The 143,416-nt window shown below is 47.3% G+C and overlaps 1 protein-coding gene across 2 annotated transcripts; it reads right to left on the reverse strand.

Annotated features, from left to right (window-relative positions):
* Positions 1-16,262: 16,262 nt before the first annotated feature.
* Positions 16,263-103,851, reverse strand: htr7 (5-hydroxytryptamine receptor 7). Of its 2 annotated transcripts, XM_043712437.2 has the most exons (3): positions 101,952-103,851; positions 25,535-26,203; positions 16,263-17,522 (listed from the first exon to the last, which is right to left on the reverse strand). In XM_043712437.2, the coding sequence occupies exons 1-3, from the start codon at positions 102,467-102,469 to the stop codon at positions 17,513-17,515; spliced, it is 1,197 nt and encodes a 398-aa protein (XP_043568372.1). In that variant the 5' UTR covers positions 102,470-103,851; the 3' UTR covers positions 16,263-17,512. The 2 variants fall into 2 exon arrangements, with proteins under 2 accessions (XP_043568372.1, XP_043568371.1); XM_043712436.2 differs by lacking the exon at positions 16,263-17,522 and having other exon boundaries at positions 20,845-26,203.
* Positions 103,852-143,416: the final 39,565 nt, after the last annotated feature.

The following is a 143,416-nucleotide window of genomic DNA, read 5'->3' on the forward strand; positions in this document are numbered from 1 at the left end:
CGTGCTACATTCCCCTGAGAATTCATCACCCCCTGCATTTTTCAAAACAGCATACTTGTTTGAAATGGAGATAGCCACAGAAGACTCTTGCACTGTCTGCCTACCTTTCTTACCTTTCCTGGAGTTAACCCATCTATGTGACTGTATCTGCGACTTTTCTCCCTTCATATAACTACCATCTGTCGCACCCCCTTCCTCTTTTAAATTCCGCATTACTGTACCTCTAACTGTCACTCCAACCAATCCATTCCATTTCATAGTATTCGCAGCCAACGGCATTTATTGCAGTTATAATCCTCAGTAACCCGTAAACTCTCCCTAAACTCCCACATCTACTAAAGGCCATTTTTGCTTTTTCCAATGTGCAGACCCAGAAAGTAGCACCATCTTATTCCTCTATAAAACACTGCTTCAGGCTAACGTAATACTTATGGCTTACATTTTTAAGTTTTTTAATAAATATTTTTATTAGAAACCTTTTTAAATCTTTTACAAAACATCTATATACAAAACAAGAATAATACCAAAAATCAGGAAAATAGATGCAGTACAACAATGTCATATCGCGATATTATTAATAATGAACTACCTACTATTCTACCCGAACAAACGTATCTACTTAAATTAAACTACAAACAAATTAAATAAAAATTAAATTAAACTGAATTCAAATGAACTTAAATTAAATTATATACCACTAATTTATTCTATTTCACTCATCACACCTCCACTGAGGCTCCCATCCCTAGGATCACCCTTATTCTCTTCCCTCAGCCTCCCCCTCCCAGGGCCCCATGAGCATCCAGACTGATTCCCACGATTATACTACTGCCCTGACTAATATTGCTGATAAGTCTGCGCCAATATAGTTTAGAAATGGCCGCCACGTCTTGTAAAACTGCTCCATTTTGTGGTGTACCATATTTGTGAGGTAGTCTTGGGGGAGATGCTCCATCACCAGCCTACGCCACTCCATAAGACCTGGGGGTTTTCCAACGTCCAGTTCATTAAAATGTTCTTCCTCGGACAGTGGGTAAGAATGTTGCACAATCTCTTCCTTTGTTCCCCCAGAGAGGGCAAATTTGGCAACCCCAGAAGAAGAAATACCGGATCCACATTAATTTCAATCCCCAGGATGTCCTTTAGCTCCCTTACTGTAGCACTCCAGTATCTCTAGTTCTTACAACAGGACCAGTAGCAGTGTGTGAAAGTACTTATACTAATTTTACACTTGGAACATCGTGGAGATGCTCCTCTCTTGAACTTAGCTCACCTCTCTGGTGCCATATGAGCTCTGTGTAAGATCTTCAATTGCATGGCCTGCGCTCTGTTACATACTGAAATTTTCCTTACATTTTCCCATAGCTCCAATGACATATGGGCGGCACGGTGGCACAGTGGTTAGCACTGCTGCCTCGCAGCGCCAGAGACCCGGGTTCAATTCCAGCCTCAGGCGACTGACTGTGTGGAGTTTGCACGTTCTCCCCGTGTCTGCGTGGGTTTCCTCCGGGGGCTCCGGTTTCCTCCCACAGTCCAAAGATGTGCAAGTCAGGTGAATTGGCCATGCTAAATTGCCCGTAGTGTTAGGTAAAGGGGTAAATGTAGGGGTATGGGTGGGTTACGCTTCGGCGGGTCGGTGTGGACTTGTTGGGCCGAAGGGCCTGTTTCCACACTGTAAGTAATCTAATAGATCTAATCTAATAGATTAATAGATATCCTCTCCTAGCTCTCAAATCCATGTCCTCAGATCCCTCATGTCCCCTAAGGCATATCCTTTCTATAAGTGATATAAAGTACTAACTGAAAGAGTGCCCATACACCAGAGTACTCTTTTCTCCACGTCTGACTTGTAACATTGAGTCAGCAGTGTGGTCTTCCTCTGTATATAATCCCTTATCTGAAAGTAACAGAAAAGATCCCTATTAGACAATCCATATTTGTCCCTGACAAGAGATTCCATTATTCTCCCATAACTTAAAGCTGGAGTCCATTGCCCCAGGTTTAAATCCTTGGGGTCCCACCAATGGGATAAACGGAGACATCTTAGACTAATTGCCCTTGTCTTGCCTCATTATCCTCCAGGCCTTCACCGTATTTAAAATGATTAGATTCTTACACTGCTTGGTCACAGATTTCATCTTATCCATGAATGATAGATTAACTAGGGGATATCTCGACTGGGAGGCTTCAACGTCAAGCCAATCCCCGTGCCCAGTCACCGACATATGCTAATAGGGCACGTACTTGATGTCTCTTCAGGTCTGGAAAATCTACCCGTCCTTCCCCCTGCAGAAGCTGCATTTTGGTAAATTTAATTAGGGGGCGCCTGTGACACCAAATAAAGGACCCAAGCCAACCACTGAGCCTCCGTGACACTCGTCTGGGTAGTAACAACAGATGCATTCTCATGGGGTACAACAGGCGAGGAAGAACATTCATTTTAATCAGGGCTATTCAGCCCAACCATGATAACGGTAACCCCTCCCACCACTGCAAATCCTGTTTTATCCTCTCCAGTAGCTGTACATAGTTAGCTTTATACAGCTGGTGGAAAGCAGGGTTAATAATAATTCCCAAATATAAAAAAACCTTTTGATGACCATCTAAACGGGAACTGCATTCCATCCTTCAGATCAGGCACCTCCACTAATCCCCCCCCACCGACATGGCTTCCAATTTTATAAAGTTGATCCTGTAGCCTGAGGAACCGCCAAATAAATTAATTGTTTGAATCACTCGAGGAACGGATTCCTCCACATTGGCCAAGAACAAAATGACGTCAGCATATAGGGTGATGTCATGTTCCCCCATTCCCACCCTTGGTGCCATTATTTCAGGATCCCTCCTGATAGCCTCAGCTAACGGTTCAATTGCCAAGGTAAATAACAGCGGTGAAAAAGGACACCTCTGTCGACTACCTCTCCCAATACTAAAGTTATCTGACTTAGTGCTGCCTATGATGACTGCCTCCTTAGGATCATTATACAATACTGCCACCCATCTGGCAAAGGATCCCCCCACTCTAGACGGCCATTCTATCTGGTCAAACATCTTTTCTGTGTCAAGACAGACCACTAAACCTGGGGTCTATCTTTTCTGGCATTTCTTTACTGTTTTCAGTCCCCTCCTGATATTGGTGGAGGAGCTATGGCCCTTAACAAAACCCGTCTGATCTTCTTTTATAATATGGGGCAGGACTTTTTCCAAACTCAAGGCCAGCATCTTGGATAGAATTTTAAAATCTACATTCAATAGTGAAATTGGTTTGTATGAAGCACATTCTTTGGAGTCTTTCCCCTTCTTTAAAGTGAGGGAAATATTCCCTCCCTAAGAGAAAGTGGAAGACAATCCCATGTATATGAATAGTTGTACATCCCCAACACATTTATGAATTCCTTATAGAATTCACTTGGGAATCCATCTGGTCCTGGTGCTTTGCCACCCTCGAGATACTTTATTGCTTCCTGCACTTCCTGTCATAGGCTCATTCAATAGGGAAACCTGTTCTGTGTTTATACTGGGGAGGTCCAGATTCTCAAAAAATGACAGCATTCTCATTGCACTGTGTTCACCCACTCAGACTGATATAGCTCTGCAAAGTATTCCCTCAATCTAACATTGATGTTCAACTCATGGGTAACCATGCCAACCTTCACTCTAACAGACGTAATAGATTGGGAAGTTTTTTGCCTCCTTGCCAGATATGCCAGATTATCTACCTGGCTTATCTCCAAATTTAGACAGTCTTTGTTTAGCGAAGGAGATCTCTTTTTTTGCCACCTGTGCGTGCAATGAGTTGAGAGCCGCTCGGAGGGTCATGACCCACTGCAGCTTGACCAAAGAGGGCCTATTATAATATAGTTCCTCAGCTATCTGCAGCCGGGCCTCCAGCATCAATTGCTGCTCCTCCCTATGCCTCCTTCTAGTCGCTGAATACAAAATGATCAGGCCTCGTAAATATGCCTTAGTGGCCTCCCAAAGTATTACCGGATTACTGGCCATACTCGAGTTGATATCTCAGAAAGCCCCGAACTCTCTTGTGATGTACTCAACAAATTTTCTATCCCTTAACGGGAATGGGTCCATGCACCAGTGCCATGCATCCATTCACCACCCTCGATTTTAAAATCTAAATACATTGGCGCATGGTCTGAGACAGCTATATTCCCAATTTTGCACACCAATGTTCTGTCCAAACAATCCGATGGCATAAAAAACATGACACTTTGTGAATGACACTTGTGTGGGTTGGAGTAGAAAGTAAAGTCTCTTCTGTTAGGGTGGAGATGCCTCCACACATCCACTAGTCCCAACTCCTCGCACAAGTAACTGCTTAGACTGCGCGGGCGTATCTGCTGGACCCCTTGGCACCCTGTCAACTTTGGGAGGTGTGGCCGCAGGTTTTGCACTTGTTGCAATGGCAGGGGAACATGGCAGGAGTGGAGGATGGGTTGGTTGGGGGCGTGGACCTGACAAGGGAATTGCGGAGGGAATAGTCTCTCTGAAAAGCAGTTAGGGGTGGGGAGGGAAATATATCCCTGGTGGTGGGGTCTGTTTGTAGGTGGCAGAAATAGCAGAGGATGATGTGATGTATACAGAGGTTGGTGGGATGGAAGGTGAGGACCGGGATGGGGGGAGGTTCTGCCTTTGTTGTGTTAGGAGAGGGTGGGGTTCATGGGCGTAGGTGGGGGAAGTGGAGGAGATGTGCTGGAGGGCATCATCGACCACAGGGGAGGGGAAATTGCAGTCTTTGAAAAAGGACCTCATTTGGGATGTTCTATGGTTGAATTGGTCTTTTAAGGAGCAGGTACAGCAGAGGTGGAGGAATTGGGAATAAAGGATAGTGTTTTTACAGGAGGCAGGGTGAGAGGACATGTAGACAGTGGACAGGGTGGTTAGGAAGTGTTTGGCACACTTGCCTTCATTGCTCAATCTTTTGAGTATAAGAGTTGGGACATCATGTCGAGGTTGTACAGGACTTTGATGAAGTCATTTTTGGAGTATTGTACACAGTTTTGGTGACCTTGCTATAGGAAGGATATTCGAAAGTTGGAGAGAGTTCTGAAGAGATTTACCAGAATGTTGCCAGGATTGGAGGGCTTGAGTTATAAGGAGAGCCTCGATAGGCTGGGACCTTTTTTCACCAGAGCGTAGGGGGTTGAGGGGTGACCTTATTGAGGTTTATGAAATCATGAGGGTCATAGATAAGGTGAATAGCAAAGGTCTTTTGCCTAGGGTGGGAGAGTTCAAAACTGGGGACATATTTTTAAGGTAAGAGGTGAATGATTATTAATTAGCCATTTCTCATTGTATGAAGTAGCTAAATATCTAATAGCTAAAAATCTAAAACAACGTGTATCATAGATGGTTCCTTGACATATTGCTCAAGAAAACTACCTTGAATACTTTGGTGCAAAGTTGATGCTCATTAGATTTAGCTTGGTGGCTCTGTTGACAATGTAGGACTGTTACGGTTTGATTGGCTTGTAGCTGTCAGTGGGGTGTTTGGGGGGGGCACTGGGACCTTAATCTCATGGACGCCTGACACTGCCTAGTGAATTGCCCAATGGACACTTAATTGCATGGTCTTCTCCACAGAACTGATGTGGTGTCCCTGTCAGTTATCGAACCTGTGGTTGAGGCCTATGTTGCTAGAACAAAATGTAGCATCAAATAGTAGCACTTGGAGAAGTGAGGGTTCATTAGAGATGATGAGCATGGCTTTGATAAAGACCAATTGTGTCTGACAAACCTGAATGAGTTTTTTGTTGAACAGAGAAGAAATTAGTTCATGAAGATGAAGTTCAGTAGATGTACACATAACGTTAGTCTAAAGCAATTTGATTGACTTACATGGGAGTATAGAAGCACCAGGTATTAAAGGGGCAGTACTAACTTGGGTAATCAAGTAGTTAAGGGATAGAGTGGGGAGGAAGGATGGTGAACATTTTTTTTCTGATTTCCCCAGGTGTCAGTTTTTCTTGTTTTTGTGACAACATAGTAATTAACAATTAGGACAATTCAGGAGCATGTTGACAGAGTGGTGACATGAGTGGGAATGTGACAGATGAAATTTTTCAATTGTACAAATTCATTGCAAGAGGAAGACTGAATAAGGAAATAAGTAAGTCATGTTTAATGTTTACAAATGTTCCCAGATTTCAGCTGGAGTATTGTGTAAACTTCTGGATACCACATACCAGGAGGTCTTTCAAAATGCTGAAAGAGCACAAAGGAAGTTTAACACGATGATATCAAAACGAGGGAGTAAAGTTTTACATTGAGAATGTGATCTTTAAGTAGAGTGTAAGTGGTGACCTAATCATAGAATCCTTACTGTGTGAAAACAGGCCATTCGGCCCATCAAGTTCACACTAACCCTCCAAAGAGCATCCTACCCTTTATTTCCAATGGCTAACCCACACATTCCTGGATACTACAGGCAATTTAGAATGACCAATTCACCGAACCTACACATCTTTGTACTGTGAGAGGCAACTGAAGCAACCAGTGAAAACCCACACAGACATGGGAATAACATGCAAATTACACACAGGCAGTCACCTGAGGGCGGAATTGAACTTGGGTCCATAGCTCTGTGAGGCAGTAGTGCTAACCATTGAGCCACCATGCTACTATAACAGAGGCATTCAAAATTATAGTGGTGGATAGAACAAGAGAGAAGCTATCTTTCCTGGCAAGTAGATCAGTAAACAAAAATCATAGATTTAAAATAATTGGCAAAAGAGCTAGGTGAGATATTTCTTCATGGAGATATTTATTGAGATCTGGATGTACTAGTTGAAAGTGTGGTAGAATCACATGAAATAGGAGGTTTGAGTTGGCAGTTTGACATGTGCTTAAAAAGAGCTAATTTGCAGGGAAAGAGCTGAGAAACTGGAGTGTCGAATTTAATTGGATAGCTGGCACAGACAGATGGGTCAAGTGAACTCCTTCTACTATCTATGATTCTAGGACTCTATCAGTAAAGTGTTTTAACTGGAGTCTGGTTAAGACACAAATCCAATTTCTGGACAAGGGCACCCATGAAGAGAGGAATAATTGATTGGATATTACAATGTCCTGATGTAACACAGCCAACACAGCAGGATTCGCTGTTGTACATTTAGGATTTGGAATATGATATCAGATTTCAAACTTTCATGTTGCCCAAAATCAAATAATCCTAAATAAGATAAATTTAAAAAGATAATCTACCAATGAACATTGCTTGATAACCATTTAACTTTTAGGTAACCAGAAAGTAAAAATGCATAGCAACACCATACATCTTTACTTAACATTTCTTTAGTATTTTTATTCCCAGTGTGCAAATATAACATTCTGGAATGATTATCACTAAAAGCACAGTAATGTTATTAAGTGCACAGCTGTAATGAGTTTCAACTTAATATGCCCTCCTCTAGCTTATCTCTCCATGCTTCAGGCTCACTGCCTTTATTCCTGATGAAGGGCTTTTGCCCGAAACGTCGATTTCGAAGCTCCTTGGATGCTGCCTGAACTGCTGTGCTTTTCCAGCACCACTAATCCAGAATCTGGTTTCCACCATCTGCAGTCATTGTTTTTACCCCTTCAACTTAATATGGTTCAATCACTACTTTTACACTTTTAAATGTGGATTTCTTTAAGCCCAAAGTGATTTTGGGTGAATTAGGATAGCTACCTCTCTGGTCTAACTAGAAGAGTCTTTTTGAATAAATAATTGAAGCTTTTTGTATCATTGCAATTATTTATAGATTATATGAAAATGGCCTTTGTTACTACAGAAACTGTTAGGGGCACACTAGATCTGTGTCCTACAAACTCCTTCTTTACTCTGACCAAGTTCCTGTGACATCATCACAGTGGGTGGTGCTTACTGCATTCAATCAAGCATTAACCCTTTAACCTATAGACAACAATGTTATAATATCACAGCCTTATTATGTTCAGTTTAACATAGTCTTTACCAATTCAGCTCATACATTCTGGGACGATACAATGTTTATCACTCTTTCTTCAGTGTGCATTCCAGCATAACATAAGAGTATGTTTTCAATTAAACTCATGCATTACAACATCTTTGCTCCAAGTATAGGAATACAATGCATATTTGTGGCAGTAGTCAATCAGCCCCTCAGATCTGCTTCACCATTGGACGAGATCTATTTTTCTGTCAACCCCTTAATACCCTTTGACTCCTTTATTAGTCAAGAGTCTATCTAACTCAGCTTTAAGTATATTTAATTGGCCTGCCCTTAGAGGTCTCTGGGGCAGAAAATTCAACAGACCAATGACCCTCTGAGAGAAAAGTTATTCTCATCTCCTCACTGGATCGTGACTGGCTCAGTGATTAGCACTGTTACCTTACAGCATCAGGGACCCAGGTTTGATTCCAGCCTCGGGCAACTACTTGTGTAGAGTTTGCATGTTCTCCCTATGTCTGTGTGGATTTCCTCTAGGTGCTCAAGTTTCCTCCCACAGTCCAAAGATGTACAGGTTAGGTGGATTGGCCATGCTAAATTGCCCATAGTGTCCAGAGATGTGTGGTTCGGTAGCGGGATTGGGATGGGTCTGGGTGAAACCTCTACTGAGGGTCAGTGTGGACTTGTTGGGCCAAATGGCCTATTTCCACACTGTGGTGATTCTATGATCTCCATCGTAAATGGGAGACACCTTACTTAGAAACTGTGCCCCTCAGATCTGGACTTTGCCACAGGGGGAAGCATTCTTTCAGCATTCACCCTGTCAAGTCTCCTCAGGGTGTTAAATGTTTTTATATGATCATCTCTCATTCTTCCGAACCCTGTGGATAGAGGCGCAGACTATACAGTGTTTTATAAACGAATTGACCATCAGATTAAATTAGAAAATGTTTTTGTGGCTGTTCACTTCTAACTCTGCAGGCTAGGATCTCGAGATTATCTGTCAAGTTGTCTAGAATATACATTTCCTCCCTTTTTCTGATTAAATTAAATCCCTGTCAGCATTTAACTGAGCATGTTTTAATTCTTTCCCTCTAAAAGTTTCAATTCTTAAAATTCTGAAGTAGTCAGTTTGCTTTACTGGTTGCTTTTCAGTATTTCTGATCTCTTTCTGAGTCTACATAACACCTGTACATGAATATAAGTGGCCAAATATATTTTAAATCTTAACTTAGGAAAGGTCTTTTGGTGTTCAGTTATATTCTTGATATACACTGGCGCAACTGAAGACTAGAGAAATTGCTCTTGATGATGATTGAAATGTTCATTCTTAGAATCCCAAAGTGTGGAAGCAGGTCATTTTAGCCCATGGAGTCTACACTGACCCTCTGAACAGCATCCCATTCATATCATCTTCCACCATCTCCCTGGGACGCTGCCCTTCTCATGGCTAATTCACCTCGCCAGCTCATCCTTGGGCTTTATAGGCAATTTAGCATGGTCATTCCATGAACCTGCACATCCTTGGATTGCAGGAGGAAATCAGAGAGAACCCATACAGACACCAGGAGAATGTGTCAACTCCACACGGAGAGTCGTCCAAGGCTGGAATTGAACCTGGTCTATGACATTGCAAGGCAACAGTTCTGACCACTGAGCCACCATGCTGCCCTTTTTACAGATGTGGAGCTAACAGTATGGATGTTCCTATCTATAGTGTCTAACTTTTAGAAGACCATTTTGGAGAGAAGGGTTAGATAATGGGGCAGAGATCTCATTTTTGTGCCTGGCTAATGTTTTGACAAAATCTCTAGGCTACAGCAGAAGTACTTGGTCAGATCACCTCCAGAACTGCGAGCTACTTGAACCCATTATAAAGACACAACAAACTGTGTTGAAGTTTTGATTAAAAATGTATTTGTTGTTTGATTTTGATCTTTTACTTTTGCAGTTGCTTCCCCCATGTATCAGTGTGCCTTTTGCAATGGAGCTTTTTGCTGTTCTCCCAACTCCCATTCTACAATCAGTATTTCCATTAACCATTCCACTGTAATGTGCTGTTGTACATGAGAGGGGAAGACTAACAGAGAGATGACAGGTCAGCCAGTGGGTATACAGCACTCATCTCTTGGTACCCACATTCCAGGATATACTGACTAAGGTCTGTAGCATGCAGTGCTTGTAAAGGCTGCATGCTGCCCCTTCAGTGAGTTACACTTTGTGCTGCAACTGAATGTGCAGTCTGGTTATACCATGGACACTTACCCAACAGGAACTGTGAAGCTGCCCTGAATCATAGGTATTAACCTAACATTGGGGGCGGAATGGTGGCACAGTGGTTAGCACTGCTGCCTCACAGCGCCAGAGACATGGGTTCAATTCCCGCCTCAGGCGACTGTCTGCGTGGGTTTCCTCTGGGTACTCTGGTTTCCTCCCACAATCCAAAAATGTGCAGGTTAGATGAATTGGCCAGGCTAAATTGCCAATTTAGCATTACTAAATAATGTTCAGTGAAGGGGTAAATGTCAGGGAATGGGTCTGGGTGGGCTGCGTTTGGCGGGTCGGTGTGGACTTGTTGGGCCGAAGTAATCTAATCTAATCTAATCTGTAGGGCTAGTTAAATGAAAAAAAAGTAAGCCATTCAGCCTGTCGGATTTCTTTTGCAATTCAACAAGGTCATGGGGATTTCAGATGACACCAAAATTGGAGGTGTAGTGGACAGCGAAGAGGGTTACCTCAGGTTACAACAGGATCTGGACCAGATGGACCAGTGGGCTGAGAAGTGGCAGATGCCGTTTAATTTAGATAAATGCAAAATGCTGTATTTTGGGAAAGCAAATCTTAGCAGGGCTTATACACTTAATGGTAAGGTCCTAGGGAGTGTTGCTGAACAAAGAGACTTGGGGTGCAGGTTCATAGCTCCTTGAAAGTGGAGTCACAGGTAGATAGGATAGTGAAGAAGGCATTTGGTATGCTTTCCTTTATTGGTCAGAGTATTGAGTACAGGAGTTGGGAGGTCATGTTGCGGCTGTACAGGACATTAGTTAGGCCACTGTTGGAATATTGCGTGCAATTCTGGTCTCCTTCCAATCGGAAAGATGTTGTGAAACTTGAAAGTGTTCAGAAAAGATTTACAAGGATGTTGCCAGGGTTGGAGGATTTGAGCTATAGGGAGAGGCTGAACAGGCTGGGGCTATTTTCCCTGGAGTGTCGGAGGCTGAGGGGTGACCTTATAGAGGCTTACAAAATTATGACCTGATGAAGGAGCATCGCTCCGAAAGCTAGTGTGCTTCCAATTAAACCTGTTGGACTATAACCTGGTGTTGTGTGATTTTTAAAATTATGAGGGGTATGGATAGGGTAAGTAGTCAAAGGCCTGGAGTCGGGGAGTCCAGAACTAGAGGGCATAGGTTTAGGATGAGAGGGGAAAGATATAAAAGAGACCGAAGGGGCAACTTTCACACAGAGGGTGGTACGTGTATGGAATGAGCTGCCAGAGGAAATGGTGGAGGCTGGTACAATTGCAACATTTAAGAGGCATTTGGATGGGTATATGAATAGGAAGGGTTTGGAGGGATATGGGCCGGGTGCTGGCAGGTGGGCTAGATTGGGTTGGGATATCTGATCAGCATGGACGGGTTGGACCGAAGGGTCTGTTTCCGTGCTGTACATCTATGACTCTAAATAAGGAGGAATTATATGCCAAGACTGAGTATTGTAACTCAGCACGATTCGACTGATCTGTCATCATATCTCTAGAAAAGTGAAACTTTTGTTGCAATGTCTTACATTTCGCTGGCTGACATAAAAGTGAATGCAAGCAAAAATTTTATGTCAAAGTCCATTAAAAGCAAGGGATAAGCATTTTTTCCAAGGAGACACAAGCAAGTCCTAATGAGTTAATCGATCAAACTGACGTGGAAAACATGACACATTTGTGATGGTTGCCAATTGTCAATTATTTGCTGGAGACTGGACAGTGTCAAAACACAAGAGTATAAATAAAATTAAACCTCACAGCACCATTAGTCAGTTCAGGGTAGAGTCATGTGATCAATGGCCAGAAGTTGTGACAGAGCAAGTTGATCGCCTTCAGACAATTCCACATAAAAGGGTTCACTTGTGATTATAAGTATTGCATAGATAAGATTTCTAGCAGTACCTTTTTTGTTGAGTATTATGCTTTAAAACAGAATATTGGGAATATTCGGCTGTTAGAACTTTCTTGGGTTATTGATATCCAGAATAAACTTGACGTACAAGGGAAAGTGGGAATAAAAATCTATGGAAACTTCATCAAAGATGGTTGCTCCTTAGTGGTGCCACTAAGATATAAGAAACATTTGCCAATCAGATAAACACATTGCTTTCTGTAGCATGTTAGTTATTTCATTATCAGTCTGGATAATCAGTAGTGACATTACAGGAGACTGACACCTTACTGAGTGACAGGAATCATAACTTGCATCCGGTGACCAAATGTTATTGGTGGATCTAGCACTTTATCATCCATGAAATGCATATACTTTAATATCCACTTCGTTTGGGTCAGGAGCGGATCAACCAAATTAAAACAATTGCCTATGTTTTCTTTTGACCCAGAGAAATAGATTTTTTGAGCATCCTGCAAGGTTATCTGCATTTGTTGCCCTGGCTGATGACACCTGTACATTTTCAAAGAGAACCAGTTGACGTTGTGAAAATGAGGCCCATTCTGTCACCAGCTGGTGGAATTCCAATTTAGTTCATTAATCTGGGCTTGAAAGCTAGTCTCAGTAATAATGATCATGAAACCATCATTGATCATTTTAAAAATCCATTTACTTCACTGATGTTCCTTAGGAAAGGAAATCTGTCATGCTAAGCCAATTTGGACTATACGTGACTCCAGGCTCACTGCAATAGGATTGACTCCTAACTGCCTTCTGAAATAGACAAACAAATCATTCAGTTCAACAGCATTTCCAGATGAACAACAAATGTTGGTCCTGACACCTACATCCCATAAAACAAACGATGAGTCACCATCCAGCAAACAATTGGATCAGTCTGTGACTTTAGGGTGATTTGGTAGTGTGCTGCTTGCTGTATAAATTTGCCTTTTGACAAGGTCACCTCAGAAGTTCCACTAGAGAATGAAAGCTCCCAAGGACATGGATCAGCCAGAAGACCACGGCTTGAAGAAGGTGCGATGACATTCCTGGTAACTGCGAGAAGACAATGTGATATCTATGACCTACCTATTGCTTTGGATCACCACAAAACATGCGCTCACCACTGGACAAGTCTCTAACTGCATTTACTCATATGTCCTAGTTAAAGCCACTTCTAACCTTGTCAATATATGCGTATAGATCTTAATGCGCAGACAGCACTGATAATACTTCCCATAACGTTTCTTCATGGCACAACTACATAATGTATTGTCTGTTAACCTTGATCGACTGCTTTCCCTAGAAGTCGGCCAAATGGCAAAAGAGCATGAAGAAGGGCTAATGCCCGAAACGTCGATTCTCCTGTTCCCTAGATGCTGCCTGACCTGCTGCGCTTTTCCAGCAACACATTTCCATCTCTGATCTCCAGCATCTGCAGACCTCACTTTCTCCTCAAAGAGCATGATATGGCTGGCTGCAATAGTGCTTATTGATTTGCAAGCATCTCAGGAGGAGGCTGGAGATTGGCTTGTACTTGCTGCTATCCTTGGAGACCGCAACTTCATGCAGTGCACACCTGCCATGGCACTAGCTCTAACTCAGAATAGTGACTGATTGACTGGAAAGCAGGCCTCAGAACAATTTTTAAAATTCATTCACACATGGCATGTGGGTGTCGCTGGCTGGGTCAGCATTTACTGTTGGTTTCTGCTAGCCCTGAAGAAGGTAGGAGTGAGCTGCCTTCTTGAACCACATTTAATTTTGGATTTCTCCCATTGCTGTTAGTTCCAGGATTTTGACCCTGCCAAGTGAAGGAACGGTGATGCATTTCCAAGTCAGGATGCTGGGTGGCTTGGAGGGGAACTTACATGTGATGGCATTTCCATGTATCTGCTGCCCTTCCCCTTCTAGATGGTCATGGTGTGGGTTTGGATGAAATAGGAGTTTAATGGAATTTGTTCAAGGTAATTAAATAAAATTTACCTGGAAATTTCAAACATGGTTGGGGTTGGTGAGCAGTAGATGGTAGACAGCAGTGGGCAGATAGAAATCTCATCCTGCCACATATCATGTAGACATTCTGTTGAGGTGGTAATTCTAGTCTGAACAAGTCTATTTCTAGATTGGACCCTGCTTTTCTCAGTAAACCAAAACATTCCTTGGGTTCATCTTTAGATGTGAATAGCTACGTGTTGCAAAACTGGGATGATGAAGTGTATTGGCTGCTTCACACATTTCTGCCTTTGATTTAAACTTTGATCATCTGGTTTCTCAGATCTGCATTTTAAAAACCAAAAATACACTGTACCTTTTAAATGTCTCTAATTTCTAACTCAAGAAAGTTTATTTTCATTAAATTCCTCAGAATTGAGGAAGAAATTTGTGTTCAGTCTTCTCTCTGCTTCTGGTGGTTGATAACGCAGCTAGGGTATAATTTAATTTGTTTAACCCATCTTCCCAGCACAGAACATACACTGATATAAAACCCTATGTATAGTTTTTTTATTAATCCAAATGCAATATGTGTGACCTCAGGAGTAGGGCTTTATACCTGTATTCTACTTAACTAATGTGACCAGTTACCATGCCTCTACTCTCTGCTGTTTTTTAAAATTTGAATAAAGAGGGTAATAAATACAATAGGACAGCAATGATGTAACACTCAGACAAATTGAAGCATGTATAAATACAGTTTTAAAAACCTCCAAAAATATATATAACCATGCAAAAACAGAACATAACCACTATTTGCATATGTCGATGAAATGGGAGTCTCTGAAGTATCAAGAATAAAGTAATGAAACTTTAAAAATATATTATTATTATACAAATGAAAATATATACAAGCATAAAATCACATTTAAAATCCTTATCCTGATGGGATGGAACAGATTCTCATCTTTGTTGCTGTTTGCTTATTGTTTAAGTTTACTCTTATACAAGAATCCTTTTAGTATCTTTAATGATTTTTTACTGTGCCTCTTTCTGTGACATGTTTTAAATGGGTCCCCAAGGTAAAGACAGTGGGGAGTGCTCCAAAATGGGTGTATTTGGTCCAGTTGAATGGTAGAGTTTTAAAAATCTGAATCTCAAACCAAACCACTTCCAACTTGCCCACATCCAGGTTTTTGGAAATAGGACCAGCAATCAACCTACTGGAAAAGGATGGCCAATTAAGTGGTTATAGTTGATTGATTGATTGATTGATTGATTGTCAACATGTACCGAGGTACAGTGAAAAGCTTTGTTTGTGAGCAATACATGCAGACCATAGTAAGCAAGGATGTACAGATCAGAAAAACTTAGAGGCTTATAGGTTACATTGCACAGGGCATGCACTTGGCAAGCGTGTTATTAGCAAGATCAGCATTATTTGAGGCTACAGAGTCCATTCATCAGTCTAATAATGGCGGGGAAGAAGCTGTTCCTGAACCTGCTGGTGCATTTGTAATGTGCATAATGTGAGTGTGTGTACTATTCAGCAATTATTTTAACTGTAACTCAAATCAGTGGTGTTTTCTTCGACAGAATACAGGTGAAAGGAACTGACAGTTCCTGGATCCAGGAGATCAGTGCAATACCACATATCTGCTGATACATCAATTTCACCAAGGCCCTGTAGCTACCTTACCAACCTGCTCTAGATGGCCACTGATCCTGATTCACCTTCCTGAGCATTGTGATCTCTCATCTCCATTTTTACAAACCCCTCCATATGGTTTCCAATCTCTCACCTTGTTCCTTTTCCAATTTCTCCTGATCTTCTAGCTTCTGGTCTTCCCCTGGCTACCAGCATGTCCATTCCAATCCCTGTCTCCCCAGTGCTGCCTAGCTGTGAACCCTGATCATCGCCAGCTCTGTAATTTTACACAAAGCTGGACCATGATCTTCCCTGGAACCCCAACCACCTGGCATCACAGATCTCATCCTTCCTTGTCTTCACTCAAAAGGCTGTACCTGGCAGTATAAACTGTATCCTCTTGACACATCTCAATCTGGCTGGTCACACCCAGGAAACAATGACAAAAAGTATTTCTAACTTCAGCAGACCATTTGGGACCCTTGTTGTTCTGCAGTTTCTGACTTTGAACTAGTACCACTCATCCCTCTCATCTTTGATTTAATGTCCATCCCAACAGGAGCAATTAAAACAAGGTAAGCCATGCAAGTCAAAACACAAAACTTGTGGACATCGTCTTTAATGTTTCAGTTACATTCCTAATGCTTACAGACTCTTCATGAGTATGTCTTTTGACTACAATCAATATCACAAAACCATGTGTCGTTTGGGTTAAATCAGGCATTTTGTTTTCTAATCTCTTTTAAATCCAGGATTTTAAGTATTCCATATATTTACAAAAAATAAATATCACAAGGTCGGTATAACAGTGATTTTGTTACGATTCAGACCTGGGCATCATGTTCAATCTCCTGAATATCCCAAGATGTTCTGAAGGCAAACAATTAGCTAAGCCTCAGTGCAGAATGGTATCTGGATTAATCATTGGCAGTTTAATGAGAAGAAACTGTGCTTGCAATAGTTGATTTAATGGATTATTCTTGGGAAAAATACTTCACATAAACTGCAATTTCAAGCAACAATTATTCCTGTGTAAATACAATGAATAGCAAATACAGTCATGAACAACAGGTTTGCTGTAACAAAGCCTAATCAGAAGAAACTGTCAAAAAGTATGGAAAACCTGTTTCTTCATGATCTGCTGTCGCATGACAATGATCAATGATCAGCAATAGCCCCCCTAAATTTTCCTTGTTATGCACAGCCTGGTTATTTCAGTGTAGCTTTGTATTTGTTGTGCAGCTGCACACTCAGTACCTTAAGGGGGCCAGCTTGTGAGCAGCCTGTTGCCATGATTGTACCACAGTCATGCACTTGAGCAGCTTGGAGGGAGTGCGAGCATGGAGTCATACCTTTTACGTGCCTGCCTAATACCTTCATAAACCATATCCAAAAAATAAGGAATTTTTTTCTTGTGGGAGCATTCAGTTCCACCTCAAATACAATTTGTTGTTGGTGGCTACATAATCTTGAACATAGAATAATTTGTCCATCTGTAAATTGCATTGCAGTATGTGATATATATTAAACATTGATCAGCAAAGACAAAATCCAACATGAACATATATTCTGCAATTCACATTTTGATATTCACATTTCATACAACTTACATCACAAGAAGGGGAGCACAAAGCCAGATACAAAACAACTTAACTCATGGAAATGTATGGAATAATCTTCTATTTTGCTGAGATCAGCTATCTTGAAGGGTTTCCATTCTTCAAATGATAGGTATCCATCATATAATGCAGTAGCTTATAAAACCGTGATTGTTTCTGAAGAATTCTGGGGATACTTGAGAAAGCCTGTAAAACATCCTGTCACATTGCCATGGGATCGCATGATTATGGAATTTATTTCTCCCTGTAGGTGTAAAGTCCAAGCAACAGCACAATAGCACCAGTTTGTTTTGGCATAAAATTAAAATGCACTGACAATAATAATCCTAACCAATGCAATACAGGTATTGGAGGTGGTATGATCATAGTTTTTGAAGAATGGTTGTCAGTTGTTGAATGAAATAGATCCTGCAAGCAACATGCTCTATTTTCATTCCAGAATCCACTACACAGCAAAGGGGCCTAAATAGTGGCAAGGAATGGGGAGGTCAAATTCAAACATATCGTCAATCCAATTTACCAGTACCATCATCTGTGCATTACCAAGGTAACAGTGGTGTTTGACATGTGCATGAACAGTATTCTATGGACCTGCTTATCAATTATATCCTGATGAAGTAATGTCTAAGAATAGACAGTAAAATGGATGGAATGAATGATTTTTACTTGGACTCTTGGGTTCTTTCTCAGATAGATGGCAGCATTGAATGAATTACATGCAACACCAACCGCTCACTGTCCAACGAATCTATCAAAATCTTTACAGCTCACTCATTCTAACGGAAAGTCTTTTTTATGTTCACTGAAGGTTCAGACATTCAAGTCAAAAAGCTTTGTGAGCATCTGCACATCAAAACATCTCCATAATATTGGAATGATGAGGAACAATTCTTATGACTTAATTGAAATTGGAAAATAATAGAGCCATTTTCATAGAGTCATACAGCATGGAAACAGATCTGTCAGTCCAACTAATTCATGCCGACCACATCCCAAACTAAACTAATCCCAAGTGTGAGAGTTTGGCCTCCAAACCTTTCCTATTCATGAACTTACCCAAATGTTGGTTAAATATTGTAACTGTATCTGCATCCACCACTTCCTCTAGCAGTTCATTCCACACACCATCCACTCTATGTAAAAACGTTGCCCCTTACGTCTTTTTTTAAATCTTTTCACCCTCACCTTAAAAATATGTCTCCTAGTTTTGAACTCCTCCACCTGAAGGAAAAGACCTTTGGTATTCATCTTATCTATGTCCCTCATGATTTTATAAATCTCTATAAGGTCACCCCTCAACGTCCCAAACTCCAGTGAAAATGTCCCAATCTATCCAGCCTATTTTTATAACTTGAACCTTCCATTCTTGGCAACATTCTGGTAAATCTTTTCTGAACGCTCTCCAGTTTAATAATATCCTTCGTTTAACAGATTTACCAGAACTGCACACAGTACGCGAGAACAGGCCTCACCAACGTCCTGTCCAACCTCAGCATGACATTCCAACTCCTATACCCAAAGGTCTGAGCAATGAAGGCAAGTGTACTAAGCACCTTTTTAACCACCCGTCTGCCTGTGTCGCAAATTCAAAGAATTATCCACCTGAATCCCAAGGTCGTTCTGTTCTACAACTCTACCCAAGGCCCTACTATTAATTGTATAAGTCCTGCACATGTTTGCTTTACCAAAATGCAATATCTCGCACTTATCCAAACTAAACTCCATCTGCCACTCCTCAGCGCATTGATCCAATTGATTAAGATCTCTTTGTAATCTTAGATAACCTCCTTCATTATAGAACCAATTTTGGTGTCATCTGCAAATGTCCTAACTATGCTACCCATATTCTCAGCCAAAACAATTACATAAATTGAAATCAAAAGTGGACCCAGTACCGATCCCTGTGGAAGCCTGAAGGTCATGGGGTTCCAGTCTAAAAAACAACCCACCACTACCACTCCTCTCTATCTCCTACCGTACAGCCAATCTTGCATCCAATTAGCAAGCTCACCCAGAATCCCATGTGATCGAACTTTACTAATTCGTCTACCATGTGGAACCTGAACAAAGGCTTTACTAAAGCCAAGGGAAACATCAATCTTTTTGATTACTTCCCCAAGAAAATCAATTAAGTTTATGAGTCATGAGTTCCCATGCACAAAGCCATGCTGACTATCTCTAATCATTCCTTCCCTCTCCAAACGCATGTTAATGCTATGAGCTCCAACAACTAACCCATCACTGATGTCAGACTCACAGGTCTATACTTCCCTTACAGTCTTTCTTAAATAAAGGTACAACATGAGCCACCCTCCAGTCTGCCAGTATCTCACCCGTGGCTATAGATAATGCAAATACTTTTGTTAGGGGCCCTCCAATTACCTCACTAATTTCCCAAAATATCTTTGGACACATTTAAAGTCATAGAGATTACAGCATGGAAACAGACCCTTCAGTCCAACTCATCCATGCTGACCAGATGTCCTAAATTAAGCTAGTCCCATTTGTCAGTACCCGGCCCATATCCCTCTAAACTCTTCCTATTCATATACCCATCTAGATGCCTTTTAAATGTTGTAATTGTCCCAATCTCCACCACTTCCCACATTTGATAATGCCCTGTGATTTATCCAACTTTACATTTTCTAAGATCTCCAGCACCTCTTCTTCTGTAATGTGAACTGTTTTCAGATTATCAATACTTATTCCCCGGAGTTCTCCAGCCCCTATTTCTTTCTCCATGGAAAAAAAGAAACTGACATGAAATATTCATTTTACATCAATCATCTTCTGAGGTTGACCTTGTTGATCTTTAAGGGGCCTGATTCTCTCCCTAGTTGCCTTAATGTATTTATAGAACCTCTTTGGATTATCCTTAACCTTATCTGGCAAGGCTCTCTCTTATTCCTTCTTTACCTTCCTGACTTCCCTCTTAAGAATGCTCCTGCACTGTTTATACACTTTAAGAGATTCATTTGATCTCAATTGGTCTATAATCTAATATATGATTCTTCTTTATTCTTGACTAGAACCTCAATATTTTTATTCATTCATTGTTCCGTAATCTTACCAGCCTTACTCTTCACACTAACAGGAACATAATGCCCCTGAACTGTCTTTATCACATTTTTGAAAGCCTCCAACTTGTCAGTCATTCCTTTACTTGTAAATATTCTACTCCAATCTAACTTTGAAAGTTCTTGGCTCACTCCATTAAAAGTTGCCTTACTCCAATGAAGAACTTTAACTCTTGTGGAAGGCTTACCCTTTTCCATCACTATTTTAAAACTAATAGAATTATGATCATTAGTCCCAAAATGTTACCCTACCGTCACTTCAGTCACTTGCCCTGCCTTAATTCCCAAGAGAAGGTCAAGGTTTGCTCCTTCTCTAGTGAAAAATTTACATTCTGTTAACGAAACTTTTCTTGAACACATTTAACAAATTCCTCACTATCCAAACCTTTAACACTATGGCAGTCCCAGTCAGTGTTTGGAAGATTAAAATCCCCTACTATTATAACCCTATTATTCTTATGTATATCTGAGATTGCTCTACATATTTGCTCCTCAATTTCCCTCTGACTGTTCGGGTGGGGCCTATAATACAATCCTATCAAGGTGATCATGCCTTTCTTATTTCTAATTTCAATCCATATATTTTCACTGGACAATACTTCAGAAATTTCCTTTCTAATTGCAGTAGAAATGTTTTCCTTAATCAAAAACATCACTCCCTCTCCTCTCTTGCCTCCCTCCCTATCCTTCCTATAGCATCTGAAACCCAGAACATTGAGCTGTCCTTCCCTCAGCTAAGTTTGTGTAATAACTATGACAAACCAATCCCATGTTTCACACATGCCGTGAGTTCATCATCCTTACTGTAAGACCACTTGCATTAAAATAAAAGCAGTTTAATTCTTCAGAGCTACCTCATTCTCTGACTTGCTCATCTGTCTTTTCTAACTAACTTGCTTTTTTCTGATTCAGAATCATCCTAATCTGTCTTTCTATTTTCGCTACTACTTAGGAATCCCGAAACCCCCTCGCCAATAATTTAAAGGCTCCTTGATAGGATTGTATTATAGGCCCCACCCAAACAGTCAGAGGGAAATTGAGGAGCAAATATGTAGAGCAATCTCAGATATACATAAGAATAATAGGGTTATAATTAGAACTTGCAAATCTTTTCACCAGGATATTGGTCCCTTTCCAGTTCAGGTCACTTTTGAACTGCTCTTTTCTACCCAAAAGAGATCCCAATGATCCAAGAATCTGAGCAATCTTCTACTCAGTAACCAACTGGAAAAAAAACAATTTCTACCCCGGTATATTTTTCACTTCTAGTCATTAAGTTGAAAAGGAAGATTGAAACTCATCTTCCAGCTGAATGCCAACTCTCCATGTCAGTGGAATATCCAATACCTGTCAAACCAAGTACTATCCTTTCTGTTTTTGTCTCTCAAAATACCACCTGCAATTCTAAAATTAATAGATGGTTTCCAAAATTAGGCTAGATGTTACACAGAAAGCTTTAAACGGTTTCCATCGAAGTGGTTGTGTGAAGCACCACTGTGCAATTAGCTTAATTCACATCTCCCTATTCTTGGTTGTTCAATTTTTTTTCCCATTTCTCAAGAGTTGAAGTTCTGTTTAATTCAATGGAATTGCTTCGTATAAATTATACAAAGTTCTCTCTGTGGAGACATAATCAGAAATTCCTGAGAGTGACACCAAGGTTAGAATTAAAGGCAAAAATCAAACTGTAAGAACTGAGATTTTGGGGGACCAGGGATGAAAACGAAGGTAAATTTTGGTCTTTTCTTGAATGTATCTACCCTCACAATTAGAAGGAATTTATGCACCTCATCCCTATGTCTCTGTCTTGTCCTTTGCCTACAAAGAAAGTGTTTCAAATCTGTTGTATACGATTTACAATTTCCCCCAAGAGTCTATCAAATTTTCCAAGGTCATATGATAAATGAAAATAATAAATGCCAACTTAGCTGAAATTATTCTAGGGTCCGTGTAATGAAGAACTCAATTGTAAACACTGGTCTGGAAAAATGACAATCAAAAATTATTCCTAAAGTTCTGGTTACAACTTTCACCCAGTACTAACCTCTGGTGACCTGGAGTGCCAGATGTACGTATGTGTCAGGAGCAGGAGCAGTATTTTTGCTTCTTGATTCTGCTGCACCATTTAATAAGATCACGGGTCGATCCCAACTCCATATTCCCACCTAATCCTGATACCCTACCACCCGCTTGCTGTGACTATTGTTTCAATTTGCTCAGTGTGGAATTGCTCTTTCTCCCCACCATAGCCATTCTCTGATTGCAGTGGCAATGTGTTTTTTAATCAACCTGTTCAGAGATTGAAATAACTGCACAGAGACCGGTATCCTGTCACCAAGTCACCCTTTATTTGCTTGTGCACAGTATTCCAGCTGTGGCCAGCCAGCTCAGAGTTAGTCCACAGGACTGAGGAGATTCTAAATCCCCTGTTTTAATATATATATTTTTTTTTAATATCCCATTCTGCTCTCTTATCCAGTCCGATGCTATTATCCCATGTGGCCCTATTATCTAATCTGGCTCTAGTATCCCACCCTCCTCTGTTATCCAGTCCAACTCTATTTTCCCATCCGGTCCCATTTTCTGATCGGGCTCTATTATCTAGTCTGACCGTGTTAGCCAGTCTGGCATGTTATCCCATCCGGCCCCATTTTCCAATCTAGCCCTTTTTTTTGTTCTCTTAAACAAACACAGCAAAAAACAATTTAAAAAATCCCCTGTTTATTTTGGTCAGCCAGAGCTTCCTGATTGGCCCAGGTTAATGACCCCAATCAACGATCTCACATCTACAGGATCCACCTGGTTCCAATTACTAAAGAGATGTTACAACATGTCTCAGACTTAAGGCTTCTAACCCAAAGGTAGTGACAATACCACTGTGTCACTAGACCCCCTTCTGAAACACTACATCAACTAACCTGTTCCGGCATATCTTCACATAACTTTGGGGCAGTTGGGTTGTGAACCCAGGCCTTCTGGTCCAGAATTGGGGACATTATCAATGCACCACAAAATCCTACTATGCATTACCAGACTCTCTGGATTACTAAACTAGTAACAATACCACTATGAGCAATTCCATTGCTCAATTTGGTTAGCACTGCTGCCTCACAGCGCCAGAGACCCGGGTTCAATTTGCACCTCAGGCGACTGACTGTGTGGAGTTTGCACATTCTCCCCATGTCTGCGTGGGTTTCCTCCGGGTGTTCCGGTTTCCTCCCACAGTCCAAAATGTGCAGGTTAGGTGAATTGGCCATGCTAAATTGCCCGTAGTGTTAGGTAAATGTAGGGGAATAGGCCTGGGTGGGTTGCGCTTTGGCGGGTCGGTGTGGACTTGTTGGGCCGAAGGTCCTGTTTCCACACTGTAAGTAATCTAATCTAATGGCTAGATGTTTCATTGGCTTCTCCCCATTTTTTTCATAAGTTGGACTCAGTGCTGGAGAATACTTCCAAGTTAACACTGGTCCATGTTTTATCCAGAGTTTCCATTCAAGCTTCCAGAAAAAAAGAACCTAATGAAAATGTTTGAAACAGATAAAAGGGAATGAATGTCATACTTGTCAACTATAACTCAGTGATAGTACTTGCATCCCTGAGTCATGTGTTTAAGTTGTATTCTAGAGTCTCAAGTGCAGAAGCTTAAATATAGTTTATATTTCCATTGGAAGTAGTTCAGAGAAGGTTGACTAACAAGATTCCTGGGTCAAAGATATTGTCTTACAAGGAAAGGTTGAGCTCACATATTTTGAAGTTTAGAATAATGAGGGGTGATTCAATTGAAACATTTAAGATCTTGGGGGAGGGGGATGGTTTCTGATCTAGTAAGAAAACCAAGGATTATGGGGTGGGGGTACAGGCAGGAAAGTAATGTTACCTACAATTTGCCATATTGTATTGAATGAGAGAGCAGGCTAGATGAACGAATTGGCCTACTCATACTCCTGTTATAATAATCTCATGGTTTTTTTGAGGGTGTGCTGCACTGTTGGTGAATTCAGATTAAATGCAAAACTAGTGGCCCATCTGTCTTTCCAGGTCAACATAACAGAGCCATATCAGTATTGTGGAGAAGCTCAGTGGATTTCTCTCTTGTTTAATATTTATCCCTCAACCAGCACTTAAAACACATGCCCTAGTCATTATAATGATTGGAATTTGCTGTGTATAAATTAACTGCTGCAATTTCATCAATTTAACAACAGATACATTTTTAAACAGTACTTAATTTGCTATAAAGCACATTGGGAAGTCCTGAGGTTATGACAGGCACTACATAAATGCTGGTTCTTCCTTTAATCATTACCCCTTCTAATATACAATCAAAGTTGTTAAGAATGGTTCCAGAAGTTGGGTAGTTACAATGCTCGACACAGGCAATTCTCCAAAATTTTGGGGGGTAGGAATTGAGGGATCAGTGACACAAGATGACAGTCTGAAAAAGGTGGGGCAAGTTTTGATGGCTTACTTGTCTCATGATGACGTTGATTTTGAAGGGACAGGCTGGGAGAGGAATGGGAAAGATCAGAGTCAAAAACCATTTTGTTTTGGTGTTTTGAGAGGCTTGCTGATTGAGAAGAAAATAAAGCATGACAACTGGTCTGCAGACCATACCTGGTTGCAATCAGCTAAAAGGGATAGTTGAGCCGGGGAGGTGACAAACAGAACGGAGGAGTGCTGACTCATCAGGGAGAAGTGGGTGCATGCTGTCAGGGAGAGCACTATGCAGTACAGCACTGGTTTGGCCATTCTATGTTCAGTAGTAGCAGAACTGGCCGCATCCAGTGATACTTCAACATTGCATCTCGGGCCCAATGATCTCCTAAGATCTCAGGTTGATTGGGCAAATGAAGAGTCCAGTGGGAACCTGAGTACTTCATTACATGGTGCCCACTAAAAAGGCTGAACTACTATCATACTCCCACCTGATGTTATCTAGAGAACCAGCCCATCTCAGGGAGTCACTCTGCTGCATGAAAGGTACCTGATGAATGAAGCTATTTCTAAAAAGCCCAAGACCCAGCAACAACAGTTCACAGACTTAAAGAGAATTCTTCTCTCCCTGAGGTATTTCCATTTCAAAGAACCTTGTCCCTCTTACAGTACCAGTTCTGGCCTCTCTGCCAGCTTGAGAGCTTCGTGCATGCCCGCAGCAGAAAGTTTACGATTAATATTCCTGTACCTGCACCTCAGCAGATTGTGATAGGTTGTCCGCAGGTCTCTGTTGAATAGTGCATAAATGAATGGGTTCAGCAGAGAATTTGTGTAGCCAAACCACATGATCGTTCTCTCCAACCAAAGGGGTATACAGCTGCACTCAGTGCCACAGATGAAAGGTCTTGCAGTAGATAGTATGAAAAACGGCAGCCAGCACACAGTGAATGCCCCGACCACAATGCCTAGGGTCGTCGCAGCTTTCTGCTCCCTTTTGAAAATTGACATATTCTTCCTGTCATTTTTCAGAAGTCGGGCAAAGTGGGTGCATTCTTCTGATTCCTTGCGTGGTTTCACTCCTATTTTTGCGGCTTCACTCATGCGTTTGTCACCTGGCCGAGGGAAGCCCGCAAATGTATGTTTAGCAGCGCTCCTCTTAGCAGTCTTGAAAATCTGATGGTACATAAGCAGCATGACTGACATTGGGATATAGAATGCCACTGCTGTAGAGTAAATGGTGTAACCAAAGTCTTGGCTGATCAGGCAGACCTTGCCGTCATTGATGTTCTTGGCCCAGCCAAACAGAGGTGGCAGTGTGATGGATGCAGCCAGCAGCCACACACAAAGGATCATTTTAGCCATGCCTTTCCCATTCTGTCTGACCGGATACGTCAATGGTCTTGTTATTCCCAAATACCTGCAACAGAAAAGAAATGGTCATTGGCGATTGTTCAACACAATCACTTTCTATTCCTTTGAAAGTTAAGAAAAATGTTTATGTGTAGGACTGTCACCATAACAGAAAGGATCTTTGCTGGCTACACTTAATTCCATGTCCACAACTGAGTCTACAACAACTTGCATTGACATGGTGACTTTAGTATTGTAAAAGGCTCCAAGATGTTCACATCAACTGTGGGCACCCTTGTGGCACAGTTGTAGTGTCTCTACCTCGAGGTCAGGAGGCCTGGGTTCAGTCCCATCCACTCCAGTGGTGTGTAATAACATCTCTAAACAGGTTGATGAGAAAAGAGCTGATGAGGATCAGACCATTTCCTACGTATAGATACTTAGGGCATTGTTTACCATTTATTATACAATTGGTAACTCTCTTGATGCTTCTGCCAACCGCAAAGAAATACCAACTTCATGTGAATGCCAATAGGCTGGATGACCAACACTCACTGGCATAAATTCCATTTGGTGCAGACAGGATTAAAATTAAATGTAAATTTATCATTTCATGAAAGAAAAATAAATTAAACCTGCCACTGAGGGCTCTTGTGGTACAGTGGGAGTGCTCTTGCCTCTAAGCCAGGGGATCCAGGTTCAAGCCTCACCTGCTCAAGAGATGTGTATTAACATTGGTGAACAGATCAGTTCGAAACTATCACAGTTATAGTGTCCCTAGCTCGGAGCCATGAGACCAGCGTTCAAGTTCTACCTGCTCCAGATGTGTGGAATAACACCTCTGAACTGGCTGATTAGAAAATAGAGAGAAAACTCTGCCACTGAGCCACAAAAGGGTAAAGACGTAGGGTTGAAAGAATCTCTTAAAGGAAGAAGAGAGACTTGACTTGGTGAGACCTTTAAGGAGGATGTTGCGGAGCTTCAGCCCAGCATTAACCCTAACCCTATCACAGTTAAGGGCAGTGACAAACTGGTTAAGAGCTGAAAATTAGAGAAGTACAGAAATATCAGAGGGTTGTGGGATTGGAGGAGATCACAGAGAAAGGGAATGGGTGAAACCATGCAGTGATATCAAAATAAGGATGTGAATTTTTTTTTGGATTTGGGGGTGGCATGGTGGCTCAGAGGTTGGCAGTGCTTCTCACAGTGCCAGGGACCCAGGTTTGACTCCAATGTTGGGCGTCTGTCTGTGTGAAGTTTGCACATTCTCCATGTATCTGCATGGGTTTCCTCCAGGTGCTCCAGTTTCCTCCCACAGTCCAAAGATATGCAGGTTAGGTGGATTGGTCATGCCAAATTACCCATAGTGTCAGAGATGTGAGGCTTGGTGGATTAGCCATGGGAACTGCAGGGTTATGAGGATGGGGTAGCAGGGTAGGTCTGGGTGAGATGGTCTTCGGAGGGTAGGTGTGCAGTCAGTGATCTGAATGGCCTGCTTCCAAACTGCAGGGATTCTATGATTATTTAACCTTTTTTTTTCTAATCAACCTGTTCAAAGATGTTATTACATACCTCTGGAGCAGGTGGGAATTGAATCCAGGCCTCTTGGTCCAGGGGTAGGAACACTACCACTGTGACACAAGAGAGGCTCCGAAAACATTCGCCTAAGATTCACAATTCTAGTCTCGGGATATTACTGCAATATATATAAAATGAAAACTTTTCTGGAGCTGCAGCAAAGCCAGTCTGGGGGCAATGAACAATTCTTGGTTCAAGTCAGGACATGGGCAACGGACTAATGGATAAGCACAAACCTATGTCAGGCAGGAAATGGGAGGTCAACCCAGAGAGATTAGAATTGTCCAGTCTTAAGTTAACAAAGTTATTCAGCAGCAGATGAGCCAAGGAAAGAGTGGTGTTGAGCAATAATATGAAAGTGTAAGATGAATGTGTGTTTGGGAGCTCACCTTATAGTCAAATATCACCCTGAGATTGTGAATTGTTTGCTTTGACCTCAGAGAGCTGTCAGTGAGAGGGATAGAGTCGATACTTAGAGAAGAGAGCTTTTGGTGGAGATGGTAGCTCCGATATTTAGGGGGCTGGAGGAGGTGGTGGCAATGTACAATTGAGTATCATGAGCTAAAAAAGTTTTCAGGTGATGCTGCTATGAAGTTGTTGGTAGATGAAAAAGAGGAGGAAGCCAGGGATGGACTCCAGAGTTAATGTTGTGGGAGTGAAACAATTGCCGGAGCTCTTCTGGTAAAGACTGGAAAGGTATAGGTCTAGATATTGATATAGATGTGGGCAATAGGGAAGGATGGCATGGTCATGGAAGGCATATAGGTTTAGAAGGAAAAGAAGGAATAGTTTACTACTGCCCCAGTCACATAGGATGTCTTTTGCAACATTAAGCAGTTGTATTGTGACAGAGGCTGAAACCTGACTGGAGGCATTCAAATAAGGAATTGCAGAGAATTTATGCCTCAAATGAGAGGTGAGAGCACACTCAAGGACCTTGGAGAGGAAAGGGAGGTTGGATGGCAACTTGCAAGGACAAGGGGATCAAGCATGCAATGTAGAGGAAAGCAGATTCAAAGAGGCAGAACCTGAGGATAAAGCCATTAACTACTCTGATAAAAGATCAATGAACAGAAACACTAACTCGACAGCTGCTATCAGACCTGCTGAGTTCTTCCAGCATCTGCTCTTTTTATGACCATGAACAAGATGAGTGAATGTGGGAACTGGAAAGAGAGGGTGAGTGGACAGCGGTTTATTGCACTTGGAGTCATAGAGTCATAGAGATGTACAGCATGGAAAGAGACCCTTCGGTCCAACCTGTCCATGCTGACCAGATATCCCAACCCAATCTAGTCCCACCTGCCAGCACCCGGCCCATATCCCTCCAAACCCTTCCTATTCATATACCCATCTAAATGCCTCTTAAATGTTGCAATTGTACCAGCCTCCACCACATCCTCTGGCAGCTCATTCCATACACGTACCACCCACTGCGTGAAAACGTTGCCCCTTAGGTCTCTTTTATATCTTTCCCCTCTCACCCTAAACCTATGCCTTCTAGTTCTGGACTCCCCAACCCTAGGGAAAAGACTTTGCCTATTATCCTATCCATGCCCCTCATAATTTTGTAAACCTCTATAAGGTCACCCCTCAGCCTCCGACGCTCCAGGGAAAACAGACCCAGCCTGTTCAGCCTCTCCCTGTAGCTCAGATCCTCCAACCCTGGCAACATTCTTGTAAATCTTTTCTGAACCCTTTCAAGTTTCACAACATCTTTCCAATAGGAAGGAGACCAGAATTGCATGCAATATTCCAATAGTGGCCGAACCAATGTCCTGCACAGCCTCCCAACTCCTGTACTCAATACTCTGACCAATAAAGGAAAGCATACCAAACGTCTTCTTCACTATCCTATCTACCTTAAAGGAGCTATGAATCTGCACTCCAAGGTCTCTTTGTTCAGCAACACACCCAAGGACCTTATCATTAAGATTTGCTTTCCCAAAATGCAGCAGCTCGCATTTATCTGAATTAAACTCCATCTGCCACTTCTCAGCCCATTGGCCCATCTGGTCAAGATCCTGTTGTAATCTGAGGTAACCCTCTTCGCTGTCCACTACACCTCCAATTTCGGTGTCATCTGCAAACTTACTAACTGTACTTCTTATGCTCTCATCCAAATCATTTATGTAAATGACAAAAAGTAGAGGGCCCACCACCGATCCTTGTGGCACTCCACTGGTCACAGGCCTCCAGTCTGAAAAACAACCTTCCACCGTCCCCCTCTGTCTTCTACCTTTGAGCCAGTTCTGTATCCAAATGGCTAGTTCTCCTTGTATTCCATGAGATCTAACTTTGCTAATCAGTCTTCCATGGGGAACCTTGTCGAACGCCTTACTGAAGTCCATATAGATCACATCTACTGCTCTGCCCTCATCAATCTTCTTTGTTACTTCATCAAAAAACTCAATCAAGTTTGTGAGACATGATTGCCCACGCACAAAGCCATGTTGACTATCCCAAATCAGTCCTTGCCTTTCCAAATACATATACATCCTGTTCCTCAGGATTCCCTCCAACAACTTGCCCACCACTGAGGTCAGGCTCACTGGTCTATAGTTCCCTGGCTTGTCCTTACCACCTTTCTTAAACAGTGGCACCACGTTTGCCAACCTCCAGTCTTCCGGCACCTCACCTGTGACTATCGATGATTCAAATATCTCAGCAAGAGGCCCAGCAATCACTTCGCTAGTTTCCCACAGAGTTCTCGGGTACACCTGATCAGGTCCTGGGGATTTATCCACCTTTAACCGTTTCAAGACATCCAGCACTTCCTCCTCTGTAATCTGGATATTTTGCAAGATGTCATCATCTATTTCCCTACAGTCTATATCTTCCATATCCTTTTCCACAGTAAATACTGATGCAAAATATTCATTTAGTATCTTCCCCCATTTTCTGTGGCTCCACACAAAGGCCACCTTGTTGATCTTTGAGGGGCCCTATTCTCTCCCTAGTTACCTTTTTGTCCCTAATATATTTGTAAAACCCCTTTGGATTTTCATTAATTCTATTTGCCAAAGCTATCTCATGTCCCCGTTTTGCCCTCCTGATTTCCCTCTTAAGTATACTCCTACTTTCTTTATACTCTTCTAAGGATTCACTCGATCTTTCCTGTGTATCTGACATATGCTTCCTTCTTTTTCTTAACCAAACCCTCAATTTCTTTAGCCATCCAGCATTCCCTATAGTTACCAGCCTGCTCTTTCACCGTGACAGGAATATACTTTCTCTGGATTCTTGTTATCTCATTTTTAAAGGCTTCCCATTTTCCAGCCGTCCCTTTACCTGCGAACATCTGCCTCCAATCACCTTTTGAAAGTTCTTGCCTAATACCGTCAAAATTGGCCTTTCTCCAATTTAGAACTTCAACTTTTAGATCTGGTCTATCCTTTTCCATCACTATTTTAAAACGAATAGAATTATGGTCACTGGCCCCAAAGTGCTCCCCCACTGACACGTTAGTCACCTGCCCTGCCTTATTTCCCAAGAGTAGGTCAAGCTTTGCACCTTCTCTAGTAGGTACATCCACATACTGAATCAGAAAATTGTCTTGTACACACTTAAGAAATTCCTCTACATCTAAACCTTTAACACTATGGCAGTCCCAGTTGATGTTTGGAAAGTTAAAATCCCCTACCATAACCACCCTATTATTCTTACAGATAGCTGAGATCTCCTTACAAGTTTGTTTCTCAATTTCCCTCTGACTATTGGGGGGTCTATAATACAATCCCAATAAGGTGATAATCCCTTTCTTATTTCTCAGTTCCACCCAAACAACTTCCCTGGATGCATTTCCAGGAATATCCTCCCTTAGCACAGCTGTAATGCTATCCCTTATCAAAAATGCCACTCCCCATCCTCTCTTGCTTCCCTTTCTATCCTTCCTGTAGCATTTGTGTCCCGGAACATTCAGCTGCCAGTCCTGTCCATTCCAGAGCCATGTTTCTGTAACTGCTATGATATCCCAGTCCCATGTTCCTAACTATGCCCTGAGTTCATCTGCCTTCCCTGTTAGGCCCCTTGCATTGAAATAAATGCAGTTTAATTTATTAGTCCGACCTTGTCCCTGCCTGCCCTGACTGTTTGACTCACTTCTGTTCTCAGCTGAACCCGTCTCAGATTGATCTCTTTCCTCACTATCTCCCTGGGTCCCCCACCCCACCTTACTAGTTTAAATCCTCCCAAGCAGTTCTAGCAAATTTCCCTGCCAGAATATTAGTCCCCTTCCAATTTAGGTGCAATCTGTCCTTCTTGTACAGGTCACTTCTACCCCAAAAGAGATTCCAATGATCCAAAAGCGTGAATCCTTCTCCCATACACCAGCTCCTCATCCATTCATCTGCTCTATCCTCCTACTCCTGCCCTCACTAGCTCGTAGCACTGGGAGTAATCCAGATATTACTACCCTTGAAGACCTTTTTAAATTTCTACCTAACTCTCTGTAATCTCCCTTCAGAGTCTCAACCTTTTCCCTTCCAATGTCATTGGTTCCAAAGTGGACAATGACCCCCTGCTGGCCCCTCTCCCCCGTGAGAACATTCTGCACTCTCTCTGAGACATCCTTGATCCTGGCACCAGGGAAACAACACACCATTCTGCTTTTTCTCTGCTGGCCACAGAAACGTCTGTCTGTACCTCTGACTACAGAATCCCCTAACACAATTGATCTCTTGGAACCCGATGTACCCCTCGTTGCATTAGAGCCAGTTGTTGTGGTTCTGTTCGCCGAGCTGGAAGTTTTTGTTGCAAACGTTTCGTCCCCTGGCTAGGCGACATCATCAGTGCTTGGGAGCCTCCTGCGAAGCGCTTCTTTGATGTTTCCTCCGGTGTTTATAGTGGTCTGTCCCTGCCGCTTCCGGTTGTCAGTTTCAGCCGTCCGCTGTAGTGGTTGGTATATTGGGTCCAGGTCGATGTGTTTGTTGATGGAGTTTGTGGATGAATGCCATGCCTCTAGGAATTCCCTGGCTGTTCTCTGTCTGGCTTGCCCTATGATAGTAGGGTTGTCCCAGTCGAATTCATGTTGCTTGTTGTCTGTGTGTGTGGCTACTAAGGATAGCTGGTCGTGTCGTTTCGTGGCTAGTTGATGTTCATGTATGCGGATTGTTAGCTGTCTTCCTGTTTGTCCTATACAGTGTTTTGTGCAGTCCTTGCATGGTATTTTGTACACTACATTAGTTTTGTTTTCTCTCTCTCTCTCCCCCCTGCACTGTCCACACCATGTGCTTCCTTTGTCTGCTCTTCTCCCTTTTAAACTGCTGTTGTTTTGATTTTTTTTCCAAAGTTCCAAAACAATGCAACAGCATATTAAACAGTAATTGCTGCTCCTGAAATTCGAGGAAATCACCGCCAACATTTAAAATACCTCAAAAAAAGGAGCAGCTCTTACAGCCAGAAATTTTTCCCGACCTCCATCTTGGATTACCCTTGTACCCTATATCGAGGGTTCAAGATTGTTGTGATCCCTCAGCGGGAATTGTGAGATTGGAAGGGGGGGGGGGCTGTGAGAGTGGTAGGGGGGGGGGCTGTGAGAGTAGGGGGGGGCTGTGAGAGTGGGGGGGGGCTGTGAGAGTGGAAGGGGGGGGCTGTGAGAGTGGGGGGGGGGCTGTGAGAGTGGGAGGGGGGAGGCTGTGAGAGTGGGGGGGCTGTGAGAGTGGGAGGGGGGCTGTGAGAGTAGGGGGGGCTGTGAGAGTGGGGGGGCTGTGAGAGTGGGAGGGGGGGCTGTGAGAGTGGAAGGGGGGGCTGTGAGAGTGGGGGAGGGGGGCTGTGAGAGTGGAAGGGGGGCTGAGAGAGTGGGGGGGCTGTGAGAGTTGGGGGCTGTGAGAGTGGGAGGGGGGCTGTGAGTGTGGAAGGGGGGCTGTGAGAGTGGGGGAGGGGGGGCTGTGAGAGTGGAAGGGGGGGCTGTGAGAGTGGGGGGGGCTGTGAGAGTGGGAGGGGCTGTGAGAGTGGGAGGTGGGGGCTGTGAGAGTGGGGGGCTGTGAGAGTGGGAGAGGGGGGCTGTGAGAGTGGGGGGGGGCTGTGAGAATGGGAGAGGGGGGCTGTGAGAGGGGGAGCTGTGAAAGTGGGAGGGGACTGTGAGAGTGGGAGGGGGGACTGTGAGAGTGGGAAGGGGGGCTGTGAGAGTGGGAGAGGGGGCTGAGAGAGTGGGAGGGGTGGGGCTGTGAGAGTGGGGGGGGCTGTGAGAGTGGGAGAGGGGGGCTGTAAGAGTGGGAGAAGGGGGCTGTGAGAGTGGGAGGGGGGCTGTGAGAGTGGGGGGGGCTGTGAGAGTGGGAGGAGATGGGGCTGTGAGAGTGGGAGGGTAGGGGCTGTGAGAGTGGGAGAGGGCGGGCTGTGAGAGTGGGGGGGGGGCTGTGAGAGTGGGAGGGGGCTGTGAGAGTGGGGGGGGGCTGAGAGAGTGGGAGAGGGGGGCTTTGAGAGTGGGAGGAGGGGAGCTGTGGCTGTGGGAGGAGAGGGGCTGTGAGAGTGGGAGGGTAGGGGCTGTGAGAGTGGGAGGGTAGGGGCTGTGAGAATGGGAGGGTTGGGGCTGTGAGAGTGGGAGGGTTGGGGCTGTGAGAGTGGGAGAAGGGGGGCTGTGAGAGTGGGAGGAGGGGGGCTGCGAGAGTGGGAGGAGGGCGGCTGTGAGAGAGGGAGGGGGGGCTGTGAGAGAGGGAGGAGGGGGGCTGTGAGAGTGGGAGGAGGGGGGCTGTGAGAGTGGGAGGAGGGGGGCTGTGAGAGTGGGAGCGTAGGGGCTAAGTGGGAGGAGAGGGGCTGTGAGAGTGGGAGGTGGGGGGCTGTGAGTGTGGGAGGAGGGGTGGCTGTGAGCGTGGGCGGAGGGGGGCTGTGAGAGTGGGAGGAGGGGGGCTGTGATAGTGGGAGGGTAGGGGCTGAGAGTGGGAGGAGAGGGGCTGTGAGAGTGGGAGGTGGGGGGCTGTGAGTGGAAGGAGGAGGGCTGTGAGAGTGGGGGGAGGGGGGCTGTGAGAGTGGAAGGCGCTGTGAGAGTGGGAGTGTAGGGGCTGTGAGAGTGGGAGGAGGGGGGCTGTGAGAGTGGGAGGAGGGGAGCTGTGTCTGTGGGAGGAGAGGGGCTGTGAGAATGGGAGGAGAGGGGCTGTGAGAGTGGGAGGAGAGGGGCTGTGTGAGTGGGAGGGGATGGGCTGTGAGAGAGGGAGGGTAGGGGCTGTGTGTGGGAGGGTAGGGGCTGTGAGAGTGGGAGAGGGGGGCCGTGAGAGTGGGAGAGGGGGGCTGTGAGAGTGGGAGGGGGGGCTGTGAGAGTGGGGGGGGGCTATCAGAGTGGGAGAGGGGGGCTGTGAGAGTGGGAGAGGGGGGCTGTGAGAGTGGGAGGAGGGGAGCTGTGAGAGTGGGAGGAGATGGGGCTGTGAGAGTGGGAGGGTAGGGGCTGTGAGAGTGGGGGGGGGCTGTGAGAGTGGGAGGGTTGGGGCTGTGAGAGTGGGAGGAGGGGAGCTGTGTCTGTGGGAGGAGAGGGGCTGTGAGAGTGGGAGGAGAGGGGCTGTGAGAGTGGGAGGGTTGGGGCTGTGAGAGTGGGGGGGGGGGGGCTGTGAGAGTGGGGGGGGGCTGTGAGAGTGGGAGGAGGGGGTCTGTGTGAATGGGAGGTGGGGGGCTGTGAGAGTGGGAGGAGAGGGGCTGTGAGAGTGGGTGGAGGGGGGCTGTGAGAGTGGGAGGAGGGGGGCTGTGAGAGTGGGAGGAGAGGGGCTGTAAGAGTGGGAGGAGGGGGGCTGTTAGAGTGGGAGGGTAGGGGCTGTGAGAGTGGGAGGAGGGGGGCTGTGAGAGTGGGAGGAGGGGGGCTGTGAGAGTGGGAGGAGGGGGGCTGTGAGAGTGGGAGGGTTGGGGCTGTGAGAGTGGGTGGGGGGCTGTGAGAGTGGGGCGGGCTGTGAGAGTGGGATGGGGGTCAGTGAAAGTGGGGGGGGTGGTGAGAGTGGGGGGGCTGTGAAAATGGGGGGGCTGTGAGAGTGGGAGGGGGCGCTGTGAGAGTGGGAGGGGAGGCTGTGAGAGTGGGAGGGGCTATGAGAGTGGGGGGCTGTGAGTGGGAGGGGGGGGCTGTGAGTGGGGGGGGCTGTGAGAGTGGGAGGGGGGCTGTGAGTGGGAGGGGGGGCTGTGGGAGTAGGCGAGGCTGTGAGAGTGGGTAGGCTGTGAGAGTGGGGGGGCCGTGAGAGTGGGGGGGGTGGCCGTGAGAGTGGGGGGGGGCCGTGAGAGTGGGAGGAGGGGGCCGTGAGAGTGGGAGAGTTGGGGGCGTGTGAGTGGGAGGGTTGGGGCCGTGTGAGTGGGAGGGTTGGGGCCGTGAGAGTGGGAGGAGGAGGGCTGTGTCTGTGGGAGGAGAGGGGCTGTGTCTGTGGGAGGAGAGGGGCTGTGAGAATGGGAGGGTAGGGGCTGTGAGAGTGGGAGGGTTGGGGCTGTGAGAGTGGGAGGGTTGGGGCTGTGAGAGTTGGAGGGTTGGGGCTGTGAGAGTGGGAGGGTTGGGGGTGTGAGAGTGGGAGGGTTGGGGCTGTGAGAGTTGGAGGGTTGGGGCTGTGAGAGTGGGAGGAGGGGGGCTGTGAGAGTGGGAGGAGGGGGGCTGTGAGAGTGGGAGGGTTGGGGGGGTGAGAATGGGAGGTTTGGGGCGGTGAGAGTGGGAGGAGGGGGGCTGTGAGAGTGGGAGGGTTGGGGGCTGTGAGAGTGGGAGGGTTGGGGGCTGTGAGAGTGGGAGGGTTGGGGCTGTGAGAGTGGGAGGAGGGGGGCTGTGAGAGTGGGAGGAGGGGGGCTGTGGGAGTGGGAGCAGGGGGGCTGTAAGAGTGGGAGGGTTGGGGCTGTGAGAATGGGAGGAGGGAGAGTGGGAGGAGGGGGCCGTGAGAGTGGGAGGAGGGGGGCCATGAGTGGGAGGAGGGGGGCCGTGTGAGTGGGAAGGTGGGGGCTGTGTGAGTGGAAGGGTGGGGACCGTGGGAGTGGGAGGAGAGGGGCCGTGGGAGTGGGCCGTGGGAGTGGGAGGAGAGGGCTGTGAGAATGGGAGGAGAGGGGCTGTGTGAGTGGGAGGAGAGGGGCTGTGAGAGTGGGAGGGGCTGTGAGAATGGGAGGAGAGGGGTTGTGAGAGTGGGAGGAGAGGGGCTGTGTGAGTGGGAGGGTTGGGGCTGTGAGAGTGGGTGGGGGGGCTGTGAGAGTGGGGCGGGCTGTGAGAGTGGGAGGGGGGGCTGTGAAAGTGGGGGGGGCTGTGAGTGTGGGGGGGGGGCTGTGAGAGTGGGGTGGGGGCTGTGAGAGTGGGAGGGGGGGCTGTGAGAGTGGGAGGGGGGCTGTGAGAGTGGGAGGAGAGGGGTTGTGAGAGTGGGAGGAGAGGGGCTGTGTGAGTGGGAGGGTAGGGGCTGTGAGTGGGTGGTGGGCTGTGAGAGTGGTGCGGGCTGTGAGAGTGGGAGGGGGGCTGTGAAAGTGGGGGGGTCTGAGAGTGGGGGGGGCTGTGAGAGTGGGAGGGGGGCTGTGAGAGTGGGAGGGGGGCTTTGAGAGTGGGGGGGCTGTGAGAGTGGGGGGGCTGTGTGAGGGGGGCTGTGAGAGTGGGAGGGGGCCTGTGAGAGTGGGAGGGGGGGCTGTGAGAGTAGGCGAGGCTGTGAGAGTGGGGAGGCTGTGAGAGTGGGGGGGGGGGCCGTGAGAGTGGGAGGGTTGGGGGCGTATGAGTGGGAGGGTTGGGGCTGTGTGAGTGGGAGGGTTGGGCCCGTGTCTGTGGGAGGAGGAAGGCTGTGTCTGTGGGAGGAGAGAGGCTGTGTCTGTGGGAGGAAAGGGGCTGTGAGAATGGGAGGGTAGGGGCTGTGAGAGTGGGAGGGTTGGGGCTGTGAGAGTTGGAGGGTTGGGGCTGTGAGAGTGGGAGGAGGAGGGCTGTGAGAGTGGGAGGAGAGAGGCTGTGTCTGTGGGAGGAGAGGGGCTGTGAGAATGGGAGGGTAGGTGCTGTGAGAGTGGGAGGGTTGGGGCTGTGAGAGTTGGAGGGTTGGGGCTGTGAGAGTGGGAGGAGGAGGGCTGTGAGAGTGGGAGGAGGGGGGCTGTGAGAGTGGGAGGATTGGGGCGGTGAGAATGGGAGGTTTGGGGCTGTGAGAGTGGGAGGGTTGGGGCTGTGAGGAGGGGGGCTGTGAGAGTGGGAAGGTTGGGGGCTGTGAGAGTGGGAGGGTTGGGGGCTGTGAGAGTGGGAGGAGGGCGGCTGTGAGAGTGGGAGGAGGGGGGCTGTGAGAGTGGGAGCAGGGGGGCTGTAAGAGTGGGAGGGTTGGGGCTGTGAGAATGGGAGGAGGGAGAGTGGGAGGAGGGGGCCGTGAGAGTGGGAGGAGGTGGCCGTGAGAGTGGGAGGAGGGTGGCCATGAGAGTGGGAGGAGGGGGGCCGTGTGAGTGGGAGGGTGGTGGCCGTGTGAGTGGGAGGGTGGGGGCCGTGGGTGTGGGAGGAGAGGGGCCGTGGGAGTGGGAGGAGAGGGGCTGTGAGAATGGGAGGGTAGGGGCTGCGAGAGTGGGACGGTAGGGGCTGTGAAATGGGAGGGTAGGGGCTGTGAGAGTGGGAGGGTTGGGGCTGTGGGAGGAGGGGGGATATGAGAGTGGGAGGAGGGGACCTGTGAGAGTGGGAGGAGGGGGGCTGTGAGAGTGGGAGGAGGGGGGCTGTGTCTGTGGGAGGAGAGGGGCTGTGTCTGTGGGAGGAGGGGGGCTGTGAGAGAGGGATGAGGGGGGCTGTGAGAGAGGGATGAGGGGGCTGTGAGTGGGAGGAGGGGAGCTGTGAGAGTGGGAGGAGGGGGGCTGTGAGAGAGGGATGAGGGGGGCTGTGAGAGTGGGAGGAGGGGGGCTGTGAGAGTGGGAGGAGGGGGGCTGTGAGAGTGGGAGGAGAGGGGCTGTGAGAGTGGGAGGGCTGGAGCTGTGAGAGTGGGAGGGTTGGGGCTGTGTCTGTGTGAGGTAGGGGGCTGTGTCTGTTGGAGGAGAAGGATTGTGAGAGTGGGAGGAGGGGGGTTTGTGAGAGTGGGAGGGGGGGCTGTGAGAGTGGGAGGAGGGGGGCTGTGAGAGTGGGAGGAGGGGGACTGTGAGAGTGGAGGAGAGGGTCTGTGAGAGTGGGTGGAGGGGTGCTGTGAGAGTGGGAGGAGGGGGTCTGTGAGAATGGGTGGAGGGGGGCTGTGAGAGTGGGAGGAGGGGGGCTGTGATAGTGGGAGGAGGGGGGCTGTGAGAGTGGGAGGGAAGGCGCTGTGAGAGTGGGAGGAGAGGGGCTGTGAGAATGGGAGGAGAGGGGCTGTGAGAGTGGGAGGAGAGGGGCTGTGAGAATGGGAGGAGAAGGGCTGTGAGAATGGGAGGAGAAGGGCTGTGAGAGTGGGAGGAGAGGGGCTGTGAGAGTGGGAGGAGAGGGGCAGTGAGAATGGGAGGAGAGGGGCTGTGAGAGTGGGAGGGGCTGTGAGAATGGGAGGAGAGGGTCTGTGAGAATGGGAGGAGAGGGGCTGTGAGAGTGGGAGGGGCTGTGAGAATGGGAGGAGAGGGTTGTGAGAGTGGGAGGAGAGGGGCTGTGTGAGTGGGAGGGTAGGGTCTGTGAGAGTGGGAGGGTAGGGGCTGTGAGAGTGGGTGGGGGGCTGTGAGAGTGGGGCGGGCTGTGAGAGTGGGAGGGGGGTCTGTGAAAGTGGGGGGGGCTGTGAGAGTGGGGGGGGCTGTGAGAATGGGGGGGCTGTGAGAGTGGGAGGGGGCGCTGTGAGAGTGGGAGGGGAGGCTGCGAGAGTGGGAGGGGCTATGAGAGTGGGTGGCTGTGAGAGTGGGAGGGGGGGCTGTGAGAGTGGGGGGGGCTGTGAGAGTGGGAGGGGGGCTGTGAGAGTGGGAGGGGGGGCTGTGGGAGTAGGCGAGGCTGTGAGAGTGGGGAGGCTGTGAGAGTGGGGGGGCCGTGAGAGTGGCGGGGGTGGCCGTGAGAGTGGTGGGGGGCCGTGAGAGTGGGAGGAGGGGGCCGTGAGAGTGGGAGAGTTGGGGGCGTGTGAGTGGGAGGGTTGGGGGCGTGTGAGTGGGAGGGTTGGGGCCGTGTGAGTGGGAGGGTTGGGGCCGTGTCTGTGGGAGGAGGAGGGCTGTGTCTGTGGGAGGAGAGGGGCTGTGTCTGTGGGAGGAGAGGGGCTGTGAGAATGGGAGGGTAGGGGCTGTGAGAGTGGGAGGGTTGGGGCTGTGAGAGTGGGAGGGTTGGGGCTGTGAGAGTTGGAGGGTTGGGGCTGTGAGAGTGGGAGGAGGGGGGCTGTGAGAGTGGGAGGGTTGGGGGCTGTGAGAGTGGGAGGGTTGGGGCTGTGAGAGTGGGAGGAGGGGGGCTGTGAGAGTGGGAGGAGGGGGGCTGTGGGAGTGGGAGGAGGGGGGCTGTAAGAGTGGGAGGGTTGGGGCTGTGAGAATGGGAGGAGGGAGAGTGGGAGGAGGGGGCCGTGAGAGTGGGAGGAGGGGGGCCATGAGTGGGAGGAGGGGGGCCGTGTGAGTGGGAGGGTGGGGGCTGTGTGAGTGGAAGGGTGGGGACCGTGGGAGTGGGAGGTGAGGGGCCGTGGGAGTGGGCCGTGGGAGTGGGAGGAGAGGGCTGTGAGAATGGGAGGAGAAGGGCTGTGTGAGTGGGAGGGTAGGGGCTGTGAGAATCGGAGGAGAGGGGCTGTGAGAGTGGGAGGAGAGGGGCTGTGTGAGTGGGAGGGTAGGGGCTGTGAGAGTGGGTGGGGGGCTGTGAGAGTGGGGCGGGCTGTGAGAGTGGGAGGGGGGGCTGTGAAAGTGGGGGGGGCTGTGAGTGTGGGGGGGGGCTGTGAGAGTGGGGGGGGGCTGTGAGAGTGGGAGGGGGGCTGTGAGAGTGGGAGGGGGGCTGTGAGAGTGGGAGGAGAGGGGTTGTGAGAGTGGGAGGAGAGGGGCTGTGTGAGTGGGAGGGTAGGGGCTGTGAGTGGGTGGGGGGCTGTGAGAGTGGTGCGGGCTGTGAGAGTGGGAGGGGGGGCTGTGAAAGTGGGGGGGGCTGAGAGTGGGGGGGGCTGTGAGAGTGGGAGGGGGGCTGTGAGAGTGGGAGGGGGGCTTTGAGAGTGGGGGGGCTGTGAGAGTGGGGGGGGCTGTGTGAGGGGGGCTGTGAGAGTGGGAGGGGGCGCTGTGAGAGTGGGAGGGGCTCTGAGAGTGGGGGGGCTGTGAGAGTGGGAGGGGGCCTGTGAGAGTGGGAGTGGAGGCTGTGAGAGTAGGCGAGGCTGTGAGAGTGGGGAGGCTGTGAGAGTGGGGGGGGGGCCGTGAGAGTGGGAGGAGGGGGGCCGTGAGAGTGGGAGGGTTGGGGGCGTGTGAGTGGGAGGGTTGGGGCTGTGTGAGTGGGAGGGTTGGGGCTGTGTGAGTGGGAGGGTTGGGCCCGTGTCTGTGGGAGGAGGAGGGCTGTGTCTGTGGGAGGAGAGGGGCTGTGTCTGTGGGAGGAGGGGGGCTGTGAGAATGGGAGGGTAGGTGCTGTGAGAGTGGGAGGGTTGGGGCTGTGAGAGTTGGAGGGTTGGGGCTGTGAGAGTGGGAGGAGGGGGGCTGTGAGAGTGGGAGGGTTGGGGCGGTGAGAATGGGAGGTTTGGGGCTGTGAGAGTGGGAGGGTTGGGGCTGTGAGGAGGGGGGCTGTGAGAGTGGGAAGGTTGGGGGCTGTGAGAGTGGGAGGGTTGGGGGCTGTGAGAGTGGGAGGAGGGCGGCTGTGAGAGTGGGAGGAGGGGGGCTGTGAGAGTGGGAGCAGGGGGGCTGTAAGAGTGGGAGGGTTGGGGCTGTGAGAATGGGAGGAGGGAGAGTGGGAGGAGGGGGCCGTGTGAGTGGGAGGAGGGGGCCGTGAGAGTGGGAGGAGGGGGGCCATGAGAGTGGGAGGAGGGGGGCCGTGTGAGTGGGGGTGTTGGGGCTGTGTGAGTGGGAGGGTTGGGGCTGAGTGAGTGGGAGGGTTGGGGCTGAGTGAGTGGGAGGGTTGGGGCTGTGTGAGTGGGAGGTTGGGGCTGTGTGAATGGGAGGGTTGGGACTGTGTCTGTGGGAGGAAAAGGTTTGTGAAATGGGAGGAGGGGGCTGTGAGAATTGGAGGAGGGGGCTGTGAGAGTGGGAGGAGGGGGGCCATGAGAGTGGGAGGAGGGGGGCTGTGTGAGTGGGAGGGTGGTGGCCGTGTGAGTGGGAGGGTGGGGGCCGTGGGAGTGGGAGGAGAGGGGCCGTGGGAGTAGGAGGAGAGGGGCTGTGAGAATGGGAGGGTAGGGGCTGTGTGAGTGGGAGGAGGGGGGCTGTGAGAGAGGGATGAGGGGGGCTGTGAGAGAGGGATGAGGGGGCTGTGAGAGTGGGAGGAGGGGAGCTGTGAGAGTGGGAGGAGGGGGGCTGTGAGAGAGGGATGAGGGGGGCTGTGAGAGTGGGAGGAGGGGGGCTGTGAGAGTGGGAGGAGGGGGGCTGTGAGAGTGGGAGGAGAGGGGCTGTGAGAGTGGGAGGGTAGGGGCTGTGAGAGTGGGAAGGTAGGGGCTGTGAGATGGGAGGGTAGGGGCTGTGAGAGTGGGAGGGTTGGGGCTGTGGAAGGAGGGGGGCTGTGAGAGTGGGAGGAGGTGGCCTGTGAGAGTGGGAGGAGGGGGGCTGTGAGAGTGGGAGGAGGGGGGCTGTGAGAGAGGGATGAGGGGGGCTGTGAGAGAGGGATGAGGGGGTTGTGAGAGTGGGAGGAGGGGAGCTGTGAGAGTGGGAGGAGGGGGGCTGTGAGAGAGGGATGAGGGGGGCTGTGAGAGTGGGAGGAGAGGGGCTGTGAGAGTGGGAGGAGGGGGGCTGTGAGAGTGGGAGGAGAGGGGCTGTGAGAGTGGGAGGGTTGGAGCTGTGAGAGTGGGAGGGTTGGGGCTGTGTCTGTGTGAGGTGGGGGGCTGTGTCTGTTGGAGGAGAAGGATTGTGAGAGTGGGAGGAGGGGGGTTTGTGAGAGTGGGAGAGGGGGGCTGTGAGAGTGGGAGGAGGGGGGCTGTGAGAGTGGGAGGAGGGGGGCTGTGAGAGTGGAGGAGAGGGTCTGTGAGAGTGGGTGGAGGGGTGCTGTGAGAGTGGGAGGAGGGGGTCTGTGAGAATGGGTGGAGGGGGGCTGTGAGAGTGGGAGGAGGGGGGCTGTGATAGTGGGAGGAGGGGGGCTGTGAGAGTTGGAACGAGGGGGGGCTGTGTGAGTTGGAAGGAGGGGGTCTGTTTGAGTGGGAGGAGTGGGGCTGTGTGAGTGGGAGGGTTGGGGCTGTGTGAGTGGGAGGGTTGGGGCTGTGTGAGTGGGAGGGTTGGGGCTGTGTGAGTGGGAGTGGGGGGCTGTGTGTGTGGGAGGATCGGGGCTGTGTGAGTGGGAGGAGGGGTGCTGAGTGAGTGGGACGAGGGGGGCTGTGTGAGTGGGAGGAGTCCTGAGTGAGTGGGACGAGGGGGGCTGTGTGAGTGGGAGGGGGGGCTGTGTGAGTGGGAGGAGGGGGGCTGTGTGAGTGGGAGGAGGGGGGCTGTGTGTGTGGGAGGAGGGGGGCTGCGTGAGTGGGAGGAGAGGGGCTGTGTGAGTGGGAGGAGAGGGGCTGTGAGAGTGGGAGGACAGGGGCTGTGAGAATGGGAGGACAGGGGCTGTGAGAGTGGTAGGAAAGGGGCTATGTATGGGTGGAGGAGTGCTGTGAGAGTGGGGGTGTTGGGGCTGTGTGTGTGGGTGGAGGGGGGCTGTGAGAGTGGGGGTGTTGGGGCTGTGAGAGTGGGGGTGTTGGGGCTGTGTGAGTGGGAGGGTTGGGGCTGTGTGAGTGGGAGGGTTGGGGCTGAGTGAGTGGGAGGGTTGGGGCTGTGAGAATGGGAGGAGGGAGAGTGGGAGGAGGGGGCCGTGAGAGTGGGAGGAGGGGGCCGTGAGAGTGGGAGGAGGGGGGCCATGAGAGTGGGAGGAGGGGGGCCGTGTGAGTGGGGGTGTTGGGGCTGTGTGAGTGGGAGGGTTGGGGCTGTGTGAGTGGGAGGGTTGGGGCTGAGTGAGTGGGAGGGTTGGGGCTGTGTGAGTGGGAGGTTGGGGCTGTGTGAATGGGAGGGTTGGGACTGTGTCTGTGGGAGGAAAAGGTTTGTGAAATGGGAGGAGGGGGCTGTGAGAATTGGAGGAGGGGGCTGTGAGAGTGGGAGGAGGGGGGCCATGAGAGTGGGAGGAGGGGGGCTGTGTGAGTGGGAGGGTGGTGGCCGTGTGAGTGGGAGGGTGGGGGCCGTGGGAGTGGGAGGAGAGGGGCCGTGGGAGTAGGAGGAGAGGGGCTGTGAGAATGGGAGGGTAGGGGCTGTGTGAGTGGGAGGAGGGGGGCTGTGAGAGAGGGATGAGGGGGGCTGTGAGAGAGGGATGAGGGGGCTGTGAGAGTGGGAGGAGGGGAGCTGTGAGAGTGGGAGGAGGGGGGCTGTGAGAGAGGGATGAGGGGGGCTGTGAGAGTGGGAGGAGGGGGGGCTGTGAGAGTGGGAGGAGGGGGGCTGTGAGAGTGGGAGGAGAGGGGCTGTGAGAGTGGGAGGGTAGGGGCTGTGAGAGTGGGAAGGTAGGGGCTGTGAGATGGGAGGGTAGGGGCTGTGAGAGTGGGAGGGTTGGGGCTGTGGGAGGAGGGGGGTTGTGAGAGTGGGAGGAGGTGGCCTGTGAGAGTGGGAGGAGGGGGGCTGTGAGAGAGGGATGAGGGGGGCTGTGAGAGAGGGATGAGGGGGTTGTGAGAGTGGGAGGAGGGGAGCTGTGAGAGTGGGAGGAGGGGGGCTGTGAGAGAGGGATGAGGGGGGCTGTGAGAGTGGGAGGAGGGGGGCTGTGAGAGTGGGAGGAGGGGGGCTGTGAGAGTGGGAGGAGAGGGGCTGTGAGAGTGGGAGGGTTGGAGCTGTGAGAGTGGGAGGGTTGGGGCTGTGTCTGTGTGAGATGGGGGGCTGTGTCTGTTGGAGGAGAAGGATTGTGAGAGTGGGAGGAGGGGGGTTTGTGAGAGTGGGGGGGGGGCTGTGAGTGGGAGGAGGGGGGCTGTGAGAGTGGGAGGAGGGGGGCTGTGAGAGTGGAGGAGGGGGCCGTGAGAGTGGGAGGAGGGGGCCGTGAGAGTGGGAGGAGGGGGGCCATGAGAGTGGGAGGAGGGGGGCCGTGTGAGTGGGGGTGTTGGGGCTGTGTGAGTGGGAGGGTTGGGGCTGTGTGAGTGGGAGGGTTGGGGCTGAGTGAGTGGGAGGGTTGGGGCTGTGTGAGTGGGAGGTTGGGGCTGTGTGAATGGGAGGGTTGGGACTGTGTCTGTGGGAGGAAAAGGTTTGTGAAATGGGAGGAGGGGGCTGTGAGAATTGGAGGAGGGGGCTGTGAGAGTGGGAGGAGGGGGGCCATGAGAGTGGGAGGAGGGGGGCTGTGTGAGTGGGAGGAGGGGGGCTGTGTGAGTGGGAGGGTGGTGGCCGTGTGAGTGGGAGGGTGGGGGCCGTGGGAGTGGGAGGAGAGGGGCCGTGGGAGTAGGAGGAGAGGGGCTGTGAGAATGGGAGGGTAGGGGCTGTGTGAGTGGGAGGAGGGGGGCTGTGAGAGAGGGATGAGGGGGGCTGTGAGAGAGGGATGAGGGGGCTGTGAGAGTGGGAGGAGGGGAGCTGTGAGAGTGGGAGGAGGGGGGCTGTGAGAGAGGGATGAGGGGGGCTGTGAGAGTGGGAGGAGGGGGGCTGTGAGAGTGGGAGGAGGGGGGCTGTGAGAGTGGGAGGAGAGGGGCTGTGAGAGTGGGAGGGTAGGGGCTGTGAGAGTGGGAAGGTAGGGGCTGTGAGATGGGAGGGTAGGGGCTGTGAGAGTGGGGGGGTTGGGGCTGTGGGAGGAGGGGGGTTGTGAGAGTGGGAGGAGGTGGCCTGTGAGAGTGGGAGGAGGGGGGCTGTGAGAGTGGGAGGAGGGGGGCTGTGAGAGAGGGATGAGGGGGGCTGTGAGAGAGGGATGAGGGGGGCTGTGAGAGTGGGAGGAGGGGGGCTGTGAGAGTGGGAGGAGGGGGGCTGTGAGAGTGGGAGGAGGGGGGCTGTGAGAGAGGGATGAGGGGGGCTGTGAGAGTGGGATGAGGGGGTTGTGAGAGTGGGAGGAGGGGAGCTGTGAGAGTGGGAGGAGGGGGGCTGTGAGAGAGGGATGAGGGGGGCTGTGAGAGTGGGAGGAGGGGGGCTGTGAGAGTGGGAGGAGGGGGGCTGTGAGAGTGGGAGGAGAGGGGCTGTGAGAGTGGGAGGGTTGGAGCTGTGAGAGTGGGAGGGTTGGGGCTGTGTCTGTGTGAGATGGGGGGCTGTGTCTGTTGGAGGAGAAGGATTGTGAGAGTGGGAGGAGGGGGGTTTGTGAGAGTGGGAGGGGGGGCTGTGAGAGTGGGAGGAGGGGGGCTGTGAGAGTGGGAGGAGGGGGGCTGTGAGAGAGGGATGAGGGGGTTGTGAGAGTGGGAGGAGGGGAGCTGTGAGAGTGGGAGGAGGGGGGCTGTGAGAGAGGGATGAGGGGGGCTGTGAGAGTGGGAGGAGGGGGGCTGTGAGAGTGGGAGGAGGGGGGCTGTGAGAGTGGGAGGAGAGGGGCTGTGAGAGTGGGAGGGTTGGAGCTGTGAGAGTGGGAGGGTTGGGGCTGTGTCTGTGTGAGATGGGGGGCTGTGTCTGTTGGAGGAGAAGGATTGTGAGAGTGGGAGGAGGGGGGTTTGTGAGAGTGGGAGGGGGGGCTGTGAGAGTGGGAGGAGGGGGGCTGTGAGAGTGGGAGGAGGGGGGCTGTGAGAGTGGAGGAGAGGGTCTGTGAGAGTGGGTGGAGGGGTGCTGTGAGAGTGGGAGGAGGGGGTCTGTGAGAATGGGTGGAGGGGGGCTGTGAGAGTGGGAGGAGGGGGGCTGTGATAGTGGGAGGAGGGGGGCTGTGAGAGTTGGAACGAGGGGGGGCTGTGTGAGTTGGAAGGAGGGGGTCTGTTTGAGTGGGAGGAGTGGGGCTGTGTGAGTGGGAGGGTTGGGGCTGTGTGAGTGGGAGGGTTGGGGCTGTGTGAGTGGGAGTGAGGGGCTGTGTGTGTGGGAGGATCGGGGCTGTGTGAGTGGGAGGAGGGGTGCTGAGTGAGTGGGACGAGGGGGGCTGTGTGAGTGGGAGGAGTCCTGAGTGAGTGGGACGAGGGGGGCTGTGTGAGTGGGAGGGGGGGGCTGTGTGAGTGGGAGGAGGGAGGCTGTGTGAGTGGGAGGAGGGGGGCTGTGTGTGTGGGAGGAGGGGGGCTGTGTGAGTGGGAGGAGTCCTGAGTGAGTTGGACGAGGGCGGCTGTGTGAGTGGGAGGGGGGCTGTGTGAGTGGGAGGAGGGGGGCTGTGTGAGTGGGAGGAGGGGGGCTGTGTGAGCGGTTGGAGAGGGGCTGTGTGAGTGCGAGGAGAGGGGCTGTGTGAGTGGGAGGAGAGGGGCTGTGAGAGTGGGAGGACAGGGGCTGTGAGAATGGGAGGACAGGGGCTGTGAGAGTGGGAGGGGGGCTTTGAGAGTGGGAGGGTTGGGGCTGTGAGAGTGGGAGGGTTGGGGCTGTGAAAGTAGGAGGGTTGGGGCTGTAAGAATGGGAGGGTTGGGGCTGTGAGAGTGGGAGGATTGGGGCTGTGTCATTGGGAGGAGGGGGGCTGTGTGAGTGGGAGGAGAGGGGCGGTGTGAGTGGCAGAGTTGGGGCTGTGAGAGTGGGAGGAGGGGGGCTGAGTGAGGGGTAGGTTGGGGGCTGAGTGAGTGGGAGGGTGGGGGCTGTGAGAGTGGGAGGAGGGGGGCTGTGAGAGTGGGAGGAGGGGGGCTGTGAGAGTGGGAGGAAGGGGGGCTGTGAGATTGGGAGGAAGGGGGGCTGTGTGAGTGGGAGGGTTGGGGCTGTGTGAGTGGGAGGAGAGGGGCTGTGTGAGTGGGAGGGATAGGGCTGTGAGTGGGAGGAGAGGGGTGTGAGAGTGGGAGGGTTTGGGCTGTGAGAGTGGGCGGGTTGGGGGCTGTGAGAGTGGGAGGGTTGGGGGCTGTGTCTGTGGAAGGAGGGGAGCTGTGTCTGTGGGAGGAGAGGGGCTTTGTCTGTGGGAGGAGAGGGGCTGTGAGAGTGGGAGGGTAGGGGCTGTGAGAGTGGGGGAAGTAGGGGCTGTGAGAGTGGGAGGAGTGGGGGCTGTGTGAGTTGGAAGGAGGGGGGGCTGTGTGAGTTGGAAGGACGGGGGCTGCGAGAGTGGGAGGAGGGAGGCTGTGAGAGTGGGAGGGTTGGAGCTGTGAGAGTGGGAGGAGGGGAGCTGTGAGAGTGGGAGGAGGGGGGGCTGTGTGAGTTGGAAGGAGGGGGGGCTGTGTGAGTTGGAAGGAGGGGGGGTTGTGTGAATTGGAAGGAGGGAGGCTGTGTGAGTTGGAAGGAGGGGGTGCTGTGTGAGTTGGAAGGAAGGGGTCTGTGTGAGTTGGAAGGAGGGGGTCTGTGTGAGTGGGAGGGTTGGGGCTGTGTGAGTGGGAGAGTTGGGGCTGTGTGAGTGGGAGTAGGTGGGCTGTGTGAGTGGGAGTAGGAGGGCTGAGTGAGTGGGAGGAGGGGCGCTGTGTGAGTGGGAGGGTTGGGAGATGTGTCTGTGGGAGGAGGGGGGCTGTGAGAGTGGGAGGGTTGTGGCTGTGTGAGTGGGAGGAGGGGGGCTGTGAGAGTGGGAGGAGAGGGACTGTGAGAGTGGGAGGAGAGGGGCTGTGAGAGTGGGAGGAGAGGGGCTGTGTGAGTGCGAGGAGAGGGGCTGTGTGAGTGCGAGGAGAGGGGCTGTGTGTGGGTGGAGGGGGGCTGCGAGAGTGGGGGTGTTGGCGCTGTGAGAGTGGGGGTGTTGGGGCTGTGAGAGTGGGGGTGTTGGGGCTGTGAGAGTGGGGGTGTTGGGGCTGTGAGAGTGGGGGTGTTGGGGCTGTGAGAGTGGGGGTGTTGGCGCTGTGAGAGTGGGGGTGTTGGGGGTGTTAGGGCTGTGAGAGTGGGGGTGTTGGGGCTGTGAGAGTGGGAGGGTTGGGGGCTGTATGAGTGGGAGGGTTGGGGGCTGTGAGAGTGGGAGGGTTAGGGGCTGTGAGAGTGGGAGGGTTGGGGGCTGTGTGAGTGGGAGGGTTGGGGCTGTGAGTGGGAGGAGAGGGGTGTGAGAGTGGGAGGGTTGGGGGCTGTGAGAGTGGGAGGGTTGGGGGCTGTGAGAGTGGGAAGGTTGGGGGCTGTGAGAGTGGGAGGGTTGGGGGCTGTGTCTGTGGGAGGAGGGGAGCTGTGTCTGTGGGAGGAGAGGGGCTTTGTCTGTGGGAGGAGAGGGGCTGTGAGAGTGGGAGGGTAGGGGCTGTGAGAGTGGGGGAAGTAGGGGCTGTGAGAGTGGGAGGAGTGGGGGCTGTGTGAGTTGGAAGGAGGGGGGTCTGTGTAACTTGGAAGGAGGGGGGCGCTGTGTGAGTTGGAAGGAGGGGGGCTGAGAGAGTGGGAGGAGGGGTCTGTGAGAGTGGGACGGTTGGAGCTGTGAGAGTGGGAGGGTTGGAGCTGTGAGAGTGGGAGGAGGGGAGCTGTGAGAGTCGGGGGGGGGGATGTGTGAGTTGGAAGGAGGGGGAGCTGTGTGAGTTGGAAGGAGGGCGGGCTGTGTGAGTTGGAAGGAGGGGGGGCTGTGTGAGTTGGAAGGAAGGGGTCTGTGTGAGTAGGAAGGAGGGGGTCTGTGTGAGTGGGAGGGTTGGGGCTGTGTGAGTGGGAGGGTTGGGGCTGTGTGAGTGGGAGGAGGGGGGCTGTGTGAGTGGGAGGAGAGGGGCTGTGTGAGTGGGAGGAGGGGGGCTGTGTGAGTGGGAGGGTTGGGAGATGTGTCTGTGGGAGGAGGGGGGGTGTGAGAGTGGGAGGGTTGTGGCTGTGTGAGTGGGAGGAGGGGGGCTGTGAGAGTGGGAGGAGAGGGGCTGTGAGAGTGGGAGGAGAGGGGCTGTGAGAATGGGAGAGGGACTGAGTGTGGGACGGGTGGGTCTGTGAGAGTGGGCGGAGAGGGTCTGTGAGAGTGGGAGGAGGGGGACTGTGAGAGTGGGAGGAGGGGGTCTGTGAGAGTGGGAGGAGTGGGGGCTGTGTGAGTTGGAAGGAGGGAGCGCTGTGTGAGTCGGAAGGAGGGGGGGCTGTGTGAGTTGGAATGAAGGGGTCTGTGTGAGTTGGAAGGAGGGGGTCTGTGTGAGTGGGAGGGTTGGGGCTGTGTGAGTGGGAGGAGGGGGGCTGTGTGAGTGGGAGGAGGGGGGCTGTGTGAGTGGGAGGGTTGGGAGATTTGTCTGTGGGAGGAGGGGGGCTGTGAGAGTGGGAGTAGGGGGGCTGTGTGAGTGGGAGGAGGGGGGCTGAGTGAGTGGGAGGAGGGGGGCTGAGTGAGTGGGAGGACGGGGGCTGTGTGAGTGGGAGGAGGGGGGCTGTGTGAGTGGGAGGAGAGGGTCTGTGAGAATGGGAGAGGGACTGAGTGTGGGACGGGTGGGTCTGTGAGAGTGGGAGCAGGGGGTCTGTGAGTGTGGGAGGAGGGGGGCTGTGTGAGTGGGAGGGTTGGGGCTGTGAGAGTGGGAGGGTTGCGGCTGTGAGAGTGGGAGGGTTGGGAGCTGTACCTGTGGGAGGAGGGGGCTGTGAGAGTGGGAGGGTTGGGGCTGTGTGAGTGGGAGGAGGGGGGGCTGTGAGAGTAGGAGGGTAGGGGCTGTGTGAGTGGGAGGGTAGGGTCTGTGAGAGTGGGAGGGTTGGGGCTGTGTGAGTGGGACGGTTGGGAGATGTGTCTGTGGGAGGGTTGTGGCTGTGAGAGTGGGAGGAGGGGGGCTGTGAGAGTGGGAGGAGAGCGGCTGTGAGAGTGGGAGGAGAGGGTCTGTGAGAGTGTGAGGACAGGGGCTGTGTGTGGGTGGAGGGGGGCTGCGAGAGTGGGGGTGGTGGGGCTGTGAGAGTGGGGGTGTTGGGGGTGTTGGGGCTGTGAGAGTGGGAGGGTTGGGGGCTGTGAGAGTGGGAGGGTTGGGGGCTGTGAGAATGGGAGTGTTCGGGACTGTGAGAGTTGTAGGAGTGGGGGCTGTGTGAGTTGGCAGGAGGGGGGCTGTGTGAGTTGGAAGGAGGGGGGGCTGTGTGAGTTGGAAGGAGGGGGGCTGTGAGAGTGGGAGGGTTGGAGCTGTGAGAGTGGGTGGAGATGGGGCTGTGAGAGTGGGAGGAGGGGGGCTGTGAGAGTGGGAGGGTTGGAGCTGTGAGAGTGGGAGGAGGGGAGCTGTGAGAGTGGGAGGAGGGGGCTGTGTGAGTTGGAAGGAGGGGGGGCTGTGTGAGTTGGAAGGAAGGGGGGTTGTGTGAGTTGGATGGAGGGGGTGCTGTGTGAGTTGGAAGGAAGGGGTCTGTGTGAGATGGAAGGGTTGGGGGTCTGTGTGAGTGGGAGGGTTGGGGCTGTGTGAGTGGGAGTAGGGGGGCTGAGTGAGTGGGAGGAGGGGGGCTGTGTGAGTGGGAGTAGGGAGGCTGTGTGAGTGGGAGGAGGGGGGCTGAGTGAGTGGGAGGAGGGGGGCTGTGTGAGTGGGAGGAGGTGGGCTGTGAGAGTGGGAGGGCTGGGAGCTGTGCCTGTGGGAGGAGGGGGCTGTGAGAGTGGGAGGTTAGGGGCTGTGAGAGTGGGAGGAGGTGGGCTGTGAGAGTGGGAGGTTAGGGGCTGTGAGAGTGGGAGGAGGTGGGCTGTGAGAGTGGGAGGGCTGGGAGCTGTGCCTGGGAGTGTGGGACGGGTGGGTCTGTGAGAGTGGGCGGAGAGGGTCTGTGAGTGGGAGGAGGGGGGCTGTGAGAGTGGGAGGTTAGGGGCTGTGAGAGTGGGAGGAGGTGGGCTGTGAGAGTGGGAGGTTAGGGGCTGTGAGAGTGGGAGGAGGTGGGCTGTGAGAGTGGGAGGGCTGGGAGCTGTGCCTGTGGGAGGAGGGGGCTGTGAGAGTGGGAGGGTTGGGGCTGTGTGAGTGGGAGGAGGGGGGGCTGTGAGAGTAGGAGGGTAGGGGCTGTGTGAGTGGGAGGGTAGGGTCTGTGAGAGTGGGAGGGTTGGGGCTGTGTGAGTGGGACGGTTGGGGCTGTGTGAGTGGGAGGAGGGGGGCTGTGAGAGTGGGAGAGTTGGGTCTGTGAGAGTGGGAGAGTTGGGGCTGAGAGAGTGGCAGGGTTGGGGCTGTGTCTGTGAGGAGGGGGGCTGTGTCTGTGGGAGCAGGGTGGCTGTGTCTGTGGGAGGAGAGGGGCTGTGAGAGTGGGAGGACAGGGGCTGTGGGAGGAGGGGGGCTGTGAGTTGGAAGGAGGGGGGGTGCTGTGTGAGTTGGAAGGAGGGGGCCTGTGTGAGTGGGAGGGTTGGGGGCTGTGTGAGTGCGAGGGTTGGGGTGTGTGAGTGGGAGGGTTGGGGGCTGTGAGAGTGGGAGGGTTGGGGGCTGTGAGAGTGGGAGAGTTGGGGCTGAGAGAGTGGGAGGGTTGGGGCTGTGTCTGTGAGGAGGGGGGCTGTGTCTGTGGGAGCAGGGTGGCTGTGTCTGTGGGAGGAGAGGGGCTGTGGGAGGAGGGGGGCTGTGAGTTGGAAGGAGGGGGGGTGCTGTGTGAGTTGGAAGGAGGGGGCCTGTGTGAGTGGGAGGGTTGGGGGGCTGTGAGAGTGGGAGGGTTGGGGGCTGTGAGAGTGGGAGGGTTAGGGGCTGTGAGAGTGGGAGGACAGGGGCTGTAGGAGGAGGGGGGCTGTGAGTTGGAAGGAGGGGGGGTGCTGTGTGAGTTGGAAGGAGGGGGCCTGTGTGAGTGGGAGGGTTGGTGGCTGTGTGAGTGCGAGGGTTGGGGTGTGTGAGTGGGAGGGTTGGGGGCTGTGAGAGTGGGAGGGTTGGGGGCTGTGAGAGTGGGAGGGTTAGGGGCTGTGAGAGTGGGAGGAGTGGGGGCTGTGTGAGTTGGAAGGAGGGGGGGCTGTATGAGTTGGAAGGAGGGGGGGCTGTGTGAGTTGGAAGGAGGGGGGGCTGTGTGAGTTGGAAGGAAGAGGGCTGTGAGAGTGGGAGGAGGGGGGCTGTGAGAGTGGGAGGAGTGGGGCTGTGTGAGTGGGAGGGTTGGGGCTGTGAGAGTGGGAGGGTAGGGGCTGTGAGAGTGGGAGGGTTGGGGCTGTGAGAGTGGGAGGGTTGGGAGCTGTGCCTGTGGGAGGAGGGGTCTGTGTGAGTGGGAGGGTTGGGGCTGTGAGAGTGGGAGTAGGGGGGCTGTGTGAGTGGGAGGAGAGGGGCTGTGTGAGTGGGAGGAGGGGGGCTGTGTGAGTGGGAGGAGGGGGGGCTGTGTGAGTGGGAGGAGGGGGGCTGTGAGTGGGAGGAGAGGGGCTGTGTGAGTGGGAAGGTTGGGGCTGTATGAGTGGGTGGGTTGGGGCTGTGTCAGAGGGAGGGTTGGGGCTGTGTCTGTGGGAGAAGAAGGGTTGTGAGAATGGGAGGAGGGGCTGTGAGAGTGGGAGGGTTGGGGCTGTGAGAGTGGGAGGAGGGGGGCTGTGAGTGTGGGAGGGTTGGGGCTGTGAGAGTGGGAGGGTTGGGGCTGTGTGAGTGGGAGGGTAGGGGCTGTGAGAGTGGGAGGGTTGGGGCTGTGAGAGTGGGAGGGTAGGGGCTGTGAGAGTGGGAGGGTAGGGGCTGTGAGTGTGGGAGGGTAGGGGCTGTGAGAGTGTGAGGGTTGGGGGCTGTGAGAGTGGGAGGGTTGGGGGCTGTGAGAGTGGGAGGGTGGGGGCTGTGAGTGTGGGAGGGTTGGGGCTGTGAGAGTGGGAGGGTTGGGGCTGTGTGAGTGGGAGGGTAGGGGCTGTGAGAGTGGGAGGAGGGGGGCTGTGAGAGTGGGAGGGTGGGGGCTGAGTGAGTGGGAGGGTGGGGGCTGTGAGAGTGGGAGGAGGGGGGCTGTGAGAGTGGGAGGAGGGGGGCTGTGAGAGTGGGAGGAGGGGGCTGTGCGAGTGGGAGGAAGGGGGGCGGTGAGAGTGGGATGAATGGGGGCTGTGTGAGTGGGAGGGTTGGAGCTGTGTGAGTGAGAGGAGGAGGGGCTGTGTGAGTTGGAAGGAGGGGGGGCTGTGTGAGTTGGAAGGAGGGGGATCTGTGTGAGTTGGAAGGAAGGGGTCTGTGTGAGTTGGAAGGAGGGGTCTGTGTGAGTGGGTGGGTTGGGGCTGTGTGAGTGGGATGAGAGGGGCTGTGTCAGTGCGAGGAGAGGGGCTGTGTGAGTGGGAGGTGAGGGGCTGTGTGAGTGGGAGGGTGGGGGACTGTGTGAGTGGGAGGGTTGGGGCTGTGTGAGTGAGAGGGTTGGGGCTGTGAGAGTGGGTGGGTAGGGGCTGTGAGAGTGGGAGGGTGGGGGCTGTGAGTGTGGGAGGGTTGGGGCTGTGAGAGTGGGAGGGTTGGGCCTGTGTGAGTGGGAGGGTAGGGGCTGTGAGAGTGGGAGGGTTGGGGCTGTGAGAGTGGGAGGGTAGGGGCTGTGAGTGTGGGAGGGTTGGGGGCTGTGAGAGTGGGAGGAGAGGGGCTGTGAGAGTGGGAGGGTAGGGGCTGTGAGTGTGGGAGGGTTGGGGCTGTGAGAGTGGGAGGGTTGGGGCTGTGAGAGTGGGAGGGTAGGGGCTGTGAGAGTGGGAGGGTAGGGGCTGTGAGTGTGGGAGGGTAGGGGCTGTGAGAGTGTGAGGGTTGGGGGCTGTGAGAGTGGGAGGGTTGGGGGCTGTGAGAGTGGGAGGAGAGGGGCTGTGTGAGTGGGAGGGTTGGGGCTGTGTGAGTGGGAGGGTGGGGGACTGTGTGAGTGGGAGGGTTGGGGGCTGTGTGAGTGGGAGGGTTGGGGGCTGTGAGAGTGGGAGGGTTGGGGGCTGAGAGTGGGAGGGTTAGAAGCTGTGAGAGTGGGAGGAGTGGGGGCTGTGTGAGTTGGAAGGAGGGGGGCTGAGTTGGAAGGAGGGGGGGCTGTGTGAGTTGGAAGGAGGGGGGCTGTGAGAGTGGGTGGAGGGGGGCTGTGAGAGTGGGAGGAGGGGGGCTGTGAGAGTGGGAGGGTTGGAGCTGTGAGAGTGGGAGGAGGGGAGCTGTGAGAGTGGGAGGAGGGGGCTGTGTGAGTTGGAAGGAGGGGGGGCTGTGTGAGTTGGATGGAGGGGGTGCTGTGTGAGTTGGAAGGAAGGGGTCTGTGTGAGTTGGAAGGGTTGGGGGTCTGTGTGAGTGGGAGGGTTGGGGCTGTGTGAGTGGGAGTAGGGGGGCTGAGTGAGTGGGAGGAGGGGGGCTGTGTGAGTGGGAGTAGGGAGGCTGTGTGAGTGGGAGGAGGGGGGCTGAGTGAGTGGGAGGAGGGGGGCTGAGTGAGTGGGAGGAGGGGGGCTGTGTGAGTGGGAGGAGAGGGTCTGTGAGAATGGGAGAGGGACTGAGTGTGGGACGGGTGGGTCTGTGAGAGTGGGCGGAGAGGGTCTGTGAGTGGGAGGAGGGGGGCTGTGAGAGTGGGAGGAGGGTGGCTATGAGAGTGGGAGGAGGGGGGCTGTGTGAGTGGGAGGGTTGCGGCTGTGAGAGTGGGAGGGTTGCGGCTGTGAGAGTGGGAGGTTAGGGGCTGTGAGAGTGGGAGGAGGTGGGCTGTGAGAGTGGGAGGGCTGGGAGCTGTGCCTGTGGAGGAGGGGGCTGTGAGAGTGGGAGGGTTGGGGCTGTGTGAGTGGGAGGAGGGGGGGGGCTGTGAGAGTAGGAGGGTAGGGGCTGTGTGAGTGGGAGGGTAGGGTCTGTGAGAGTGGGAGGGTTGGGGCTGTGTGAGTGGGACGGTTGGGGCTGTGTGAGTGGGAGGAGAGGGGCTGTGAGAGTGGGAGAGTTGGGTCTGTGAGAGTGGGAGAGTTGGGGCTGAGAGAGTGGGAGGGTTGGGGCTGTGTCTGTGAGGAGGGGGGCTGTGTCTGTGGGAGCAGGGTGGCTGTGTCTGTGGGAGGAGAGGGGCTGTGGGAGGAGGGGGGCTGTGAGTTGGAAGGAGGGGGGGTGCTGTGTGAGTTGGAAGGAGGGGGCCTGTGTGAGTGGGAGGGTTGGGGGGCTGTGAGAGTGGGAGGGTTGGGGGCTGTGAGAGTGGGAGGGTTAGGGGCTGTGAGAGTGGGAGGACAGGGGCTGTAGGAGGAGGGGGGCTGTGAGTTGGAAGGAGGGGGGGTGCTGTGTGAGTTGGAAGGAGGGGGCCTGTGTGAGTGGGAGGGTTGGTGGCTGTGTGAGTGCGAGGGTTGGGGTGTGTGAGTGGGAGGGTTGGGGGCTGTGAGAGTGGGAGGGTTGGGGGCTGTGAGAGTGGGAGGGTTAGGGGCTGTGAGAGTGGGAGGAGTGGGGGCTGTGTGAGTTGGAAGGAGGGTGGGCTGTATGAGTTGGAAGGAGGGGGGGCTGTGTGAGTTGGAAGGAGGGGGGGCTGTGTGAGTTGGAAGGAAGAGGGCTGTGAGAGTGGGAGGAGGGGGGCTGTGAGAGTGGGAGGAGTGGGGCTGTGTGAGTGGGAGGGTTGGGGCTGTGAGAGTGGGAGGGTAGGGGCTGTGAGAGTGGGAGGGTTGGGGCTGTGAGAGTGGGAGGGTTGGGAGCTGTGCCTGTGGGAGGAGGGGTCTGTGTGAGTGGGAGGGTTGGGGCTGTGAGAGTGGGAGTAGGGGGGCTGTGTGAGTGGGAGGAGAGGGGCTGTGTGAGTGGGAGGAGGGGGGCTGTGTGAGTGGGAGGAGGGGGGGCTGTGTGAGTGGGAGGAGGGGGGCTGTGAGTGGGAGGAGAGGGGCTGTGTGAGTGGGAAGGTTGGGGCTGTATGAGTGGGTGGGTTGGGGCTGTGTCAGAGGGAGGGTTGGGGCTGTGTCTGTGGGAGAAGAAGGGTTGTGAGAATGGGAGGAGGGGCTGTGAGAGTGGGAGGGTTGGGGCTGTGAGAGTGGGAGGAGGGGGGCTGTGAGTGTGGGAGGGTTGGGGCTGTGAGAGTGGGAGGGTTGGGGCTGTGTGAGTGGGAGGGTAGGGGCTGTGAGAGTGGGAGGGTTGGGGCTGTGAGAGTGGGAGGGTAGGGGCTGTGAGAGTGGGAGGGTAGGGGCTGTGAGTGTGGGAGGGTAGGGGCTGTGAGAGTGTGAGGGTTGGGGGCTGTGAGAGTGGGAGGGTTGGGGGCTGTGAGAGTGGGAGGGTGGGGGCTGTGAGTGTGGGAGGGTTGGGGCTGTGAGAGTGGGAGGGTTGGGGCTGTGTGAGTGGGAGGGTAGGGGCTGTGAGAGTGGGAGGAGGGGGGCTGTGAGAGTGGGAGGGTGGGGGCTGAGTGAGTGGGAGGGTGGGGGCTGTGAGAGTGGGAGGAGGGGGGCTGTGAGAGTGGGAGGAGGGGGGCTGTGAGAGTGGGAGGAGGGGGCTGTGCGAGTGGGAGGAAGGGGGGCGGTGAGAGTGGGATGAATGGGGGCTGTGTGAGTGGGAGGGTTGGAGCTGTGTGAGTGAGAGGAGGAGGGGCTGTGTGAGTTGGAAGGAGGGGGGGCTGTGTGAGTTGGAAGGAGGGGGATCTGTGTGAGTTGGAAGGAAGGGGTCTGTGTGAGTTGGAAGGAGGGGTCTGTGTGAGTGGGTGGGTTGGGGCTGTGTGAGTGGGATGAGAGGGGCTGTGTCAGTGCGAGGAGAGGGGCTGTGTGAGTGGGAGGTGAGGGGCTGTGTGAGTGGGAGGGTGGGGGACTGTGTGAGTGGGAGGGTTGGGGCTGTGTGAGTGAGAGGGTTGGGGCTGTGAGAGTGGGTGGGTAGGGGCTGTGAGAGTGGGAGGGTGGGGGCTGTGAGTGTGGGAGGGTTGGGGCTGTGAGAGTGGGAGGGTTGGGCCTGTGTGAGTGGGAGGGTAGGGGCTGTGAGAGTGGGAGGGTTGGGGCTGTGAGAGTGGGAGGGTAGGGGCTGTGAGTGTGGGAGGGTTGGGGGCTGTGAGAGTGGGAGGAGAGGGGCTGTGAGAGTGGGAGGGTAGGGGCTGTGAGTGTGGGAGGGTTGGGGCTGTGAGAGTGGGAGGGTTGGGGCTGTGAGAGTGGGAGGGTAGGGGCTGTGAGAGTGGGAGGGTAGGGGCTGTGAGTGTGGGAGGGTAGGGGCTGTGAGAGTGTGAGGGTTGGGGGCTGTGAGAGTGGGAGGGTTGGGGGCTGTGAGAGTGGGAGGAGAGGGGCTGTGTGAGTGGGAGGGTTGGGGCTGTGTGAGTGGGAGGGTGGGGGACTGTGTGAGTGGGAGGGTTGGGGGCTGTGTGAGTGGGAGGGTTGGGGGCTGTGAGAGTGGGAGGGTTGGGGGCTGAGAGTGGGAGGGTTAGAAGCTGTGAGAGTGGGAGGAGTGGGGGCTGTGTGAGTTGGAAGGAGGGGGGCTGAGTTGGAAGGAGGGGGGGCTGTGTGAGTTGGAAGGAGGGGGGCTGTGAGAGTGGGTGGAGGGGGGCTGTGAGAGTGGGAGGAGGGGGGCTGTGAGAGTGGGAGGGTTGGAGCTGTGAGAGTGGGAGGAGGGGAGCTGTGAGAGTGGGAGGAGGGGGCTGTGTGAGTTGGAAGGAGGGGGGGCTGTGTGAGTTGGATGGAGGGGGTGCTGTGTGAGTTGGAAGGAAGGGGTCTGTGTGAGTTGGAAGGGTTGGGGGTCTGTGTGAGTGGGAGGGTTGGGGCTGTGTGAGTGGGAGTAGGGGGGCTGAGTGAGTGGGAGGAGGGGGGCTGTGTGAGTGGGAGTAGGGAGGCTGTGTGAGTGGGAGGAGGGGGGCTGAGTGAGTGGGAGGAGGGGGGCTGAGTGAGTGGGAGGAGGGGGGCTGTGTGAGTGGGAGGAGAGGGTCTGTGAGAATGGGAGAGGGACTGAGTGTGGGACGGGTGGGTCTGTGAGAGTGGGCGGAGAGGGTCTGTGAGTGGGAGGAGGGGGGCTGTGAGAGTGGGAGGAGGGTGGCTATGAGAGTGGGAGGAGGGGGGCTGTGTGAGTGGGAGGGTTGCGGCTGTGAGAGTGGGAGGGTTGCGGCTGTGAGAGTGGGAGGTTAGGGGCTGTGAGAGTGGGAGGAGGTGGGCTGTGAGAGTGGGAGGGCTGGGAGCTGTGCCTGTGGAGGAGGGGGCTGTGAGAGTGGGAGGGTTGGGGCTGTGTGAGTGGGAGGAGGGGGGGGGCTGTGAGAGTAGGAGGGTAGGGGCTGTGTGAGTGGGAGGGTAGGGTCTGTGAGAGTGGGAGGGTTGGGGCTGTGTGAGTGGGACGGTTGGGGCTGTGTGAGTGGGAGGAGAGGGGCTGTGAGAGTGGGAGAGTTGGGTCTGTGAGAGTGGGAGAGTTGGGGCTGAGAGAGTGGGAGGGTTGGGGCTGTGTCTGTGAGGAGGGGGGCTGTGTCTGTGGGAGCAGGGTGGCTGTGTCTGTGGGAGGAGAGGGGCTGTGGGAGGAGGGGGGCTGTGAGTTGGAAGGAGGGGGGGTGCTGTGTGAGTTGGAAGGAGGGGGCCTGTGTGAGTGGGAGGGTTGGGGGGCTGTGAGAGTGGGAGGGTTGGGGGCTGTGAGAGTGGGAGGGTTAGGGGCTGTGAGAGTGGGAGGACAGGGGCTGTAGGAGGAGGGGGGCTGTGAGTTGGAAGGAGGGGGGGTGCTGTGTGAGTTGGAAGGAGGGGGCCTGTGTGAGTGGGAGGGTTGGTGGCTGTGTGAGTGCGAGGGTTGGGGTGTGTGAGTGGGAGGGTTGGGGGCTGTGAGAGTGGGAGGGTTGGGGGCTGTGAGAGTGGGAGGGTTAGGGGCTGTGAGAGTGGGAGGAGTGGGGGCTGTGTGAGTTGGAAGGAGGGTGGGCTGTATGAGTTGGAAGGAGGGGGGGCTGTGTGAGTTGGAAGGAGGGGGGGCTGTGTGAGTTGGAAGGAAGAGGGCTGTGAGAGTGGGAGGAGGGGGGCTGTGAGAGTGGGAGGAGTGGGGCTGTGTGAGTGGGAGGGTTGGGGCTGTGAGAGTGGGAGGGTAGGGGCTGTGAGAGTGGGAGGGTTGGGGCTGTGAGAGTGGGAGGGTTGGGAGCTGTGCCTGTGGGAGGAGGGGTCTGTGTGAGTGGGAGGGTTGGGGCTGTGAGAGTGGGAGTAGGGGGGCTGTGTGAGTGGGAGGAGAGGGGCTGTGTGAGTGGGAGGAGGGGGGCTGTGTGAGTGGGAGGAGGGGGGGCTGTGTGAGTGGGAGGAGGGGGGCTGTGAGTGGGAGGAGAGGGGCTGTGTGAGTGGGAAGGTTGGGGCTGTATGAGTGGGTGGGTTGGGGCTGTGTCAGAGGGAGGGTTGGGGCTGTGTCTGTGGGAGAAGAAGGGTTGTGAGAATGGGAGGAGGGGCTGTGAGAGTGGGAGGGTTGGGGCTGTGAGAGTGGGAGGAGGGGGGCTGTGAGTGTGGGAGGGTTGGGGCTGTGAGAGTGGGAGGGTTGGGGCTGTGTGAGTGGGAGGGTAGGGGCTGTGAGAGTGGGAGGGTTGGGGCTGTGAGAGTGGGAGGGTAGGGGCTGTGAGAGTGGGAGGGTAGGGGCTGTGAGTGTGGGAGGGTAGGGGCTGTGAGAGTGTGAGGGTTGGGGGCTGTGAGAGTGGGAGGGTTGGGGGCTGTGAGAGTGGGAGGGTAGGGGCTGTGAGTGTGGGAGGGTAGGGGCTGTGAGAGTGTGAGGGTTGGGGGCTGTGAGAGTGGGAGGGTTGGGGTCTGTGAGAGTGGGAGGAGAGGGGCTGTGTGAGTGGGAGGGTTGGGGCTGTGTGAGTGGGAGGGTGGGGGACTGTGTGAGTGGGAGGGTTGGGGGCTGTGTGAGTGGGAGGGTTGGGGGCTGTGAGAGTGGGAGGGTTGGGGGCTGAGAGTGGGAGGGTTAGAAGCTGTGAGAGTGGGAGGAGTGGGGGCTGTGTGAGTTGGAAGGAGGGGGGCTGAGTTGGAAGGAGAGGTGGGCTGTGTGAGTTGGAAGGAGGGGGGCTGTGAGAGTGGGTGGAGGGGGGCTGTGAGAGTGGGAGGAGGGGGGCTGTGAGAGTGGGAGGGTTGGAGCTGTGAGAGTGGGAGGAGGGGAGCTGTGAGAGTGGGAGGAGGGGGCTGTGTGAGTTGGAAGGAGGGGGCGCTGTGTGAGTTGGATGGAGGGGGTGCTGTGTGAGTTGGAAGGAAGGGGTCTGTGTGAGTTGGAAGGGTTGGGGTTCTGTGTGAGTGGGAGGGTTGGGGCTGTGTGAGTGGGAGTAGGGGGGCTGAGTGAGTGGGAGGAGGGGGGCTGTGTGAGTGGGAGTAGGGAGGCTGTGTGAGTGGGAGGAGGGGGGCTGTGAGTGGGAGGAGGGGGGCTGAGTGAGTGGGAGGAGGGGGGCTGTGTGAGTGGGAGGAGAGGGTCTGTGAGAATGGGAGAGGGACTGAGTGTGGGACGGGTGGGACTGTGAGAGTGGGCGGAGAGGGTCTGTGAGTGGGAGGAGGGGGGCTGTGAGAGTGGGAGGAGGGTGGCTGTGAGAGTGGGAGGAGGGGGGCTGTGTGAGTGGGAGGGTTGGGAGCTGTGCCTGTGGAGGAGGGGGCTGTGAGAGTGGGAGGGTTGGGGCTGTGTGAGTGGGAGGAGGGGGGGCTGTGAGAGTAGGAGGGTAGGGGCTGTGTGAGTGGGAGGGTAGGGTCTGTGAGAGTGGGAGGGTTGGGGCTGTGTGAGTGGGACGGTTGGGGCTGTGTGAGTGGGAGGAGAGGGGCTGTGAGAGTGGGAGAGTTGGGTCTGTGAGAGTGGGAGAGTTGGGGCTGAGAGAGTGGGAGGGTTGGGGCTGTGTCTGTGAGGAGGGGGCTGTGTCTGTGGGAGCAGGGTGGCTGTGTCTGTGGGAGGAGAGGGGCTGTGGGAGGAGGGGGGCTGTGAGTTGGAAGGAGGGGGGTGCTGTGTGAGTTGGAAGGAGGGGGCCTGTGTGAGTGGGAGGGTTGGGGGCTCTGTGAGTGCGAGGGTTGGGGTGTGTGAGTGGGAGGGTTGGGGGCTGTGAGAGTGGGAGGGTTGGGGGCTGTGAGAGTGGGAGGGTTAGGGGCTGTGAGAGTGGGAGGACAGGGGCTGTAGGAGGAGGGGGGCTGTGAGTTGGAAGGAGGGGGGTGCTGTGTGAGTTGGAAGGAGGGGGCCTGTGTGAGTGGGAGGGTTGGTGGCTGTGTGAGTGCGAGGGTTGGGGTGTGTGAGTGGGAGGGTTGGGGGCTGTGAGAGTGGGAGGGTTGGGGGCTGTGAGAGTGGGAGGGTTAGGGGCTGTGAGAGTGGGAGGAGTGGGGGCTGTGTGAGTTGGAAGGAGGGGGGGCTGTATGAGTTGGAAGGAGGGGGGGCTGTGTGAGTTGGATGGAAGAGGGCTGTGAGAGTGGGAGAGTTGGGGCTGAGAGAGTGGGAGGGTTGGGGCTGTGTCTGTGAGGAGGGGGCTGTGTCTGTGGGAGCAGGGTGGCTGTGTCTGTGGGAGGAGAGGGGCTGTGGGAGGAGGGGGGCTGTGAGTTGGAAGGAGGGGGAGTGCTGTGTGAGTTGGAAGGAGGGGGCCTGTGTGAGTGGGAGGGTTGGGGGCTGTGTGAGTGCGAGGGTTGGGGTGTGTGAGTGGGAGGGTTGGGGGCTGTGAGAGTGGGAGGGTTGGTGGCTGTGAGAGTGGGAGGGTTAGGGGCTGTGAGAGTGGGAGGAGTGGGGGCTGTGTGAGTTGGAAGGAGGGGGGGCTGTATGAGTTGGAAGGAGGGGGGGTTGTGTGAGTTGGAAGGAGGGGGGGCTGTGTGAGTTGGAAGGAAGAGGGCTGTGAGAGTGGGAGGAGGGGGGCTGTGAGAGTGGGAGGAGTGGGGCTGTGTGAGTGGGAGGGTTGGGGCTGTGAGAGTGGGAGGGTAGGGGCTGTGAGAGTGGGAGGGTTGGGGCTGTGAGAGTGGGAGGGTTGGGAGCTGTGCCTGTGGGAGGAGGGGTCTGTGTGAGTGGGAGCTTTGGGGCTGTGAGAGTGGGAGTAGGGGGGCTGTGTGAGTGGGAGGAGAGGGGCTGTGTGAGTGGGAGGAGGGGGGCTGTGTGAGTAGGAGGAGGGAGGGCTGTGTGAGTGGGAGGAGGGGGGCTGTGTGAGTGGGAGGAGAGGGGCTGTGTGAGTGGGAAGGTTGGGGCTGTATGAGTGGGTGGGTTGGGGCTGTGTCAGTGGGAGGGTTGGGGCTGTGTCTGTGGGAGAAGAAGGGTTGTGAGAATGGGAGGAGGGGCTGTGAGAGTGGGAGGGTTGGGGCTGTGAGAGTGGGAGGAGGGGGGCTGTGAGAGTGGGAGGGTGGGGGCTGAGTGAGTGGGAGGGTGGGGGCTGAGTGAGTGGGAGGGTGGGGGCTGTGAGAGTGGGAGGAGGGGGGCTGTGAGAGTGGGAGGAGGGGGGCTGTGAGAGTGGGAGGAGGGGGCTGTGCGAGTGGGAGGAAGGGGGGCGGTGAGAGTGGGATGAAGGGGGTTCTGTGTGAGTGGGAGGGTTGGAGCTGTGAGAGTGAGAGAAGGAGGGGCTGTGTGAGTTGGAAGGAGGGGGGGCTGTGTGAGTTGGAAGGAGGGGGATCTGTGTGAGTTGGAAGGAAGGGGTCTGTGTGAGTTGGAAGGAGGGGTCTGTGTGAGTGGGAGGGTTGGGGCTGTGTGAGTGGGATGAGAGGGGCTGTGTCATTGCGAGGAGAGGGGCTGTGTGAGTGGGAGGGTTGGGGCTGTGTGAGTGGGAGGGGGGGGAACTGTGTGAGTGGGAAGGTTGGGGGCTGTGTGAGTGGGAGGGTTGGGGGCTGTGAGAGTGGGAGGGTTGGGGGCTGAGAGTGGGAGGGTTAGAAGCTGTGAGAGTGGGAGGAGTGGGGGCTGTGTGAGTTGGAAGGAGGGGGGCTGTGTGAGTTGGAAGGAGGGGGGGCTGTGAGTTGGAAGGAGGGGGGCTGTGAGAGTGGGTGGAGGGGGCCTGTGAGAGTGGGAGGAGGGGGGCTGTGAGAGTGGGAGGGTTGGAGCTGTGAGAGTGGGAGGAGGGGAGCTGTGAGAGTGGGAGGAGGGGGCTGTGTGAGTTGGAAGGGTTGGGGGTCTGTGTGAGTGGGAGGGTTGGGGCTGTGTGAGTGGGAGTAGGGGGGCTGAGTGAGTGGGAGGAGGGGGTCTGTGTGAGTGGGAGTAGGGGGGCTGTGTGAGTGGGAGGAGGGGGGCTGAGTGAGTGGGAGGAGGGGGGCTGTGAGAGTGGGAGGAGGGGGGCAGTGTGAGTGGGAGGAGAGGGTCTGTGAGAATGGGAGAGGGACTGAGTGTGGGACGGGTGGGTCTGTGAGAGTGGGCCGAGAGGGTCTGTGAGAGTGGGAGGAGGGGGGCTGTGAGAGTGGGAGGAGGGCGGCTGTGAGAGTGGGAGGAGGGGGGTTGTGTGAGTGGGAGGGTTGGGGCTGTGAGAGTGGGAGGGTAGGGGCTGTGAGAGTGGGAGGGTTGGGGCTGTGAGAGTGGGAGGGTTGGGAGCTGTGCCTGTGGGAGGAGGGGTCTGTGTGAGTGGGAGGGTTGGGGCTCTGAGAGTGGGAGTAGGGGGGCTATGTGAGTGGGAGGAGGGGGGCTGTGTGAGTGGGAGGAGGGGAGCTGTGTGAGTGGGAGGAGGGGAGCTGTGTGAGTGGGAGGAGAGGGGCTGTGTGAGTGGGAAGGTTGGGGCTGTATGAGTGGGAGGGTTGGGGCTGTGTCAGTGGGAGGGTTGGGGCTGTGTCTGTGGGAGAAGAAGGGTTGTGAGAATGGGAGGAGGGGCTGTGAGAGTGGGAGGGTTGGGGCTGTGAGAGTGGGAGGAGGGGGGCTGTGAGAGTGGGAGGGTGGGGGCTGAGTGAGTGGGAGGGTGGGGGCTGTGAGAGTGGGAGGAGGGGGGCTGTGAGAGTGGGAGGTGGTCTGTGAGAGTGGGAGGAGTGGGGCTGTGTGAGTGGGAGGGTTGGGGCTGTGAGAGTGGGAGGGTTGGGAGCTGTGCCTGTGGGAGGAGGGGTCTGTGTGAGTGGGAGGGTTGGGGCTGTGAGAGTGGGAGTAGGGGGGCTGTGTGAGTGTGAGGAGAGGGGCTGTGTGAGTGGGAGGAGGGGGGCTGTGTGAGTGGGAGGAGGTGGGCTGTGAGAGTGGGAGGGTTGGGGCTGTGAGAGTGGGAGTAGGGGGGCTGTGTGAGTGTGAGGAGAGGGGCTGTGTGAGTGGGAGGAGGGGGGCTGTGTGAGTGGGAGGAGGTGGGCTGTGAGAGTGGGAGGGTTGGGAGCTGTGCCTGTGGGAGGAGGGGGCTGTGAGAGTGGGAGGGTTGGGGCTGTGTGAGTGGGAGGAGGGGGGGGCTGTGAGAGTAGGAGGGTAGGGGCTGTGTGAGTGGGAGGGTAGGGTCTGTGAGAGTGGGAGGGTTGGGGCTGTGAGAGTGGGAGGGTTGGGGCTGTGAGAGTGGGAGGGTTGGGGCTGTGAGAGTGGGAGGAGGGGGCCTGTGAGAGTGAAAGGAGAGGGGATGTGTCAGTGGGAGGGTTGGGGCTGTGTCAGTGGGAGGGTTGGGGCTCTGTCAGTGGGAGGGTTGGGGCTGTGTGAGTGGGAGGAGGGCGGCTGTGTGAGTGGGAGGAGAGCGGCTGTGTGAGTGGGAGGGTTGGGGCTGTGTCTGTGGGAGGAGAGGGACTGTGAGAGTGTGAGGGTTGGGGCTGTGAGAGTGTGAGGGTTGGGGCTGTGAGAGTGGTGAGGGTTGGGGCTGTGAGAGTGGGAGGAGGGGGGCTGAGTGATTGGGAGCAGAGGGGTTGTGTGAGTGGGAGGGTTGGTGCTGTGTGAGTGGGAGGAGTGGAGCTGTGTCTGTGGGAGGGTTGGGGCTGTGTCTGTGGGAGGACAGGGGTTGCGAACTGTGGGAAGAGAGGGGCTGTGAGAGTGGGAGGAGGGGTGCTGTGTCAGTGGGAGGAGTGGGGCTGTGAGAGTGGGAGGAGGGGAGCTATGTCTGTGGGAGGAGGGGGCTGTGTGAGTGGGAGGTGGGGGACTGTGTCTGTGGGAGGAGGGGGGCTGTGTCTGTGGGAGGAGGGGGACTGTGAGAGTAGGAGGAGGGGGACTGTGAGAGTGGGAGGAGGGGGGCTGTGAGAGTGGGAGGAGGGGGGCTGTGAGAGTGGGAGGAGAGGGGCTGTGAGAGTGGGAGGAGTGGGGCTGTGAGAGTGGGAGGAGGTGGGCTGTGAGAGTGGGGGGAGAGGGACTGAGTGAGTGGGAGAAGAGGGGCTGTGTGAGTGGTAGGGTTGGTGCTGGGAGAGTGGGAGGGTTGGGGCTGAGAGTGGGAGGGTAGTGGCTGTGAGAGTGGGAGGGTTGGGGATTTGAGAGTGGGAGGGTTGGGGCTGTGAGAGTGGGAGGAAGGGGGCTGAGTGAGTGCGAGTGTTGGTGCTGAGTGAGTGGGAGTCTTGGGACTGTGTGAGTGGGAGGAGAGGGGCTGTGTCTGTGGGAGGAGAGGGGCTGCGAGAATGGGAGGAGGGGGGCTGTGAGAATGGGAGGAGGGGGGCTGAGTGAGTGGGAGGAGAGGGGCTGTGTGAGTGGGAGGGTTGGTGCTGTGTGAGTGGGAGGGTTGGTGGCTGTGTGAGTGGGAGGAGAGGGGTGTGAGAGTGGGAGGGTTGGGGCTATGAGAATGGGAGGAGGGGGGCTATGAGAATGGGAGGAGGGGGGCTGTGAGAATGGGAGGAGAGGGGCTGTGAGAATGGGAGTGTTGGGGCTGTGTCTGTGGTAGGAGAGGGGCTGTGTCTGTGGGAGGAGAGGGGCTGTGTCTGTGGGAGGAGAGGGGTTGCGACAGTGGGAGGAGAGGGGTTGCGAGAGTGGGAGTAGAGCGGCTGCGAGAGTGGGAGGAGGGGGGGTTATGTATGTGGGAGGAGAGGGGTTGTGTATGTGGGAGGAGAGGGGCTGTGTCTGTGGGAGGAGAGGGGCTGTGAGAGTGGGAGGAGGGGGGCTGTGAGAGTGGGAGGAGGGGGGCTGTGAGAGTGGGAGGAGGGGTGCTGTGTGAGTGGGAGGAGGGGTGCTGTGTGAGTGGGAGGAGAGGGGCTGTGTCAGTGGGAGGAGAGGGGCTGTGAGAGTGGGAGGAGAGGGGCTGTGAGAGTGGGAGGAGGGGGGCTGTGAGAGTGGGTGGAGGGGTGCTGTGTGAGTGGGAGGAGAGGGGCTGTGTCAGTGGGAGGAGAGAGGCTGTGAGAGTGGGAGGAGAGGGGCTGTGTGAGTGGGAGGAGAGAGGCTGTGAGAGTGGGAGGAGGGGAGCTGTGTCTGTGGGAGGAGAGGGGCTGTGTCTGTGGGAGGAGGGGGGCTGTGAGAGTGGGAAGAGAGGGGTGTGAGAGTGGGAGGAGTGGGGCTGTGTCTGTGGGAGGAGTGGGGCTGTGAGAGCTGTGATCTGTCAGATCAAGCGGCCAACTGTTATAACTCAGTCAGAGGTCCATGGTGGCCAGGGTGGGAACACAGTGACAAGAGTGCAGTAGAGATTTATAGGAATGGTTCCAGGAATGAGACAGTCCGTTAAACAAAACCTGCAGAAGCCAGAATTGCTTCCTTTGAAGAGAAGAAGGCTCAGAGGAGATTTGATTTAACTTATAAAAATTATCAAGGGTCTGGAGAGAGTGAAGAGGCAGGTTCAGAGGGATGGGGTGGCGTCAGTGGGGGACTGGTGTGTTCAGTGGGTGAGGGTGAATTCTGAGAATCATAAAGATGTTGAGTAACTTGGTGTTAATTAATGAAGGGGAACTGCCGGTGATGGACTGAGGTGGACAAAGTTAAAAATCATACAACACTAGGTTATAATCCAACAGATTTATTTAGAAGTACAAGCTTTCCGAGCGCTGCTCCTTCAAACAAATAGCTTTTTGTTGGAGGTGAGGATGGAAGAGATAGGGTGGTTGGGGGAGGCTTAACAAGACTACTCGTAATGGGTTATATGTTGACTTTGAAGAGAATCCTGAAATGGTGAGCAGTTTTGGCAGAGCATGGTTTCTGTGATCCAGCCAGATCTGACAATGATTAACTGAAATAATTGTCCGTTGTGTCCACCAAGTCGGTGTCTCTTCACCTTAAGGAATCCGGGTCAGTGGCTGTACCATGAGGTCAGCTTGGGTGCGAGAGAGAGATAGAAATGATTTGATAGGGACAGCAGCATTAAAAATAACCTGCAGGTGTAATTGAGCAGGTCTGAAGTTACAGAAATGTCATAACAAATGAAAAGTCAAAACTAGACAGCCTGGAGCATGTTTTATCTGGGGGGAAGGGGATGTGCAGGTAGAGGGATATAAGCAAGTGGTCAGAGATGCACTCACATGTGATTGATATGAGGGAGTCGCACAAGACATGGTCCGGCACAGGGGTTGAATGTGAATATTTCTAAGGAAACCTATATAAAGAGAAAGATGGAGGATAGGAAAACAGTTAACTCATAGGAAATAGCCCTTACTGAATTGAGATAGAGAGCAAGAGCCAGTTTACATTTCCAATAATAATAATAATAATATTAATAATAATAATACCTCAAATGAACCAAACTTAGACAGTGAATGCAGATAGATTGTCTTTGAAAGCAAAATTTAAAATTGCAGTGAAGGTTAAACATTGAATCATGAACCAGTTTAAAGCATAATAGAAAGGTAATGGATGAATGTAATCAGATGGGTTCAAAAGCAACCAGTTTGTCAAATATAGATATAATTATGATGATTGTGACTATCAAGTGACTTTTACAATGCTGATTCCATGAAGAAGGAATGACTGTGATTCAACACCAAGGCCACCTAATAGATTAAATAGAACCTATTAAATGGAATTTATCAGGAACTAATGCCACATTTTTCTAATTGGCTTTTAAACAAATAATGCATTTCTAGAAATCTTATTCCTTTTTTAGACATAAAACCTTGAAATTTCAAGTAAAGCAGGTTAGTAAATCTATCCAACAGCTCGTCATTACAATTGAACATTCTTCTCAGTTAAATATTGATCTGAATTGAGTTAAGACTTTTTCTTTTCCATATATACTTGGTCTCTGAGAAATCTAGGTTGTTGCCAGTGACTGAATAAGTTTAGAGCCAGAAAATACTCCATGATAAACAATTGTTTGAAAATCAAGTTGCATATTGCTTTCAAGATTACAAAAGTCATTATAATTGCTTCATTACCCTATTTGTAAAATGTAACAATGGACAGTTTCAGATTCCAATTGGCAACTCTTCCAACTGGAAATCTGCACTGCTGGATAGAATTGTGTTTTCAGAAGGAAAATGCATGCATAACAACACTTCCTTCATTGTAATAGTCAAGTGTATTATCTGAGCAGTAAATAAGATTATGTATATTGCTCATACATATTGAAGAGGATGTTATGCAAACCCACCTTTGAAACTACCTGAAGAACCTTTCTACGTGCAATAGGTGAGTAAGGACTGAACACAAGTTTGAACCAGATTGATATGAAGCTAGAGAATAAGTAACAGCTCTTACAAAAACCTTGTTCAAAGTTCCAGGGCAGGTTTTTGAAGTATCTAACTGCAGTATATTGGCACCTACAGCACTGGGCTGTGATTTCCAAGCTGAGTGGTGATGGGCTGGGGACTTATGGAGGGGAAAATACCAGGTGGAGATGCCAAGTCAAGATCCTGATGTCTTCCCACCACCACATTATATTGCCTACTATATGGCCTTAGCATCAAATTAAGGGTTTCGATCAGGGAGTCTATACTTCTGCAGTCCTGAGTATCAGTCACAGTCAGTTCATTGGCTCACAATAGTCAGCCCAGGAGAGAGGGCGGCACGGTGGCACAGTGGTTAGCACTGCTGCCTCACAGCGCCAGAGACCCGGGTTCAATTCCCGCCTCAGGCGACTGACTGTGTGGAGTTTGCATGTTCTCCCCGTGTCTGCGTGGGTTTCCTCCGGGTGCTCCGGTTTCCTCCCACCATCCAAAGATGTGCAGGGTCAGGTGAATTGGCCATGCTACATTGCCTGTAGTGTTAGGTAAGGGGTAAATGTAGGGGTAGGGGTGGGTTTCACTTCGGCGGGTCGGTGTGGACTTGTTGGGCCGAAGGGCCTGTTTCCACACTGTAATCTAATCTAATCTAATCTAAACAATGAGCAATGGACACTGTAGGTCATGGTTAGGGGGGGTATGATCAGATCCTCCTGTCCAGTCTTGTCTATTGAGTGCAAGGGCAATAGTTGGTCCATCACATCCGTCCACCAAAAATGAGGGGAAGGTTTGGAAGGGAGGGGAAGTGGCTAGGTGGGATGTGTTTGGGGGACATGTACTGCTGTTGCTGTAGGACTGAGCCTCATCAGGTAAGTCTTCAGGACTGGGGGCTGCAGACTCTGGGCAAGGGCAAAAATACCATTATGAAGGGGGAGGGCAGCTGGATAGACAGGTTGGGAAATACAGTAAAGTGAGGCTGGGCAGGGTACAATGGAAAAGAGAGTCATGTACAGTGAGGAATACCCTGGCCTCAAGAGGGGACAATGAATGACCAAATCTGGCATGGTCACCTCGTATTCCAGGGGTTGGTGGAGGGGCAGGTCAACAGGTTGAGTGGGAACTTGAGGCCAGTGTGAAGCTTTTGGGATGTAGATGTTTGGGGCCATTTTGGCACATTCAGGCTGAGGCTGGAAGCCACTGTCCAAGGGGCACACACTGTCACCTTTTATCGTGCTGGACTGGGACTGAAAAGTGTGCAATGGGGAAGAAGATGGCTGCAAGCTCACTCAGTATGTGTGGGACAGGGCTGCATCCACCAATGATCATTGAACTTTAAAAGGGAAGGATCATTGGCCTCAGGCCCATGCAGTGTACAATGCACAGGCAGCCTACTCCCTGGCCATCCTGTAGCATTGACCTGTCTATATGTTGTACCTCACTGACACGGTCATGGCTGGATAACTCTTTGCACACAGAGGGAGCCAAACATGAAGGATGTTGACCAAAGAGGAACAAATGACCCAAAGCCCATGTGTATGGATTATTCCCCCCTGCTCCCAAATGACGCATAATGGTCACAACTCATGATCATGAAGAGCTATCGGATGGTGTAAAAATATGTTTAACACCTCCACAGAGACACTTATTACCACATGCAAGTTAACATCAGGATCATTATGCGTAAACTAAGTGATGCATAAGTGTTTTTCAACCATGCCAACAATGTTCCCCCCATTACATTTTCTTCTCTCTCTCCCGCTACATCTCAGCGGTCTCCCTTGTTCCATGTAGATGCCTCCCCACAACCTCCCACACTATTACCCCCATATGCCGTCTGCACTTCCTACTCACTCCCTCTCAACACCTCACCCTGCCTTTCCCCCATATGCACTAAGAGTAACAACCACTCCACCTACTGTTACCTCACTCTTTGCCCCCTTTCCCCATTCCATGAGAAGACAGCACATAACCAGGCAGAGAGAGCCTGTATGGGTGAGGGAGGGCCCATCATCCATGTTCCCACCCCCTACAAGGGGAGATTCCTGGCCCTCGCAAAGAGACGGACTGTCCTGCAAGGATGCCAAATGAGTAAATGCCATCTTCATTCCATTGCAACTCCTGCAATAATCCCACAGTCACTCTCATTCATTAGTACATCATTTCCAACCCACTGGGCATGACACCTCTCTCTCTTTTGTCTACCAGGCTCCACTAGGCTGCCCCTGAAATCTTTTAAAGATGACACTGGAGCAAGGAATGCTCTTATCTTGGTGGATATCCACTGAGTGGTGATGTTTGGGAAAGCTGCCTGCTAAGATAGGACTGAGAATTGGATAGGAGAGACAGGTTATTAATGAGGTGAGTTTGGAAAGATAACGTGAAAACTTGTAAGATCTTGAGGCAAGAAATCTCCAGAACTCAGTGCAACTCAGACTTAGCCAAACGAAACATAACCTTAACCCCTAGCAATTATCTGGAATATAGAGGACCATAACAGGCCCTCAGGCCTACGTGGTCTCTGCCAATGGTATGATTCTACATGGTCCTCCTCCCACCCTGTTTCATCAATTTCTACCCCTCATATCCTCTTATGGCAGGGTGTCAGTTAGCTTGGATGGCTGGTGAGTGATGTTAACATGATAGGTTCAATTCTCACCACCCCCACCCACCCCTGGATGAGGTTACCATTTCTCAACCTCACTCATTGCCTGAAGCATGGTGATCCTCAGGTTAAACCACCACCAGACGTCTCTCTCTCTCTCTCTCTCTCTCTGTTCCAATGAGAGAGCAGCCCTATGGTCCAGTAGGACAATAGCAAATTTATCTTTGTCCTGCATTTTCCTATCTGAATGTAATCCACTTAATTGCATCTACCTTAATTCTGTCACTTGGAGACATACCTGTATTCTAAATATTCTAATCTTCAATCTGTAATCAAGCATTTTGGTTGTTAGGATATATTTGTGCTGCATCAGTCTTGCACCATAAGGTCCTGCAATAGCCAATACTGCCTAAGGAACTCTGTTCAAAATACTATTATTACTACTAAGAAGATGGTAGTACGGGAACAATTCAGTGCAGTTTGCTTTGATAGGATTTTACAGCACTTTAGGAGACATTTATCCTCATATATCTGAGCTGGCTCTCTGACAGAGTTTTCCCCTGAGAACTATTCATCACCTGTCCTTTCCATGAACCCTATAAAAACATTATTTTTCAAATATTTATCCACTTACCATTTAAAGTCTATTCTGGATGCCGCTACCATTCACTGTGAGGGTAATTTTTATCTTTATCATTTGTATTCCTTGCCACTTACAGAACTATCCATTCCATGGGAAAGAAAAGCAGATTCTTGATGGTTCTGTGATCAGTAAAGGCCATCCACCTTCATGCTGTGTTGTATCTCACTGTCAGTACATCAGAATACCTGTCAGAGAAATGCTCATGGTACTATTGCTGAGTCATGGCATGCCTCCTAATGGTATAAGCCTCTCGAATTTCCATCTTATCTTGGATCATTAGAAGCATGAACCCTATGGGAAGCATGCTCCTCTGTTGTAAAATAACTCCTGTTTCCACACTGTAATGTAATCTAATCTAATCCTTAATGTTAACCCAAATTTATGTCTCTGAGCAATGGAATATTTGAAACATAATAGTTAGGTGTAATAAGTGTCTGTTGTATTTTTCAATGCCAAAATATCCATAAATGATTTATTTTATTATGGGAGACAACATAAGCATTGCTGCATCTGGTAAAACCACTTTTTGAAGGCGACCTTGCCTTATTATAGCAGTGCGATGGCCATTTATAAAAAAAATCCAAGATCTTGGAGGTAGATACTTGTAAAACAAATCAAAGACTAATGGACAGCAACAAAGTCAGACAAAGGGAGATGTCCATACCCTTAAGCAGCATTAGTTTCCATGGGTACAGACAGTCATACAAATCTGTAAATACAGCACTGGACATCAAAAAAAGCAAAGTTACTTTTGAGTAGAATGTACTTTCTTTCAGGATGAAATAAATTAATAAGATTGTATTATTTAAAACAAAAAAATGTCTTGAATACTTGTTTGAGCTGGGATACAAGGCCAGTGCATTGGAAACCAGAACGTTGGAAGGCTAGAACACTCCAGGAGGTCCCCAGGTTACGAACGGTTTCCTGAGTTGATTTGAAATACAATGTGGTACAGTATAAAATATCACTCATAGGTGTAAGTGAACATTTAGATGTCATATTAAAATTAATAGTAAGATGGGATCTTGTTTGTAAGTACAAACATTCATAAATCTAGGACCCTTGTATTCCTGAAAGTTGGTACACAAGTAACAATGTCTTATTTCAACAGCTGGAAAATCTTCGCTGTTAAAGAAACAGCAAGTTTAACTTATCCTCGCACAAAGTCAAGGTCACGTGACTTGCTCTATTGAATCAGAGCAATATATTTACCACAGCTAGCAAAAACCTCATTATGGATTGGCCATCCAGTGGCACCCTTCCTGAATTACAATTGTTCAAATACCCTATGCAGTTTTATTTTACATATCAAGCAATAGATGATTCAAGAAACCAGCTCTAAAAATCTTGCTTGCCACTGCAAATGAGGGGTTCAAAGAATTAATATATCAGATATTTCCACAGATCACCAGAAAGGTCTAGAAAAGATCTAAAAGGTTCTCAAAGATTTGTTCAGTCAAAGGATTAACTTAAAGATTCTTGGGGTGGGAGGACTGACATATGAAAAGAGTTTGGATCAATTAGGACTGGATTCTCCGGAGTTTAGAAGAATAATGGGGGAATTTCATAGAAATCTACAAAATTCTAAAAGTAGTAGATAGGATAAACATGGGAAAGATGTTCCCAGTGACCAGGGAGTTTATACAGCCATTTCAGACTGAGAAAAAGAGGAACATTCCTCACCCAGACAGTGGTGAATCTGTGGAATTCTCTGCCACAGAGAGCGGTTGAGGCCAAAACATTCAACGTTTTCAAGAAGGAGTCAAATATAGTTTTTAAGGCTAAAGGGATCAAAGGGTATGGCAAGAAAGTGGGAACAAGACATTGAGTTGGATCATATTGAATGGCAAAGCAGGCTTGAAGGGCTGAATGGTCTACTCATGCTTCCATTTTCCATGTTTCTATTGATTGGTTTTTTTTTGGAAGGAGTGAGCATAACTTTATCATAGAGCAACTATCAGAGATACTCATTGAGTTAGTCCACCTTATGCTAATTCAAGCCTTTAGGGAGGATCTTTGAGCAACAAGAGGAGGCCATACTATTCACACATTACTTGGGGTTGGATGCAAGTATGAAGCCATATTGGCAGACCAACAACAATGACATGCTTTCGGTGCAGCCAACACTACTGCTACGGTTAGCAAAGCACACCAAATCCACAAAATCTGTAACAGATGTGGTTTGTTGATATCTGTAAACTATGTGGCACCAAATAACATTAGGTATACAAGTACACGACATCTGATTCCAAAAATCAAGCCAGATCCCAGAACAAAACACAGATAACCAACAAGACACTACAAGGCCATAATACTGGCATCAAGTATTAAGATGGTGCACAAGGACAAGTATATCAGTGAAGTTCAACTTCAACCAGGTGATAGAAGACAAATTTCAGAAGATGACCAAGTGTTCCATATTGTTCACACCATGTTAATGATAATAAGATGGTCAGAAGCTTTTACAATCATTTGTCCTGTAAAGGCTGCTCAGCACACCCACTAAAAGCAAAAATCAACCTGAGAATTAGTGCCAACTTAATACCACTCCTTGATAGACATACATCCTGGCAAATAGGATTCCATGGCACAGCTTAGAGAGACTGTCTCACTCTGTATGATGGATCACCAAGGACTCTTACAGTGCAGTGGTAGTTTCATGCCTCTTGGTCAGAAGGTCAGAGGTGTGTTTATCATGACTGAACAAGTTGACTAAAACTCCTTAGAATGGATTACCAATCCCATGCATTGGTAGAATCACACTGCAATGCCAAACACACAAATCTTACCTAGTAGATACCAACAGTGCAGCATATATCAATCTTGTATATATCAATCTTGGCTAATGATCTGGGTATAATCACGATTTAGGAAATTCGAACCATGCTCACTGCAACGGTGCAAATCATGCATAACACAATCAACACAGTCAATAATCATCAAGGATGTGACTATAAAGAGAGAAGGACTCTCTTTATGTGGTGCAATGGCATTGATCCTACCTTTGAGCCAGGGGACCTGGGTTCATGTCCTATATACTTCAATGCATAAAGACATATCTGAACAGGCTATGAAGTGAGAAAGAAGTCAAAGAACAGAATGATTTTGTCTCATCCACTGAGCAGACTATCCCACACACACAAAGCCCAAGTTTCTCCTCTTGATCTAAATATTGATGCTCTTGGATTTCAAGTTTAATCTCACAAAGTTTAATCTCACAAAGTTTAATCTCACAAAGTTTAATCTCACAAAGTTTGATCTGTTACACTTTGCCTGAACCAGTGTGAACAGTTGCAATTGGTAGCTGCTGAAGATGAGCAAATTTAGATTCAAACTGAGAAGATTAGTTCATTCTGTCCATGTAGAAGTTAACTTGGTATATTATGACATGTTATTTTTAAGAGCAAACAAGTCCTAATGCCAAATGTACTAAATCAAGATATCATGTCTATGTTACATGGAGGAAACATGAGCATTGATTGCATAAGATGGTTAACATGTGAATCTGAGTACTGGCCAGAGATGGATCAGGATATTCAACAACTTGTGAACACATGTGAGACATGTCAAACATATCAACCCCAGTAATGACGTTCCATTCATTCCTTGGGTGGAATTGGCAGCAGATCTATTCACTATGAACTGGGAAGATCACATTCTTGTGACGGATTACTTCTCAGAATTTCCCATTGTTAATAACGTAAGAAGACAAGAACATGACTGCTGCTGACAGGATCTGCACTAGTTTCAGTTTATCTGGTATACTGGATTAGGTATGGACAGCAGTACACTGGAAAATCACTTAAAGACATAGAATCATAGAATCATAGAGATGTACACCATAGAAACAGACCCTTCGGTCCAACCTGTCCATGCCAACCAGATATCCCAACCCAATCTAGTCCCATCTGCCAGCACCCGGCCCATATCCCTCCAAACCCTTCCTATTCATATTCCCATCCAAATGCCTCTTAAATGTTGCAATTGTACCAGCCTCCACCACTTCCTCTGGCAGCTCACTCCATACACGTACCACCTTCTGTGTACTTAGTCATGAATGGCCCAGATCACATGCTCAGTCCACTATCCATAGTCAAACAACTTAGCAGGACATATGGTATCAAATCAATGATCATCAAGTGTTGAGCAACAAAGCAAGATTATACCATTGCATTTCTGCTTTTTCAAGCAACATCAGTGTAAACAAATTATCACCCCCAGCACAACTTAAGCTTGGAAAGCAAGTATGGATGACCTTTCTCAGCAACCAATTATCAAACTGTTCTGAGGTCAAAGACAGAGAAGAATGAAAAAGATACACAATGAGCAAGCAAGTAGTGAATTACCAAAACTGTGCACAGGGCGGAGACTGGGAGTTGGAAATACAAATGCAAATATTTGGATACCAGCAAAGGTTTCTAAATTTGCAAATAGCCCAGATCATACAATGCAATTGCTAATCACAGCTCTACATTGCAAAGGAACAACAGCCAGTTCAAGCCAGTATACAGTGTGTCAATCAGACACAAAAAATATGAGGAAGAGCATTTTAATAATGCTGATTGTGTTGAGTCACAGAAACAGCAGCAAGATAACATAATTGTCAAACAAGTGCAACAGGGAGGAATGTGTACCTATCCTGCAAGGTACAGGATGTAAGTCTACAGTGGGCATTGGGGACACGGTAGCCGTGACTTAGAGAGGGTGGTTAGATGGGATATAGCTAAGGGCTGGTAAAGTGTGTGGCTCAATGGTTAAGTTATGACTAAGGTGATTTAATGTGGGTATAGGTGTCAGCAATGCTAACTGTGTGCCTGGAGCACCATTGCTTTGTGGTTGCTGTGCCATGACATTGCCAGTGAGGGCTATGCCAGATTGTCAACACTTGTTCAGGCGCACCATGACCTTTCAAAGATGGCGCAGATGAAGGTGAGTGATGGGTTCTTCCAGGAATGGTGGATGGTAACATGGGCCTAGAATCGCATGAGAAGGGCACGTTAGGGTTGAGGTAGGTAATATATGAGCAAATTTGGCAATAGGTGGGTAGTACATGAGCATAATTCTGTTTTCTGTGACTCAGAGTACAGGAGTTGGGAGGTCATGTTGCAGCTATACAGGACATTGGTTAGGCCACTGTTGGAATATTGCATGCAATTCTGGTCTCCTTCCTATCAGAAAGATTTTGTGAAACTTGAAAGGGTTCAGAAAAGATTTACAAGGATGTTGCCAGGGTTGGAGGATTTGAGCTATAGGGAGAGGCTGAACAGGCTGGGGCTGTTTTCCCTGGAGCGTCGGAGGCTGAGGGGTGACCTTAAAGAGGTTTATAAAATTATGAGGGCATGGATAGGATAAATAGACAATGTCTTTTCCCTGGGGTGGGGAAGTCGAGAACTAGAAGGCATAGGTTTCGGGTGTGAGGGGAAAGGTATAAGAAAGACCTAAGGGGCAACTTTTTCACACAGAGGGTGGTACGTGTATGGAATGAGCTGCCAGAGGAAGTGGTGGTGGCTCGTACAATTGCAACATTTAAAAGGCATTTGGATGGGTATTTGAATAGAAAGGGTTTGGAGGGATATAGGCCAGGTGTTAGCAGGTGGGACTAGATTGGGTCGGGATATCTGGCCGACATGGACGGGTTGGACTGAAGGGTCTGTTTCCATGCCATACATCTCTATGACTCTATAACACAATCATCATTATCAAAGTGCTCTTCCTCATTTTTTGTGCCTGATTGACACACTGTATACTGGCTTGAACTGGCTGTTGTTCCTTTGCAATGTAGAGCTGTGATTAGCAATTGCATTGTATGATCTGGGCTATTTGCAAATTTAGAAACCTTTGCTGGTATCCAAATATTTGCATTTGTATTTCCAACTCCCAGTCTCCGCCCTGTGCACAGTTTTGGTAATTCACTACTTGCTTGCTCATTGTGTATCTTTTTCATTCTTCTCTGTCTTTGACCTCAGAACAGTTTGATAATTGGTTGCTGAGAAAGGTCATCCATACTTGCTTTCCAAGCTTAAGTTGTGCTGGGGGTGATAATTTGTTTACACTGATGTTGCTTGAAAAAGCAGAAATGTAATGGTATAATCTTGCTTTGTTGCTTAACACTTGGTGACCATTGGTTTAATAGTACACGCCATATGTGCTGCTAAGTTGTTTGATGGTACTGGCATACTTGACATACTGGCAAGCAATTGGTCAACTCCAGCCAAAGATCAGTATTTATTTACAGCAACCAAAAGCGAACACAGTCAAAACTATTAGAGGCAGAAGTTCACCAAAACAACACAAACCAAATGCTGGTAAATGCTCAATGACTATTTTACAATCTACCATGTTCTGCTACACTCAGTTTCCCCACTACAGGAACCAGGGGTCAATCAGGTCCTGTCTGGCTTGGAATACCTGAACTCTGTCAATCAAAAGAAGAGTCTCCTCTTGCAGAAAGTCTTCATCCTCAGGAGACTTGTCCTGTTCTCTCCATCCTCCCCACCACCCAACTCCTCCTCCGCTCCCCCCCCCACCCCTGGTTTCCCAGCATCCAGCACTCTGCCATGTTACCCGCTCCAATTGTGTAAAGCACTGCACATGAGCAAAAGGGCAGGTCAGTACAGCAATATGACTCTATAATACAATCATCAGTATTGCACCAACTTGGAGAAGGGGCCACACCAGTTGAGTGACCAAAGCGAGTCTGGCTAGTGTTCTCCTCCATCCCCAACATCCCATCCCAGATCCACAGAACTCTGAAACCTCTCCCTACCTTCAGTACAGGGCATGGGTAAACTTACATGAGAAATGGTGAAGCGATTATCTCCACCTCCTTGCATGTTTCACAAGTTAGAGGGTGATTTTTGGCTGCATTCACTTTTCCTTAAGTCATTCCTGCTAACATTTGCTTCATTGAGATACCAATGTTCAATATGCAAGGACCTGCGACATGGTACAAATTACCTTTGACCAGCATTTAAACCCTAAGCTCACTTATTCTGCAAGCATCACAAATGGGGATGATGAAGTGATTGCACAGTAAATGTAGCTGCCATTTGCCTTTGACCAGCATTTAAACCCTAAGCTCACTTATTCTGCAAGCATCACAAATGGGGATGATGAAGTGATTGCACAGTAAATGTAGCTGCCATTTGCCAGAGTATCCAATGGTTGTGGATCCTTCACTTCTGCCCATCAAACTGACGGTGACTCCATCAGCCTGTTACAGCTGTTTCCCAGCTGGAGTTAGCATCTATTGAACAGCAAACAATGGTAGAACACAGCTCATGGTCAATACCATCAGCACTGCACTCCACATGGTCACTAAGTCCTCCCTTAGAACCCCATCACCCATTTAGCTAGCACTATCCTAACAGCCCATTTCCTCCCTTACATGTCCACTCAGATCTGTCTCCAATTCTCCTCTTTGTCTCCTCAGCTCTGACATTCCACCTTACTGATGTCCTCTGCGGTGGTCATTGCCAATAACCACCCTCTCCAGCCTACTGTGCTCCATGATGCTATCCACCATGCCAGCCTTATACTTGGTGCTTCCCCCATTGCTATCCTTGTTCCCATCTCAGCATATACCTCAGCTTCCCATAACCTCTACATCTGCCCCACTCCCTTTTTAGCATTGAGCCTCCCTTTGCATCTTCCTCACCTTTCAATGAGCAGCCCCTAGACATGACTGACCAAACCCCTAAGTGCTGCATTTGCAACTCCCTGACTGATCAACAGCTATTGCCCTGACTGCTGGTGCTGGCTCCACAGAACTGACTGCTGCCCACTCCCTGGACAGACTGATCCCTAGCCATATCCAGTCTGAATTGATGACTGATGATGTTCAAACCCCTGAACTATGTGCAGACTGGGCCCATGACCAGAAGTTCCAGGACTTCTTGACTGACAGTGACCTTTCCTTGCAGTGTGCTTGCTGTGCATAAGGATGGCACATGCTATAGGTGTGTCAGTATGCCATCCAGCAAGATGTATTCACCAGACAGATTCCTAATGACAAGCAGTCTGTCTGTCGAAGCAAAAGGGCAGGTCAGTACAGCAATACTGAGAGCCTTTGAACTCTGGCTGAAGTGCCAATGTGCTAACGAGCACGACATGACACGGCAAGGCAAGGCATAGATCCTGTAAGTATGTGCTAAGTGAGTGAGTGCTCAGACAGCAAGTGAATACTGTGGAGATGGAGCCTGGTCCAGTCTGAGAGCTGGATGCTTGTCCCTACACCAAAGAATTGTTTCTCATTGTGCCCTGAAACACAGGACTCAACTTCCTAAGCGTCATGCAAGTGGATCAGAGAGATGCCATGTGGATCCTGAGGGGTTGGTAATTGTAACATGTAAATGTCTTTGATGAAGGGTGTGCGCGGCTGGTACCCAGTAATCATGTCCTGAGATGCTGTCACATGATGAGCAGTGTGGAGTCAGTGATGATCTGAAGTTACCAGGTACCCACTGGGACTTCCATGGCGAGAATCCTCTCTACAGGCAGACCTGGCTTATAAAGGAGTTCCGTTCTCAAGCTGATTTGTACACAAGTTGGAGGACAATATGAAGCAGCTGTTTGTAAGTACAGGATATGTTCGTTTGTCGGATCTTTAAAATTACACCCCTGCTTTGGAACATGTTCATAAGGACTAGGGTTGGGAAGTCACATGTTCGTAAATCAGGAACCCTCTGTATTTAATTTGGTCGGGGCGGATGACAGGATGAGAAACTGCATATTAATGAGGTTAGATGTGCACATAATAGGGTCATTAACACGCAATTATACCTCCAAATAGCAACACACTGCTGCAACATGAAGATCTTGCCGTGACACTCAGAACTTAGTTAAAATATGCAACAAGTTGCTCCCAACATACAGGTAGACCTGGCTATATCATTCAGGCTGCTTATAAGACACTGCCCATGCTCATTGTATCATCATTGAATCAAGCATGTGAGCTAAGGGTATAAATACCACACACTTCATCTAACCTTGGAACACTTGAAGCGTGACACTCTACAGGATTCATGCTGCTCTATTATAAGATAATAGCTTAACATTAGCCCAGGCACTTATGTGCCCGAGGTATGTAATGTTTGTACACATTGGTTAATTGTAATAAATGCCTGTTATTTTTTTCAATACCATGATGTCCACATTCCATTTCTTTTGTTGCAGGAGATACCATAAGCATTGCCGCATCAGATAAAACATCTTGCTGAAGGCAAACTCTCATCTTTCATGGCCTTGATACCTTTTCTAAAGTAAGGCTTGCATAATCTGGCAGAAGATTCTAACTGCAGTCAAGCTAATGATGTGTGGGAGTTCATTATTACCTGCTTGCTTTTCTGCACTATAATAATGCAGGAGCCCAAATCCTTTTGTTTTAAAGAGCTTTATCAATTTAATTCTATCTGAATGGTTGCCATTTCTGAAATATTAAATCTGTCTTCCTTTTTTAAAGGTTTATTATTTAATATGCCCGTTCCACAGTCACATGACCAAGATTTATCACAGATACAATTTACAATAATTGCATCATCTGAGACTTAATAATGTTACTCTTTTAGGAGCTTTAGTAGCAAGGAAATGCCTGTTCTGCAATCCTGTTATGCTAACTATCACAAAGAAGAAAAGTCAGGAAAAGCCCAGGCACGAAAAGTCAGGAATACTTTCCGTTTGCTTAAATGGATCACATTCTAAAGAGACAATACCACCCAGGACCAAGCTGTGAAATAACTTGATAGACACCCCATCTCAAACATTCACTGCCCCCAGCATTTGGTCATTATAGCAGGATTATGCGCCGTACACTGTACAAGATGTATTGCATCAACTTGCTAGGACTACTTGGTAGTAACTCCACACCCATGACTTATACCACCGAAGAAATGTCGGCCCAGCCAGTGACATTCACATCTCACAAACACGTCGAACAAAAATCCACAAGAACTAAAGCACCTCCACAAAAGAATTAATTTGTAAGAACAGATGCAACATCTTGAAATGGTTAGCCTTACATAGAGTCATAGAGATGTACAGCATGGAAACAGACCCTTCGGTCCAACCCGTCCATGCCAACCAGATATCCCAACCCAATCTAGTCCCACCTGCCAGCACCCGGCCCATATACCTCCAAACCCTTCCTATTCATATACCCATCCAAATGCCTCTTAAATATTGCAATTGTACCAGCCTCCACCACATCCATACACGTACCACCCTCTGCGTGAAAAAGTTGCCCCTTAGGTCTCCTTTATATCTTTCCCCTCTCACCCTATCCTATGCCCTCTAGTTCTGGACTCCCCAATCCCAGGGAAAAGACTTTGTCTATTTACCCTATCCATGCCCCTTATAATTTTGTAAACCTCTATGAGGTCACCCCTCAGCCTCCGATGCTCCAGGGAAAACAGCCCCAGCCTGTTCAGCCTCTCCCTGTAGCTGTCAAAGGACTTAATAACAGCAACAACTTGTATTTATGTAGCACCTTTAACATGGTAAAATGCTCCATGGTGCTTTCCAGGAGACTTATCAAAACTGAACTGGTCATTGAGCCTCATCAGGATATAGATTACTTGAGACATTGTTGAAGGAGATTTTAAAGAGTGGTTTAAAGCAGGTGAGAAGATCAGAGAGATTAAAACATTTATTGAGAAAATTTTAGAGATGAGGCCTTTGGCAGTTGAAGGTGTGACTAGCAATAGTGAATTAAAAACGATTAGGGTTCGCAAGAGGCCAGAATGGGAGATGTATAGAAATCTTGGTGGTGAAGGGATGGTGGCAGGGAGAAAAGGTTGGAGGAGGAGGGACAGGTGTGAAGGAAATTCCAGCCAAATAACCTTCAAACGGATGATCCAAGCCATTTAAGCCCTTTGTAGGGCAAGCAAAATGCACATTGTAATGATTGTTATTTTAATCAGCCTGTTCAGTCATGTTATGACCAACGGCATGCATTGATTCCTGGTTCGGACATCACTTCCTCATATAGGCCTCGGAGACCCACATAGTCAGCAAGAAAATTAGAAGGAATGCCAGTTATGACATACATCCAGGACAGGAGAGTCTTAAACCCAGACCTCCCAGGAACACTACTCTGCACCCAAGAGCATAATTACAGATACTGTAATCAGATGCGTTATGACAAATGTCTGGAGCAAGTGAAACCTGAACACAGATCTCCTGTAGGGACTCTGCACCCGCACCACAAGAGTATCGTTACATATTACTCTGAATTACCATGAAAAGGGAAGTACCAGGAAACTCTGAAAGGAATAGTCTAATCAAACGAATAGCATTTTGAAAGAGGAAAGAATATGAAAGAGGTAACAAATCTTTCAAGAAATAGGGATGAAAGGAGCATTTTTTAAATATAAGGAAATAATAGGGATAAAAACTCTACGTGACAGTTAGCGAGCATCTGAATGCAAAATGCAAATGGATATTTTCCTTCTCTTCACGAACCCATCACCATTGTACTTGGGACATTTGCAAAAGCTGGTCATGAGCCTCCAAATAATGACAGTTCCAGCTGAACATGAACCACTCTATAACAACCTACTTTCTGCCTGAAATGAGCACTTGATGGACGTAGTCTTAACACAACTGAAACAGATAACGCCATGCACTAACTCAGCTCAGTAAAGCTTTTATCACGGACTCTTGAAAAGACGTTTCTGTTCTTTTACATTGCAGTAACATATTGTTGATCTACTGTAAATAGGTAACATTACTGTAGTCAAGTGCTCCAAGTCATGAAAGAAAAAAAGGAATTGCTTTTGATAATAATAGTTTTCTTTAGTACTATTTGATGATACACAACCTATTCAAAATCCAACCTTAATAGATCCAAACACTTTAACTGAATCATCTCCCGATAGCAAACTCATTCATAGCCACTCAGCACTTGCTTCAGGCTTTCAGCTCAATTATCTGACATGGGGATGAAATCACTTTGTCTAGTGCTGTATCTTGTGTCACCCTATTAGTGTCCCCCATGTGGCTGTTCTCTTCCAAATGGTCCCAGTGGTGTCCTGCCAGAATAAGAACAAATATAGGTGTGCCACTTTTGTCTGACGGTACAGTTCTAATTTGGTGTTATCCAGATGTCACACTGAACAATGCAAATGTGATACCATGATCCCAAACCACAGAACTGTTATGCTGCAGAGACCATTCAGCCTATCATGACTGCTCCAGCCCTTTGAACATTTTAACTTGGTGCCCAATCTCTTGCCTTTCCCCTGTAACCCTGCACATTGTTTCTATTTAAATAACCATCTGATGCTTCTTCTTGAATGCCTCAATTGAACCTGCCTCCACCACATTTCAAGGAAGGGTATTTTATACCCTGACTACTCACTATGTGAAAAGATGTTTCTCACCTTGCATTTGATTCTTTTAAACAACTGTGCCCTCTGCTTTATGATCTGTTTAGAAGTGGGGACAGTTTCTCCCTATTCACTGGGTCTGGACTCTTCATGGTTTTGAAAACTTCTATCAAATCTCCTCATAGCCTTCATCTATCTAAGAAAAACAGTTCAAAATTCTCCTATCTTTCCTCTGAATTAAATGGCCCATCTCAGGAACCATTCTTGTAAACCACTTCTGCACTGTCTGTAATGCATTCACATCCTTCCTATAATGCGATGCCTCAAACTGTACATAATACTCTAACTAATGTCTTATATAACTTCAATATAACCTCCCTGCTCTACTACTCTGTGTCTCTACTTATGAAGGCTAGAAGGCTGTAAGCCATATTAATGATTTTCTTTACCTATCCTTCCATCTTTAATGATACATAACCACTCACATCCAGGTCTCCCTGCCCCAACACACCCTTTAGATCAGTACCCTTTACTTTATATTGACTCTCTGTGTTCTTTGCACCAAAGTGCATCAGCCCACACTCCGCCACACTGAACTTCATCTGCCGCCATCCACACATGTCACCAATGTCACAACAGTCTTTTGGAATTCCACACTGTCCTCCTCAAACTTTATAATTGTACCGAGTTTTGCATCATCAATAAACTTTGAAATGCCCCCTTCACACAAAGATCACTTATATATGTTAGGAAAATCAAGGATCCCGAGACTGACTCCTGGGGAACTCCATTTGCAGCCTGAAAAATACCTAGTAACAATTATTCTCTGCTTCTTATCACTACATCAGTTGCAGAACTCTCATCAACCCTCTCATTACCTAGACAATGACAGCATGAGAACTAGGAGCAGGAGAAGACTTTTCAACACCTCAAAGAAAATCAAAGCAGATCTGCCTCAGACCTCAATTCCTCTTTCATGTTAACTCCTCCTATTTCAAAGCTCTATCTATCTTCTTGTTACATACACGACTCCACAACTCTCTCGGGTACAGAATCCCAGGCATTCATTATGCTCCAAGAAAAGAAATTCCTTTGCACCTCAGTTTCAAATGAGTGTCCCCTTATTCTGTAACTACATCACCTAGTTCGAAACCCTCCTTAAGTGGAGACATCTTAACATCTCCCTTTGTCAAGCCCCCTCAAAATCTTGATTATTTCAATAAAGGCACCCCTCATTTTTCTAAACTCTAATGAATAAAGATCCAACCTACTTAGCCATTTTTGATAAGTCTACCCCTGCATCCTTGGAATCAGCCTAGCGATTCCTTTTGGAACGACCTCCAATGTTTTCTTAAATACAAAGACCAAAACTGTTCACAGTACCAGCTGTAGTCTCACCAATACTCCATACAGTTGCCATAAAACTTCTCAGTTTTTAAACTCCAACCGCCAAAATTCCATGACTTCATAATTACTTGCTGAAACTGCATGCTAATGTATTGCGTTCATGCACAAGAACACCCACATCCCTCTGTACTGCATGATTTGGAGTCTCTTTCTATTTAAATAATAATTAGCTTTTTAATCCTCCCTGCCAAAATGCATGACTTTACTATATTAAACTTCATCTGCCAAGATTTTGTTCACTCACTCAACCTATCTATGCAGATTCCTTATGCCCCCAACACAACATGCCCTCCCACATATTTTTGTATTGGCAGGAAATTTGGATACATTATACTCTTCCACTATTCTAAGTAGTTCATATAGATTGTAAATAATTGAGGTCTAATTGAAATAATTGAGGCACTCCACCAGTTATGTCTTTCCAACTTGAAAATGACCTTTTAATTCTGACTCTTTGTCTCCTATTTATTTACCAATCATCAATCCAATCTAATATATTATCCAGAATGCCGTGAGCTCTAATCTCTTTCAATAACCTTTTAGGTGGCACCTATTGAATGCATTCTAGAAATCCAAATAAACATCATCTACCAGTTCCTCTTTATCTGCTTGCTATATCTTCACAGAACTCTAGCAAATTAGTCAAATATGATTTCCCTTTACAATACCATGTTAACTTTGTTGGATTCTGGTACATTTTTCTAAATGCCCCACTATTTCTTCCTTAATAATGGATTCTAACATTTTTCCAATGATAGATCTTAGATCTCCGTCCCTTCTCGAGCAGGGCATCACATTAGCAGTTTACTAATTTGTTGGAGCCTCCTGGAATCTAAAAAGTTCTGAAATTATTTGACCACTGCCTCCACTATCTCTGCAACCACTTCCTTTAAAACCCTTAGATGTAGAACATCAGGACCCGCAACTTGTTTGCCTTCAGTCATGTTTGTTTGACAAATACTTTGCCTCTTGTGACAGAGGCTATTACAAGACCTTTCCTTCCATGAGCTTGTCTGTTAGCTATCAGTACAACGTTTGTAATGTCCCCAATATCGGGAGCAAAATTTTGTTTTAATTTCTGCCATCTCTTCCCATTAATAATTCCCTAGTCACATACTCCGAGGGTCCAACACCCACTTTAACAACCTTATTTCATTTATCTACTCATTGAAGCTCTTGCTGCTTGTTTTTATATTTCTTACCAATTTACATTTGTAATCAATTTTATCCCTCTTTGTTAATGTTTTAGTCATCAGATTGTTAAAAAAGTCATAATCCTCTGGCCAACCATTAATTTTTGCTGCTTTATATGCCTTAGTTTTTGATTAGATACTCTCCTTTGTTAACTCTCCTCTGATTAGACATTCCCTTTGCTAATCGATGGAACAGCTTTGTTCAAATTAACCCCATCCCAATGGGATAGCTCACTCTTTCCCCAGTACTGGTGGTATCAGTGCCCCTTGAATCAGAGCCCATTTCTCCTACACCAACCTTTGCATATATATCTCTAATTGTATTCACTGTACATGAATTTGCATGTGGCTCAGATAGTAATCCTGAGATCACTGCCTTTGTGCTTCTGCTTTTTAATTTAGCCCTGAGCTGTTTGTAATCCCTCAGCTGAACCTCTTTCCTTGTCCTACCTAGGTCCTACAACAACTGATGCTTCCCCTCCCACTCCATGTTCCTCTCCAGCTCAGATGAGATGTTCTTAACCTTGGCACCTAGTAGGCAACATAATCTTCAAGACTCTATTGTCTTTGATGCAGAGAAAAGTATCTATTCCCTTAACAATGTTATTCCCTAAGACCACTACATTTCTCATTTCTCCCTCTTCTTTAAGGATGGTTCATTCATCCTCCCTTTGTCTGTGTCCTTGTCCACACTGGGAGTAAGACCTGTATCTGTTGGAAAACGACACCTCTTCAAAAACATTTCAGCAAGTTAGTTGGACATCATTTTCCCTTAACAAATTCATCCTGATTCTTCTGAATGAATCCATACTTTTCCATGCAACTATCCTGTATAATTATTTCCAGACTATTCTCCACTACTGAGGTAAACTGACTGATCTGTAATTAGTGACCTTGCCTTTACGATGGTTTGTAAACAACTGCACAATGTTTGCAATCCTCTGGCAGCACTGCCAAATCCAGGAGGTTTGAAATTTCCAGTTACAAGGCAATTTCCACTCTGACTTCCTGCAATCCTGCAATATCGTCAGAACATCTCATCTTGCTCTCAGTGCCTTATCTACTTGAAGTAATGACAGCTTTCCCAATACTTCCTCCGTATCAATTTCAAAACTTTCTAATGATTGAGTTTCCTACTTTGTCACTGTAGCCTGGGAGGTAACTGCCTCATTAAGTAAAGGTAGATGCAAAATATTTATTTAAGAACCTCAGCTATGCCTCTTCCCTCCAAATGCAAATTCCCCTTTTGACCTTAATCCCCCTTTTAGTGCATCCTTTTACCACCTTTTACTATTTATCAAAGGCTTTTTGATTTCCTTTTATCTTAGCTGTCAGTCTTTTCTCAAAATCCCTCTTTGGTTTTCATATTTGTTTTTTCACCTCTCTTCTGACACTCAGTCTTCAGCTTAGTTCTTAAGTATATTTACTGTCTGATACTTAACATAAGCACTCTTTCTCTTTGTCAACTTAAGTTCTTTCTTCTTTGTCTTCTATAGGCTGTGATTTGTTTGTCTGAACGTGCTCCTTTGAGGGAGTATACCTTACCCGACAAGTACCAGTAGTGTCTGTGTTAGATACTCAAGATAAAACAAGCCCAAGCTGTATCCTGGATGCAGCAGCATCTTTATTTAAAGAGCCAGCTGTCTTGATTGGAGGGAAGTTCAATTTTTCAAATATTCTGCAGTATTTTTGGAGAGTTCCCGAATTTGCCACAGGCTTCTCGTGTTTGAAAGTGGTGGGTGGGAACAGCTACTGGAAAGTATTGTTTCTACAAAGGCTGCCACAGTTCTCAAAGCCTCTCAGAGCCTCTGATTGGAGTCTGTGAAAAAGACAAGGTCTGTGTGAATCCTGACAAGTGCGAGCAGAATTCTTCCACACTCCTTGGCTCTCAGTGCAGCCAGCCCCTTGGCTTCTATCCTCATCAGCATTTCCTATGTAGCCTCTGCACCCAGTGCCCATCTGCCGCCTTGCCCTTGAGCAAACTGGCAAATGAACCATTCCTTGGCCCTGACCTGGGACATGCAATGTCCTAGACATTTCATCGTATGTTGATGCCAATTTTATACCAGCCTTCAAGGCATATGTAGCGCCAATATCTGAGCTGGTGGCTGTGAATGGCAGTTCAAGAGTTGGGGTCTCTTTATCAGTTTCATACTGCTACTCTTTTTCCTCTTCCTAGGCTTCTTATCACTGGACACATAGTGGTTCTTTGGTATCCAAAAGCAGGAACTCAGCTGGAGAAGTATGGTGTGCAGGACATGGATAGAGAACAAGCGATCAATAATCATACTATCAGCAGCTTGCTCACCAAATTGACTATGCTAAATTGTCCATTGTGCCCAGGGATGTGCAGGCTGGGTGGATTAGCCATGTGAAGCACAGGAATAGGGTGGGTCAGGGCGGAATGCTCTTCGGAGAGTCAGTGTGGACTTGATGGGCTGAATGGCCTGCTTCCACACTGTAGGGATTCTATTATTATCACCAGCAGGATGTAGATGATGTAGTGATGAGAAGAGATATAAGGAGGTAATAAATTGTTATCCTCAATGTTCTCCACTGTTCTCTCACTACTGGCCCAAGATGTGGAGAAACAGCTCCTCTGTAGGACCCAGGAAATACAGTTGTTCTTGTTTCTCATTGGTTCTGCTCTGGTCCTTTCTATTGTGTGCCATCTTCCTCTGCAACAGACAGGGCAGAAAGTCAATGGTTGTGTTTGGGTGATGTGCATGCCAGAGCTGATAGTTGGAGGTACCTGGAGACAAGAAGAGTTGGCTAGGAGGCTGTCAAGATAGGTTGCTGCAATATGTGGATGTAAAGCATGAATAATGAGTGCCATGACGTGCTGCTGACTGAGAGTTGAGGGTGTGATGCACTAAGCAGCATGAAAGACTGGTGTTGCAGCAGATAAATGTCATGCGTATGTACAAGTGTCCACTGAAGTTGACCACTTGCATGAGTTGATCACACTTCCTGTTGTCCTGCAGCCAGGTCCTCAAATCCAGGCTCTGTGAGTTGACGTTCCTTGCTACCTATTTCCAGTCTCTCCTAAGGGTGGTCTTGAGCATCTCTTCACATTCTCCCTTCCTCAAATCAAACTCCAATATGGATCCATGGCATCCCTTCCCCTGTCCTCCATCGCTATGGACTATGGATCTTTCTCCTTCACTAGCTTGGTATTCACTTGGCAATAATTTTAATTGCAGAAAACTTTCTGTGCAGCTTCCCTTTCCACACATAGCAAGCTTTAGGAACAGTGACCTGACTGTGCCACATGGTCCATAAACAATGCTGTCAGGCCACCTTGTTAAGAACAGGGACCATCAGCAATCCTGGGCGTGAACAGCAAGGTGAGAGATGCAGAGATCAAACCTAAAATCGTTCGGCTCCAAAATGTTTGCTTATTGCCCACATTGTGAATCTCAACACCCATGCTCAATAGATCGGGCCCATCAACTTTTAGCCACCAACACCAAAGGTAAATTGCTCCTCATTACCGTGTAAAGGATTCAATTATTTTATGGGCAAATACTCATCAATTAGTATAGTGTGAATGCTGGACATTGATCAGCTATCCATGCATTCTGTGTTACTTTTAAAAATGTGAAACATGTAAATATTTTTGCATTAAAATAAAACGCAGCCTTCTATTCTTAATACTGAGATCAACAGCTTTTGATTTTAACCACCACTTCCATTTTCTGTCAGACACCAAGTGATGGTGAATGGCAGCCGTAGGATCACTGTGAGTAGGGGAAGTGTGGGCTGGTGCATGAGTTAGTAAACCCTTATCTGTAACATTCTGGCAGATGCTCTGCTTCTTCTTCTTCCTTTACTTTGCTGAGATTTAGAAACCTTCTTTGCTTTGCCTGAATCTACATACATCCTTTCTCCTTTATTTTTCTGCTGTGTTTTTTTTCCCCCTGTGTCCTCCTGTCTGGCTCTATAATTGCTCAAAAACTGTTCATCTCTAACATATTCCCATTCTCACGAAAGGTCATCAACCTAAAATGTTAACTCGATTAAATTCAACAGATGCTGACTGACCTGAAGACTCTACATCATTTTGTCTTCTTACTGTAGACTTACAACATCTGGAGTATTTTATTCTTGACTGATAATTATTCTTTCTGTAATTACAGCGTGATCCTTTGTGCAGTTGCTGATTTTGTGTAGTTTGGATTTGCAACCCATAGGCTGTTTTATGAGTGTAATGAAGTTTAAATTACTAGAGCTGTTTACTTAAAAGATTAAAGTAGTTATTTCCTTCCTGTGCTTTGCTGAGTAAAGGCTAGAGTTTGAAACAGGTCAAATGTACTTCTGTCATCTCATTTACTGAGAGGCTTATTTCCCCTGTCATTTTAATTCTCCACACCCACTCTGACCTGAATCATCGAATCATAGAGTCCCTACAGTGTGGAAGCAGACCATTTGGACCATTGAGCCCACATTGACCTTTCGAAGACCATCCCAGCCAAACCCATCCTCCTACTCTACCCCTGTAACCCTGTATTTCCCATGGATAACTCACCTATCCTACACATCAGTGGACACTATGGGCAATTTAGCATGGCCAATCCAACTAACAGGCACATCTTTGGACTGAACCTTTCTATCTTTGACATCTTATGTCATTCCAATGAAGCTCAATATATACTTGAGAAACAGAACCCCATCTTTTGACTAAGCATTTACAGTCTTCAACATACATTGAGGTCACCAATTTCAACTTTTCACCTTTTCTGTTTTTTGTATTTTTTGTTTTTTTGGTTGGGAATGATTCTTAGAACGCTTCTGGACCCACCCTTTGTTTCCTTACTTGTCCCAGGACCTCTTTGTTACTTATCAACTCTTTTGTCATTCATCTATTTTGTTCTCCAATTTATCAGTTTTGATCTTAACTCTTTCCCCCTTCCCCTCCCCCCTTTCCCTGCATCTATACTTGCTTCCAACTATATTTTTCCAGTTACGGTGAAAGGTCATTGAACTGAACTCTGCTTTTCTCTCCACAGATGTTGCCAAAGCTTCTGAATATTCCCAGCATTTCTTGTTTTTATTTCAGATTTCCAAGATCCAAAATATTTTGATCTTATTTTGACTTCCCTGAACAAACCACAATATTCCAATGCAAAAGGCTCCATTAGGAAACAAAGCAAATTGAATTGACTGTGCCAGGCAGTGGAATTTTATCAAATCTACAGAGTTCCTCTTATCAATTGTATGAATCATATTTACTAAAGATAGTTGATGCATTATAAATGCTTTCAGGATGTTTAATATATATATTTGCTCATTCTTGTGCTTCATATTACTATTTAATTGCAAATAAATTTACTTAGTGTTTTAATCTATAAATGCCTGGTCTTTTAGTCCATAATATTGTTGTAATTATTCATCACTAAGTATAAGTGTTTGGCAGCGCAGGCTAGCACGAGACATTGCAAATCACCAAAATCAATTGCTATTTATGCTGTGATCGTCAATTCTTAAAATGAAGAAACATTGCTGTTTCTGGTTTGTATCAGCAAGCTTTGCTCACGGGAATTGTTGTTGGATTCTTGAAAGGGAAGTCAACTCTACAAAATCCTTAGACCTCATAAAGGCTCAAATGTCAATCAACCAAACAAAGTAAGCCAACATCTGCTTGGGCTGTTGTTCATTAGCCTGTTTTTCATACACACACACATTGTGTAACAGCACTAAGATTATTTAGAATGTCAAAGGTTAGCAGTGAGAACTACATTTATTTAAGAATATTTGTTTTTGTGGATATATCTCTGTTTGAATCTTTAGTTAGATTCAGAATGATTCTAAGTCAATGAGCTAGGAGGCATAATCAAACATAATTTGTGATTTGACCAAGGCTGGGAAGAGTTTTGGTGTTGTGTGGTCTTGGCTGAACCCAAACTGACTATCAGTGAACAGGTTCTTGTTGAGTACAACATGCCAGATAGCACTCTTGACGACACCTTTGATTATTTCTGATTGAGAGTGACTCATGGGGCAGTATGTGTTATAATGAGATTCATATAAATCATCATGATGTAATTATTGACACGACTCCAACATTAGTAGGAGAGAAGGCACCAGTCAGGAATGAACACATGAGGAGTCTGGTCTTAGACACTACACGAGAGAATTGTGTTTTACAACCTCCACTTGCAAATGAAATGTGAGTGTTTCAGTACATAAGGAGTTAAAGAGCCTTACTTAGAGGCAGGTTTTTCAATATTCAAGAGAACTGTATTTTACAAACTACAATTTGCAGATGTAAATAAAGGAGTGTTTCAGTATATAAGGAGTTAAAGAACCTTACTTAACAATAAGGAGCAAACAACCTCAGAAAATACAGTTCAATGCTATGGTTCTGTTCACCGAGCTGGAAGTTTTTGTTGCAAACGTTTCGTCCCCTGGCTAGGTGACATCCTCAGTGCTTGGGAGCCTCCTGTGAAGGGCTTCTGTGATGTTTCCTCCGGCATTTATAGTGGCCTGTCTCTGCCGCTTCCGGTTGTCAGTTTCAGTTATCCGCTGTAGTGGCCGGTATATTGGGTCCAGGTCGATGTGTTTGTTGATGGAGTTTGTGGATGAGTGCCATGCTTCTAGGAATTCCCTGGCTGTTCTTTGTTTGGCTTGCCCTATAATGGTAGTGTTGTCCCAGTCAAATTCATGTTGCTTGTTGTCTACGTGTGTGGCTACTAGGGATAGCTGGTCGTGTCGTTTCGTGGCTAGTTGATGTTCGTGGATGCGGATCGTTAGCTGTCTTCCTGTTTGTCCTATATGATGTCACCTAGACAGGGGATGAAATGTTTGCAACAAAAACTTCCAGCTCGGCGAACAGAACCACAGCAACGAGCACCCGAGCTACAAATCTTCTCACAAACCTTGAATACAGTTCAATATCACAATGTGAAAGTGCAGTTTTGGTTTCAGCACAAGATAAAGCTTGGTATTACACTGATATTTTTTGCCATTTCTTTTGTGGACAGAACACACATGGCAGAGTCCAATAATCCATGTCTTGTAGCTATACTGGAACAGCTTGGTACATGTGTGCTGCTTCTGGATCACAAGTCATGAATGCTATAGCTGTGATGTTGTCAGCAGCCATAGGCTATACAGTATTCCTGCCTGCAGCCATTTCCTGATATCATGCGGAGTAATTTGAATTAGCTGAAGATTGGAATTTTTCCTTGTTTGGACTTCAGGAGGACTTACATTCAGTACTTCTGGCCTTGACTTTTGCACTGATGTGCTAGTTCCCCAAAGACGAAGTTACCTGTGACTTCCAGGCAGTTGTTGAATTACCCACCATCATTCACACATGGAGATGGAAGGACTGCAGAGCTTTGATCTGGCCCATTGTTTGTGGGGTGGCTTAGCTTTGTCTATAACCTCATAGAATCCCTACAGTGTGGAAGCAGGCCATTTTGCCCATCGAGTCCATACCAACTCTCTGAAGAGTATGCCGTCCAGGCCCACCCCACTACTTTATCCCTGTGACCCCATATTTCCCATGGCTAACCCATCTAGCCTGCACGAACTTGGACACTATGGACAATTTAACATCGTCAATCAATCTAACCTGCACATTTTTGGATTGTGGGAGGTAATCAGATCACCCAAGGAGAACCTGCAAACTCTACACATATACAGTCGCCTGAAGGTGGAATCGAACAGCACCCTGGCGCTGTGAGGTAGCAGTGCGAACCACTGCCCATCAACTTCTGATGTTCAACATGCAAGTCGTTCTATTTTGTAGCTTCAGCAGGTGGGTATCTCATTTTTGGTGTGCTTGATGCTACTATTGGCATGGCTGCCTTACACTTCTCACTGAACCAGGGTTGGTACCCCAGTTTAACAATGATGGAAGATGCTGGATGTCAAGATTACAGGTTGTAGGTTTTTTTAATTCATTTATAAGAAGTGGGCATTGCTGGCTTAGGGAAAATTTATTGCCCATCCCTAGCTGCCCTTGAGAAGATGTTGGTGAGCTGTCTTTCTGAACTGCTGCAGTTTGTTTGGTGTAGTTAGATGCACAATGTCATCTAGATGGGAGTTCCTGAACTTTGACCCAGTGATAATGAAGGAACAGTTTTAGAATTCCAAGTCAGGATGGTGGTTGGTTTGGAGAGGGACTTGAATATGACCTGCTGCTGCTGATGGCCCATAGCTTCTCATGGATGCCAGGTTTTCAGCTACCAGTAATGTATTTTTCAAATTAATTGAAGTTTGCATCATTCCTAGAGAAATGTTTTCCAATCTGAACTTATCATTTTTCTCTATCATTACTAAATAGGAGAATAATGTTTGTCTGAGTGTTATATTGAAAAAGAATCACAATAAATCAAACAAACAGAAAATGTCACAGAAATGAAGTAAACAGTCACGAAAAATCCATTACTCTGGAGCTTTTTAACTTAATATTATTCATTAAGTAACTTCTGTTTTACTCTTTAGAGAACTTTTTCTTTACTCTTTCATAGCTATCACTGGCTAAATTAACATTTCTTGCCCATTCCTCACTGAGCTTCTTCAACCCCTGCTGTCCATGTGGTGTAAGTACACTCATGATGCTGTTAAGGAGTTGGAAGCTCTTGAATCAGTGACAGTGAAGGAATGGCAGTATAGTTCCAATTCAGGATGGTGTGTGGGCTTTGAGGAGAATTTACAGGTGATGGTTTCCCTATGTATCTGCTGCCTTTGTCCTTCTTGGTGATCGAGAATGTGAGTTTAGAAAATGCTGTTGAAGCAAGGTTGATAAGTTGTTGCAGCATATCTTGTAGATGGTACAAACTGTGCCATTGTGTATTGGTGGTGGAAGGGGTGAATATTTAAGGTGGTAGATGATGTGCCAATCAAGCAAACTGCTTTGTCCTGGAGGGTGTCAGGTTTCTTGAGCATTTTTAGATCTACACTCAGTCAGGCAAGTGTGAAGTATTCCTTCTCACTTCTGACCTGTGCCTAATAGACAGGCACTACAGAAACAGGAGGAGAGTTACTTGTTGCAGAATTCCTAACATTCAACCTACTTTTGTACCTATAGTATTTATATGGCTCATTCAGTCAAGTTTCTAGTTGCTGGTACTCCAAGGGTGTTGAAACTGGGAATTCTGCAAAAATAATGAGGTTGAATGTCATTGTATGTCAAAGGGAGATGATTAGAATCTTTCATGTTGGAGATGTTCATCACCTGACACTTGGGCAACATAAATATTCCTTCCCATTTATCAGCCTCAGACTAGATTTTGTCTTGCTGCATTTGGACATATATTGTTCAAATATCTGAGAAATTGTGAATAGCATTGAACACTAGACAATCATCAATGAATATTGCAAGTTGCTTCAGCTGTTGGCACACAAGTAGTCCTGTGTTGAAGATTCATTAGGTTAGACTACATTTTTAGATAGGCTTGGTGTGGCTCCTAGCATGCCCTCCAGCCCTGTTCATTAAAACTGGAATTGATCCCTTAGCTTAGGCGTGATAGAGTGAGTGATATGCTGGGGCATGAGGTTATTAATTTCAATTGAGACAGTTTGCTATGTTTTATGAAGCATGTATAATAATTCATGATGACAAATTAATTCAAGTCAACATCATGGAAAAAATAAACAAACTGATATAAATCTCTAGTATTAACTCAAGTCTGGTTACTGGCTGTTAAAAAATAGAAATTTTACATTGACCTTCTGTTGACACACCAGACTGTACTGCTGAATATAAATACAGTCAAGAAAAACAAGGAGATTAAATGTAAGCAAACAAGTGATGTGAGCTGGCAATGATCATTTCTATATTAATTTTGGAGATATTTATAAGACATTATAGCATAGTCATTCCAGAAATTATGTTCATAGATTCTTAAATATACAATATGGGATCTTCAATGTTCTTCTATAACTTACTTGACTTTCTCTGACTTATGACAACTTTCAAAAATATGGATTAATTTAAAAATGCTGCTCAAAATTTAAAAGTTTAATTTGTTAATTTTATTATTATGTTGTTGAAGTACTGAATTCATGCATTGTTGTCATAAAATAATATTATAAATGATTCTCAAATTTGCTAATTTATTCTGCAGAAGATTGTGCACAGATTTATTAGGATACCTAACTGCATTAAATACTTACATTTGAGAATGTATATGCTCCAATAATTAATGTGTTGACAAGAAAGGATTATTTTTGTTGCTGCTCATCTCTAGTTCCCCTTGAATAGATTGGCTATTTGGCCATTTGAAGGGTAGTCAACAGTGAATCACATTGCTGCGCATCTGGAGTCACATGTAGGCCAGATCAGGTAAGGATGGCATATTTTCTTCATGAAAGGAATTAGTGAACCAGATGGGGGCTTATGTACAGTTTTTATTGGACTAACTTATAATTCTAAATTCTTATTAAATTCATATTTCACCATTTCAAACTGGGATTCAACCACATGTCTCCAAGACTAGTCCATTACAGACCCACCCCAATTCTCCAAGATTTTTGGAAGTCCCTCATAATTCCAGAGAAACTAGTGTCACTCCCTCAAATCCTAAGGAGCAAATCACACTTTTTGAAGACTATTATCATTTCCTTTTAAAAAAAAGTTTCTATCCACATTTTCTCCTACCCTACAACAATTCCCTCAATGTATTAATAGCTTTCAATGGTTCCAAGTCTATCTGGAGGTACACGGCACCTTGTTATAATATTATAACAAAGATGATGCTCATCCTCTGAAACACCACCCGATATTATGAGAATGTGGGAAAGTCTCTGATACCTTAGCTTCTACCATGCTGGAACATCATTCCAAACCAGTTCCAAAATCTCACTTTGTACCTTCCTAGATTATAGTCTCAAGGATGCTGGTGATCCTCTAATTCTTCGCGAATACCTTGCTAGTATGTGTTTGTAAGGTCCTCTGATTACTTACTAAATGCCTATTATGTGTAAGTCATAAGAATGACTCGAATACACTATCGACAGACTTTTTAGATCCTTACACAGGTGTTAAAGAGTAAAAGTTTAACCATCCTATTTAAATAAATATTGCTATTTAATATTGTTTTAGTGTGTATTTGTCTTATTGCTTCTATTTAATAGGGGTGGTTTGCTTTTTATCTTGAAAGGAGTTTCATATCAGCAAAACCCCAGTTGAGGTCTCCATTACACAATGCCTGGAATACTGAATAGGCTGAGAAATGCTTGCATGCCAAACAGCTGAAGCAACTTGCGATTTTCATTGATGATTGTCTAGTGTTCAATGCTATTCATGACTTCTCAGATATTGGAGCAATACATGTCTAAATGCAGCAAGATTGGGACAAAGTCCAGGCTTAGGCTAATAAATGGGAAGGAATATGATGGATATCTCCAATATGAGAGATTCTAATCATCTCCCTTTGAAATTTGTTGGTACAGTAATCAAACTCATAATCTTTGTAGAATTCCCAGTATCAATACCCTTGGAGTTACCAGTAACTAGAAACTTGAATGGAAGAGCCATAAAAATACTGTGGATTCAAGATAAGTTAGATACTAGGAATTCTGCAAAAAGTAACTTTCCTCTTGTCTCCCCTGTGCCTGTCTATAATTTGATTTGATTTGTTTATTGTCTCGTGTATCTTGTTACAAAATACAGTGAAAAGTGTTGTATAGTTCCGGTGCCATTTTTAAACACAGAAAAATAAACCAAAGCATGGAATACAAAGGCAGAAACCTATAAGGGACAAGTCAGGAGTGTGAAGGAATACTTCACACTTGCCTGAATGAGTGCAGATCCAAAACTTCTCAAGAAGCCTGACAGGCTTCTTGAGAAGCAGTTTGCTTGATTGCCACATCATCTACCACCTTAAACATTCACTCCTTCCACCACCAGTGCACAGTGGCACAACTTGTACCATCTATAAGATGCACTGCAGCAGCTTATCAACCTCCCTTCAACAGCACTTTCTGAATTCACTCTTTCACCAAAAAGGACAAAGACAGCAGATGCATAGGGAAACCACCACTGTAGGTTCTCCTCAAAGTCAGACATCATCCTGAATCGGAACTATATTGCCACTGAGTATATTAACACCTAAGGTGTTTTTTTTCATTTATACATGTGTGCTATATTTGTAGGCACCATTATTATCAAATAGATTCTTCAGCGTTTCATTCATCCAATTATAGGTTCTTCTTGAATCTCTGCAGTCGTTTTCTTGAATCATTCTCTTCAAACACTGTTTCAAATTCATGACATTTGGCCCTTGTGCTCAGTAGCTGAGTATTATTATGTAAACTGCAGCTAAACAGCCTGCCACACGGTGAAGATAGTGTAATGTAGTGTAGAGGTAAACAGAGGACAGATAGCAGGCAAGGACTGGTAAGTGGCAAGCAGTATACATGCCATGTAAGTGTCAACTAATGACCATCTTCAAGAAGAGAGAAGCTAATCATCATTGATATTAAATGTCAAGCTAATTGCTGAATCCCCCCACTAACAATATCTTAGGGCATAACTGACCAGAAGTAAAAATTGGACTAGCCATCTAAACACTGTTGCTATGAAAGCTATGAATTTTGTGGTGAGTAACTCACCTTCTAACTCCCCAGTATATGTCCACCATCTACAACGCACAAGTCAGGAGTGTGATGGCATACCCTCCAGTTGCTTAGATGAGTGCAGCTCCAACAACACTCAATAAGCTTAACAGCATCCAAGACTACTTAACAGCCCACTTGATTAGCAGCTCATCCAACATGCTAAAAATTCACCCCGACTTCAGTTGACACACAGTGACAGCAATGGGTACCATCTGTAAGATGCACTGGAGGGACCCACCCAGGTCTATCAATTTTACCTTCCAAATGCCTAACCTTTACCATCTCAAAGGACAAGGGCAGAAGATACATGGGAACACCACCACCAGCAGCTTCCCCTTCAAGCCATACATCATCCTAACTTGGAAACATATCGCTGTTCCTTTGCTGTCACTTGGTCAAGATCTTAGAATTCCCTTCTATCCTACATCTCAAGGATTGTAGCAGTTTAAGAATGCAGCTCAATTTGACTTTTTCTAGGCTAATTGGAGATGGGCAATAAATGCTGGTCTGATCAGTGATGCCAACATCCCATGACCAATTAGAAAGTATAAACTCTGAAGAGGAGATAACAGTCTCAAGAGGTGCAGAATGACCTTTAAAGTGGCATATTCTCTGTTCCTGCTTGGCAGGGGATAAAGAATGACTTTTCTATACATTGACCCTGGAATGTAAGGAACTGTGGAGTATATGACAAGGGCACGGGTACAATTTACAGCAGAACCATACAATAGGTGGCTTTTGATTAAAACTGCCCATCTTTGTCTTTGTAGATTGCAAAGGAGAAAAAGTACAAAGCTGCCCATGTAATACTGCACAATCAGACTTGTTTTGCCTTGAAGGAGCTGTCATCAGTATCCTTTCCATCAGTATACTGGCCGGAGGGGGCTGGAAAATACTGCTCTTACTCTTTATTTAAGGGTTTAATTTCTTCAGATTGAATTGCTCCATTAAGAATTCAGCCCGATCTTGCGGATGCTCATATTGCTACAGAAATGTTCAAGTGGCCGCCGACCTGAAAAGGTAGCTGTTTCTGTCTGACCTGTTGCGAATCCGGAGTTTGTAACCAGGCTCTCAGTGAGCTCTGTACAAGTGTGAAGCTGAGGGGGAAAAAAAAAACCGGACCGCTTCCTCTGGAGCCGGTCCGGATACCTCCAAATTAAAACAAAACAGTACCCGCCCCTGACTCATTCAGTCACAGGCGAAGATGCTGGCTGCTCGCTAGAAAGCTCGTCCTTTATTATGACCAACAGGCAAACCAGCGACAGTGTGGTCGCTCTGGCGCTGAGGAAAACTTCACTGCAGGGCTGCCAGTTCCCATAGACCAACCCAAAAGGATACCTTCACATAGCTGTATCGTCCCCAGTCACTTCCGTGAGAACTTGAAGCGAAACGTTTAGCTGAGCAGAATACTAACAGAATCCAGTTATTTCTCTTATCCCGCACCCCCAGCGGGAGGGAGCGAGCGCACTGAGACCAGCAGTGAGTTTTACATCAGACTCACCTCAAATTACCTGAGTACAACACTACAGCTCAGAGGAGCTGAGGCAAAGATAATTGGGCACAGCGTACATCTCTCTCTCTCTCTCTGATATTGATATTTCAACCAGTTCTTGATCATTGAACCCATTTGGTTATCGAGCGGACAGGTTTCTGTCTGGAACTAGACAACTCATCCAGTTACTGCCTCTCCTTCATGCCCAGGAAGGCGTCCTCATTACAGGGAGATCAGGGATAGGGAGAGGAGGAGGGAGACAGGGTAGTGAGAGAGGAGAGAGATGGCGAGGTGTGGAGGGTAATGAGTGAGGGACAGCAGTGAGGATGGGACAGATGAGGGAGGGCAGTGAAGGAGGTGAGGGAGGGGGAGGGAGGAGGGACGGTAGTGGAGGCAGGGGAGGGTTGGGGAGGAGTGAGAGTAGTGAGGGAGCGGAGTGGGGAAGGGAAGGGATTGGGGAAGAGTCAGGGTAATGAGGAGGTGAGGGCGGGAAGTGAGGGAGGAGAGGGATGGGGAGGAGTGAGGGTAGTGTGGGGCTTGAGGGGACTAGTGAGGGTGGTGAGCGAGAGGAGGTTGAGGGGAGTAGTGAGGGAGTGTGGGGGTTGAGGGGAGTAGTGAGGGTGGTGAGGGGAGTAGTGAGGGGGTTGAGGGGAGTAGTGAGGGTGGTGAGGGGAGTAATGAGGGTGGTGAGGGGAGTAAAGAGGTAGTTGAGGGGAGTAGTGAGGGTGGTGAGGGAGTGAGGGGGTTGAGGGGAGTAGTGAGGGTGGTGAGGGGAGTAAAGAGGTAGTTGAGGGGAGTAGTGAGGGGAGTGAGGGGAGTAGTGAGGGTGGTTGAGGGGAGTAGTGAGGGGAGTGAGGGAGTGAGGGGGTTGAGGGGAGTAATGAGGGTGGTGAGGGGAGTAGTGAGGGTGGTTGAGGGGAATAGTGAGGGGAGTGAGGGAGTGAGGGGGTTGAGGGGAGTAGTGAGGGTCGTGAGGGGAGTAGTGAGGGTGGTGAGGGAGTGAGGGGGTTGAGGGGAGTAGTGAGGGTGGTGAGGGGAGTAATGAGGGTGGTGAGGGGAGTAGTGAGGGTGGTGAGGGGAGTAGTGAGGGTGGTGAGGGGAGTAGTGAGGGTGGTGAGGGAGTGAGGGGGAGGCAGGTAGGTGCGGGCCTGTGGCTGAGCTCACCTGTCGATGCTGATCACACACAGGGTCATGATGGAAGCGGTGCAGCACATCACGTCCATGGCGATGAAGACATTGCAGAAGAGCTGCCCGAAGATCCATTGGCCGCCGATCAGGTCGGTGACGATGACAAACGGCATCACGGCCACCGCCACCGAGAGGTCGGCCAGGGCCAGCGAGACGATCAGGTAGTTGGAAGGCTGCCGGAGCTTCTTCACGAAGCAGACGGAGATCATGACCAGGCAGTTGCCGGACACGGTCAGCAGGGTGATGATGGACAGAATGGCCCCAATGATCACCTTCTCAGTGTCTCCGTACGGCTGCAGGATCTGCTGGCCGCAGTCGGTAGTGCTGTTAGCCTGGGGAGAGCTGGAGGGGGCAGCCGGGCTGGGACACGGGCTAACCTGGGGGTCCGGAGAGCTGCTCCTCATCAGCGGCTTGGCGAGGGTGCCCGGGCGCCGGAGATGACTCAAAACGCTGTCGTTCATCTCCATCGTTAACTCGGACATTACCCACAGCATCGGGGCTGCGCTCTCCCAGCTCCGACTGAAACCAACACTGTCCCTCTCCGCCTCTCCCTCCCCTCGCTGCTGGAGAGGTCCCGGCCGGCCGTCCGAGAGCTTTCGGCCCCTCTAGCTGGGGCTATCCAAGAGGTCGAGCCCCCCCAGCTGCCCGGGTCGCTGCAAATTCTCTCCAAAGGTCCAGAGGGTGAGCGGGCCGTTTCGCAAACAAGCCAGGCTGCAACCTTAGGCAGCACACTCCCACATGCATCAACATATTCTCCTCCCGGAGCTAAGCAACAGACTCAGCAACTGGCCAGCACAGTCAGATCCCAAACTCGCCGCTTAACTCTCCCCGGGTGAGGTCACTCGGGGATGGCCTCCGCTCCCAGTCCATCCAAAAACACACACAGCCCATCTTCCCAGCCGCCCTGCCGTCTCCAGCCCACCGGCAAGTCCTGAAATCACCCCGGAACTTTCTTCCTTGCCTGGAGCCAGTTGGAGATCTCAGCTCGCTCTCACACTTTCAGGGGCTTTTTATACGCGAGTGTGAAACACACACAGTAGCAGCAGCCCTGACGTGGCAGGAAACAAGGGGGTGAGCAATGATGGAGCTGTCATTCGGTGGTGTCTCTGCAGGTTAATCAGCAGCTGATTGATTCCGCTCGCTCCTGGGAGTCAGGCTGCCTTCCCCAATGCCACTCCTTGCCATATTTGGACTCAGGACTATCCTCAGAGACACACTGGCAACGCACAGATCAGACCGAGCATTTTCAGCGTTATTTAATGCACCGTTTTTGAAGTTTAATTCCATTTGCGTTGATTTATTCGATGTAGCCATTTCATTCTGGGTTTGCCTTTTCACTTTGCCGAAGAGCAGAAAACTTCCTTATGCTCACTAGGTCGGATGGAAAGTGTAGGAAGAAACCTCAGTGGCTTCCATGACCTCGAGAGGTCCCAGTGTGCCATTGAAGTCATTGTTGTGTTGGAGGAAGCACACCAACCAATCTGAGCACGGGCAAGATCCCACAATTGGGGTAATGTGCATTTGGTCTGTTTTAGTGACCTTAAACCCGTCAGAAGAGAATTCCGGCGCCATTGTCATTTTTCACCCAAAAGGTGGTTCTTACAACAGTACCGCACTCCGGTCCTGCAGCAGAGCGTCAGCCCAGACTTGGTCAATATTGACTCGGAGACAAGAGGATTATCCCTCAATCATGGCTGAGTTTGCTAGCAGGACTTATACACTTAATGGTCAGGTCCTAGGGAGTGTTGCTGAACAAAGAGACCTCAGAGTGCAGGTTCATAGCTCCTTGAAAGTGGAGTCACAGGTAGATAGAATAGTGAAGAAGGCGTTTGGTATGCTTTATTGGTCAGAGTATTGAGTTACAGGAATGGGGGGGGGGGGGGGGGGGGTCATGTTGCGGCTGTACAGGACATTGGTTAGGCCACTGTTGGAATATTGTGTGTAATTCTGGCCTCCTTCCTATCGGAAAGATGTTGTGAAACTTGAAAAGGTACAGAAAAGGTTTACAAGGATGTTGCCAGAATTGGAGGATTTGAGCTATAGGGAGAAGCTGAACAGGCTGGGGCTGTTTTCCCAGGAGCATCAGAGGCTGAGGGGTGACCTTATAGAGGCTTACAAAATTATGAAGGGTATGGATAGGGTAAATAGGCAAAGTCTTTTCCCTGGGTTCGGGGAGTCCAGAACTTGAGGGCATAGGTTTAGGGTGAGAGGGGAAAGATATAAAAGAGACCTAAGGGACAACTTTTTCACGCAGAGGGTGGTATGTGTATGGAATGAGCTGCCAGAGGAAGTGGTGGAGGCTGGTACAATTGCAACGTTTAAGAGGCATTTGGATGGGTATATGAATAGAAAGGGTTTGGAGGGATATGGGCCGGGTGCTGGCAGGTGGGACTAGATTGGGTTGGGATATCTGGTCGGCATGGACAGGTTGGACCGAAGGGTCTGTTTCCATGCTGTACATCTCTATGACTCTATGATTGTATGTCTGCAAAACAACATTCACAAAAGGAGGCAGCTGCCTTTCAAACCAGCCTCCATTGTCCACCAATGTAGTGTATGAGATATTGTTTCTGAAGGAGTTAATGTTGTGTTGTAGTACACTCCATTCAATTTGAGTGTTGCACAGTCTCTGGGTGGAGCCACAATCAGTCTTGCATGAGAGCTAGATGGAGACAGATGAGACCTACCTGGCTCTTGATCATTGTAATGATGTCTAACTAGCGAATGCTAACTGTATCTGTTCCTATCATGCAATAAAATATACCTTGTTATATAAAGTAGGTACCTCTTTTGTTAAGACACCCTAGTACTCTAACTTCTACCATTGATAATCAGACTCTTAGACTCAACATAGAAATATAATGTCCCTATCCCTGAGCCAGGAGACCTGAATCCCACTTGCTCCAGAGGTGGGTAATAATTTCTCGCTGAACTGGTTGCTTAGAAAATATCTAGGAAGGAGGATTGGTAAAGTCAAACTACTCCAATGACAAAGTATGTCTGGCTGGTAACCAGACAATAAGTCATCCATTTCCAGGATCCCCTTTTTAGACTGTGGACCATGTTTGCAGAAAGTATTGGTCATGAATTCAAATTCTACTTGCGCACCATCTTGACTTCATTGTGCTGCATTGTTTAAGTTGCCAATGTTTGGATGAGATGTTACTCTCAAGCCATCTGCCTATTCAGGCAGATGTAGAAGATCCTATGACAATTTCTGAAAAAAAGAGGATGGAATTCTGCTGAAGTCATGTCCAACATTTATCCATCAACAGTACCACCCAAGAGCATAGATTAACTGACTGTCATTACTGTTTGTAGGACCTTAGTTTACTCAGTTTGGCTGCTGTATTTGGCAATGCAAAAACACTTCAAAAATAATTAATGACTGTAAAATGTTTTGGTACATCATGAGAACATGAACGATAATAAATAAATAAAACCTCTTTATTTGCACTTATGTCAACATTTTTCTTAGAGTTTAGTTTGCCAATTAGAACATTAAATCTACTAATCAGTTTTCCCAAAGTGCATTTTTTTGCAAAGTAGGAATTTCTAAGCTTCTCTGGTGTCTCTTCATAATTCACAAGTCTATAACCCCACGTATAAATTTAATCATAATTCTCTGTATTGCCTCTGGCATCAGGTTTACCCAGTGCAATGTCCAGAATTGTACATAGCACTCTCAAAGGGACTGCAATAAGCTTGTCTGTGTGCCCTAGGGCTTAACCTTTAATGGTCTGGCAATGAAAACTAAAAATGTATTTATCCTTTTGAGTGTTGTCTCAGTCTTCGCTGATGTTTTCAATTTACTGCTGCTTTCAATCAGCCTTCTTATCATTAGGAAAGCAAAGACTCCCTCATCAGTATAGATCACTTCACATGTGCAGAATAATCTGCTGCATTTCATCACCAATATAGAAATGTTGCAACGTAGAGAATTATCCTTACAAATACTCTTCTGTCTTGTGCCTTTTCATCTCCTTCAACACCATTTAACTGATTGTTCTGATTGCCCATTTTCATCGCTCAGCTGTATTCTACATTATGCATATGCCATGTCAAGTCATAAAATTTTACAAAGAGAGTTATGATTCACTGTGGTACTGTTATTTCTTGGCATATCAACATTATTGATCTTCATACCGGTTGTTAAGTTTCCAACATGATGTACCCAATTTAATACATTGAATTGTACTCCCAATTGGGTGGTGTATAAGCTCACATTCAGGAATTTATGTTTAATTTCTTTGGCTTTTGGTCAAACAATGTATCAGTTTTAAAATTCTCATTGTTGTTTTCAAAACCCTCCATGACATCATCGCTACCTACATCTTAATATTTGCTATATTATCATGTTACACAAGTCCTCATCAATGTTTGTCTTATAATGCTCCTCTGAAACATCATTAAATAATTTATATGTTATAGGCTCCCATATGGGACCAAAGGCTTTCAGTTTTAGGTATTTCAAACTTCATTCTTAAATGACGAGAGACAATTTTGTTTGGCAATGAAATTGATTGCATGGCTTAGGGTCAGATGTCTCCACGATAATAAGCTGGTTAGTGATGGGATTACAGAACTAGTTCAATAATTATGGCAGATTTGGTAGTCCAATAACCAGCAATACCAATGATGTGGAAGTGCTGGTGTTGGGCTGGGGTGGACAATGTCAGAAGCCACACAGCACCAGGTTATAGTCCAACAGGTTTATTTGAAATCAGAAGTGCTGCTCCTTCACCAGACAAAGGAGCAATGCTCTGAAAGCATGTGATTTCAAATAAACCTGTTGGACTATACACAGGGATATCGACATCATTTACTTTTAGCTGGGCTTAAGAATGGGACTTGAACATTGGACACTTCGGACTGAAATTCTTGTTTCTCAGATACAAATATCTTTCAAGTGGGTGTCTGTATGAGTAGGGGTGCCCATAATCTGATAAGCTGTAGGATTCTCTCGCAGTTATGAACATTGGTAAGCAAAGTGGTTTTACTTGGGAATCCGTGAGCTTTGGCACTTGTTGTCCTGTCTGTATGTTCTCTAGACTTAGATATTTGACTTGAGTCCTTTCAGGAAGGAAGAGCACACTCTAAGTCAAACAAATAGAAACTGTCCATATTGAAATCCTCAGTTTGGAATACTTTTGAGTATGCTGATCAGAGTTTGCCCATTTCAGACATGCATGATACCCAACACAGTTTTTGATTTAAAAATTTCTTCAAAGCAGTGAGTTGTGAAGTTTGACAATATAGTAATATTGTAAAGAATATTTCTGTGCCTAACTGATATCTATAGCCTGAATTAAGAAGATTGTATTTAAAGTAATTAATTTAAAGTTTCTTATGGTCTGTTTAAGCAAATGATTTTGATTCATCTGTGCAGAAATCAATGAAAAGCTCCTGTAATCTTAATTAGTCTGCTTTTCACAGCTTCATATCACCATCTACGCTAGTGGAATTCACTTTATTCCAATAAAATTTGAAGGATTATTGTGATCTCACACAATATAAAAATTGCAATAAATAGTGTTCTTATTGTCTCTACTAACTTCTTTAGCTAATGCAAAAAAAGCACGAAGGTTGAGAAGACTGTCGATGTTGCACATCACTGTAATGATATGGCTTGTAGTTAAGACTAAAGAAAGCAGTACAATGTTCAAATAATTATAAGCAGTTCCATTCAATTCCTGTCATCTGCTGATGTTTTCTGAGAGAACATCTGCCCTGTACAGATGCAGCTTAATAAAAGGAAGTTCAGTGCAGGAATTGGTTGGAGGTGATGGCCCAGTGGTATTATTGTGGACAGTTAACCCAGAGACCCAAATAACGACTTGGGGACTCAGTTTCAACTCCCACCATGGCTGATGGAATTTGAATTCAACAAATATCTGGAATTAACAGACTAATGACTACTGTGAATCTATTGCCAATTGTCGGGAAAAGCCCACCTGGTTCATTAATGTCCTTGAGGGAAGGAAATTTCTATCCTTACCTGGTCAGGCCTACATGTGACTCCAGACCCACAGCAATGTGGTTAACTCTAAACTGCCCACTGGGCAATTAGGGATGTTTAATAAATGTTGCCTAGCCAGCAATACCCTCATTTGAATGAATAAAGGTGAAAAAAAAATTGAATACTTCTGAGGAGAGTTGTCTTGAATATTGAAATAATGTTATTTTAAGCTGTTATTGAAATTGATGTTTTATAGTATCCTTAGGAGAGTCGACACCAATTTCTATGGAGTTGTTGTGATATTTAACAGTCTCTAATCTATGTATTGTACTCAGGTGTGTAGTCTGGAACAATTTTCATTCAGTGCTTTCAACAATACTATTGGAGTAATTCATCATGAGGTTACTGCAAATTTTAATTTCTGGGAATCATTTGCTCTGTTAATATAAACTCATCCATTGACAACTTTGGATGTCCAATTATATTAGTATATTGCAATATCTCAAATATTTAAATTTTTAATACAATTCTATGTCAAATTATTAAAAATGTAACAGAGGTTGTTGGAGGTGCATCAGTGATAATTTTTAATATTGTTTCCTCCTAATGCCATTCTCAAGATGGTGTTCAACATTGTCCAGATAGGAGCAAGAGCCCCTTGGCATAAAGGTATAAAAGAACTGAAACAAAATTAATGCTAAAAACTAATTTTTTCTATTATTATTCCATAGTTAAATGATGCTATTGGTAACTGATGCAATATGGCATCACATTAAAATTCATAAGTTTCATGAATTTGCTTTAATATTCGTGACAAAATGTTGCACATCAGATTTGATGTTACAAAAGTCACTGTTCTGGAGACAAAAATATTTGGATTTGGCTCAAAAATTCAAAAAAGATGGAGATATTAGACTCAACAATGCTATCATGCAAACAATGTACATGAATTGACAGTGCAACAATAGATGATTCTAAATGCACAACACTTTGAGTTCCATTACCCGTAATTCCCAGAGCACAGTATTATTGTACAAGTTATTATACAACATCTCACTTCACAGTAGACAAAACCCAGTGAAGCTCACTCCAGCACTCTTCTGGCAATGTAAATACCAGGAAAAGGTAAAATGAACTGCTTGCATAGCAAACAACTCACCTTGTTCAATTTTGGCATGACTTTGTGATTTAACACATTGCTTTCAAGTAAGCAGCTTGTAATTATACAGCTTTCTTCAGAAATAAGTTGTTTAACTATTGCAAACAAAGTCTCAGAAACTTGCTCCAGCAATCTTCTAGTAGATCAAATAACTCGAAGAGGTAATGAGAACTGTTTGCATAGCAACCAACTCTCCTTGTTCAATTCTGGCATCTCTCTGGTTGAACATATTGCGTTCAGGTAAACAGCTTATAAATATGTAGTTGTCTTTAGAAATCAGTTAATAACTGCTGCAAACACATGCAAGTTACTATATAATGCTTGAGAAACAATTACAAATGCACCAAGCACAGGTATGTTCATGAGGCAGCTAAGCATGGGTACTTGAACCTTTGTGTTGCTGTGAAGTAACTTAACTATGCATCAATCGGAAAATGGCAGTGAGATATTAATAGCAAAGTACTCCCAACTGCATTAAAAATGAACAGTTATCACCACGTTCAGTCAGTTGGTCTTCTTAGGATCTTTTAAAAACTTTGCATCAAATCTGTTTAAGAAGGTGGTAAGAGAGCATGTATCTCTGAATTCCCTCACCAATGTTAAAACTAGCTTCTTGTGCCAGAAGTGCTTTGTACATATCAAACGAATGGGCAAAGTTCCTTTGTGGCCAACCTTGTTGAGATTTGTGTCAAGGTGTGCTTGGTTATACAAGTCTGCTTTGCTTACAGTACATTGCATTGCTCAGGGGACAGTGACAATAGCATTCCTGCCACTTAAATGTCAAGTCACATAAATGTCATGTAACACAAGCTCTGAAACAGAGTCGCTTTGCAGCTTACATATTGTGGCGTCAAATATGTTGGTTGTTCTCAAGCTGACTAATCAATAATTGATTTCTCATAGTTCATGTTCTCTTCAATATTCATTGAACAGCAACATTGGGCCACTTTCCAACTGTTACATAAAAACATTTTCTGCTGATCTGAATTTTCTGTGTTTGGGGGAATCCATATGGTTGGTTTGCAGACTGGCACTTCAAAGGAACTTGCAATTAGCCAGCACCTTTCATGACTGCAGGATGTCCCACACTTTATGTCAATGAAGTACTTTTGAAGTACAGTTACTCATGTAGGAAATGCAGCAGCCAATTTCTGCGCAGCAGGGTCCCACAAGCAGCATTAAGATACTTGAACACACATTCTACTTTTGTGAGGTTAGTTGAGGATTATATATTAATCAGGAAATAAAGGGAAACCTTCAAGACTTCTTTGACGCCATTTATAGTGGGGCCACATGTTAGAAATCAACATCCCTGATAGTGTAGATTAGTCTCAGTTATGAACTCAGGTTTCTGGGCCTGGGCTTGAATCACTAACTTTCTGTCTTCGAGATATGTGTGCTACTACTGAACTATAGTCAATATGGTTCAAGACAGGTGATTTTGCTGCATTGTACTCCTAGCCCAAATATTCATTTCTGAATAACTGTGATCGTTTTTTTTGTTATTTGTTTGCTCCAATTTAGAATTTGAAACAAAAAAGTGCATCATTTAGGGCTATATTTTTAAAAATTCTTCAATTTTAGCAGTCAATTGAGCAAACTTGGAAAAGATAATTTTCCTTAAGTACCCAATTTTGAAGTTGAAAACTGTTCATAATTTCATAACTGTGTCCAAAGCAGTAAAGAGGAATCAGGCACCTTTACTGAAAATTAATGAAGTCTGTTTGGATGCCATTCATCTGTTTAATTTTCCTTTTTAATAAACCTAATTTAAAATTTATGCTTTGAATCCTTAATTTGTTTCTGGACTTGAACAATGCGGGTAAGGCTACATTTATTGTCCATCCCTGGTCACCTTGAGAAGTTGGACTTTCTCCATGAATCCTGCACTCCTTGGGTTGTGGATACTTCCACAAAAGTGCTAAATGAGGAATTCCATCAGACCGTAGGACCATAACACATGGGAGCAGAATTAGACCATTCAGCCCATCGTGTCCACTCTGCCATCCAATGAGATCATGGCTGATCTGTTAATCCTCAACTCCACTTTCTTGCTGTTTCCCTTACCCCTTGATTCCGTTACTGATTGTTGGAGCTGCCTATTCTGAAGAGACACAAAATGGTTGACCAACTGATTTGAAAAGCCTGTTGCAGCATTTAAGTGAAATAATAGTGCCTTTGAGAAGGGATTATTCCAAGGCCATAGGGAGCATTATCTGAACTGCAAGATTACAAGGAATGACACAGCCTTGATAAGGAAATATTCAAGCATGAATACTTTGAAGGTTTGTAACAAACACAGATGAAATGACAGAGTTGTGACTTGTAAAAAAAAACTTTGAAGGATCACTAAACTACAACAAGTAACTAATTCCAGTCTCATTAAGGAAAGGATGTGTTCAGCCATAAAAACAGCAGCTAAAGTTATCTTGCAGAAATTAGCTGTTTCTTTGAAATTATTTACAATATTAAGAAATATGTTCTAGTTAAAGAATCTTCAAATAATGCCACAGGTAGATTTTAATGTAATTAAAAAACTTTATAATAAAAGCATTAAGGGAAAATATTAAAGAGATACATGAGTTATAAAACAAAGTTTGACCTCCCCTCAGATGAAAACTGAAACACACAAAGAGGAGCACCTCATCCTTTAATCCATAAAAGGAGTGTGAAAAGTGGTGTAGCCTGCTTTTCAGCAACTTCTATTGGTTAAGCAAAGTAAGTGTCTGATACTTTGAAATCAACAAGTAACAATTTGCTTATCTAACTCCAACAATGAACAAATTAACTAAACTACTGACAAACCAAATAAGTCCCTTCTACCTACTAACTATTACTGAAAACAAAACAAGGCTCTAATGGTATGCTGTTCCAATAATAAAGGTCTGACTCATTTATAAATAATAGAAGCTAGTTCTCAAAATTACAATCAGATTACCTGTCTTCTGGAATGTTCTGTGCCTTCTTCCGTCCTTCTTCTGTCAGGAACGCCTCCTCTGATTCTTCTTTCAGGAACGCCTTTCTCTGTCATTTCTTTATTGTTGGTAACTTTATTATTATTTGGATGGTGCTCTCTCTAATACATAGATGACTGTGAGAGCTAATTTCTTTCTTGAGGATTGTTAGCTCTGGCAACTTGCAGTTAGCTCTCGGGTCTTTATCTAACTGCCCTTTTCTTTTATACCTTGATTAAATATCAATATTAGTTACATAGGATTGGTTTTATATTGTCAAAACCATCATCATCAAAGATCATGGTGGTACGGTGGCTCAGTGGTTAGCACTGCTGCCTTACAGCACCAGGGACCCAGGTTCGATTCCAGCCTTGGGCTACTGTCTATGTGGAGTTTGCACATTCTCCTCGTGTCTGTGTGGGTTTCCTCCGGGTGCTCCAGTTTCCTCTCACAGTCCAAAGATGTGCAGGTTAGATGAATTGGCCATGCTAAATTGCCCGTAGTGTTAGGTGCATTAGTCAGGGATGAATGTAGGGGAATGGGTCTGAGTGGGTTGCTGTTCGGAGGGTCGGTGTGGACTTGTTGGGCCGAAGGGCCTGTTTCCACACTGTAGGGAATCTAATCTAATCATAGAATCCCTACAGTGTGGAAACAGGTCATTCAGCCTAGCAAGTCCACACAGACCCTCCGAAGAGTTACCTACCCAGACGTATTCCCCTACGTTTATTTTTTTTTATTTCAAAAATATACTTTATTCATAAAATAATTTGATGGTCTGTACAGTTGGTCATGCCATACACATGTAAACATGTACATACAGAGATCAGAATTTATCATTTTTATACAGGTCTGTACATTTTTCAATCATATGCCCATATAATTAGCTGAGGCGTCAGCGTATTCCCCTACATTTAACCCCTGACTAATGTACCCAACCTTCACATCCGTGCTGAACACAGTGGACAATTTAACATGGCCAACTCACCTAACCTGCACATCTTTGGATTGTGGGTGGAAACTGGAGGAAACCCACATAAGCATGAGGAAAATGTGCAAACTCCATACAGTCACCCAAGGCTGCAAATGAACCCAGGTCCCTGGCGCTGTAAGATAGCAGTGCTAACCACTGAGCCACCTTGCCACCCCAATCAGATTTAAATTTAATAGGTTTTTGGTATCTACGTGCCTGGTTAAATTGATTGGCTAAATTCAGAACCTGTTGGCTTGGTAAAAAAAACTGCTACTTGGCCTGCTAAATGTAAGGCCTTTTGGTACAAATGTTCCAGTTTGGGCTCTCTGTGTACTGGCAAACTTAAACTGCTGCTCACAGACATACATTTTAAATCTTTAATTACTGAAAAAGTCACCATCTTTTAAAGGAACCATGCAATGCTTTCCCCATTTTACAATTACTCTACCCAACTTCACAACACCTGGCATATCTTGTCTCATTAGCCAAAGACTGCTAACAGAAAAATAATTATAAAGCCTTATAATAAAATCAATAGTGTAGCTAACATTTTATATGAGGAGTGATAGAATTTGATAAAGACAGCAAGTGGAATACAATAAACAATAGAATTCAAGCAGTCTTTAGAGATAGGCAAATCGGGGACAAGACCAAAGCGTAACAGCCAGTAACTTTGGAATGCAACATAGAAAGATCGCAAGGCCAGAGATTACAATGACTTTCTATGCAACATAGAAAGATCGCAAGGCCAGAGATTACATGAGAACCAAGAGAACCTAGGGCTGTCCATAGGATTGTCCAATTTTGATCCAGTGTTTCACAGGGTTGATTAAGTAAAAACAAGGGCTGCAGATGCTGGAAACCAGATTCCAGATTAGAGTGGTGCTGGAAAAGCACAGCAGTTCAGGTAGCATCTGAGGAGCAGGAAAATTGATGTTTCGGGCAAAAGCCTTTCATCATTCCTGATGAAGGGCTTTTGCCCGAAACGTTGATTTTACTGCTCCTCGGATGCTGCCTGAACTGTTGTGCTTTTCCAGTGCCACTCTAATCTAGAATCTGGTTTCCTGCATCTGCAGTCTTTGTTTTTACCTAGTTGATTTTAACCCTACTGTGAATCCTCTTGCAACGATGCCTGCCTTGAAGAAGTTTTCCTTCTCTCTCTACAAGAATCTCAGGGAGTCCCTCTCCCACTGCAATTCCCAGGTCATTTCCTCTGCCCTGAAGCTCTTCAACCATGCCCTGAAACAGACTCGCTACCACAGCCACATTTGCTTCCTCAGTGCCTGCCTCCGTAACCAACTCATCCCATACGGTCTCCGGACCACCTTTAAACCAGCAGAGTTCGGACCCGAACAGGACAAACAGTACAGACTACAGATTCAAAACCACTAGCAACGGTTCTCCTTCAAGATCCTCCACTCCACACTCGCAGCCATGCGTATAGAGAAAGGGGGAGGGTACAGTAAACACTTTGTGTGTGATCATTATAACAAAATGTATAAAATTGCTGTTTTTCACTGTAAAAACCAGAGTGTGTCACTGATCACTCTTCCAAACTGAGCTGTAGGTTAGGGGAATGATTAGATTCTCACATTGAACCCAGATTCAGGGAAGATCTTTTAGCCCTCTCCCTGCATTAACCTGTTATTGTTTCAATAAATGTCACACCACATGTCTGAATCCTGTATGCCTCCTGAGTCATTGTCCCCAGTTGGGGAAGGGGGAATGTTCGTTTCTACTTTGGTTAAAAGTCTGTCTCTCAGTGTTGAATAAATTTATCAATCCAACTTTGACAGTTGTCTATGTTAAATAATTCCACAGATTGATCTCTCTCTGAAAGAGAAATCCCTCCTTATCTCTGCCTTTATTGGCAATTCCATGATCTGAGATTATGCTGTCTAGACCTAGATTCTCCCACAAGGTGAAACAATCTCTCTGCATCTACCATGCCAAGCCCAGAATTCCAGAAAACTGACACTGTACTGATGAAAGAATGGTGGTATGAAATTTGAAGCCAATGGTGTTCTGACAACATTGTTGATCTTAATCTTCTCCCTGGTAGAGGATATAGGAGTTGGCATTGCTACAAAGATGTCATTTCCTAGTCAGTTAGACAAGGCTGGCATTCGAATCCATGCCCAGTATATGAAGCTGATGTTGGATATCCATCGGAACAATCACGTAGGAGAAAATGAGGAGTGCAGATGCTGAAGATCAGAATCAAATGTGCTGGAAAAGTACAGCTGGTCAGGCAGCATCTGAGAAGCAGGAGAGGCAACATTTCAAGCACAAGCTCTTCATCAGGACTATTCTACTGTTTACATATAGTCAACCATCAACTCCCCCTAAAGCTTTCTACTTTATCTTTTTGCTTTGTCTAATATGCTCAAGTGTGCCCTTTCTGTGGTTAAATGTCAATTAATCTCTTTAATGGGCCTGAAGTAGGAATCCTATACAACCCTATTCTTCATAGGATTCCACCACTAGCCATTATAGTGAAAGTACCATTATTTATGTCTCATCAGTGGATTTAAATTTCTCTTAAATACATAACTCTTAAATACTTAAATACATACATTACACATGCAGTTTCGAGGTGTCCCTACCTCTGGGAAGAGGATCCAGGTTCAAGTTTCACCTCATCTCTCATGGCCATGGATGTGTGTTACAATACGTCCAAACACAATGATTTAAAAATGTCTGTCATTAACTCATGTTAAGACCACATTTCAGTTCAAAGAAAGTTTTGAGTTCCTTACAAAATGGCATTTTGCATTAAACGTGCATAAAATATCCAGAGAGTCTTTGAATCCTACGAATGTGAATTGATTTATGCACTGAATTAAAAAACGATTGTGGGGAGGATACAAGATGGTGGCAATCTAACAGGTCTGCCTTGCTGAGCTCTGCGCCACATTCCAGGGAGAGTGTTGTTTTCACCCTCCCCTTACTACTCATGTTCATAAAAATCATCAGTGTAAAGTCCCCAGAATTTATAAATATCAGTTTTAACTTTCAGGGAAGTTGACTAAAGGAAAGAGGACGTGTGGATTGCAATACACAGGGCACTCCCCTGCAACAACAGACACGCCTGTGGCCTCAGCGCCAACTCCTGTGGAAGCACCTTTGAACTTACGTGAGCAGCACAGTTTGGTCTTGGAGTTCGTCAAACTCCGAGAGAAGATTGAATCAGCACTTGAGGAGTCCTGGACTAGACTGGAACTGATCTCAGTCATGCTACAAAAGCATGAGCAGGAGATCCAGCATCTCGGGCAGCGCATGAGGAGGTAGAGCAGCGGGCCACAGTGTCAGAGACCGCGACGGAATCCTCGGTGGACAACCAGGTGCAGGCCTTGATCGAGCTGGTTGGAGAAAGAATATCTGCATTATCAGGTTACCAGAATGAGAGAAAGATGATCAGTTGGTCAGCTTCCTGGAGCAATGGCTCCCACAGCTCCTGGGACTGGGAGCCGAATCGGGCCTGGTACGAGTTGAGTGGGCTCACCAGATCGCGGTGCATGGGCCTGGATCAGACCAGTGCCCCACCCAGTCCTAGCTCGATTTCAATGTTACAGAGACAAACAAATGGTTATGGAAGCTTCCAGAATGCTGGAGAAAGATCCACATGCCCTGATCTCCAAGGGGTCAAAAATCATGCTTTTTCAGGACTTTTCTGGGGCTGTGATCTGAAAGAGGAAATCTTATGATGAAGTAAAGAAGAGGCTGAGAGAGTTGAGCATTCAATATTCCGTAAGGTACCCGGCAGTGTTGTGCTTTAGCCATGGAGGGCCTGTGCATAATTTTGATTCAGCAGAGAAGGCAAAGTATTTCCTAGATAAGCTAAAATAGACTGGTTGGGTCAAATACTATGGACAATAGTGTTTCCTTTGTTCTTTCTGTTGTTTACTTTGTGTGCCTGGCTTTGTTCCTGCAATACGTTGCTTCTTCTTTCGCTTTCTTGTTATTTTTGCTAGTGCCTGTTATTTCTTTTTTTTTTGTTTAGGGGTGGTCATTTCTTTTGTTGACTACAAGTGGGGTCAATGTATGGCTGGGATGGGTTGGATGCCCACTTTTAATTCTCATGTGTGTAAGACATATGTTTTCATGTTTTCTGTTTTGCCTGGGTTTGGGGCATGGTTTCAGCCGGAGGCAGCCACAGAGGTGCTAGTGAATAGGGTGAGTGCCCCCTGTGGGCAAGGGGGAAAGTCTCCAATTATTTATCTTTTGTTTGTTTTAGGAGTAGTCATTAGAAGTTTTGCTTTGGAAGTGTTTGTAGTTGTATTTTTTAGATTTTATGAATCTTTTCTTGTCTCCACTCAGTGCATTATGAGTAGGGTTCTTCCTCTTGGGGAGTTATGGGCTGCTTTAGATGGTTATGGTGAGCTGTTCATTTAGATGGTGTACCTGGAACAAAAAGGGGAGTCACTTATCGATTAAAAGAAAGAAAGTGCTCTTGAGTCTCAGAAAGGTGAGGGTTGATGTAGTTCTGCTACAAGAAACTCACTTAGATGGTAAGGAGAATTGAAAGTTACAGCAGGCAGGGTTCAGCCAGATGTTGTTCTCATCTTTTAACTCCAAAAACTGAGCAGTGGCTATACCAATACAGAAGAATCTACCATTCCAGTTGATAGACCAAATTAAGGACAAGCATGGTTGATTTGTGATCCTTAAAGCCCTAATACATGGGGAGGAGTACAGCATTTTGAATGTCTACCACCCCCCGACACACCCGCTCAAATTTTTAACTGGTGCACTTTCCAGGCTGATGGTCCTTGAAGTGTGCCACATGATTATAGGGGGAGACTTCAACCGTCTTATGGATAAGATGCCAAGGGGTTTCTCAGGCATCTCCCTGCAATCCAAGTGGTTGGTGGACCTATGTAGGGAGTTGGGATTGGTGGATGTGTGGAGATGTCTTCATCCTAAGGGAAGGGATTTCACTTTCTTCTCCAACCCACACAAGTGCCACACAAGGATTGATATGGCTTTTGCCCCGCTGATGTGTTTGGATTTGGTACTAACCTGTAAGATTGGGAATATAGCCATTTGGGACCATGCGGCAGTGTATTTGGAGGTTAAGATCAGGGGTAACGGGACAGATACACGGCATTGGTGCATGGATTCTCTTCATTTGAGAGACAGCAAGTTTATTGAGTATTTCACAAGGGAATTTAAGACCTTCTGGGACATTAATTCGGGTATAGCCAGTAACCCATTGCTCTCCCCTCTGTCTGTTCTGGGAGTCTGCCAAGGCTTATTCAAGGGCTATAATTATCACGTACTCAGCGACCCAGAACAGACAGAGGGGAGAGCAACAGGGTATACTTGAGGCCCGGTTGAAGGCAGCCGTGACGGCATATTTTGACAGACCCGTCTGTGATGAAGTTACAGTGGATTACAGCTCTCCTGGCTGCTCTGAACTCCACGCTTACCCAGGCAGCAAAGAGAGAGACCTCCTTCACAAAGCAAAGACTATTTGAGTACGGTGATAAGCTGGGTAGATATTTGGCATATCTGGCCAGGAAGAAGAGTGCTTCTCAATCTATCATGTCCATTAGAGAGGGTACTGGTACTCCCACTCGTATGTCCAAAAAGATCAACGCAGCATTTCGGCAGTTTTATGCAGAGTTATACAGTTGGAGGGCTGTGAAGATGGATTGGTGAGGTTGGAGCCCTTTTCTGAGAACTTGGATTTTCCAGGTGTAACTTTGGAACAGGCCTCCCTTTTGAATGCCTCTCTGACAACACAAGAGATACAACAGGCAGCAGGGCAGCTCCAAAGTGGCAAAGCATCTGGCCTGGATGGATTCCCGAATGAGTTTTATAAGGAGATTATAAACATGCTGGCCGAGCCAATGTTGGGCATGTATAATCATTTGTACAGTCAGGACTTCCTCCTGCCCACTCTCAGGGAAGCTAATATTTCCCTTCTTCTTAAGAGAGGGAAAGATCCTGAGGAATGTGCCTCATACAGACCCATCTCACTCCTAAATATGGATTTTAAAATTCTGCCTAAAACGTTAGTGCTGAGGCTGGAGAAGGTATTGCCCTCTAATGTAAAGGAGGAGCAGACAGGTTTTATTAAGGGTCGCAGCTCCTCTAACAACATCAGTAGAGTGTTGAATATAGTGCAGGTGTGCCAGCAAAGGTCGATCCCGGGCTTGGTAATCTCCCCAGATGCAGAAAAAGTGTTTGATCAGGTGAGGTAGCCATACTTTTTTTAATGTTTTGGAATGATTTGGTCTTGGGAGGTCCTTGCCAGGTGGGTGGCAGTATTGTATAGCAACCCCGTGGCAACGGTTCTCACGAATGGTGTAAAATCACACAATATTCGTATTGGTAGAGGTAGCCAACAAGAGTGCCCCCTTTCGTCGCTGCTGTTTACTTTAGTGATCGGAACCATTGGCAGAGACTATTCGGAAGAACCCCAAAATACTGGCCCCAGAAGTGGGAATAGGAAAGCACTCCCTATGCAGATGATGTCCTCCTTTTTCTGACCAATCTGACAAAGTCTGTGCCCCGTTTAATACAAAATATTAATTTATTTGGCTCTTTCTCAGGGTATAAAATTAATTTTACAAAATTGGAGGCCATGCCCATGGGAGGTCTAATGGGAGTATCTGACCTTGAAGATGGAACTCAATAGGTCGCAGGGAGGTTTCCTATATTTAGGTGTTTTCATTACCCTTGTCTTTCACCAATTGTACAAAGCTAATTTCGCACTATTACTCGAGAAGATAAGACAAGACCTTCAGCGTTGGGAGGGGTGTTACCAATATCCTGTTTGGGTCAAATAGTTCTGATCAGAATGAACATTCTTCCTTGCTTACTACACCCCATGCGAATGCTCCCTCTGGTGTTAATTAGGCAAGCATTGCGAAGACTTAATGGTTGGCTTGGATCTTTCATTTGGCGCCCTCTTATTAAGTTTGCTAAGCTGCAACTTCCACAGGGAATGGGAAGGGTAGACCTCCCAGACTTCAAAAAATATCAAATAAGTTACTTATTGTCTTATGTGAATGATTGGGCTTGTCAGAGTCCAAGGTCAATATGGCTCAATTTTGACACATCCTAGGCAAAATGTCCCCTTATTAATTTGCTATGTATTGACAGGATGAGAACTGTCACGGAATATTGTAAAACTCCGATCATCATTACCACACAATCATGGACAATGATGCGACAAAGCGAGGGTACTTTAAAATCAGGCCACCCCATTCACCCCTATAGTAGGAATAACAGGATTTACACCAGGATCGATGGATTCGGCTTTAACTAATGGGAGTCTAGGAGAGTCTCCTGTTTAAGAGTCTTATTTGAGGGGGAGGTCATGATGTCTTTGATCAACTGAGTCATAAATAAGGGTTATCCAGCCAGAACCTCTTCTGCTATTTTCAGTTCAGGGACTTTATACAGAAAAGTACCACGCTATTGGTTCATCCCTTTAAGATTGATTTGGAGAGGAGAGTGCTTTGGTCCACGGACACTTTCTTGAGTAGTACCTTTCATCATTTACAGGGAGGGGGTGCCTCAGAAGATACTGAAAGGCTTTACAGAATCGGAATTAAGAATTGGGTACAGAAATTTTGTCAGAAGTATGGGAGGATATCTAAGAGAATGTGAAAAAGATTTTGATTTGTAATAAAACTAAAGATTCTCCACAGGGCCCATCTGGCCCAAGAGTGGCGAGCAAAATTTTAAAAAGGAGCATCTCCAAAGTGCCCTAAATGTAAAACAGACTTTGGTACTCCCACACATTGCTTCTGGTCATTGTTACGACATGGGTTAAACCCTTCTGCCAATTTAAACCAATCAAACAGAAAAGATTCATCCCATGCTGTAATCTGTTAAAATTCAAGAGGCAAAGAACTTTGCCAAAAGGCACTATTTAAAGAAAAAATTACCAACTTTATTTGTTTAAAGTCTTACAGAGAATAATCAATGAACAACTATTTACAACTCATTTATCTAAACCAATCTTTTACCTTCTCCTCTACAATACTGGTCCGGTAAAACCCCCGATTAAGATTTACAGAAAAATTTAAATTTCGAAACCAGCCAGCTGTCAAATCATCTCTTTGTATCTTCCTCTGTAAATTTGCTGTCCAGATCGGTGTCGATGTTTTTTTCTGTGGCAACTCCTTCTCTAGACAGGTACCTCTCAGAGTTCTTATGAGCAGCCTACATCTGTTGGCCTTTTGGCAGTTCTCTCTCAACTGTTCAATTTTTCCCAGTTTTATACCCCAAAACATCAGATCGTTTAATTGGTTTTAATACTGTCCAAATACTAAATTCGAACTTGATGGGAGTTTAGCATCTTGGGCCATAATTTAAACCGATTGGCCGAATTTGAATTTGTTTTTGTCTCATAGCAACCCAGTCAATGCTAGCTATTCTGACCAAGTGTTGCATTGTTACCTTGTTCCAGACTATCTATGCCTCTCTAAGTCCTTGCTAGCTTTCAACTCTCAAGAGTACAGTACCCCTTATACCTTCATTACATAAGATTCGTAGATATTGGGGCATGATAGCAAATGTGTTGGAGGAGATGTTGGGGACTGACATGAAGGCAGGTCCAGCATCCCTCATTCTGGGATGACTGAATCTGCCTTCTCTAGATGAGCATGGGAAGAAACTGTTTAACATTCTTACATATTGCATGAGGAAGAAAATTCTGGTGAGCTGGGTCTTGGAAAGCCCCCTGGGCCTTTCTGGATGGTGTAGGTTAGTGATGGAGCGTGTTCCCCAAGGTTTCTTTACAAATATGGTGCATCAGAAAATGGAATTTTTTTAGAAGATGTGGCGGTCTTTTTTGAATCTCATAGACGCAGAGTTGTCAGCCATTTTGATTCGGGCCTTTGTATAGCCACGAAGACTTTATTTACCATGACGGGGATCCTAAGAGGAAGATTCCTGAATAAATACGAGTATGTTAACCGATGCTCCTGATAGTTGGAGCTTCGGTGAGGTGACACTGAGTGGTGTAAGTTAAGTTGGTTTAGCTCAATTCAACTTAACTTAATTTAACTTATTATGTCTTATTATTTATTGAATTGTAGTATGGGAAGATTGTTGTTATTTTGATATTTTGATTTTGTTTTGTAGAGTAGTAGTCAGTTTATTATTATTGTTGTTGTACCATTAGATTGTTATACTATCTCTTTTGTAATTTTATAATTTTGTAAAAAAATAAAAATCTCTTTCAATAAAATCATGATTTGGAGATGCCGGTGTTGGACTGGGGTGTACAAAGTTAAAAATCACACAACACCAGGTTATAGTCCAACAGGTTTTATTGGAAGCACACTAGCTTTCGGAGTTGACAATCACCTGATGAAGGAGCGTCGCTCCGAAAGCTAGTGTGCTTCCAATAAAACCTATTGGACTATAACCTGGTGTTGTGTGATTTTTAACTCTTTCAATAAAAATTGATTGTTCACCATATAATAATGAATGGCTTGAGTGATTTTAAACCAACCCAATGTATTGAATTGAATTGCAGATAGCAAATGATAAAGATTATAAAAGCATTTCCAAAGCTGTTGCTTATACTATGTTTCCATGCTTCTGTAACATCCCAATTGGCCAAACTAGCACACAGAATCAAAGAATATCAAGCACAAATTACATTTCTACCATCCTTTTACATCGAGCGCAAATTAGGTTTCTACCATCCTTTGGGCTGTTTTTAGATTATTTACAGTGTGGAAACAGGCCCTTCAGTCCAACAAGTCCACATCGACCCGCCAAAGCACAACCGACCCAGACCCATTCCCCTACATTGACCCCTTCACTTAACACTAGGGGCAATTTAGCATGGCCAATTCACCTAACCTGCACATTTTTGGATTGTGGGAGGAAACCGGAGCACTCGGAGGAAACCCACGCAGACACAGGGAGAATGTGCAAACTCCACACAGAGAGTCACCTGAGGCGGGAATTGAACCCAGGTCTCTGGTCCTTTAGAAAGCATCAGGGTAGAACTCAACCTGGCTCAAAGAGATCACCATATCGGGTTTCCAATGGTTGAAAGATCTTTCCAGATCATCTTAAAATTAAGGTTTTGTTTTAGATGAAGGATACTAAAAGGCATCTTTCATAAGCCTTCAAATTTTTTTTCAAATTATTATAGACCTATCAAATAATCTTTGAATGTTAGTTTTGAAAAATATTTTTCAATTATTTACAAGTAAGTTATTCTCAGGTGGTATACTATTCAGTTTTATTAAAATCACATCTGTTCAGCTGTAAACACATTTTTAGCTGTATCAATAAAATTACACCAGGCTACCGATCCTATACATATCAAGGAATATTGTACAACAATAAATTATATAATGACATTCTAAAACACCACCCTGGTTAATGGAAAGTTTCATCCTTGTCAAAATGCAAATGATTTTGAGTGGAAACTTCAATTCAGAAAACTAGTGCAATTGTTCACAAAATGGAAACAAGTTTATTGCGTTTTAAAATTATATTATGCAAGTAATATATAATGTATTGCGCTGCTGGAGAAAAGTGCCTATATATAAATTGCTTTGTCCTTTTAAGTCTATAGGATTGAATTGTTGAGGCTAATTTGCAATATCTTAAGAACACTGCCATGCTTAATTATTTGCTGTTGAGGGAATTTCTGACAATAGTGGGATACGTAATCATGATGGACTTGCCATAACAGTTTTATAGTGACAAAGTGAAAACTTATACCTTCCATTGTGACATGATGCATTATTAGTCTTTGTGAAGAACACATCTATTCTACATTTGTAAGAGAGATTACAGTGGTATAACAGAGGAGAAGTGAAAAATCTTACCAGTTCAAGTGATGTGGAGAAAACTAAAGGCAAATAGGGGTAAAGGATATGGACATGAGACAGAAATGAGAAAGAAATAATTGAACAGAGCACGAAAAAAATAAGATCATCGGAATGAAACTGGAATTATGTCAAAAGTGAATTTGAGTCACAGTATAAAGTGACTGACTGCCAATGAACCAGAAATTGAGATAACCAGAATTAGAGATATTTTTAGTCCAATGTAGTCCTGCCATTTGTGTGTCTGCCTTTCACAAGTTTGCACATTTGGGCAAATGATGTGGAGTTGCTGGTGTTGGACTGGGGTGTACAAAGTTAAAAATCTCACAAAACCAATTATAGTCCAACAGGTTTATTTGGAAGTACAAGTTTTCAGAGCATGCTCCTTCATCAGGTAGCTAGTGGAGTAGGTCCATTGGACACAGAATTTCTAGTAAAAGATCATAGTGACATACAACTGATGCATAATACTGACCAAACCTAGATTGCTGTCAGGTCTTTTATCTTTTAAATTGTGTTGTAGGTTTTGATTCATTAATGATTAATTTTCTACTTTGGAAATAGAACCAGTCTGACTCAAGATTTGAATACATACAGACTCTAAACTCACACCTTTAATACATTGGCTGAGCTGAGATGTCACCTTTTTTTATATAAAACTTTAAGTTATCTCAGAAATGTGACTTAAAAGAAGTTCTGGTATTTATATATCAATGAGCAGAAACCTGCAACGCAATTTAAAAGCTGAAAGATTTAATAACAATCTAGGTTTGTTCAATATGTCGGTGCTGGGCCCTCTACTTTTTGTCATTTACATAAATGATTTGGATGTGAGCATAAGAGGTACAGTTAGTAAGTTTGCAGATGACACCAAAATTGGAGGTGTAGTGATGGGCCAATGGGCTGAGAAGTGGCAGATGGAGTTTAATTCAGATAAATGCGAGGTGCTGCATTTTGGGAAAGCAAATCTTAGCAGGACTTATACACTTAATGGTAAGGTCCTAGGGAGTGTTGCTGAACAAAGAGACCTTGGAGTGCAGGTTCATAGCTCCTTGAAAGTGGAGTCACAGGTAGATAGGATAGTGAAGAAGGCGTTTGGTATGCTTTCCTTTATTGGTCAGAGTATTGAGTACAGGAGTTGGGAGGTCATGTTGCGGCTGTACAGGACATTGGTTAGGTCACTGTTGGAATATTGCGTGCAATTCTGGTCTCCTTCCTATCGGAAAGATGTTGTGAAACTTGAAAGGGTTCAGAAAAGATTTACAAGGATGTTGCCAGGGTTGGAGGATTTGAGCTACAGGGAGAGGCTGAACAGTCTGGGGCTGTTTTCCCTGGAGCGTCAGAGGCGGAGGGGTGAGCTTATAGAGGTTTACAAAATTATAAAGGACATGGATAGGATAAATAGGCCAAGTCTTTTCCCTGGGGTTGGGGAGTCCAGAACTAGAGGGCATAGGTTTAGTGTGAGAGGGGAAAGATATAAAAGAGACCTAAGGGGCAACTTTTTCACGCAGAGGATGGTACGTGTATGGAAAGAGCTGCCAGAAGATTTGGTAGAGGCTAGTACAATTGCAACATTTAAGAGGCATTTGGATGGGTATATGAATAGGAAGGGTTTGGAGGGACATGGGCCGGGTGCTGGCAGGTGGGACTAGATTGGGTTGGGATATCTGGTCAGCATGGACGGGTTGGACCGAAGGGTCTGTTTCCATGCTGTACATCTCTATGATTCTATGACTCTATGTCGCATCAGTTTGTATGACCCTATGATGTTTCGCTAGAAATTCTGTGCCTTATGATCCTGCTCCACTAACTATCCAACAAAGGAGCAGTGTACCGAAAGCTGGTACTTTCAAATAAACCTGTTGAATCACAAACTGGTATTGTGAGTTTTTAATATCTGGGCTCATGTTACTTTACAACTTTCTGCTCCCTGCAAGCTTAATCTTCATATCCAAGGCTTTAAAAAAAGAAAATGTAAAATAAAACATACTTCTCAGAGTAGAAAGGTGCACTGTACACATGCAGTACATCTTGTTTGCCATTAGTGAAAACCAACCTTTACAGAATTTTCAAGGTGCATTAACCCTGCACCTGTAGTCACTGGGGATATACTGTATACTGAGACACAAAACATGAAAATACTGAGAATAATTTTCCTTGAATTTCATTTCATTTCTGCAGTATTCTGCTGAAATAAGGTGGCATAGGGTGACTTTTCAAAAATAACAACCCACGAACAGATTTTTTTTGGGTGTTAGTATCAGTGTCATCCTTTCATTTGACCTTGCATTAAAAACTAAACAACATTAACAAAAGAGAAGATACCTTCCCCAAGGCCCAGCATGGTTTTTCCCAGCACCTCTCATTTCTCTCAAGGTGTGCTTGGAAGATCATCTTTCGGTTAACAGTAACTTTCTGGATTTTAGCTAACTTATTTGTTTTGCTTAGTTACATCAAGTGTGTTAGTTTTATGTAGCATGGACACAGTTACCAGCAAGGATTCAAACTGGTGGAAGCAGATTAGCTGACTGTTATATACTTTGTTATGCAATCTATCCAAGAATCCCATCCACTGAAAGCTGTGTCTGGTCTTAAACTACCTCTAAAGATAAATGCAAAGTCACCCCAATCCCAGAAGACCATATGGTTAGATTAGATTCCCTGCAGTATGGAAACAGTCCCTTTGGCCCAACAAGTCCACACCGACCCTCCAAAATGTAACCCACCCAGACCCATTCCTCCACCCTATATATACCCCTGACTCATGTGCCTAACACTATGGGCAATTTAGCAAGGCCAATTCACCTGACCTGCACACCTTTAGACTGTGGGAGGAAATCCACACAGACAAGGGGAGAATGCACAAACTCCACATTGACAGTTGCCTGAGGCAGGAATCGAACCCAGGCCCCTGGCGCTGTGAGGCAATAGTGCTAACCACTGAGACACTATGCCACCCTTGCTCTTTTGTTGGAAAGAAATGGCTGGTGATGAGTTTAACCTAAGGATCACCATGCCTCAGGCCAGGGGCAAGGTTGAGAAGGAGGGTCCTTCATGGTCGACTTTATCAGAAATCAGCTCTATTACATGTAACATCGACCAAAGTTGGCTATTATTCCTTTAGAGCTTTTCTATTTTAAACAAAACTGTTACAGTTTACCATTTTAAATCTGGTATTTAAACATTTTTAAATCCTCAAACTAGCTGTCTCTAGTTTTATTTCTCAGACAATTGCCAATCTCCCTCTTACTTTTGCAGTTCACAAATAAAGATTATTATTATATCAATTTTGTCAAATGTAGCAGTAGCTAAATGCCTTGGCGTTAGCTTCCTTGTGAAGAACAGAACAGGCATAGGGGATAAAAATGAAAATAAAACTGGAATCACAATCCCAACTTGTCGCGCTTCTGGGAGTACGTTTTATGGTAATCAAGTACCCACTGCAGAGAGGAAGCATATTTCATGGAGAGAAGATTGGCTGGCTAATAGGAAACAAGAGAGTAGATCTTTTTCAGGCTGCAAGATGTCGTAAGTAGTGTACCCACAGGGTTTAATGCTGGGGCTTAACTCTACAATTTTGTAAAGATTTGGCTGATGGGACCAAAGGTATAGTAGTAACTTTGCTGATGACACAAAGGTAGGTAGGAAAGTGAGTTGTGAAGAGGACTTAAACAGCTCATAAAGGGATATAGATAGGTTAAATGAGTCAGGCAAAGATCTGGCAAATGGAGTACAATATGGGAAAGTGAAATTGCCATTTTGGCAGAACAACCGAAAAGGAAGCATATTATGCAAATGGTGAGAGGCTGCAGAGCTCTGAGATACAGAGGGATCTAGGTGTCCGAGAGCATGAATCAAAGACGGTTAGTATGCAGGTTCAGTAAGTCATCAGGAAAGTAATAGCATGTTATGGATAATTTGTGAAGGGAATTGAATACAAGATCTTAGAAGAATCAAAGGTTACTTAACTAAAACATGTAAGATCCTGAGGGGATTTAATTGGGTGGATGTTGAAAGGATGTTTCCCCTTGTGGGATAATCTAGAACTAGGGATCATATTCTAAAAACAAGGGACACCCATTTAAAACAGAGGTGAAGAAAACATTTTTTTTCTCAGAGTATTGTGAGTCTTTGGAATTCCCTTCCTTAAAAGGCAGTGGATGCAGAATCTTTAAGACAGAGGTAGACAGATTACTAAGGGAATGAAAGGTTGTTGAGAAAATGCAGGAATATAGAGTTGAGGTTAAAATCAGAACAGCCATGATTGTATTGAGTAGTAGAGCAGACTCAAAGGGTTGAGTGGCCCAATCTTATTCTTTGCTCTTATGTTCATTATAATATCACCGGGGGCTGGGATCCTGACTATTAGTTTAGAGGGGAGAGAAGATGAAACATAGTTAAAAGTTAAAGCACAAGGATGTGAGTCTGGAAGACAGAGGAAACACAGGCTAGATAAGAAAGAAGTGAGTTTATCAAGGCTACATGGAATATATTTGAAAGCAAAGAGCCCAAGGATTATGATTGATGAGGTGCGGACAAATAAGCTTGTGGGAGGATGGATATCAGAGCCAAGACTAAGACTTGGCTGAAAGATGGGCAGGATCAGCAGCTCCAAAAAAGTGAACCCTATGTCAGATATTAAGGGGTCAATACAGTAGACTTCCTGAGGAGTATATGAAGTGCAAGAGGGAATTTAAAACAAAAAGCAAAAAGAGTGTATGAGAAAGCATTGGTGGTTAGAATAGAGAAATATCCAAGGGTTTTTAAAAAAATATCAAGACCAAGAGAATATTGAGGGAAAGAATAGGACCCATAAGCAACCATAGACTTATGTGTGTGAACCCCAAAGACAAGTTCTCAATGAATACGTTACATTGGTCTTCACCGTGTAAATGTGGGTACAGAAAACAGAACGGAGGACACTGAAATATTAGAAGAGATTAACATAGAGAGAGGAATTGTTGTAAGAAGCAAGGGTGAAGATGTCAGTAGTTTTCAAGTGGTCTGGCCACAGATGAAGTAGCAGAGGACTGGAGGACTTCCAACATTGTTCCATTATTAAAAGAAGGTGGAATGGTAAGGGGAAGCTATTGGAAAGAAATCTGACACACAGAATATATCTGCACATAAACAGAGATGGACTAATTGGAGATAAACTGCATGGATTTGTTAAGGGAAGGATTTTGTTGACAAATTTGATCAAACATTTTGAGGAGAAAACCAGGAATGTTGATGAATGCAATGCTCTTGATGCAGTCCACATGGGATATTAGAGAGACTCTTGATAAAGTTCCTCATGACAAATTGATCAAGAAAGTAAGAGGTCATGGGATCGAAGACAAAATAGAACATTTGGTACAAAATTGGCTGGGAAGCAGGTAGCAGAAGGTGATGTAAGATGGATATTTCTGGAAGTCTGTTTTCAGGGGGTTTCCATAGGGCATAGTCAGTGTCCCCCCTCCCACTAATTTAAACCTGCAACACAGAAATTATTTAACTTTGTCTGTAATCTGTTAAAATTCGAGAGGCAAAGAACCGTCCCAAAAATCACTTCTACTCTTGGGAAATAAGGCAGAGCGGGTTACTGAGGTGTCAGTGGGGGAGCACTTTGGGCCCAGCAACCATAATTCTATTAGTTTTAAAATAGTGATGGAAAAGGATAGACCAGACGTAAAAGTTGAAGTTCTAAATTGGAGAAAGGCCAATTTTGATGGTATTAGGCAGGAACTTACAAAAGCTGATTGGGGGCAGATGTTCACAGGTAAAGGGACGGCTGGAAAATGGGAAGCCTTCAGAAAGGAGATAACGAGAGTCCAGATTCAGTATATTCCTGTGGGTGAAAGGAAAGGATGATAGGTGTAGGGAATGCTGGATGACTAAAGAAATTGAGCGTTTGGTTAAGAAAAAGAAGGAAGCATGTGTCAGATATAGACAAGATAGATCAAATGAATTTTTAGAAGAGTATAAAGGCCATAGGAGTATACTGAATGGTGAAATCAGGAGGGCAAAAAGGGGACATGAGACAGCTTTGGCAAATACAGTTAAGGAGAATCTAAAGGGATGTTACAAGTTCATTAAGGATAAAAGGGTAACAAAGAAGAGGAAGGGCTCATGCCCGAAACGTCGATTCGCCTGCTCCTTGAATACTGCCTGACCTGCTGCGCTTTTCCAGCAACACATTTTCAGCCCCTCAAAGATCAGCAAGGCAGTCTTTGTATGGAGCTGCAGGAGATGGGGTAGATACTAAACGAGTATTTTGCATCAGTGTTTACAGTGGAAAAGAATATGGAAGATATAGAATGTAGGGAAATAGATGGTGACATTTTGAAAAATGTCTATATTGCAGAAGAGGAAATGTGGGATAGCATGTCATTCTACTAAAGGCCATTTTTCCTTCTACCAGTCTACAGATCCAGAAAATAGCACTTGTCTTATTTCTCTACAAAACACTGCACCAGGCTAATGTAATACTTATGGCTTATATTTTTAAGTTTAATCAAGAGACGTATATCAATAAAATATATAATCAAGAAAGAACACACTCTACTCACTACTGCAGACTTACTGTAAGGTCACAATTAAAAATATTCACTTATCTGTTTCTGTGCTCTGACTTATCCCAATCAGGTTCCTCCAAGATTAGTTGTGAATTTCACTGTTTGTTAATTTTCCCAGAAGCACTTTCCAGTGATACATGAATTCAAACAGAAAAGGTATTAACTGCGCAGGTTCACTGCTGTGTCAGTTAGCGGTGTGGGAAGTTAGGGAAGTGATTTCTGGGCCTCTTGCTGAGATATTTGTATCATCCATAATCACAGGTGAGATGCTGGAAGACTGGAAGTCGGCTAACGTAGTGCCACTGTTGAAGATGTGTGGTAAGAACAAGCCAGAGAAGTATAGACCAGTGAGCCTGACATCGGTGGTGGGCAAGTTGTTGGAGGGAATTCTGAGGGACAGAATGTACGTGCATTTGGAAAGGCAATGACTGATTAGGGATAGTCAACATGGCTTTGTGCATGGAAATCATGTCTCACAAACTTGATTGAGTTTTTTGAAGAAGTAACAAAGAGGATTGATGAGGGCAAAGCAGTAGACGTGATCTATATGGACTTCAGTAAGGAGTTCGACAAGGTTCCCCATAGGAGATTGGTTAGCAAGGTTAGATCTCATGAAATACAGGAAGAACTAGCCATTTGAATACAAAGGTGGGTGAAAAGGAGACAGACAATGATGGTGGAGGGTTGTTTTTCAGACTGGAGACCTGTGGCCAGTGGAGTGCCATAAGGATCAGTGTTGGGTTCACACTTTTCATCAATTATATAAATGATTTGGATGTGAGTATAAGAGGTCTAGTTAATAAGTTTGCTGATGACACCAAAATTGGATAGCTAAGAAGGTTACCTCAGATTACAACAGGATCTTGATCAGATGGGCCAATGGGCTGAGAAGTGGCAGATGGAGTTTAATTTAGATAAATATGAGATGCTGAATTTTGGGAAAGCAAATCTTAGCAGGACTTATACACTTAATAGTAAGGTTCTAGGGAGTGTTGCTGAACAAAGAGACCTTGGAGTGCAGGTTCATAGCTCCTTGAAAGTGGAGTTGCAGGTAGATAGGATAGTGAAGAAGGCATTTGGTATGCTTTCCTTCATTGGTCATCGTATTGAGTACAGGAGTTGGGAGGTCATGTTGTGGCTGTACAAGACATTGGGTTCAGCCACTGTTGGAATATTACTTGCAATTCTGGTCTCCTTACTATCGGAAGGATGTTGTGATACTTGAAAGGGTTCAGAAAAGATTTACAAGGATGTTGCCAGGGTTGGAGGATTTGAGCTATAGGGAGAGGTTGAATAGGCTGGGGCTGTTTTCCCTGAAGCATTGGAGGTTGAGGAGTGACTTTATAGAGGTTTACAAAATCATGAGGGGCATGGATAGGATAAATAGACAAAGTCTTCTCCCTGGGGTCGGGGAGTCCAGAACTAGAGGGCATAGGTTTAGGATGAGAGGGGAAAAATATAAGGGAGACCTATGAGACAACTTTTTCACGCAGAGAGTGGTATGTGTATGGAAAGAGCTGCCAGAGGAAATGGTGGAGGCTAGTACAATTGCAACATTTAAAAGGCATCTGGATGGGTATATGAATAGGAAGGGTTTGGAGGGATATGGGCCGGGTGCTGGCAGGTGGGACTAGATTGGGTTGGGTCATCTGGTCGGCATGGACGAGTTGGACTGAAGGGTCTGTTTCTGTGCTGTACATCTCTACGACTCTATTTAAAGTAAAAATTAGCAACTTAAACTTTTTTAAGCCTAACAGAGAATAATTAACTAACAACTATTTACCACTCATTTATCTAAACCTATCTTTTACCTTCCCCTCTCCAATATTGGTCTGATAAAGCCCTCAATTAAGATTTACAGAAAAAATTTAAATTTCAAAACCAGCCAGTTGTCGAAACGTCTTTTGGTGTCTTCCTCTGTAGATTTGCTCTCCAGGTTGGTGTTGATCTTTTTTCCTGTGGAAACTCCTTCCCCCGACCTCTCAGAGAGGTCTGACCAGCAGCCTACATTTGTTGGTCTTTTGGTAGTTCACCTCCAACGGTTCACTTTTTTTCCCAGTCTTATACCCCAAAGCATCAGATTGTTTAATTGGTTTTTAATATTGTCAAAATACCAAATTCAAACTTATTCGAGTTTAGTATCTTGGGGCATCATTTGAATCAATTGGCCAAATTGGAATTTGTTTTTTGTCTCATAGTCACCCAGGCATTGGACCAAATGTTACATTGTAAATTCTCCAGCATTCTAAGTGCTTGCTAAGACTTCACCTCTCTTAAAGGCAAAGTACCCCTTGCACCTTCATAACACCTAGAACTTTTGATGTTTGTGGTGTACATTAATGTCCAAAAAAACCTTAAAAGTAGGGGCTATGATCAAGAAGCTCATGGATGACATGAAAATTGATAGGGTGTAAAGATTGAGAATCATAAATGTAAACTGAGGCAGATATCAAATGACTGGTCAGGTGGGTAGAGCAGTGGCAAATGGAATTCAACTTGTGTGGGTTAATGCACTCAGGATGGTCTAACAAAGCAAAGAAGTGCATCATAAATAATAGGACCCTAGAAATTACTGCAGCTCAAAGAGACCTTGATATGAATATCCACAGATCCCTGGAGGTTGTAGGGCAGGTAGATAAATTGGGGAAAAAAGCATTTGGAATATTTGCATTTATTAGCCAAGGCAAATAATATAAAAGCAAGGAGATTATACTGAAACTATATAAGATGCTGTTTAGATCAATGTTAGAGTACTGATTGCCACATTATAGGAAAAGTGTGGCTGTTCTCAATGGGAATGCAGAGGAGATTTACTAAAATATTGCTTGGGCTGGAGATTCTGAGTTATAAGGAAAGATTGAATAGGCTAGGGTTATTTACCTTGATAGGAAGACACATCTACCGTTTGTAGAGGGGTCATTAACTGGGAGTATAGATATAAGGTAGAGATTCAGGAGAAATATTTTCACCCAGACGGTGGTGTGAGTCTGGAACTTACGAAAGAGCGGTTGAGACAAAAACTCCTGTAACATATAAGCAGTAAGTAGAGTTTCACTTATGTTGCCATAGCTATGGGCCAAAATCTGGAAAATAAGATTAGGGTAGTCAGATCCCTTTGTTGACTGACATGGACATAATGAACTAAATGGCCTTCTTCTGTGCTCCAAAGGTTTATGAGTCTACTGAAAACTGGACACCACAGCGGAGTTGGGAACCTCATTTAAAGCTCACTGATAGTGCACAGGTTTCCCAGGATCCAGACAATCCAACACTGAAAGAGAGGTGGGGCTGCCTATTCAATGAAGTATTCACAGCACTTTCTCTGGCTCAGGGGGAACAGAAATACTTCACCAGCCTTTCAGGGAAACCTTTACCTCGCTTCAAGCAATAGAAGTTTTTCCCACTCCATTTTTGTATGGCTAACTTATAACTCTCTCTTTATCACGTCCCAATCTGCCAAAACTCCAACCATCCACCCTCCAGCCTCAACAGGCTCCCTCCCCACCTCTACAAATTGCAAACATTGAGCAGCCCTCTCCCCAATGCTAAGGGCCATTGCCAAGTGTGAGAATGGGGTGTCCTGTCAATTCTTTTCTCACCTCATAGTCAGCCACAATGACACTGCTGGGGTAGAGGTGAAAGAGGAAGGTTCTGCCATCAAATTCAGCAGCCTCTTTGCGACGCTGACCTTGCTGTGTCCTTCAGCTATTTACAGCCTCCCACACTTCCTCGCCTTACCATGAATATCCAGGCTCCTATCTCCGAGACATCGCAGCAAGTTCTGCACCAGACACTAAGCAGCAATAAAAAAATGTTACTGAGTCATACAGTCATTACTACCCATTCAAGTCGTTAAGTTGCTGATTGAGAATCCTCACTCATTAACAATTCATTACCATTTATACAGCACCACTATCATCCACTGATCATGTGGAAACATTCATTGAAATCAGAAATTGAAGATCCAGTGTCATTTTAGATTAGATTACTTACAGTGTGGAAATAGGCCCTTCGGCCCAACAAGTCCACACTGGCCCTCTGAAGAGCAACCCACCCAGACCCATTCCCCTACATTTACCCCTTCATCTAACACTATGGGCAATTTAGCATGGCCAATTCACCTAACCTGCACATTTTTGGACTGTGGGAGGAAACCGGAGCACCCGGAGGAAACCCACGCAGACACGGAGAAAATGTGCAAGTCATTTACTGACCATCTGACATCACATCACTCACTGACCATTCAGTGTCTCTCACTGTCCAGCCACTAATACTCACTGACCATTCTCTGTCCCACATTGGCCATTCTGTGTCCCTCACTGACCATGCATTCTCACTCACTGATCATCCATTAACAATCATTGACAATTCATCATCACTGTCAAGAGTGTGGTGCTAGAAAAGCACAGCAGGTCAGGCAGTATCTGAGGAGCAGGAAAATTGATGTTTCAGGCAAAAGCCCTTTCATCTGCAGTACTCACTTTCATCTAATTCATCATCATTCACTGACCATTCATGTCATTCACTGACCACCCAGTGTCACTCACTAACCAAACAATATCACTCACTGCTAATCCATTATCACTCACTGACCATCCTGTGACACTCACTGATCAGCTAGTGTCCTGCATTGACTGTCCATCCATTGTACTCACTGACCACCCATTATTACACAATGACCACCCATTATCACTCACTGATCATCAATTATCATTCACTGACCATCCTATTTTACTCACTGACCATTCACAATTAGATTTCAAATTGAGGAGAAGTTAAGCATGAATTAAGTTAAGTAAGACTAGATATGCTTCCACTGTTTAGAAAACTAAAGCTGGAAACATGTTCTGTGGTGTGGGGCAACAATGAGAGACAATTGAGGAGTTTGTCATAATAATGGCACTGAAGGCTTTGATGATAGTGAGGAAGATGAAGAGGGATAATATGTTCAGAAACAGGAAGGAGGTCCTTTGTGATTTTGCTCTGTCCAGTCTCATTGTATGCCTTTTCTCCATAGGCATCCATGTTTCCTTCTCCAGTATAAATCAAATTTCCTTGAACATGCTGCCAGCAACTATTGTGTTCCAGATCCTAATAACTCATTGAGCAAAAAGAAAAATAATTCTCCTCGCCTTCCTCCTGTTCCAAGTCTGATGATTATATCAAAGTTTCTACTCAGGGTGCTCGGAGTGTTAGAAGGAGGGAATCCCACTTCTGGAATTGAACTTTGAATTGAAGTGGAAAAAGAAGCATTTTGCAGGAGGAGGGAAACAGGCCCTTCGACCCAACTAGTCCACACTGACCCCCCAAAGAGAAACCCACCCAGACCCATTCCCCAACCCTATTATCCTATATTTACTCCTGACTAATGCATCTAACTCACACATCCGTGATCATTCTGGGCAATTTAGCATGGCCAACTCAACTAACCTGCACACATCTTTGGATTCTCACACTCCTTCATTATAACTTTGCCAGAAACCCCACTAACCTGAATGACTGGCTTAGTTTCTGAACCTCTGACAAAGATAGCATCTAAGAGCAGGGAAAAGGAAACATTAGGTGCTGTGGTACCCAGCAGGTCAATTAACATCTGCAAAGAGAGAAGATGGGTTACAGTCCAAATGCATAAAGCTCTCCTATTCCGAGGCATGGCCTTACATAACAAACATTAAAAGCTTTTTCCTTTGCAAATGGGATCCTTGAATTCTCAATGTCTCAGTTGAACTTTCTCTTTCCTCTTTAATATGGCTGATGATGCCCACAAGTGAAAAACAAAGTAAGATTTTCCCCAAAATTATCAAGCTGAACCATACCAAAGGATGGCTGCTTTACGATGGAACTTACACTACAGGGTATATATCTGGTGACAAGATAAATATTTTAAAAATAAAGGTATATTTCATTTATCATATTTTATTTACATCAATTGTTATCTCCCAAAGTTTAGATGACATTTCTGACTTTGGAAAGCTCATTTTGTCACTAAGGCATGTAGGCTAGGAGCAGTTTAAAGATTTATAGGGTGACTTTAGACTGTCATCCACAATGGTAATGCACATTCAGCTCGTCAATCTGATGGAAGGCGCTATCATTCTTGTTCTTGGAGAGGGAGGATAGAAATTAAGGCTCTCACTGTGATAGCACAAAGCTTTCAAACTGTGCTCGGCATGATCATTAAGCTTGCATAGTAAGAGAAAATGTGTTTCTCCTGCATTATGACTCATAGCCCCTGTAACTGATGCAATAGAAAACCAAAACCTGACTTAAAAGACAGCAAGTGAGAGAAAACAAATAAAATCCATTGGACTTGAGGTGGTTGGAACATAATAAAATAACTTCAACTACACCACAGGAATGCAGAGAGAACTGACCAAAAATGGCACCAAATCGCCTTGCGTTTTCTTGAAACAAAGGTATGCCACTGGCAGCTTGTGTTGCCTGATGCAGTCACAGCATCACTCAGCAATGAATGAGTGTTCAGTATATTAATTCAACTGACTAATGCTGGAACCCAAAACCTGTCAAGCCATGATTCACTACCTTTAATATCCAAGCATTTTCCTAGCAATTGATTCTTATCTGCCTTAGATCATCTTTCTGTGTCTTTTTCATACTTTGTTTCTGAAATCGTACCTCAAAATTGTATTTGATATGAACTCAGTTAATTACTGATAACACTTTGAATGTCATCAAAGATGATTTGGCCAGAGACCATGGTTTGCGTCTTATGACTTTTTGATGAAGTTCGAGTTATAGTGTCATAGAGATGTACAGCATGGAAACAGACCATTTGGTCCAACTCATCCATGCCGGCCCGATATCCTAATCTAATCTAGTCCCATTTGCTAGCACTTGGACCATATCCCTCTCAACCCTTCCTGTTCACATACCCATCCAAATGCTTCTTAAATGCTGGAATTGTACCAGCATCCACCACTTCCTCTGGCAGCTAATTCCATACAAGCACCACCGTCTATGTGAAAATGTTGCCACTTAGGTCCCTTTTATACCTTTCCCCTCTCACCCTAAACCTATGCCCTCTAGGTCTGGACTCCCCCACCCCAGGGAAGAGACCTTGTCTATTTATGCTATCCATACCCCTCATGATTTTATAAACCTCTATCAGATGCTCCAGGGAAAATAGCCTCAGCCTATTCAACCTCTCTCTATAGCTCAAATCCTCCAACCCTGGCAACATCCTTGTAAATATTTTCTAAACACTTGCAAGTTTCACAGATTTGCATGGAGTTTTTTTGGAGGGAGCCTCACCATCTTTAAAAGGCCACTGTGCACCTTTACCAACATTGGTAATCCAGCATTGGCCATCACTAGCAATATCATGGTGCAGCAGCCACAAAGCCACGCTGGTCATAGCATATTGCCCGTAAGGTTGGCATTCCTCCTCACACAGAACCACATTCTCTCACCCTATTTACCCACCATCCCACACAACCTACTGTCATTAGCTACCTAAGCACCCTCTCTAAGTCCCTGCTGGCCCTTCCCCAGTGCCCAGTGAACAACCTGCATTTTGTCACAAGCCCAAACAACAAGCTTTAACTGGCTGACACCAAATGTAAACACAAACAAAATGACTAAGAGGCATCAGTTCACCCCCACAATACAAACCAAATGCTGGCATTAGGACCAATGACTATTTGACAGTGCATGATGGTCTGCTGCACCCAGCTCCCATTTACTGGAATGAGGGTCAGTCAGGTCTTCATGTATTTGTCTTTTTCAACATCCTAACATCCCACACTTTCATGCATGAAGCTGACATTGATTCCACCCACCCAGGATCTCGTCAGAGCCACTTTCCTGTTGACTTTTGTATCAAGAAAACGGCAAGTGATGGCAGGGAATGCAGGTCATGGTGGACACCATCAGCACTAGGCCCTGCCTGGTCACCATGGACCCTCCAGAGCCTCTGAGATCCCTTTTACCTTGAACTACCCTGAAAGCCCATTTCCACCCATACTCCCTCAAGTGGCGATGCATCACATTGAACTTTGCCTCCATCTGTGTACACTGCTCCTTAAACCCTGGTGCTACATCATAATGATACCCACCCTGCTCCTTTATGTACCCACTACGGAGGCCACAGTGGTGGTCATTGCCAGTAGCTTCCCTCCCATAGCCTACCATGCCCTCTGATGCTGCTCCATCCATCCCATACACCCTGAGATATCCCCCCCCATGACCACCCCTCTCTCACCTCTACAAATGCCTCTGCTTCCCTTTTGTCTTGACTCCCTCACCCCTTTTTCAAGTGATCCCACTGCTGCCCCACAGTCTCTGTATCTTTTTAATAAACGATGAATAGACCCCCAAGACTGTATTTGTCCCAGACCTTTGACCAACTGCAGCAAGCAGCCCCAAGACATGACTGACCAAACCTCTGCCTGCTGGTTCATCTAGGTGCTGCTGCTGGCCCTACACAACTGCCCCCTCCCCTGACTGCGAGTATTCCAAACTGACCATGGCCAAGCCCATAGACTGTGTGCAGATTGTGACCCCAATTCGTGGTGCCCGGTCTCACTAACAGCATCCCCTACCTCCCCCCCCCAATTGGACTGAAGACTACTTTCAGACATAGCCATCTGGTTGAATACAAGTGCAGTGCATTTGCTACAGAGGCAGCTGGCACATATTGTGGGTGTTAGGTTGATGTCTTTATGCACTGGGTGTACATTAAGATGTCCCCCTTCCCTGGACAGATCCCTAATGGCAAGCTGCCGCTTTGAGGTTTGCACTAAAGAGCCCTTCAATATGGCGATACTGATAGCCTTGGACTCTGGCTAAGGCACCAATGTAACACACACGGCAATACAAGACTTGGAAGGCCTGAGCACTAGTGAGTGAGCAATAAAAGAGCAAGCACATCGCCCTGAGATGCAGCCTGGCCCCCAAAAATGAGCTGGGTGTCTGCTCCTGTGCAAACTCTCTGTGCTGTGGCCTTTTGATACTAGTTGCTGGTGTACCCTGCAAGGCAGGTCTATGCTTCATGAGCATCCTGTGGGTGGATTGGAGAGATGCTATGTTGATGGTAAGTTAGATGTTGGATACACGTGACTGGTACCCGAGATTGAGCTCTGAGATGTTCTGTCATTGTCAGTGGTGAGGCACCTGCTCTGGATTCCATATCGAGTATTCTTGACGCCTAGCTTTCTGGCGAGAAATGAAGCTGAACATTCATTAGGCCAGTTGTAAAGTCTTTAACAAGCAAAGATACCCCTTAATTGGCAACTCTGCTGCTGAGTGAGAAAACCAACTCCCTGGTCAGCAAATGCATGAAAGGTGTAGCGTGTTGCTCCCGATGTCGAGATGGGCTTCTCTGAACTTCTCACCACAGCCCACATCACACAGACCCCTACAATATTCCACCCCAATGTTGCAAAAGCATAATACTTATCACATTTAACAAAGCTGCTTTCAAAAGATGAATATTACCAAGCCCATCATTGCCCACATGCATTAGTCTGAGGCAGACATACATTAGACCGCTGGTCCCTGCATTGTATTCTATACAGAAAAATCAGCTCAGCACACAGACACTTGCCCACATGAGCAGAGCTTACCTCACTGGCATTTAAATGCAGATCAAAGTTTAATGAGTTCACAATTCAGTTGATTGTCTGTTCAGGCTAACTTTAAAAGGTTTCTGAAATAATTGATGGATCATTATTGGATGTCCCAGGAATGGTTTGCAGGAGTCTACCAGTCCTTCAACTACATACCCCGGTTTGTAACTAACTGCCCCATCAAAAGAATCTATCAGTGCAAAGATGTTGCTGTAAGTACAAGAGGTATTTTACAATAACAGATCAGCTTTTGAGCCCAACAATTACATCCAGTACGTTTGATCTCTGCCTCACTGAATGTTCTCTCAAAAATCATTAAACTAATTATCTCTTGGATTAGTTTTTATCGTTACAGCAGTTTCCTCTTAATGGGGTTACATCAATAAACATTGGTCTGAAGGCTTTTGTTCCTCAAATTCCCAGTTTATAATTCACATTCATTTCAAACTTGTCTTCCTTAGTTTCTGAATTCTTCAGCAGTTTGAGCAGGAGACTTGATCCCTGAAAATCAAAGCAGACTGGCCTCGAAAACTCCAGCGTGAGTGAAGTGTGTCGGTTTCCCCACCTCGTTCCCAGCATTGGGTATGTGTGCCAAGGCAGGTGGGGGGACTGGCAGGACTACACACTCACATGATGTAGCCAATAAAAGAGCCTTGTTAACTTCAGTCAAAGGAAACTGACTGGAATCTTCCCATCTGTCTTCAATTGTCTGCACCAGAAATGGGGTGAGTTAGATGCATGTAGGTAGAGCCAGTCCACCTGGGTATGCACTCAACCAGATGGTGTCCTGTAAAGAGACTGCCCTCCCACGGTCATGATCAGGCTACATTAAAAAAAAGTCTTTTAAGAATTGAAGCTTCAGAACAGGCATCTTCCTCATATTCCCTCCATTACAGCTCCCTTTTAAGGCAGAGATAAGGAGGCTTGTTTTCTTCCAGAAAGTTGTGGAATTTGCTTCCCTACAAAGTGGAGACTGGCACATGGCAGTTATTCAAGGCTGAGTTAAGCAGACCTTTGATTGATAAGGGAATCAAGCATGGTGGGTTGGAGATGGGAAAGTGCTATTGAGATCAGAACCAAATCAACCTTGATCATGTTGAATGACAGAACAGACTCCAAAGGGCTGAATGGTCTGCTCTAGCAATGTTTCACCAGTGAATTCTCACTCACCATCCGAGAAGGAAGACACTTATTAACAGCACACTTGGATCAGTTTGAAGAAAATCACAGGGAAATGTCCAAGATAGCAGCACTGAAGGCATACAATAACAACTTGCATTATACAGCATTATTAATGTGGGAGAACACCCCAAAGCACTCTGCAGGAGTGAAATTCAGTAAAAAAAAAAGAAGCTGAATCAAAGGAAGTATTGTGAGCTGAAAACGAAAATCTTTAAATTCTGAAATAAAATCTCATTGTACCATCAGCTCTGTAAATGTCAAGCTTTCCATGGACAGCTTTGAAATGGATTAATTGTCTGTACATCACCAATGGGGTAATAATGATACACTGTAGCTGAGCACTCGTAAAGTACAGTAAAATGGCTGGTCAAATAAATTATTCAGATACCTGTTCCATTAAATTCAAATGAAATAGTTTAACCAGTTCTGGGGAGAGTAAAAGCTATCATTTTTAACCTGTGCCCCAAACTGTATTCCCAGCTACTGGCACCATAATGCTTCCTAGTAGAGATTTAGCTGTTCATACATTGGTGTCACATTTGACCCCAGGATGAGTTTCTGAACGTAGTCGCGCTGGCATTAAGACCACCCAACTCCACAGTATCTGCTACATTTCCTAACTTGCTCACCCACATCCCACCTCCAAAACCTCATCTCATCAGCTGCTGAAACCCTCACAGACCTACATTGGCTCTGGGGTCAAGCGACATCTTGACTTTAAAGTTGTCAAACCATACCATGCTTTCACCCCTCCCTTTGGAGTCTCTTCTATCCCACAATGCTCTGGGATATCTGTATTCATCCAATTCTGGCCTCATGAGCATCTCTGACTCAAAGGTTCAAAGTTTGTGCGAAGATTTGTAGCTCGGGTGCTCGTTGTTGTGGTTCTGTTCGCCGAGCTGGAAGTTTTTGTTGCAAACGTTTCGTCCCCTGGCTAGGCGACATCATCAGTGCTTGGGAGCCTCCTGCGAAGCGCTTCTTTGATGTTTCCTCCGGTGTTTATAGTGGTCTGTCCCTGCCGCTTCTGGTTGTCAGTTTCAGCTGTCCGCTGTAGTGGTTGATATATTGGGTCCGGGTCGATGTGTTTGTTGATGGAGTTTGTGGATGAATGCCATGCCTCTAGGAATTCCCTGGCTGTTCTCTGTCTGGCTTGCCCTATGATAGTAGTGTTGTCCCAGTCGAATTCATGTTGCTTGTTGTCTGCGTGTGTGGCTACTAAGGATAGCTGGTCGTGTCGTTTCGTGGCTAGTTGATGTTCATGTATGCGGATTGTTAGCTGTCTTCCTGTTTGTCCTATATAGTGTTTTGTGTAGTCCTTGCATGGTATTTTGTACACTACATTAGTTTTGCTCATGTTGGGTATCGGGTCCTTTGTTCTGGTGAGTTGTTGTCTGAACGTGGCTGTTGGTTTGTGTGCCGTTATGAGTCCTAGGGGTCGCAGTAGTCTGGCTGTCAGTTCTGAGATGCTCCTGATGTATGGTAGTGTGGCTAGTCCTTTTGGTTGTGGTATGTCCTTGTTCCGTGGTCTTTCTCTTAGGCATCTGTTGATGAAGTTGCGTGGGTATCCGTTTTTGGCGAATACCATGTATAGGTGTTCCTCTTCTTCTTTTTGCAGTTCTGGTGTACTGCAGTGTGTTGTGGCTCTTTTGAATAGTGTCCTGATGCAGCTTCGTTTGCGTGTGTTGGGGTGGTTACTTTCATAGTTTAGGACTTGGTCTGTGTGTGTGGCTTTCCTGTATACCCTTGTAGTGAATTCTCCGTTCGGTGTTCTCTGTACCATCACGTCTAGGAATGGGAGTTGGCTATCCTAGGACTCATAACGGCACACAAACCAACAGCCACGCTCAGACAACAACTCACCAGAACGAAGGACCCAATACCCAACATGAGCAAAACTAATGTAGTGTACAAAATACCATGCAAGGACTGCACTAAACACTATATAGGACAAACAGGAAGACAGCTAACAATCCGCATACATGAACATCAACTCGCCACGAAACGACACGACCAGCTATCCTTAGTAGCCACACACGCAGACAACAAGCAACATGAATTCGACTGGGACAACCCTACTATCATAGGGCAAGCCAGACAGAGAACAGCCAGGGAATTCCTAGAGGCATGGCATTCATCCACAAACTCCATCAACAAACACATCGACCTGGACCCAATATACCAACCACTGCAGCGGACAGCTGAAACTGACAACCGGAAGCGGCAGGGACAGACCACTATAAACACCGGAGGAAACAT

The sequence above is a fragment of the Chiloscyllium plagiosum genome, unplaced genomic scaffold, assembly GCF_037043375.1.
Source record: "Chiloscyllium plagiosum isolate Xiang-an unplaced genomic scaffold, Cpla_swu_hap1 HiC_scaffold_22, whole genome shotgun sequence".
In the NCBI taxonomy this organism is placed as follows: Eukaryota; Metazoa; Chordata; class Chondrichthyes; order Orectolobiformes; family Hemiscylliidae; genus Chiloscyllium; species Chiloscyllium plagiosum.

Excerpts from the sequence above, each read along its gene's own strand:
- htr7 (XM_043712436.2), bottom strand. The coding sequence starts at position 102,469 with ATGCTGTGGGTAATGTCCGAGTTAACGATGGAGATGAACGACAGCGTT. Across the intron at positions 26,204-101,951 it reads TGTGTGATCAGCATCGACAG|GTATTTGGGAATAACAAGAC; the intron begins GTGAGCTCAGCC and ends TTTCTGTTGCAG.